This window comes from Excalfactoria chinensis, chromosome 3 (genome assembly GCF_039878825.1).
Source record: "Excalfactoria chinensis isolate bCotChi1 chromosome 3, bCotChi1.hap2, whole genome shotgun sequence".
In the NCBI taxonomy this organism is placed as follows: Eukaryota; Metazoa; Chordata; class Aves; order Galliformes; family Phasianidae; genus Excalfactoria; species Excalfactoria chinensis.
The window spans coordinates 45615623-45737518 of record NC_092827.1 but is presented as its reverse complement, the minus strand read 5'-3'; the positions used below and the strand labels follow the sequence as shown (position 1 = coordinate 45737518).

The following is a 121896-nucleotide window of genomic DNA, read 5'->3' as shown; positions in this document are numbered from 1 at the left end:
AGAGCCTAGCAAAGAGGCATTAAATTGTTAAACACAGCGGCTGTTCTCCTGAGGTGCACAGGATGGAAATGGAAGAAGAGAGCAGTCATCTCTACATGAAATCTTATAGTAAATGTGGCTGTGAGTTCCTTCTGGCAGGTATGTTTGTTCTGCACTCATCCCATCAGATCAGCGGTCTGTATCTGCAGTTTGCAGAGGCTGTGCCCATAGGAAAAGTGGTTGATCAACTCCAGAGCATGCTTTCCCCTCTCACCCTGCTGGGTCACTCCGCCATCTGTGGGAACATAATTGTGCAGCTATTCTACTTATTCAATTCATTTCGATTTTAAGATGTTACTCCTCCCAACCAACTACTCCAACTACTGGAGAGAGACACTCAAAGTCAGGCTGGACTAGGTGGACTTTAAAAGCCCCTTCCAACTCAAACAGTTCTATCATTCTGTTGTGAGAAAATGGCACTTCTTCCCTCACACACCGAGGCATACCCAGGGGGCAACAAGAGTGAACCCGGAGTCTCCTCCTATCGCAGCATGGTAGAGAGCCAAGAGCCGTCCCAGCGCGGAGCTCTTCCCTAGCCTCGCATGACCCCCAGTGCATTTTCAGGACTGTGAGAAGCTTCTAGAGGTCGGTATCCGCACCCCGACACCTGCCACGACGGGGTATATACACACCCAGACCCGTACACGCCTTCCACGCCTGAGAGAGCCCGTTTACAGCAGGGCCTCAGGGCGGAGCATCGCCCAACGGCAGAGCGCCGCGGGCAGCACAGCGACGGGCACGGGGGGCGGACGGCCCGTTCGCTGGGAGGCGCGCTCGGCGCCGGCCGCTCCGAGGCGGGCAGGCTGCGGGCGGGGCTGCCGAGTGACGCGGCCTGCGCGGCGTAAACAGCGCGGCAGCGACAGCTTGGGAACGGCCCGGCGGCCGGGAACGGCCAGCGGCCCCCTCGCTCGTCCCCAGGTCGGGCGGGCTGCCCCGGGGCCCGCCGGCCTCCCCGCCTGGTGCCGGGCGGGAGGGACGGAGGAGCCGCTGGGGAGAGGCCGGTGCTCCTTAGCGCAGCGGCCCCCCGCGGGGTTGATGCCGCAGCCCCCCGCCCGCTGAGGGGCTGCGAGCAGCGGCCGGGGAGGTCTCGGACGGGGGTTGGCGGCCTCGGCGCGGCTTCGCGGCAGCGGCTGTGCCGGCGGATGCCGAGCGGCGGCGGGGGCCGGCGGTGAAGATGGCGACCCCGGGGATGAGCTGGCAGCAGCAGCACGGCTACGGCGGCGGCTCCGCGCCCGGAGCGGGGAAATTCGGCTCCGGTTCTGCCCCGCCGGGACTGGGAGCCGAGCACAGCCCGGACCTACACTTCAAAATGAGCAAGAAGATCGCCCAGCTCACCAAGGTGAGAGAGTCCTCGCCTCCGGGCAGCGACGGGCTGCCGGGCTCCTCTGCCTCCTCGGGTGTTTTTCCCTTCTTATTTTTCTTTTCCCCTCCTCCTCGTTTGTTCGTTTCACACGTGAAAGGTTGAGACGCTGCTCCTCGCTTCGTCTTGCCACCTCGGCTCAGCCTGGCTGGAGAAAGGTCATCTCCTGAGCTTGGTTCTTCCAGCGGAGCGATGCCCGCTCCTTGGCGGCGTGATGCGGCTGAGCTCGCACACGAGAGGTCGGGCCTGGCAAAGCGCGGTTGCCCTGCCCTGCTCCGCCAGCTGCCCCTGGCCGGGCGTTGGGAGCTGGGGACGGGAGGCTGAAGGCAGCCCTGCGGCGTCGCCTTCCATCGGCTGTGTCTGGGCTCAGTTTGGCGCGGTCGGATTTTTATTGGTAGGCTGATGTTTGCTATTTATTTATGAAAAAAACAAAACCCGAGTCTGTTTTCTAGCTCTTTGATAACCTATTCTCTGAGTCTTGTTAAATTATTTCGGGTGGTGCTTGCTGCCCTTTTGCTGAAGAGCGGTGCTCCCATTTAAGGTGATTAGTGAAGTCATCCTTAGATGGCATGAAGTGTGACCATACCTTGAACCCTGTATTACCGACTTACCGGTTTCTCTAAGGCCATTTCCAGTATAAGAAATGTATTGTATCTTTGTTAAGGGCTGTAGTCAAACCATGTTTTAAAAGCATATTATTAAGACTGGTAGGCCCCACAATTCAGAGCTGACTGTAGCTAAGATTTTATTTAGAGTAACTTAAAAATAAAAGAAACAGTGGCGTTATCTCCCTCGTATGATGCTCAAGACATAAGTGAATACCATGATTTAAGAAGTGAAGGGCAGATTGCATTTCTTACTGAGAATACACAAGAAACAACTGTGAATAATTACATAGTTAAAACATCTAAAGGTACCTTTAAAAGCACTGTGGGGGAGTGCTAGCATTCTTCACATGTATGCTGAGATGGATGAAGGTGACATGGAACTACGAACAGAGAGAATGAAGAATGCTGGCAGTCACCCAGTGGAGGCATATTTCTGCACAGCTGAAGTGATCAGTGAAATAGTGTTTACTGTGGAGCACCGTGCACCTTACGTTACTGGAAAACTGATGACTGAGGCATGTTTTGGCTTGGCTTTAAATTCAGAACCCAGCATCTTAATATATTAACTTCAGTCAAATGAAAATGTCAGTGTTTTAAGAAGAAAACAAGAATTAAAATCAGTTTAAGTATCACTGTGCTTTCAGTTGTGAATCAGAATATTGAAGATATTACTACAGACTTGTGCTTCTTGAAAGGTGCAGCAAGCACCTGGAGAGCATAAATGTATTTTAGATTTACCTTAAGGCCAGTTACACATGCAAGTACTTTCAGGTTACTAGTTTTTACTTCTATGTGCTCTGTGTTATCTTTCCCTTTCTTTCTCTAGGAATTACCCAGCAGTTTTTAGCTGATTTCAGAAACAGTTTTGTTTCTGTGGTGAAACCATGTGTGTGTATACCCATGAGTTCCACATCACTAGACATGTGTGGTGTCTTTTGTTAGTGTGTGTCAGGTGGCTTGAGAAAAGTGTGAGCTAAATGGGGATAGAAAGGCATAGTGCTGGAATACTTTGAATTTTTGTATTGAAAGGCTTGAAGGGAGTTGAAGTAAGTACTGTGCCTCATTTGTAAGATCTATTGTGATCTGCAATAGAGTTCTTTTAACATTTCAAAGATTTTGTGCATGCCTGCCCTGCTGAAGGTTTCAGAATGCTGCAAATAGAAGCTACAAGTGGCTTTCTGGTTACGTGTTTAAATAACTGTAAATTAACTGTGTTTGTACAAGGATCTTAGAGGTGGGTTAGGCTTTTGCAGGACTGGAATCTCATATTTGTTTACTTGACTTGCAGAGTCCAGTTAGATTTTACTTTCTGTGCTTGTGCTCTGTTTGTAAAGTTTAGGGTGAAAACTTGTGACTTTTGCTGATTCTCATGAACTGAAGGTCTGGGCTAAAGAACCGTATTTTTAGACTTAAAATAGGGTGCATGATGGAAATACTCCTTTTGTACCTAACGCAACAGCAAAATAAATAATTTATAGATTACATTTAAAAGTATTCTTAAGCATTAACTTCACTGAAGTAGGGGTGCAGATTTTGACTGTTTTCCAGTTATAGAGTTCTAGCCTGGTGTTTCTGCTTGTCACTTGACCTTTCAGAGAGGGAAGCTTAGAAGAGAGAGAGAAAAAGAAAAAAGAAAGCTTTAGGATTATATTTTACCGTGATGAAGTTTCCTACCTTCTCTGGGATGTGAAGCCCATGAAGGGAATCCAGCTGCAGGGGAAAACAATAAATATGATACTTAATTTCTATAAACAGGAGTTAACTGTCAAAAGAGTTAACTTTACTTTGTAACAGATATGTGGAAATAAGCTATCCAAACTGGATCATGGAAAAAAAAAATAAGATGTAAGAGTATGTCTGTGAAGGTCTTTTGGCCAAATACTGCTGTTCTGGCTCTGTCAGATGCTTACTTTTTTGTATGTATAGAGTTACTTTTAAGTACTCTAGGAACTTCTTAATAAGTATGCCATCACACGTACATCAGATTGTGTAATGTCTTTATATAAAATCTTGTGCCTTCCAGCTGTTCCTTCCCTCTCATCCTCTCGCCTTGTTGGTTTGTTTTTTCTCTGGTCTTCATACTTTTCTCTGGAACTGTCTTGAAGATCTATCAAGTCTCAGTAGATTCAGAACTGGAATCAGGTATTTTATCTGATCAAAACAAAACCACCGATACAGTGTAGTGAAAGGGAAATATAAATACATAGGGGGCAAAGTTAACTGGGCAGCTTGTGTCTTCTGAGAAAAGAAATATGACTTAGTACTTTTTCTAATCCATGTATAGCTGTTACTATGAGCTGTCAGCGGAAGAGAATGCTTTCCTCGTGGGAAATTGAGGTCACTCATGAAGGGAATGTAAAATTTCAAAGTTAGAATTTCTATGTTATATTTTCACATTACTTAAAGGGAATCTTAATGTTTTGGTTGAAACTATATGGGAATGTAAAGAAAGAAGTGAATTTTGTTTTTAGTGTTTAGTTTTATTCAGTAATTCAGAGTGAGGCAAAATAAATTGCAATTCTGTTTCACTGAGCATGCTTCTGAAATCATAGAATCATAGAATTACTCAGGTTGGAAAAGACCTTGAAGATCATCAAGTCCAACCTCAGCCTAACCAGTAGCCTATCTCTTAAAGAACAACCACGAAACAACACCACAACAACAAACCTCTGCTAAATCATATCCCTGAGTACCACATCCAAACGGCTCTTAAACACATCCAGGGATGGCGATTCAATGCTTAACTGTGTTTTAACTCTTGAAAAAAATATAACTCGATGTAACTTTAATATGTTTAACTCACAGAAGAAGGTAAAACACGTCAGTAGTTAGAAATGCGGTTTAAAAAAAATAACACGATGCTCATGTCATGGTTAAAAACTGCGGAAATTGTAACTGAAGCAATTTTAGGACCTCTTCTTCAGGATAAGCTCCTTATTTTAGACGTTTTGAAAGATTTGTGTACCAGTACGGGGATAAAGTAGCATCTGACACCAAAGATTAAAGCCAAAAAGAAATAAGCCGTGATTATGAGATTGCATATATATGTGTTTGTACTACTATGTGCTGAAGTGCTAATGCAGTGTTGTATTATGCTTGCTGCAGATGAAAATATGCATATGTATTTTTTATTACTTTGCATAAGACAACTGGAATAGGAAACAAAAAATTAAGTTGCGGCTTTGGCACTGTCAGTATGGGAGGGTGGGGTTTGCTTTCACGATTACTTGAACAGTACAAGTTGAAGGGTCTTGCTGGCTTATTTTGGTGCTTTTCCCCCCTCTACACACACACAGTTCATATGCTGTAGCTTTTAGACTAAGCACTTGTAGTTGAGAAATTCACATCTTAAATTTGTACACAAAATCTGTTCTGCAAGCTTTGTGATGTCAACATAAATTATGGACATTAATGAAATAATTTAGATGATCCACTCTGGCATTATGTGGTGAGAATCTTGAATGTTGAGTTGGTTGTGGAAATTTCCTAGATCCTAGTTGCAGAAGTTTTATATGGATTGAAGGAAGAGTCTATAAGTGCCGTATAGGTGTGCTACAGTGATAGTTTCTATGAGGCTGGTCAATTTCATAACAAGAAAAATAAATCAGAAAAACTGATGTTTTCCTTTGCTGTATGCCTGGAGCAGGATAGATAAATTCTGGGATGATTCCAAAAAAAGAAAAAATAGTAAACAAACTAGATTCTGGGACTCTTGAAACTAGAGTTCTGTTCTGACTTCTGCCATCAGCTTCTTGTATAAATCTGGAAAGTAGTTTTCTTTTGTGTTTTCTTCTTCATTTTCCTGGTTTAAAGAGATATTAGCAAAGCATTTTTCTTGGCCATGTAGTAGAATGTAGGTTACTCCAAATGTCTGCTATTTGTTTCCCTGGAAGCTGTAACAGATGCAAAGAGCACAATAACACTATTTGACAGAGCAAATTCTCAGCTACAAAACACTGTTTTTCAACATAGTCACCACCATTAGCTGTGCATTTTCACCAGCAATGGAAAAAGTGTCTGCATGCTGTGCTTGTAGAATTCTTCCCCAGCAGTGATGACCCACTCTTTCACAGCTGCTATGATAGCGTAATTGCTGGGAAAATATTGCCTGTGCACTCCATCTTTCATTGGCTCAAACAGATGGAAGTCAGGAGGCACCAAATACAAACTAAGCACAGAGTGTAGGAAGACAGTGCAGTCAAGACTGGCAGTGTTTCACAGTCTTCAAACTGGCATGGGGCTTGGCACTATCATGTTCTAAGAGAAAGGTTGTCTTCTCTGGCCTTACTATGGAAGTTCAAGCCTTCAGCTTAGTCTGCGTCATGATGCTGTGATCAGAGTTGATCATTTGTCTGGGTTCCAGGAAGTCTGGAAGGATTGTTCCTATCTCAAAACACACTGTATCACTTTTCCCACTGAGGGCTGAGTCTTCAGTTTCTTCTTCAGTTAGGAATTCATATGTCATTCCATGAGCTGCCATTTTGAATTGGACTCATAGTGGTGTCACCAGTCTCATCACTGTTAATGATATGATTCAGGAAGCTGTCACCTTCAGTCACTTATCGTGTCAGTATGTCCTGAAAAACTTGCATATGGCATTCTTGCAGCTCCTGTGTGAGAATTTGTCACAACCTTTGTGATATTCCAATTTTACTACTATAGTTTTACTACTATAGTTTCCAATGCATTGAAGCAGTTATTTGGCTCCGTGTGCACTTCTCTGACTGTAATCCACTGATTTGTGCAGGTGAGCTGATTGAGTCACTCTTCAATTTGTTATATGACAGCTGTTCATGGTCATTTGGAACACAGCTTGTCTTTCACATCACTGTTGCCACTGCTGAAATGCACCACCCACCACCTCACTGTACTCACCTCCACTGTCGTGTCTCCATAAACGTACAACGAGCATTGACAAATGTCAGTGGGTGCATTTGTTTCAGTAGGTAGGACACACCCTTCCTTTATATTCACTTCTGTGTAAGACACTGTTCTGTTAGACTGCCCACCTGTTATACAGCAACAAATATAATGGAATCTTGGTTGGAAGGTTCAACCTCTACTGCTAGACCATCAGCATCCACCTCTGACATTGTGGGCCAACATAACAAAATGGGAGGCATTACTTTCAAAACAGCCCTCGTATATTTCAAAGAATAAACAACAAATCTGGTAATCTTTAATTCATGTTTGTACTTCTTATTTTGTGGACTTCTTGGCTGGAAAAGTTTGAGACCTCCCTCCCTCAGCTATCACAGAATGCAGTGCTATGGCAGTAGCTATAGTGTTTAGCTTATTAATGAGAATAGTTAAGATGTTGTATTTCTAGTGAAACTTTGTCAGTTTTTATTTGAAATTATTCAACCTCAGTAAACAAAATAGCTAAATCTCTCACATAAGCTTCATTATATATAGGGTTATATGGGAATGTAAAAGAAGAGCCCTTTAAAAATAGAGAAGTAATGAGAATCTAAAAGAGCCTCTAGAACTGTTTTGACTTCAGCTGTCATCATGTGGTAGCTGATGCCAGTAACAGTTTTCAAAAAACTCATTTTTCTTTTTTTTTCTTTTAAGCAACCTTATGTCATCTCTCCAATGTTTGTTAACACTGGCAGTAGGCCAGAATTTGCTTATAGCTCCAGCATTGCATGAAAAAGACTGAAATTTCAAAAAGGGTGTGATTTGACTACAGATTTGATTTTCAAAATCTGTACATTTCCAGCCAGTAACGTGGGAAGAGATGTTTTGCTGTTTTAACTGCAACAGAGGTGATATTTCTGAAGCAGATGTCTTAAGATTTTTCTTTCAAGTCCTGCTAATGCAGTTTCTCCACCTCCCCTTTCTAACTCTTCTGACTATGTCCTCGCAGTCTACAGTAGTTGTGGTCTTAGCAAAGGTTATTCACAAAGGAGAAGTTTCTCTGTAGCTGTCATGGTTTAAGAACAAAGGTGGAACTGTGTAAGAGTTCTTCAGACTTAAAGGCAGAAGTTATTATCTTTAACTTTCAAACTTTCTTGTTGAAGGACTTAAGGTTGCTTCAAAGCAATTCCATTGGTGCAGTGCTACCTTATATGTTTATTTATTTTTTAATATGGGGGGAAACTTGGTGATCTCCAAGTCTATTGTGAAGAACCTGCACAAAAAACTTCACTCTTTGGAGTTGACAACAAGGAGGTGAGGGGAGGTTCATTGTCTTAATTGCTAAATTTTTATTTTCTTTTATTTTATTTTGTAGACTAATTTATCAGTAAAATATCTTTGTAGGCTATGAAATAAGTTGTGTGTGTCTCTCGACTCATACAAGGCTGGCAGTGGTAAGCAAGACTTGTGTACTCTTCTGTGATATCATCAGTGTCATACCAATAACCAAAGGCACTACATTCCAGAACTAACTAGAAGAAACAAAGGTAGTCTGAAGCAGTTAACCATCTTACCCTATTTAATGCTTTATCTGTTTTTGTTTGTTTCTCTAACTCGGCTTTTTTAACTATCTATAGAAGCTTGTGCAGACCAGCCGTTTACTGAGTTTGTCACTTGGTTAGGTTCTAAATGGCAACTGACAAATAGCCATTGTTAAAAAGTTGGCAAAGTCCTTTCTGTTCAAGATGTTCTTGCTAAACGAAACATGATCTTTGAGCTAATATAAGAAGTATGATGTGATGGCAAAAAAATAAATACATGTATTTTTATTTTCCTTTTTTAAGATGAAAGAAATGATTCCAGCCAGTTTCCTTTAATTTAATTTCTAGAAATTTGAACTATAATGTTTTTAGAAAACAGGTGTGCTGTAATCCAGAGATTATTAATCGAATGATGGTTTTGCTCTTGATGTGAGTGAAAGCTGTAACTTTTAGCAAAGGGTATGTCTGGGACTGCCTTCTCAGATCTAATATTTTCCAGTATGAAAGCTAATATGTTTGGATAGCTTGTACTGAAATGTACTGCAGTAATTTCTTATGACTGTCTTTGTCATTTTAAAATTTGAGAAATGAAAATGGTGATAAATTATTCTAGTAATAAAGAATAGATAAAAAGAACTTGAAATAGATTTGTTGTTTTTATTTGTCTGTGCTTTGTATTAATAAATGTAGGCTTCCTTTCAAAAAAGCCTTTTTGTTTATATCCTATGGTAATAATCTGAGTTGCTCTTCTAAGCTACCCATGTGTTTTTCCCAATGTGAACCTGTATTGCCAGTGTTGCAATATATACTACTTACATCACTTATTTTAAAATTATATACATCATGTATATATGAATGGATACACGTTTATGTTGTGCCACTGAACGGCCAAACGTAATTTGAAAATTTTGAGATATTATTTTGGTTGAGTTGTTCACTACTTTGGCCAGACTGGATCAGACTTCTGTAGTATTTATTTGTAGTCAGTTAAATTCCTGTGGCATGAAAATCTTTTAGTCTTTTTTTTGTGTGTGTGTTGTTTTTTCCTTCCTACTTTTTGTTTTATGCTGAGATAGATGTTACATAGGTTTAACTGCAAAAATTGGGCCCTAATGGAGACTGGAATCCTTCACTAAGATCGTTGCTCTTTGAGCTGATCTGTAAACAACACTGTGTCCGTTGTGTCCGTTCTCTGTACTCCTTGGATTCTCATCTTGCATTTAGTTTCATGCTCTGCTTCATACTTTTTTGTGTGCATCTCTACAAAATAGCGTAGACCATTCATAGTTTGGTGTGTTGGGTATGTTGTGCCTAACCTCTGGATATCTGAAGTGTAACATTGTACTGTATTCATGTTTGGGCAGGCCTTGCCATTTTCTGTATTCTTGCATATTCTTCATAAGCACAAAGCCTAAAGCAAGCTTAATTTCTACTGGTTTGTATTTACCATTTCTTCTAGAATATCAGCTTACAGCTGCTACAGTCCAAACTTCATATTACTCTTTATAGATACCTGTTTAGTAAAATGAACCTTTTTCTTTAACGTGAATTATTTTATATGTAAGTACCCACATGTGCACACGCATGTGTGTTTGTGTGTGTGTGTATTTCTAATAGGCCTATGTTCACCGTTTCGCGGAGGCGTGGCTGACCAGCCTGTTACTGTCCGCGGTGCTGAACGCAAGGCTCGGCTTAGTGAGCCAGCCTGTTTCTGTCCGTGGTGCTGAGCTCAGGACTGCCTCCTTATTTTAATTTTACTTCCAGTGACGTCAAGGGTGAATAATTTTTATCTACTGTTATGCAAACCTGTAGATTACCCTGTTATCTCTGTAGAGTTTCAACTTATAAAGCTACAGTTGTCCAAAGCTTTTATGTAGTCTACGTCATTACATATATTACACTGAGCGCTGTGAAAATAAGTATGATGAATTATTTACCTTAGTGTAGGTAACTTGTAGTTTGACACTGGCCTCTCCAAAAGAATGATGGAAAGGTGAAAAAGTGAAACTGAGAGCTAGCACTGATTTTTTATTTTTATTTTTTCCATTAATTCTGTTGATAAGCAAATTAAGGTATGTTAGAGGATATTTAAGATAACAGCAGTGTTTTATTCATACTATCAAAATTCTAAAAGACAGGTTCAAGTTTGAGTTCCTAAAACTAAGGTAGGAAGTATTCCACACAAAATTTGATGATTTATTTCAGGATATAAACTTCACTTAAGTCTTCTGAAAGAATTGCCTTCCAATTATATGAGAACTTAAAAAGTCAGAAACAAAGATGTCCTGTCAAATTTAATAAAAGACAATGTGCTATTTCTGAAAGTTACATAGAGTCTGTTATATTCAAAATTCTTTGTAACTCTCAAAAGAAATTAGGAAATTACGTCCTGAGATATTATATAATGCTTTAAAAACAGTCATTTTTATAATTAATCAAAAAATTGATTACCTTTTTTGTTTTTTGGACTCTTTGAACTTAATATTTTGCTATGTGTTTTTGTTTGTTTTGCCAATGGCAAACTAATGTTATATACTGAATGTTAAGTCAGTTGCTCAGCTCTGAGAAGTTGTCCATGCCTTGTTTTGAAGTCTATATACCCACAAAGAAATTCAGTACAGACATGTTAGCTAAAGAAAAAAAATAAATGTATGAGAAGCAGCTCAGTGACTAAAGCATAACTTGGAGTAGTTCTTTGGCCTATCTTGTTTTTCTTGCAGTGAGGTCTAATCATATAGCAGATGTGTCAACCATATTCTAGTTAGATGATTAGAAGTTAAATGTGTTTCTTTCTCACCAGGAGGCAGATTGCAGAATTTGTACATCTGTCACTAAATCTTTTTTACTGTTGTTGGTGCTGCAGTATGCTTCTCAAGATTTAACTATCTTAGCAAGTTGCCTGGAGCTAACTGTGATTTGTGATGGTTGTGTCTGACATAACTTGATTGTTAGAGGTTAATATTCCAGAACCAAAAAGGGGCTTTAATTGGATGATGTTGGCAATTATTCTGTACCTTGCCCAGCCCAAGGACATTGGGCTGTAGTGACAAATATATGCTTAACTAGTCTGAAGAAATAGTTGATTCTTACCTGTATGTAGAAAAAAACATCTAAATTAATCTTGTTCATTAGAGGGCTGTGAAAGATCACATTTGCCAGTCTTTCCTTTTGTCACAGTGGAATTATCTGCCCTTTTTGATCAACTCCTATGTGTTCTTAGTTGTGAAAATAAGTGTGCTTGAAGTCATCTGATTAGTTTGACTCTCTAATTCACGTATCTAATTTTTTTGCATAACAAATTAGGGAGGCATGCATAGCTGGTCTTGTACTCCTGTGTTTGCCTACCTAATTGGTGTGTTACCTGCTGAGAGTCCCAGGAGGCTGTAGCTGATGTTGAAACAAATGCATTTCTTGGCAGATACACCTTCACATAATGTATATCTTCCTTACACTTCTTTTCTTAAAAAACCTACATTACTTTCAAACAGAAACTATGTAGTAGACTGCATAGCCTATGTTTAGTTTAATTGTCTCTATTCTTAAACAGCTGGAAAAGAGAAGGAGTTGTATTTTCTTATACATATTTCACTTGTCAATATGTCTTGTATAGAATGGGGGGGGACGGGGGGAGGGAGGGGGAGGTATTGATTAGAGGGCTTCAGCTCATTTTATGTCTATCTGGAGTACAATACAGTATTAACAGATGTGAATTTTCTTTCCAGTGAAGTTTAAGAGTTTTATAAGGTAGCTTGTATTGCTTTTTTTGGCAGATGTTGACAAAGGATTGAGAGAATATGTGAGTTTTTGCATGGCCAGGTTTCTTTAGCTTGTGTTGATCTTTGCGTTTTCTGATTTGTTTTGTTTGTTATTGGAGTAGAAAATAAGTTCAGTTCTTAGTAAGAGCAAGGGAATGTGTGATTACTTAATACTTCAGTAACCAGACCATTATTCCTTTCTGCTTCTTTTTGCAGTGCTTATCTGCAGTGTTTTCTTTTGCTATTGTACACTACTGTCACTAAAGTTTCATTTTAATGACACTGCATTTAATTTGTTGGAATCTCTTCATGGTGTCCTAGTGTATCCTTATACTGTGATAGAAGACTGCCTAAAATATAACAGGTATATTAGGAACTTGTTGAAAATTCTGTAGCAAATTAACAAGTGCAAATATTTAAATTTCTGTCAGAAAAAGGAAGCATTTATGAAATGCACTTAGCTCTGTTGGTATGTATATTGGGTTTATATGACGTGGTTTTGGTGGTGGCTGCAGGAGCGGCCTCTTAATAGAGTCCAGCAGGTACCCCATGTCAGATCAAAGCCAGCTCCAGAAGTGTCAGGCTGCTGACCCAGAATGAAACAATGAGCTGATTAAAGAAAGAGAAAAACTGTTGCACAATAGCAGATGGGAAAGAGGAATGAGAAAATAAGAGCAAATCAGCCCTGAAGACAGCAAGGGCAGTGCAGAAAGAGGGAAGGAAGTGTTCCAAGTGTGGAGCAGAAGTTCCCTGCAGCCCATAGAGAGGCCCGTAGCAGATCAGTTCCCTGCAGCCCATGGACAGTGTGTGGAGCAAATCTCCACATGTGCAGCCCACAGTGCAGCAGTGGATGTGGCTTGAAGGAGGCCACAGCCCAGGGAGAGTCCCCATGGGTGCAGGCCCTGGGCCAAAGTTGCAGCCCGTAGAGAGGAGCTTGTGGTGGGGCAGGAAGGCTCAGGCAACTGCCACCCATGGGGCCCGGTGCCGGAGCAGCGATATCCTTGAGGATGGACCTTGTGATATGAAGCTGTATTGGAACAGTGCTAGAAGAGCTGCAGCCCATGGGAACACCACATGGGATCTGTTTGGGAGGGACAGCATCCCATGGGAGTGACTCCATGCTAGAGCAGGGGTAGGGAATGACCATGGAGGAGTGGCACAGATGATGTGTTATAGACTGTTCAGAGCCCCTGTTGCCATACCCTGCTCAAGAGGAGGAAATAGAAGAAGATAGGTGAGAAGAAGATGCTTTTTATTCCTCACTGTTCTGCTCTGCTAACAATAGGTAATAAACAGCATTAGACTTTCCTGCACCTAGTCTTTTTCCAATGGCCTTAAAGTAATTGTTGAGTGACACCCTGTTCTTATCTCAACCCACAAAGTATTTCATCATAGTTTGTTTGTTTGTTTTTTCTACTGAGGAAAGGGGGAGTGAGAGAACATTTGTGCGGTGCTTTGCTGACCATTGGTATTAATCCACAACAGTATTCATTGAGCTTGCTTGTGTTTAATGTTCCTTATCATAAATAACACTTACACTTTAATGGAATAGATGTTCTTTTTGAAGATGTATTATACAGTCTTTCTAACTCCTTAAGCTATAGGTAGGAACAATCGCTTTAAATATAGGTTATATTTAGGGAAAGGACTTGCTAAAACTAAATGAGAAGGGAAGGCTAGGTATCAAAATCTTTCCTGCTTGTTAGAACGTTTCCTGACTGTTGTAGTGGAAAAAGAGTGCATTAATTGCTAGAAATACTTGTGCTTAACGTATGTGTGTGTGTGTGTGTGTATTTATGTATATATTTATATATGCATATAAAGAGTGCAATTAAATATACGTATATTGTTTACTTATTTGCTGGCTAAGCTTGAAACTTTGAAAAAGTAATTAGACCTGAGCAGGTTTGTTGTCTCAGTTAAGTGCTTTACTCTACAAAGCAATTTTTTGTTGTTTTTTTTTCTACATTGTCTCTTAAAGTTAAGATAACATTCATAGTTCTACAGAAGAAAAATGTTTTGGTATCTGCATTGTCCATAGAATAGTTTTTAAAAGTGCTTCAGAGTCATTTCTTGATATTCTATGAGTATAATTCTTTGTATATAGCTTACTGGGATCATTCTCAAACTTTCTGTGAGGTGATGGATAATTTTGCAATATGCCACTGTTTTAGGGTTTTTTTTGTTTGTTTCCTTTTTATTAACAAACAAACAAACAATAACAACAAAAACACAGATTTTTATAGTAGGACTCAGATCCAGGCAATTTCATTTGGGAAACTGAATGTGTATGTAAACTGACATGTGCATCATACAGACCTGTGTGTGCCTCAAGGAAAGAGGCCTTGAGCTAATTATTTAACATGAAGTTGCACGCAAATGTCTCCATTTAAAAATAATAATAAAAAAGGAAGAGTAACAAATTCTTGCAAGCATACTTAGATGTGTTCCCTGATTTAAGATCTCCAGTATTTTCTGAACTGCTACATTAAAAAAACAACAACAAAACAGAAAAAGCAAACAAATAAGCACCAACATATGCTGAAGAAATTAAGACTTATTGATTTTTCTTTTAATCATTATATATCATATCAGCTCTTAGTGATTTTGCTTTGCTTCTTAGGATATCTTAGGATAGTACTTGATGCCCAGAACTTGAGTCCTTGATGAAGATCCTCCTTTGACTGACCTTGGTGTGATACTCTGAACACATTTACTTACATACCTTTGTCTGATTAAACTCTGGAACAGTAGGAGTTAACATCTTACGATTAATGTAGAATGAAATACCGTAATAGCACAGATTTAGCAAACTGTTACAACTTAAATATTCTTTGATCATTGTGATTTTTCTATTTATTTCCCCAGTTGTTCTCCTGTCTCTTCCACCCCTGATTACCCTCCTCCACCTCAAAAGAAAAAATAAAAATGTATGTTATTCTGACTAGTTAAGATAATTCTTGCTTCAGATACTGACATTAGTGAGTATTTCCACAAAAATTATTCAAATGAAAGAGCAAGGCTTGATTCATTGCATGCTTAGGTATTGAAAAATGATGTGGTTCCAGTGAAACCATACATTGATAAATTTAAGAAAAGAAAAAAACAGGCAGCTTTTTATGATGAGTGTGTAGTGGAAACTAAATGGCTAAAATCATGACATTTGGAATGGTAAGACTTAATACAGGGTTAGGTTCAAAGGTGAAACAGTATAATAAAATGTTAGCCTTGATTTATAATAAAAGTAATGAAATAGTGAAAGCCTGAATGATAAAACAGGGAAATTTATTATTATTATTATTTAAGACTTTGGTTTGTTTTCAGTCTAAGAACTTAATTTATTTTCAGATAGAGTATATTTTGAGGGATGGGAAGGAATGTCATGTTCTTGTCCTGTTTGGATCTTAGAACAGTCAGACTGGTGTAGTTTAACTAGCTTTTTTGGAGAGATGCTGTTGGAGGAAGATGCTACAGCTGCAGACTCTGGATGTCACTTCCCTGTTTGTCATATTACACGCCTAATGTGCTGGCCCAGTATTTATGAAGTCTTTCAGTAGACCAGATAGCTAAAGAACAAGTGCTCTTTCTTCCATTATTTCAGTGGTGTCCAAGCAATCCTGGCCTGAAATTCTGGGCTTGAGGAGTCTTGTTATGTTGCCAGCAACAGGAAAGCCCGAACTGACAAAGTATCTGTATTTACAGTATTTTCCCCAGGAACAGAAGCTCTGTAATTGAAAGAATTTTATTTGTTTATTTAAGAAAAGTAAAAATAGAGGCAATATGGGCATGCATAGGTTTTGGTAGGGAGGGGCATACATTATGATATTTTTTAAAGGAGAGAGTAGTGTGAGTGTTAGATTTAGCAATAACTTGGTTTCCCCTTTGAAACATTTTAGCAGGGTTGTCTCTTGATTACAATTAAAGAAAAATATGTCATTAAAAATGTAACTTCAGTTGTTATATGGAAAAAGCTTCAGAGTTTATCTGGTGGAGTTCAATGTACGGCTAGTAATAATGCATGAGAAGGAATAAAATGTTATTATCAGCTGCCTGCTTCATATATCTGTTCATAATGCATTTATACAAATGTACTTGTTATTGTGGAGAACATTTCTAAATAACTTTTTTTTTTTTTTTTCTAATCCTACAGGAAAATACTTCAAAGCTTCTATATTTTGAATGTACTAAGGAGCAGATATTTATATAATTTACCATTATTTAGTCAGCAGAGAGGAAGAAAAGGAGGAAAATGGATGCTTTGCTCGTTGTAGTGGGGAAAGTGGTCATTCTGGACTGCAGTAGATGATATGAATTAGTTTTTTGTAGCAATACGATAATTCCTGGAAGACATGATTTTAATGTTTCTATTTTGTGAACTTCAACTTTTCAATTTGTATCCCACTTGTATCTGTAGGTAATGAGTTGTCCTTAGAAAAGTCTTGTTATTGTTTCCCAGCTTATCATACTTACTGCGTTGAACAGCTCAATTCTCACTTACCTAATGATAGAGTCGGTCAGGCTTGTGGGTTTGTGTGCTCCAAATCCTTAATAAGTTACACATGAACAATTTGTTGTTGGGATTGTAGTCTTGTTGCAGCTAATTAAAGAGAAGTGCATTCTTGGGGTGTTTCAAACTGGTGGCTAAGGCATCAACAGGCACTGGCAGCAGCACCAAAGTGTATACTGAAAACAAGGCATGTCAGTTGGATGAGGCTGAATGTAGTGCTCTGTCTCAGGGGTCCATTTGTTGAGTCTGAAATGAAGGTTTACTAGAGATATAATTTTCTTGTGTGTGTGCAAGACATGTTAGTTTGCTGTTTTTCTAAAAGGTACCAGTTCTGATTTCCATGTTAACTTCAGAAGAATAAACCACTCATTTGTTTTGATATTCTCTGTGCTGCAAAATTTGTCACCTAATGCTAGTATTAAGGTGTATTGTGTGGTTTTTAATTGAAAAAACATTCATGACTGAGTTGCTTGCTGAAGTAGATGACCGAAGTGAAGCTGTCTATGTAAGAATATAACATCTGTTTTGAAGCTGAAAATGTTTCTTAGCCATATAGTCAAATGTCTTTCAGACACAGTTTCTGACAGTGTTGTCTGTATTCTGTGTTGGTGCAATACACTAATGCTAATGAAGAAAAATATTTCCTTAGTTATACTCCATGTGGTAGAGCTAAATAGTTCACTGCTTGATTCTTGGCATGAAAAGGTCATTACTGGTTTTGTTACTAATGCTATTATAGTTCTTTGGACTGAATCACATAGTATTTTGTTAGACTCTTATTAGTTATGCTACTGTTTTGCATGAAAGGTATTAAGACCTTTAGCTGACAATCTCATAGTATTTTTTACTGCATAAATAGTTTTTTCACTGATGTATTTGTAAACATGCGCCCACATCTGTATGTTTGTGAGATACATCCCATGTGATATATCTGGTTACTCTACTCAGTACTGGGTGAAAGTTTTCGTTTTGCTGGCTTTACAATCAGCTTCAGCTGCCTAGCTCCCCAAGCTGCTGTCTCCCTTTTCTGGTCAACTAGCTGACTAGCTGGAAGGTTAGAAAGTTTATGTAGCTAGAAACCTCAGATTGTAGGAGGTTTGGATACATAGGTTGTATAATAGATAAACTGTCTAAAAACAACTTGTATCCAGGTAGCCTACAGGTCTGTAAACCAGGGCAACCAGTGTTGGCATTTTAGATATGTCTAAAACAGAATAGTGAAGAATAGCAGTTGAAAATGGGGGGATTTAAGATTTGGACTTTATTAGTGCAGGAAAAGAAATTGGAGCATATTTTGTTTTGGCAGGAAACTTCTGTTCAAATTTTATATTTTGTTTTTTTGTACGTACAATGTGCTTTTTTCACCACTGGAATTTACAGCAATAACATGTATATAAAGGCAAACTTTTAATCAGGAAAAGCATAGGTTGCAGACTGTAGAAGGCCTGTTCCACAAAATGTGTAAGATTGTAATGACAAATACAGAATTTATGCAGTCAAATTTGTAAGAACATTTGGTCTCGCTTGTATCAGGAAAACATGCCAGATTGTCAGAGTAGCAAAATGCCTAGGGTGATTTTAATTTTATTATTATATTTTTTTTATATAGCAGTTAGCCAGAATGCCTTTTCTCAGTATATTATTGTTTCGTATTTGTAGGTAATATATGCTTTGAACACTAAAAATGATGAACATGAAGCTGCTATCCAAGCCCTTAAGGATGCCCATGAAGAAGAAATTCAACAAATTCTTGCAGAGACAAGGGAGAAGATCTTGCAGTATAAAAGTAAAGTTGCAGAAGAAATGGATCTTAAGAGAAAGATCCAGGTTTTGGAGGAGTCACTGGAGGATCATAAAAAAATGAAACACCAGGCCCTGACAGAATTTGAAGCATATAAGGATAGAGTTGAAGACATGCAGCTTTGTGCAGAAGCCCAGCATGTCCAACGTGTAGTGACCATGTCAAGAGAAGTAGAAGAGATTAGAAAGAAATTTGAGGAAAGGCTACGAAGTTTCATACAGTTGCAAGTGCAGTATGAAAAGGACAAGCGTTCAGCTCTGGAAGACTTGAGAGCTGCACATAGGCTTGAGATTCAAGAACTTCTGAAGACTCAACAGAGTCAGAATGCAACCTTGAGTAAGGGACAAGAAAAGCTAGAGGAACTGCACAGACTGGAGCTTGAAGACTTGAATAATAAAGTTGAGGAACTGAGACTGGAAAGAAAAAAACTCATTGAGGACTATGAAGGTAAACTTAGCAAAGCACAATCCTTCTATGAACATGAACTTGATTCATTGAAAAGATCCCAGCTTTTTACAGCTGAAAGTCTGCATGCTTGCAAAGAAAAAGAGGTGGAGCTAAGGAAGGAGTTTCAGAACCAAGAAAGTATTTTACGGAAGAATCTGGGAAAACTTAAAACTGAATTGCAAATGGTCCAGGATGAAGCTGCCAGTCTACGGGAAAAATGCCAAAAACTTCAGGTGGCACTTAGTACAGCAGAAAATAATGTTCAGGTGAGGTCAATAATATGTTGTTCCACAAATGAGTTCATTTATCTCTTTCCTTTTCCAGTTTAGGCTGCCAGACTGTTACACTGAGATGATTGAAACATGTAAACAGAATTTTCTACTACTCAAAATTGTTTTTCATCTACTCTAGATATTTTATTTGTATTACTTAATTTTCCCAGACTGAATTAACATCTATTTGTTTATATTCCAGTAGACTCTAGAAATCCCAGTCATGGGAAAATTTTGTTCTCCCTGTACAAGCAAAGTGACTTGCTTTCCACTCCACACGAACAGAAGTTCCAGTCATATCACCCAAAATGCAGTATACTGGACAGAATATTCAAAACCATTTCCACTTAGGGAAGAGAAATAAAAAGTCTTGCACAAGTATGTTTTTCTTAGTTCTCCGTGTAAATTCATTCATACCTCCCAAAACTAAAGGTTCTGAGTGGGAAGGAGGATGCTGGTGACTGATAATGTCTGAGTTGTTGTGCTGATTAATGGAAACACTTTCTAGAAAAGCTGAGAAAAAGTTGGGAAACAGCCTAATATATTTTAAGAAATTTAATGGAATGGACTATAGATAAGATGAATATTCTGAATATTCAGTACAGTTGTGGTTGTGGAGATCATTGGTGACTATATGGCCTAAGCATCCACAGTGTTAAGAACAACAGGTTTTTGAGAAGAAAAAAACCAAAACCTTTCTGGATGTTTGCTTTGTTAGATTTATAATAAAAAAAGCCTTCTGTGATGTTTTTACAGACAGTGACTGAAATGCTGCATATGTTTTCAGTAGTTTTGATTTTGAAGTTGCTCTTCAGTGCTAATATTTCTTGTCCATAGGGAAGGACAAGACATCCCAGACATACAAAGGCAGGTCTTTTGGTCAGCAGAGATAGGACTCCATATGTTGTCCTTAAAGGAAAAGTTTTTGGGAAGTACTACTTGCTTTTTGTAACTGTGCCTAGGTATAAAGATCTCTGTGGAGGAGCTTAAATATTTCACTTTTGGCAGTTTTAGTAACTCTCATGTTTCCAAATATCTTAAATATGATGGTTATAGTAATTCTGGAAGCATCCAGAACTTTATTGGCTTGAGCTGAGATATTCCATCATCTTTTCCCATTTATAATCTAATTCCAGCCTGACTATTTTGCTGTTATCTTGTGTAATTGCTATAGGTAAAAGAACAGTCCCTTCTTCCTGTATCAGAAGATGAACACAGAACAGTCTTTTTTCCAGTCTCTAGAGGGTCTTCCAAAAGTCTATATCCAACTCTGTTTAATTAAGGAGACTGAAAACTGCTTCCTTGTCATGCCATGTATCTTCTATGATATTTTTTGGAAATGCACATCATGGATGTGATGGTAATATTACAAGATTTCAGCTTGTGTTAAAATAACATTCGTTTGCTGACAGGTCTTTTCTGTACATTTTCACCAAATACTCATTTGAACGTTATTCTATATATATAATGTTATACCGTGTTTCCTGTAGGTTCTTCAAAAACAGCTAGATGACGTGAAGGAGGAGGAGATGTCATTGCTAAGCAAACATAAAGAAGTGGAAAGTGAGCTAGCAGCTGCCAGAGAACGCTTACAACAGCAGGCCACTGATCTTGTTCTCAAAGCCAGTATGTATGTTAGTAATGTAATCTAAAAAATGATCTTCCTCTATTAATTCTAGCATTTCTTTTTTCTTTAAAGCTTGTGGTGGTTTACCATGCCTAAGGGCTGCTTAATGCTCTTCATAGAATGATAGAATTGTTCTGGTTGGAAAAGACCTTAAAGATCATGAAGTCCAACTGCAACCTAACTATACCCTAACTCTAACAACCCTTCACTAAATCACATTTCTGACAAGTGTTCTTTTATTAACTGTTTTGATACTGCATAGTTTGCACTTAGGATTTTTTTGGTGTAATTAATTGTACACAAGTACAATGTTTCACTTTGTGTGCTCTGTATATATCTTCTAGGCCTTGAATCATCTTGCATTAGCTATATGTCATGATTTCATGACACTATGCTTGTTTAATATGCTTCCGTCTTGCATCTGTGTGTTCTCTATATAATCACCAAACCATTATTCCTGTTTCTCCATCCTTTTCATTTGCTTTGTGATTTCACTGAGGCAGTGGTACTTTGCTTTACCCCCACTTGCAGAAGATATGCAGTTTACTGGTTAATGAATTTGTTAGGATTTTCCTTATAGCTGTTTTCTTGGCTTCTCTGTGCTTATTAATGTATGGAATTACATATAAAACTGTTTAAGACTTGACTGTACATGAGTGTATTTTACCTCTGCTGCTGTATCTGTAGCAAACTGTTTAGTGATTGGGCATGGACTTGAACTTGATTAACTGTACTGTAGTTAGACTAAAAATAAACCCCTGGCTTATCTTTGGCCTTATTGAACACAATCATAGAAATATCTGATTATTTTCCAGAACTTAACAAAAGCAGGGGACCCTTCCCAAGAGTTGGTTTGGATAAGATCACCTCCTTTTGAGGGCTGGGATGTTGCCAGACTGGACCAGTTGGTCATGGAGACAGAAAGTATTTCACACTATTTGCAAGTTAATGCTGTGAAGTTACTACTGCAGATGGCTACATGTGGCCTAGCCCCTGAGAAGTGTGTGTAAATGTGGCCTGTACCAAGAATTTATTTCTGTCCCTCAAATGGTGAGGCAGTTCTGCAGATGAGACTAGTTGTATTTGCCATCTGGAGAGCTTTATACCTAGGACATACACACCATGCTTGTAAGGGATTGGAATAAGCTAGGTTTTATATTTTGAAAATATAGAGACCATTCGGGTCCCAAAACTGCAAGGTCCTTCTGGATGGAAATAGCTAAAAGGAATGTTTCCTGCTAACATAATCTCAATCGTAGCTTTCAAATGGGTCTCTGATCCTCCAGAAAACAAAAAGGCATCAAAAGCAAGCCTCTGACCTGCAGAGATTTAGGTCATGCCTTTCTATAGCAAGAATGAGTTGTAATGAATCTTTTAGTCATAGCCTCACTGCAAAATGAACGAAGTAGAATTCTGTTATTTCTATGTAGATTGCATGCTGATTAAATTATGAGTTTAATAACACATCTTTGCCACTGGACTTCAGTGTTTTGTTTTCTTTTATGTAGCTTTTTGTGGGGAAAAAAATGCGGGGTTTTAGGTGAGGTTAGTTCTTTGGGACTGATTGTGTATGTTCTTAGTCCTGCCTACTTCTGTGTTCTCTTGGAATCAGCATGCAATTTTGAAGCAGAGAAATTGAAACTAAAGGAGCCCTAGCACAAAAGCCTCTGCAATTGTTGGATGTTTTAACAATAAAAATAAAAAGAAGTAAAATGGAGGGGAATGTAAGCATTGCATCATGGAGATCCATGTGAAGGTTTCCACTGAAGTTTTTCTAGAAATTATTAGGGTATGAATGTGTACTTCATTTATAAGACCAATGACATGAGGTTTTAAAGAGTTTTGTTTTTAGGTCACATTGGAATGCTTCAAGCTACCCAAATGACACAAGAAGTTACAATCAGAGATTTGGAATCAGAAAAGTCTAGATTAAAAGAGAAACTATCCCAACTGGAAGAGGAAAGAAACTTACTACAAAGCAAAACACAGAGTCTGGATGAACGACAAAGGCAGCAGATTCTGGCTTTGGAGAAGGTTAGACAACTTAATGGCTTCAGCTGAATAAAAGCAGAATTGCATTTATATTGAAAAAGTGAATATGTTTTAAGTTCGACCTGGTTTGGACCAGTATTAGTTTGTTCCAAGTGTACCTCGTGTTGCAACATAGAATAAATAATGTAGACTGTAAAGTGAGAACAAAGGGAAGTTAGGTTAGATGATGTTCATGTTTGTTCAGGCATCTTAAAAACAATACCATTTTACTTACTATGATGAGCACAGATACCTACTATCAAAAGTGTCTTGTTAGGGAGAAAGATGAAGTGGATAAATAACAACTTTAAAAAAAGATTATCTGAAGATCTGAATATGCTGGAAAACTGTGAAGTGAGATTTTCTGCAGACTTGATAACTGATCGTTCTTTCTTCAGATTAAATAGTACAAAACCCAAATTTTGATACAGATGTACTGTTTTGCCTGGATATACTTAAACTGCTTCTTAATTAATAAGAGTTGAGTGTTTGCTCAATTTTCTGTATGCAAGAGTTAATTTTTGTAGATTTATGTTATCAGTAAAGTTTTGTGTATTTCCTCTTAGTTTCCCCCTACAATCCTCTTTGAGTTGCGATAGGATTTTGTTACTCTTGAATACAAATGTTGGTTTTTTTTTACATCTTTTCTAGAAAGTAAATGAAGCAAGGGAGACACAGCGTGAATATTATGAGAAGGAGTTGGTAAAACTGCAAGCAAGATTAGAAGGAGAGGCCGCACAGTTGAAAGAGGCTCATTCAAAAACCTTAGAAGAATTGGCATGGAAACACCATACTGCAATCGAGGCTGCACACAGCAACGCTAATAAGGATAAGAAAAAACTGCAGATGGTAGGTTTGTTTTCTTTGAATAATCAAACAAATTCAAAAAATGCAGATGGTGTAATTTCAACCCTGTAGCGCGTCATTTTGTCAAATGGCAAATTTTATCTGCAGAATTACTGAACCACTCTGAAGAAATTGCTCAGCCTTTTTTAAAGTAATATATATCTTACAAAACAATAACAGAAAACTCATGTTCTTCTCTTATAGAGAAGAATTCTTAACACAAAACAATTTGCTTTGTAATGAAGACTGCTATTTTTTAACTTAATAGGTGTGTTTTTCCAGTTATTGTGGCACATGAATGGTTGATATATCATGTGAGATCAGTTACTCAGCATTTTGAAACTGGAAGGCTTGCTGCTGTCATAGAATTGGCCTTTTGGGATAAGAGCATAATGTTTTTGCTGTAGTCACTGATGCTTAGGGAAGGTTTTATACTGAGGCACACTGTGACATTCTTGTCTTTTGTAAGTAATTAAATTAGCTTCTGGAATGTAATAGTCTTTCCATAGGACTGGTTAAAATATTTGAACCTTTTGTTATTGTAGAACACGTTTGCATCAATGATGCTTTTATTAATTTACTTCTTTATGTCTCAGCTACCTTAGAAAACACTGTCTTGAAGAATTAGTTACTAAAATTAATGTAGAGAGTAAAACATCATAAAATAGTTGTTCTTGAGTCATTAAATTAGAGGTGTTCCTTATTCTAACTATAAATGTGAGAATTGTTAAGCTTGATTCTAGTCAGGGGAAATTAACTCATCTAGACCCTGACAGCCCTATATCTTAATAAATTTTAATCACTGTACTGTCTCGTCTATGAAATGTGATTCAAGACATACATCTGGGGAGTTTTGAGTAATTCAGAAGAGAAACAGATGGTCTCAGGTGGTGAGAGGTGTTGATCTTAATCTGTGGAAGAAGCATGATACAAGAAACTTTGGACAGAGGACATGGAGATTTCTTTGGCACTGAAAGACTAGGAAAGTCATCTGGTAGTCTTTGGAAAGAAATGACTTAAATTTCTTTGCATCATTTTTTCCATCTATAGAATGGACTGCTGCCATTTTTGTAGCTTATCAGAAGATAAAAAGATGAAAATAGAAATGCTAATAATTTTTTAGTGCTGCACAGCTGAACTGAGAAGTGTCATAAAGAATCTAATTACTCAGTTATCAGAATAGAGTTTGAATAGCACCACTGAAATTTTGCAGGCAGCAGATTTCATGATACAAACAGAACAAGTCTAACTTAACAAGCATTACTTGTCATGTGGTGAGTTATGTTGACCTGGTAAAGAAAGCATACATTTTGTTATGTTGTATAGCAGTATATTATTCGAAGTACAGCCCTCTATTTTGTCACTTTGTCCAGCTTCTACCACAAAGAGATTTCTTTCAAGCTGTGTATAAACAGCTTGAAATAAGTTTTTATTGCATATTGCAATAATAGACTGCTTGAGCTAATAAATTACTAGGCTTAATATGCTCACCACCAGCTCTAAAAATCAGATAAGGAAGGGTCAGCTTCCGTTTCTTCTTGGAACAAGCTGGATGACAATACGTTGCTGTCTTCTAGCTCCCTGTTTATGCCTTTTTATGACAATCTTTTTCCTCTTTAATTTTTCAGCTATGAAATCTCCCTTTCTCCAGAATCTTACTAATGCTTCAGTTGTGCTTTTTGTATCATGCAAGGCTCTGATCTCTGTATTTTCTCATAACAGTTCTGAGATATTACTGATTTCTTAGAAGTCTGAGCCAAGGTATTTAATATTTATTTCACCCTTATTTCTGAAGGAGTTAGAGCAGCAGTTTGAAAAGGAGAAACTGCATTTGGAGGATGACAAGAATCAGCTTCGACAGCAGCTGGAAAACCTGAGGGAAGAACTGACAACGAAACTGACTTCTGCCAATCAGGAGGCAAGAGTCCACTTTATTGTATCAGCTAACATTTCTGTGCTTGAGATTGCATTTAATCAATAATGATCTTGTACTCCATTCATGCTTAGAGTTCAGTGCAAAGCCAGGACTACACTGTTCAGTCTGTGTATTGCATTAGTTCTATTAAAAGTAAAATAGTCTTCAAGCGTGGTAAGTTACTTGACTGCTTCTGAGCAATGGCTTAACTGTCTTCTCCAAAAACATCAGAGGAAAAAAAAAAAAAAAAAAAAAAAATTAAAAAAAATTGACAAGAACAACCTTGCTTGTCTTAACTGTGCTTATCTTCTCATTAGATATTTAGATCTCTACACAAAGAATGTCAAAAGAAAGAGGCATGAGGGGTAATATATTTTTGTTTGAAGCCATATTGGTTCATAGTTAGCACACAGTAAATTCTAGTCAACTCACTAGCTTTCTCCAAAAGTACTGCCTCGTATTTATTCCAGTGGAAACTACAGCTGCTACAAAGAGCACAATAACTGTTTGATAGAATGAATTCTTAACTACAAAATGTATTTTTCAACATAGTCACCACCACTAGTTTTGCAAGTTACTTTAGAAGCAGCACCTCCTGTATTTCCAACAAAAGATTATATGCCATTCTCGTTTAGAAGGAGACAATATTTACAGCGTACTAATATACTGATACATACAGTTTAGGTTAAACGTATTCTCAAAACACTTTTAGTTTTGAGTGTACAATACATTAAAACCTGCTAATTTAAATCTTTCTTTAAGCTCTTATTTAATTGTTTTGTGTGTGTGTGTGCGTGTTTTGTTTGTTTGCTTTGGTTTGTTTTTTTTTATGATTAATGGATGAATATCCTTGAAATATATCTTGTTAATATCAAAACATCAGTCTGTTCTTTGGAACTCTTGCCTTGTTTTCACTTCATTGCTCAATAGGCCATACACGGTTTTCATGTGTGCCTTAAAACTGACTTGAATTTAAGCATGAATTTAATTACTTTTTTGCAGTAGTACATGTTCTGCACCATACTAGATCTGAATGTAGCACATGTTTTTTGGATTCTCTGGTTTGCAACTTGTACAAACATTAAACTCTCTTTAGAAGAAGACTTTTTAAAGTGAATGTATAATAAATTTTGGAAGCCATTATCTTTAGAGTTCAGCAGTAGTAGTGCTAAGTCAGCTATGAGACCTAGTTAAACTGTGGTCTCCTCGGTAGCTATGGTGTTCCCTTTGCCAATACTTCAGATGTTGGAAAATGTACTAATTGAAGCTGGAACTGCACTGACTCTCTCTGACAGTATGCTTGCCTACATTTAAACTGATAAAAATACAAGCATTTGTTATTGTGAGCTAAACAATCATACATTCATTTAAAAAGTTTCATCTTGGAAAATCGGTAAGCACACAGAGTTTAAAAAAAAAAACAACAAAACAACACATAAGCATACTTGAGGAATGGGCAACTCTAACATAAACCAAAACAGGATATTAGTTCCATCTGCTATGTAATAGTTGAGCATACACATTCTTATGCAAGCATAAACGTAACAGAATATTTTGAATGTTAGGAGAATGAGAGAAAGTGTGAAGAAATTACATTCAGGGTAGACTGTAAATCCACTCTGTAGTACAGAAGCAATGTGTTTTATTTTCTTACTCTCTTTGTCTGAAGCAAGTGAATCAAGTACTTCACAGTTTTAGTTCTGTGTTGACAGTTGAAAGTGGCTTCACAGACCTGAAAGAAACTTCTCTGTGAAATGTCTAGCATGCTGTTATCTCAGCTCTTATGTTTCTGCTGCTTCTTTCACTTTTGTTGTTGTTTTTAAAGTTACAGGTTACTTACGGAGTAAGCATTTATCGCTTTCTGGGGATGTTAACTTGGTTCTGGCATCACTACTGAAAAGGCTGGTTTTGAACCTTTGCCATCCCATGCTCTTTTTTTTTGGTGGACATTTTAAGCAGCTGCTTTCTTACTCAAAGTGTGAGGAAAGTTCAACCCTCATTAGGCCAATTCCTACAATTAAGCTACATAAGAAAAGTATTATCTCAAATGCTTGCCGGACTTTTCTTTGAGAGTTCTGATAAGTCAAGATACCAACTTTTTCATGTCCTAGACTGAGTTTACCTTTTTATTCTTTTTATCCTTTTTGTTGTTTTTCATTTATTTATTACTTCTAGTTTTATTTTCTCTTCCTTTCACCTTTGACCAGTCAAGACTTTTTTGGCAAGTCTGGTTTTAAGTACTGGCCATCTTTATGTAAAGGATTTCTGGTGATGTTACTATGGTTCATTTTAAACAGTCATCCGCACTGCATGTCCTTAATGGACTAGGTCTTAACCTCATGAATGGCATAATTACATAAGATTTTCTTATCCTTTAGATCTGCTGGACTGTTGTTAATTCCCATGTTAATGGCATTGCCTAAGTGAGAGAGAGTTCTAGGCATGCATGTGTGTGTTTAGAGTAGCTAATAGTACTTGCATGTAATTTTGATGACATAAAGAAACAGTAGTTAATATTGCCAGTTCATACCCTGTTCTGTGTCTCTGTGATATGACCACATTACAGAAATTAGGTTGAGCTTTAAATGGGCTAACTTATGGACAGTCTGAAGACAGAAGAACATTACTGCTGGCACAAGTTAAAGTTTATGTATTTCAAAATTGTGCTTCTTGTGATTTTAATTTGCATAAAATATGCTTTCTCACAGTAAAAATACTGCAAATTTCAGAACCTGTGTAACCTTGTTTAATGTGTCAAATCCTTTTATCCTTGTTTAATTTGTTTAACTTACAGTGTATTGCAGTAATTTAGCTTTAATACACAAAGATTATGTGATATTAAAAGGGAATAGAACAGGCTGTGCAGAGGAAAAATTATTTGAATTAGAAATTGATAGAAAATGAAACCAAGTTGTCTTGACTGTTATTAATAATAATTATGTAATTAGCTTTTTAAAAAAATTATATATTGTAGGTGTGTCGTCTGCAAGATCTTGTACGAAAAAGTGAACAAGGCCTTGGTACTGCAGAAGGACATATCTCCAGTCTTCAAGAAGCTCAGGAAATACTCCAGAAGGAACTAGAGTTAACTAGAGCACGACTGCGAGAGACCACAGATTCCCTGTATAATGTTGAGGTAACCATAATGTTGGAGAATAAATTGTTCAAAATACCATTACAGTGATCTCAGTCTTCTATTAAAATGGCAAGACACATTATAGTTTATATAATATTGAAGGAGATTGATACGGTTTCATTAAAGGACTGTTTTCTCTTTTAATTCTGAGCTGAGCTAAATATTCTGTGTTTTTGTGTGTTGTTTTTTTTTTTTAAAGAATAATTTTCATTTTTGATGTGTATTGCTGCAAACGCTTTTTTTTTTTTTAATAGTAAATTTAAATGTAGCACTTTTTTTGTTAATGTAAACTCTAGCTGCCAAAGTATGCCTGTACAAAATACATCCGGAGTCAAATATTTCAGAGATTTGAGTGAACATAAGAATTTCATGAGAATGCAAAAAAAGGAGTGTGTTAAACCACTGGTATTCCAGACGAGAGGTGCCAAACAAAACACAAAATGAGATTCCCATTATAGAATTAATTTAAAAGTGTGTTGTTGTTTTTTGTTTGGTTGGTTTGTTGGTTTTGTCTTTCCCTGGAGGTCTTGCATCATACCGTGTTTACCCCAAATAATGATCAGTCGTAATTTTCGGCTCAAATTTCAGAACTTAAGAACAGTTTACAGATATATGCTACGATGTCTTAGAAGATGACAGGCTTACATCCAGAAAATGTGACCTCTTTTACACTCATTTGTCTGAGCATAAATATCAATTTTGTCAACTGAGTAGCGTGTCTGGTCTCTGACCTTTGTTCCAGAGTTGAAAAGGTCTTATTAGTCCCACTGTCAGCTCACTGTAGTACCTTATACACCTGGGACATATAAATTCTTATCAATATTTCTTCTGCTGTGTAATAATTAGAAATTAGTACCCCTTTTGTTTCCAGTGAGAAAATGTGGAGGGAGGAGGACTTTTTTTGTTGTGTTTTTTGTTTGTTTTTTAAGCAGAAGTTAATCTCTAGGTATTTTTCCATGCCTAGGCAGTCTGAATGAGTTATATGGCTTCTACACATACAAGATGATCTCAGAAAATAGTAAAACAAACATGACTTAGCACATTTGAACAAATCTTTTAAAATGCATGAGACTCTAAAGAACTGAACTCCAGGTGCTATGGCTACCTTCACCTACACTATTCCTCATTAAAAGCACAATAAAATAAGATGTAAGGTTACACTGTGAGGATTATTATGATTACATTCTAAGGAAGAAAATCTGCGATACGCGATTGTAAAGTTCTGAAACTATGTTTATTTGTTAGTAACTCATCAACTTCAAAACTAAGTATAATTTTTTTCTCAATAAGCGATGAACATTTACAAGATCACTGTGAGCATCTGAAGTATTTAGCCATAGAGGTTGTGGACACCCCATCTGCGGAGGGTCAGGCTTAATGTGGCTCTGGGCATCCAGGTCTAATGGCTGGCAACCCTGCCCATGGAAGGGGGGGTTGAAACTGGATGATCTTTGAGGTCGTTTTTCAACCAAGTTCATTCTATGATTCATTAAGTAGAGCAGCAAATACTTAAGAAAAAGATTCCTGAATCTGATTTTTTTTTTTTCTGGTATTATTTTCTTCAAAGAAGGAGCTTGAAGCAGGATATTGTTCTGTTGTGGGGTCTTTTTGTTGTTTTTAATTGTGTGTCTGTTTTTTTGTGTGTGTTTCTTTTCAGCTGTGTACATTGGATGTACAACTTCTTAAAAGTTTATTACTTTCTTGGAATTTTTTAAAATTTCACTAAATTTTTCTCCACTTGTAACATAAATATTCATATATTTGAAGAGATCTTTAAAACTGCAAATGAAAAAATACTACAGAAAAATTATCATTTGAAACAAAGTGATTAATATGTAGATGGCCGTGTTTGCTTCTCGTGAATGAAGCAAGCATTGTTGAGAGATATCCTTATAAGTGTGAATTTTGGTAGTATGCAATACTATTTAAAATGATAAGATTTGAGCAGAAATTGGTAAAAAATTGTAAGTGTTGTCTTTGCGTTGGTTTCTTTGTGTAATTCAGACTGTGTTCCTGCTAGTCAAGAAATAAAAAGACATGTGAACTGTGTATCTAATCCAGATTGTTCGCAGTTTGAAATTCAGGTACTAGTTGCTGATTTAAAAAACAAAACAAAACAACAAAACAGCCAAAAAAACCTGACAGGAAGCCTGATTGACCTGCTCAAATTTTGTTGTTGGTTCTGTACTGATTAGAACTGGAAGACCTTTTGAAATTCTTTCTAACAAATTGTTCTGTGATTTATTAAAGCTGTATTGGAAAAATATTACTTCAAAAATGACTCATTAGAAAATTTCTTCTTGGAAATATGTTCCAAAAGTATGCAATGGAAGTATAGGCGTTAATCAGAAGGTACTTACTACAAAAGTAGTAGTTCAAGGTTTGTTAGGCAGTTGTAACTGAAGTTTGTGTTAGAATGTAGATGTAAGATTTGAAATACTTTTTTTTGCTGCTGATCAGTCTCTATTGTGAAGTTTGTGTTTGCAGGGAGAACTAGACCAGGAGAGACAACAGCATGAGGTAATGATTGCTGCCATGAGAGAAGAAGAAAAGTTCAAAGTTGACAGAATGGCTCGTGACTTGGAAATTAAATGGACAGAAAATCTTCGGCAAGTATTGATTTTTGTACTTATTTCTTATCTAAGGAATAAAAGTATGTATTATGTGTGATTGTAATAGCAAATGAAAAGCAAAACAAAGCTTTTTGTTATTATCTAAGCTTTTCCAATTGTTGCTGAACTCTTATTTCTTATTCACTTCTCGCATTTTAGTTATTTGACATTTACTTTTAGACAGGAATGTAACAAGCTTCGTGAAGAGCTGAGGCTTCAGCATGAAGAGGATAAGAAGGCAGCTATGACTCAATTATTGCAGCTTAAAGAACGTGAAAAAAATGCAGCCAGGGATGGATGGCAAAAAAAAGTTGAAGATCTTTTAGACCAGGTAATATGGTCTTTCTGAGATTTTGTAGTTCGTTACCATATAGTTACTTTATTACCAATTAGCTACTTGAAATTAGTTGTGACTTCTTTGACAAGTAGTTTCTTACCATAATGTTTTTTTAACCCTAATAATTGTTGAACACTATGAGTAATATATGAAGGTATCTTAAAACGATATTAATGTTCTTCTTCATGCTATATTTGAATAAAACTTCTGCAGATTTTTTTGGGGGGTAGGAAGAGTCTCACCTCTTCACTGTAAGATTTTTTTTATTTTTTTTTTTAAATTGTTTCTCTGGTCACCTTCATTACCAAGGCTAATATTTTAGACTTGATGTTATCCCATATCTTTACAATAAAGAAAATTTACAGGTCACTGAAAAGTCAAAACATCCCTCAGCTATTATGATATAATAAACATGCAGTTGTATCTTGAGTAATTTTCTCCATGAGGGTACAAACTGAAAGCAGTATGTTAAACTTGTAGTACTTTTAACAAACTTTTAAAATGCTTATATTTTCCTTTGTAAAATAGTATAATAGATCTCACCTGCATCTTTAGAATGGGAAATGTTACAAATAAACAAGTTTTTTCTGCATATGGAGGAAATTTTGCAATCAAAAATCTCAGGAAGCTAACTGTAACAAGAATTTCATTGGAGAGTTTGTGAGTGAAGAAATGAACTGCTTATGTAAAATATAGGTAAACATTTTTTTAAACTGTACCAAAAACTATTTATGAATATAATTATTATGACTATTATTACTATTTATGAATAGTCTTTGGAAGACTAACAAGAAACAAAAGCAAGAGAGACTTCACTTGTATTTTTAATCCAAGTTACCTTTCCATGTCAGTGTTTGAACTAGATAGTTATTTCACCAAGACTGAAAGATAATTGTTGATGGCAGTATGGAATTAAGAATTTACATGTTATCAGTTTCTACATTTTATCCATTACATTGGGAAGAGAGAGAATTTCAGACTACAGTGTCTAAGATGGATAACTTAACTCTTAGAGAAATGGATTTGTAGTAAAGTCCTCTTGAGTGCCATACACAAAGGGTAGTTGCATTGAGTTGAATTAAAGAATCATAGTCGTGATGAGGTTGGAACAGACCTCCGGGAGCCACACAGTCCTATCTCCTTTTCAAATCGGAGTCAATGTTGAATTTGTCAAGTTGGTTAGGGCTTTTTCTAGACAGTTCTTGATTGCTACCACACCTGAAGACCCTATAGACCTTCTGAATATTCCAGTCTAGTGCTTAATTATCCTCACCGTGATTTTTTTTTTTTTTTTTTTTTTTTTCCTTGGATTTAATCAGAACCTCCTCTGTTTCAGTTCATGACTGCTGTCTCTCATTTTTCTGTTGTACATTGCTGTAAGGAGGTTGGTTCCAACTTCTCGCTAACCTGGTACTGGAAGATCCTAAGCCTTTTCTTCTTTAGTCCGAACAAACCTAGTTCCTTCGCCCTGTTCTTGCAGTATGCATGCTCCAGTACCAGTCATCTTCATGGTGGCTCCCTTCTGAACGTCTTCAAGTTTACCAGCATTACCGTGACAAACAAAGCTGAATGAACTGGAAGAAAAGAGGGAGTACTCCCTCCAAGTGAAATGCATCAAACGCCGTGTTAAGGGAACTGATTACTTCTCTGAAACTACTGCTTATTGCTACAGCCCAGTATGCTGCTGGCATTCGTTGCTGCCAGAGTCAACTGCTGATTCATGTTTAGCCTACTGTTAACTGGATTATGTGCAGCAGAGCTGTAAAACTCTACGTACCAATGCAGAGGTTTATTCCATCCCAGGGGAAGGACTTTGCATTTGTCCTTGTTGAATTTCTTGAGGTTTCTATTGGCTCATAACTGATGTAGACCACTCTGGATAGCAGCCTTCCCTGTCAGTGTATTTTGTTCCGTCCCCACTCCTATCATCCCCCAGTTTTCTGTCATCCACAAATTCAGTTATGTCTCCTCCTTCAGAGCACTGAGGCACTTAAAAAAAATAAAAATAAAAAAATCTTACAAACTCTATTTGTAAAAATGTTTTAAGTAGAATACCATTGACTTTTGCCCTTGAACTTTGTATGCCAGTCAGTTCTCATCCATCTGGCAATCTACCCATGTGAACTGTGCTACAACTGGACTCAAGAATGTTAAAAATCTTGGTAAGGTCAAGGTTGCGGGCATCCTCTGCTTTCTCTTTATCCACAAATGTAATCACTTCAACATAGAAAAAAAAAATCAATTTCAGTGTGGAAAGGTGGTGTTTTTTTTAGTATGAATCTCAGAACATAGAGTTGACTATAGACTTTGGTTGCATTAGTCTAGAATGATATTGTTCTCCATTGGACCCACTTCAATGCTTCAAAAGCTTGTGCAATAAGCTCACCTTAGTGATCCCCAGTGAGTTTTAGTTTAAACAGATTGGAGGCAGTACTGACATGAGATTCTTCTTTTACATGTACATGTGTATAAAGTCAGTGGTATTAGGAAGAATTCCAATTTCCAGTTTGATTTTGTCAAATGAGTGTTTTTTCATTTCAATTTCCTTTCAAACATGCTAAGTAGAACACCCTGAGATAGTGTAAAATTGTTAGACACGGTCTTGGTGTATATCAGTTAGAAGATGCATTTACAAGTCATCTGAAAATCATGAGATCCATATCATTTCTGGGAAGAGAGCAAAGTTGTGACTCATCTTTCTCTAGTGTGAACTTCTAGACCTGAAGCATTGCTCTGGTCCATACCAGCAGTACTGTACAATCGTTTGTCAAAATAATACAAGAGCAAAGGCTCATGCTCTCTACAAAACCATTTGTAAACCTTAGCTTGGCAGAAAATATGGTCTGTGCTTTTTATATTGAGAAGGTGACTAGATCTTGACCTTTTGTTGTATGGATGCTGTCCAGAGAGGTTTAATTCATTAGTATATTGCAGTAGAAGGCATTTCAGAAGAATCTAATTATCACAAATTATTGAGGGGAAGGAGGGAATTGTAACAGATTACTTCTAGACAAAAATGAGATAATGTATATTTGGCAGATGTAACCCAAGCTGAAAGGACTTAAGTATTATTTTTCACAGATTGATTAAATATGATGTTCAGTGTGAAACAGTGATAATAGTGTGCTTTTTACTCTAGAAAATACTGTGTTGCTTCATATGGATACATCGTAGAAAAACTGCATAGAATATGCCTTTTTCAGGATACTCCTGATTGGTGCCAGAATAATAAATGAAAAGACACAGTTATCATTGGAAACAATATTGAAAATAATAAAATCCAAGAATTTATGACCATAAAATATGCTAGGTATTCTTTTATTGTGTTATACTGATAGTCGAATTTCTACTTTCTACTCATTGTTGCCTATTTAGTAGATGAAATCTGGCTTTTACATCAAGCAAGATGATATTTTTGCTTTTTTGCCATTACTGCCTAAGCAGTCTTTCCTAGAATGCATGTAGGTTTATTGGTTTTGTAACAGCGGAGTTTCATTACGGGTAAAATAATTCCCTTGAGAGCAAATGCTTTTCAGCTGATCAAATGCTTAAATGCATTTTTGCCAGCTGTATAACCTCACTTACCATCTACAGTTAGATTTGTGGTTGATCCAGTTGACACTGATCCAGTTAACCTATCTTGTGTGTAGCTCTCATCTCCGATATGAGAAATCGTTATAAAAAGCATAAAAATAAAGGGCTTTTTATTTTTTCCCCTGTAAATTTTGCTAAGCACTTCTATATCAATCCACATAGGAGTTCCTTCATGAAATATGTAAGAAATTCAGATGTGCTAGTTTTCCATTTTTCTTAGCTGTGGAATGCACTTTTAATGTTTTATTTCTTAAGAAATTTCACTGCTGAGAGGGCTTCACAGTGAACAAAACGGAAGGAATTTTCTTTTTAGAAGTGTGAGTGACTTCTCTGTTCTGCTGCTTCATGTTCTACAACCATCAATTCTGAGGAGAACTTAAACACACAGGTTAAGATATATATATTCTTATATATTTCCTGTTGTTATAAGTGTTTCTTTCTGTAAACTGAATTGAGTGTCGATTGTGGGTTATCTCTTCTGTATTTTAGCAAATATTGGCTTTTCTATCATCTTTTCAGTAAAACTCTTATTAAGTAAGATAAAAAAAACTTTTTGTCAGCTTTTATTTTTTTTTTTTTTGTTTCCCCAGTTCTTAGATATTTTTGTACTATTACCTGTCAAGTATTAATGTGAAATTCTTATTTCTAATTTTGTCAACCCTTTGCACACAAAGATACCATAATTTTTAAATGGATCTAACAGTACAATAATGGAAATAAGAGTGAGAATGGACAAAAGTATGCTACCGTGCACCTTGGCTTAGTAGCCCTTTATTTTTCCATTTTTCCTGCTGCAAAGTTGAAAAGGATTTTGAAAACCATGTTGAAAAGATAGTGGAAATTTTCCATTCAGAGTTTGTTTCTGTTATGGTGAGATTTCCTCTTTAAGCAATCTCACAGTAAGCACAAAATCGTTGATATCAAAGTACAAATATTTCTTTTTGATGGAGATCTTGTTCAAATTAGAATTTTCAGAAAATGTGAAGCTCATTCACAGAGTCTTAAAAACAAGCCACCGAAAATATTCTTGCTCCAGAAATAGAATGCTGTAGAAAAATTATAAAGCTCCTATGGACATCTATACATGACCAGTCTTCTACCTCAGTGCATTAGGTCTTTATTTGTCTGCGTTCAGAGACCACGTGCCCACATCAGCAAAATCAGGAAATGCTAATTTCTTTCCTCAGCACAAGGATTAATGGCTTGTTCTACAGTCTGTGTAATCCTTGGTTTAGAAGATTTGCTGTCAAATGGATGCTGGAAATTTCTACTAGAGAAAACCTGCATATACTTATATATCCATTTCCTGAAGGAAGGGAGATTAACTTTTAGCACTGGATCATTTTACCCTGTTTCCTTTTACTTGATCTTGTCATAAGCACACTGGGTAAAGGCTTGTCTGTCAGAATCGAATAGGATGTAAATTTCAAGCAACTCGTCCATCCTAACAGTCTTCATTCTTGGTTTTGGTAATACTGGTAAGGCTAATATGACATCTAGTGGATGATAAGTGTCTTCCCATAGGGTTTCTGGGCAAGATTTAAAATGAACATACAAATGTGAAATGTGAAAATCCGTAAGGAGGGGACTTGAAATGCAGGTCATACTTAGGTTCTATGTCTCTTCTCTATAGATATTTGTATCCAGAGGGGCAAAGCTTTCTGCAGCTCTTCGAAGTTTGTCACAAGTGATGACAGCTCTGAATACAGTGGTCTAAGAAGGACTGTGCTTCAGTTCCTTTGGGATTTATTGAGAATATGAATAACCTTGTAATTCAGAGCCACTGAAGTCTTCAGAGAACCAACTGTTGAGGGTATTTCCCTGTTTCATGACTGTCTGCACTTCTTAATAAGGCTCCCTTGTTCTGGGCTCCATATTCTGTGCAGAGTTGTGATCCTGAGATAGTTGTTGGTTTATTTTTTCCTGAAGATTGAACAATAAAACAAGTGCACAAGATGCAGCCAGCTGTACCATCTATTCTTCTGAGCTTTAGACTATGATGTTTATTTTATTCTTTGTTTAAAAGATTCTGAATTTAATGTAGGAAATTCATTAAAGACAATGTAAAATTAAGAGAGATGATACAGATGAAAAAAATCCCAGAACAAAACAAAGTTTTCAAAGTATTTTCACTGGGATGCAGTAGGAATACTAATAGATGTTAGCTTTTCTTTTTCCTTCTGTTTTAGAACAAATGTATAAGTGGAATTCATTTTCATCTCTCTTTTGGTCTCCATTTAATTTTGTCTCCCATGATGTTGTGTTCAGTTAAATTAAATACATCTAGTTTGATACTTGAAGCAGTGATGCCATCATATCCAAATAAATTTGTCTGTCTTATCATAAACTTTTAATTGGAATGTAACATTATCAGGTTTTGTTTGGCAGTTGAGTTAGTAAATCTGGGCGGGACTAAAAGACCTTTTAATTCTGCCTTCAGTGGATGAGAAGAACATTAAATTCTTAGTACAGCACATAATTAACAAAACCTAAACCAAATCCAACAGTGAAATCATTTCCCAGATACAATTTTTACTTCATAACCATATAGATCTTTCCCTCAGTGTAAGGCCAAGACTCTGGCAACAGTCTAATTTTAAAGCATTACTCTTAGCTTAACTTTTTGCACTAGAAGATAATTGTTCATGTATTTGCAGAATATTGGTAAACGTCCCCATGATGCCTTCAAGCCCAGTGACTGCTGAAATAGCTTTTGCATAGGCTCAAAAACAGTGAAAATAGCAGATGCTAGGCATAATGTTTATTACCGTTATCATTTACAGTCGGATAAAATAGTTTTATGCCAAAAGTCCATTTATGTTCTTCAGTATACATCTTAAACAGGTTTCTTTTACTGACACCAGGTGGATGCACATGGGTTTTCCTCTTCAGAAAGGTTAGCAGCATTCATCAGCAGTCATTCATAGAAACATAGAATCACCAAGGTTGGAAAAGACCTAAAAGGTCATCCAGTCCAACCGTTCACCTATTACTAATAGCTCCCACTAAACCATGTCCCTCAACACAACATCCAGTCGTTCCTTGAACAGGTGGATGCTGTTAAAACATGTTGTTAAATTTCGATGCTGTTAAAATTCTTAAAACAGTGTATAGATACGGTAATCTTGATCTACTTTGATAAAACAGATCAAGTTAGATCTTTTCCACTCGTTTTCAGGCATTAGTACAGCAACATCTGTTGCTGACAGTATTTTTGAAAACTCAATAAACCATGTCCCAAAGTCAGATCTTGGCGTGATTTGACACCAAAATATCTGTAGTAAGTACAGTGAGAAAGAGAGTTACCTAACTCGTCTTTGGATGATATGAAGACTGATGTTGAACATTAGCATTAAGCCTCTGTAGTGAGGCTAAAGTTAATTTTTAGTGAATAGAAGCAGTGAAATAAGAGAACTTCCACACATGCAGTAAACTAATGTCTTGCAATAAATAGTACAGCTGAACTAAAAGTGGAAATGTCAGTGGTGTGATAGAGTTCCCTTCTTGAACAAAGTACTACAGTGTGATCACCCTGGAAAGGTCATCATGGAAGACCAGCAACTGTTTGTTTCAGTAAGCAAGTATGTGACAGATTTAAGTACTGAACTTAACTGGAGAGTTTTACTCCAAAACTTTCACCAAAGATTCATTTTTCTTCCATCTGTTTCTAGAACTAAGACTTAGAAACTTGGTGAAGGCGCTTGTATTAGAATGATTAGCCTGAGATTTTCTGTCAGTTATAAGGCCGTTTTGTCAGCAAAGTAAGACTAGTTTCTTTCTTGGTGAAAGAAATCTGATATTTTGTGAGCAGCAGGGGCAATTCTCACTTTTTTCAGTGTTCTATTCACATGTTCTTATTCATAGAACTCAGAATAGACATTCAAAAAGATATATTTTCTTGCAATTTATTTTTAATGTAGTACACTGCAAGCCTTTCAACAGTAGTGCCTAGATGAGTCAGTCAAAATTAAGTCCTAAATGTTTTGGAAACGGAATATTTAATTAGTAAAGAATAATTCCTGCTCTTAAGAGCTTCCAACCTAAACAAAACAGAATAGAAAAATTATTAGATAATTTCAGATCGGCACTAATATCATTGTTGAAATCTGAGCTATTACATTCTCTTGTCTGCTGGATTATGATGCCTCCTAGTGGACAACAGACTAGACTCGATTAGAAAATTGTTGCCTGTAACTTGCTTACGATTTTAATAAAGTAATTGAGGATTTTCCACTATTATTTCTACATTATTCCCATTTGTAGATTCAAGAAAGGGAAAATATTTTCTTCTTCTTTTATATGGACAAAGTATTACCTAGATGTTCCCGAGCCAAGTCTTCCAAGCTGGTGTAAAAATACTGTAAGAATACCTGCTGTCTCCTTGAGATAGAAGTCTTCACGGCTGACCTGTGCCAAAAGGGAAATTGGTCACGCTGAATTTAAAGTTGCTCTCACGTCATTTCTGATGATTCTGTTCTGCATGTGTGCCTATCTGCATAATTCATGTTTATATGTAAACACACGTGTAGTTATATATGTTTACATATGGAGGATGTATATGATTCATATCGTCAGTAGTATTACGTATAGAACATCTAATTGGTGATCTATTTTTATTTGTGTTTTTCTTTAATAATCAGCATCAGTGTAAGCTGGTCATAAATGGTGGACAGTAAGTCATTTTCCTATAGGTTTAAAAATATATATTTTTTATTTACCCATCTCAACCTGAATTTTTAAAACATTAGTATGCCTTCATTACAGACTAAAATAGTTTTCTGCCTTTTAGCAGTGAAATCTGATCTTTAATATTACACTTAATATGCTTATGATTTCAGAGACACAGCTGACTGTTGGTTGAATTATGTAATATCTTTTCTAATAGTAATGCGAATTGATGTACTTAATGGTTTCTTCCCAGAATTATTTTCCATAAAGGAGAAAACAGTTGGACAGTTTCCAAAATGTTCAGCTGAACAATACAGGAGTGTAATGTATGGTTACGTTGAAGAGTTAATGCTGGCCTGTATGTTCATACAATAACAGAGGAAAATACTTCATTCTGTCAGGTGTTCAGTACTTCATATGTGAAGTCAAGGCAACTTATTCATTTAAATTTTTTCCAAATAGTTTTCAATTTATTTTTTCCCTGGTCATACTATAATTAATATTCTATGTTTTACTCTCCCTTCCTTATCCCTTTTTTCTTTTACTTAGTTCATTTCTGAATGTTTCCCTTTATTCCTGTGATCTTTTCTTCATAGCGGCACTGTCTCGGTGAAGCTTTGCATAAATCTATCAGCAATGTAAGTGATTTGCACTTACAACTTGTAAATAGGGCATGTTTGCACTAATACATTTGCATATCCTGTATTATTGCTTTAAAGCTTTTTAGCTTGTGAAATGGAATATTTATTAATTTTGGAAAGGAGAACATGTTTGCTGCTAGACATCAAAAGCTTGTGTTCTGCATCCACTCATCTATGCCATCTGTGTAAATGTATGTATCACTGGACATCAAACATTATGTAAGTGCCCATAACATAAGCAACATTTTTGTGTCATCATTAACGCAAGCAAGCTTGTGGGCAGTGCAAATGTGTATAGCAGAGCTTTCTGCGAAGCATGAGATCGATGTATTATAATTTGCAGTCTTGCAGTGCAAGTTATTAATGCAGCCAGAATATTCTTACATTCTTTCTATTTTTATTTCTTAAATTCTTAACAATATTTTTAATATGCTGAAAACATTAGATAAAAGTATGGAAAGTTTAGGGAATGGTGTTCAGTTTTTCCTGTGAATCTTCTATACAGGAGTATATGGACATGCGATGAGACATACTGATATTTAAAAGTATTGAGTGTATCAGTATATGTAAAATATGTCCAAAATAACATGTAAAGTTATGTACTCTTCTTAAAATAATTCTTCTTTAAAAAGTACTTGTTGTATTAGAATGGTAGGCTAATCTGACTTGGTTGTTATTCATTTAAACCTTGTCCCAAATTTATTATATAGTCTACTGGTGCAGATAGGCTTCTCCAGAGATTAACTTATTTCAGGCTGCGGTTTTGCAGTCACTTTAATCTGATGGAAGTCCAAACTGTTCTTAGGAAGGCTGTTCTTCTAAAATGGCTTCCCAGCCAGATGTCAGACATTTCATTTAAACTGTTTCATACATTTCCAAGAAAGAAATGACCTTCCTTGCTTAGAAGTTTTGTAAATGTTGGAGTAAGAATTATGGATCAGGGTCCTGTGTAAGAGAAAGATTTAACTTCAAACCAAAAACATGTTTATTTTTGTCATCTTCATAAAAACCTGTATGAATTTGACTAAGATATCAAACTGTAGTCCATTCCATTTGAATGTTGTCATGAAAGGATTTTTAGAGTGCCATTTTTGTATTACTTGAGGTTCTGCAGGACTAAGCAGGACTTCCCATAGAATTATGTAACATTTGGCCATAAACAGGAGCATAGGAAATACCACAACAATATGCAAAAGAACTTCTTCATGGTGACAGAGCACTGGAACAGGCTGCCCAGAGAGGTTGTGGAGTCTCCTTCTCTGGAGATATTCAAGACCTGTCTGGACACCTAACTGTTCAGCTTGCTGTGGGAAGCCTGCTGTGGCAGGGGAGTTGGACTCAGTAATCTCTAGAGGTCCCTTCCAACCCCTACAACTCTGTGTTTCTGTGATTGTGAAAGGGGCAGATAGGCGGTGAAAGCAATAAGAGTGGACAGAACGTCTGTCTGCTATCTCAGTGTTTCTGTCACAGGCACTCAGAGGAAGATAGAGTGAAAATGGTGGGATTTTCTTTGTATAAGGTTTTTGAGCAGTAATTTGTATCTAAAGTTCCCAACTAGTGCTAAAATGGAATGAATAATCTCTTAAGGCTGCCCTATCCTTACTGCTCATTCCTATGATTCTGATAATGGAGTTAGAAAGAAGAGAAAAGGAAGAAAAGCAGAGTAGAGATACTGGCATATTGAATGAATTGAAAATGAGAAGTAGATGAGCTAGGACCAAGTTGTGATAGTGATCTTATGAAAACAAACAAAAAAAAACATCCCGAGAGTCTACATTAAAGGCTGAATAGGAGCAGAGGTAATCTAAATAAGCACAGTAGTTATTCCATGGAGAAAGGGAAAAACAGACTTTTAGACAGGGCGCAAGTTCTGTTAGGTGTGTAGTGTTGTGCAGAAAGAGGAAATAAAGGCAAGGTTTACAGATGGAGCCAGAAAGGTATGAGGTTGCAGAAAGATGGGGAAAGCGACAAGGGCCCAACAATTACTGTTTTGTGCATAAGAATAGCTAGGGATATGAAGTAACCAAAGAAGAGTTTAGATAAGCTAGATACTATTTTATTTCCTCTAGAGAAGGAAAGCAATCAGTAGCCCACTGCAATAGTTTTTTTAGGATAAGAAGGAATTTGTCTAAAAAGCACTCCTTCAGGTTTAAGAAATAATGAGGAATGTTGTTAGACTTGAGAGTCAAGATCCCTACATTTATTCCTTGGCCTTTTGTTTTTTCCTGATCAACCAGGGCAGGATGTTTCTGGAAGGAGAGCAGTAGATTAGAAAAACTGACTTAGAATTTGTGCATGACATTTATATTTAATATATTCAGTAAAAGGCATTACAGAATGCAGTATCGACCTTCGCTGTATTCCTTCACTTGCGGTTAATTTCCCTCAAAGTTTTCTGAAGTAAAATGCTGATGATACAGTATACGCAGAAGCTAGTGTATAGATACAGATACAAAGACCTGAGGAATTTGAAGTGCAAGTAGCTGTGGTTGTTTCATTCAGATTAATTTGCGTGTTTTGCTTTAGTGCTAATTTTACTTTAAATGTAGCTTCTTGCTTCTAAATATGCTTAAGCTGTTGCCTTCTAAAAAAGAACATGTCCAACAATGCTCATGCTGCAAGTTGTCCCTGATATGCTATTAAGTTTATGTTAATTGGTGAATTTTAATGTTCTGTAAATCAATAAATCGATTTGCAATGTCTTTATTAATTGGTCAAAATTATTTGTAAGATGTGCTGATTCAAATGACACTATCAGACTTTTCATTTGTAATAAATTAGACGCTATTCCGAGACTTGAAAAGAAATCCTTACTAATTCAAATTCTTTGTCACGTGACAATTTTATTTTCCCTTCCTTTGAGTCACTGCAACCAAAATATCATCTTTAGTAAAATCTTGTTTTCAGGATTTGAGGTTGTATCTTTCTTGCTGCCTGTGATGATACTATTTTCAGTCTGAGAGGATGCTCTCTGATGTGAAGAACAGAGTGTAAAAATATTACAAAAGAGAAAATGGGACTTTTTCAAAGAGTGCTGTGTGCTGTGATGCATTAAGATTCTTGTTCAGCGAAACGCATCATTTGCAGTAATGATGTGTAATACTCATGTAAGAAGATGAGTATTTGTGACCCAAACTGCTTTGGTGTTAGCTAAAAACCAGCAGAAAAAATCACTCTTATTGTACTACCAAGCTAACAAAAATAGAAAAGAGATCCATCAAGTTGCAGTATTTTACTTGTCATGTAGAGTCCTAAGCCACCATTTTAAGGTAAAATCAAAAAGACACCTGTAAAATAAGACCGTATCAAATCAAAAGATTTAAGAAAATAAATAAATTATATCTATCAATCTATATGTCACAAACTATACTCCTCTTTGAACTGCAGGATCTTCCATACAGAATTGATGTGGCCTTAATATGAAGAGTAGTTTATTCTAACAATCAGACATTTGATTTTAGACCTTGATAGTGTCATTTTTATTGATCTTTATACAAAACTTAGAATTAAATTTCAATAATTTGGCCATGAATTACCTTATAGGTTGTACAGTAGTATCAATATATCAGTGTGATGACCCTTATGGAACTACTTCTGTGTAATGGTTATATCCCTGAGATATAACTTAAACAAGAAATGCAGTGGATGACTGCTTGTCCCTTGTAGTTAATATTCTGGTTAACTTTCAAGTGTTTTCTTATTTATTTATTTATTTTATTTAGTTTAGTTCAGTTTAGTTTTAATGACTAATTAACATTTGCTGTTCTGTGGATTAGATCTCCTTGCTCAAGCAGAATCTGGAGATGCAGCTTTCCCAGTCACAGAGCTCTTTACAACAGCTGCAAGCCCAGTTCAGTCAGGAGCGTCAGCGGCTGACTCAGGAGATCCAGGAATTAGAAGAGGAGCATCAGCAAAGGCATAAGTCACTTCAGGAAGCCCATATCCTTGCCTTTCAAAATATGGAAGAAACAAAGGAACAAGAACAAAAGGCACGTTAATATGGATATTCCTTGTTGTGTAGAAAATGTTGCCAATTTAGCAACTCAGATACACGTGGAAAATTAGTAAAGAAAAGTATTTTCATAAATACTAAATTTCCTTTTCAGATGAGTCTTACAGTAACATTATTGTCCAGTTAAATCTGACTAGGGCATATTGAAAGTCAGCTCTAATACTGGCATTATTTCATATCTTGCTTTATATTCTAGCAGCTTGTTGATAGTTATATAATGATGCATATTTATTTATGCACTCGCTTTATGTGTATATATAGTATATGTGTGTGTGAATATATAATTATTACCAACACACACATTTCTTAACAGTACTTTGAGACTGTCATCTATTATATTCTAGGTTTGATTTGAAATAGGCTTATTTTTATTTTCTATTATATGTATCAAATTCTGTTTGTGCTTTCTGGTATTTCCAGGTGATTGACTCATTTTGTAACATGTTCTATATTTTCATTGTGTTAGAAATTGTGCAAACAGTTTTGCAGTTTACAAGATAATTTTCATCTCCGTAATTTGTTAAAACCTTTACTTAAGCAAAGTATCTGAGGCGTGACATTGTTCTGGAAGTGAAATACAGAGCATAGTGGTTAACAGTGTGTATATCTTATTTATTTTTTTAGTTGAAATCTGGAATGTACCTGTGCAATGAATTTCCTAGTTGTCTGCACCCAATGCTGGATAACTAAGTGAGAGAAGAAACTATGAGCAACATCAGTGCCTTTTTTTAATAGTTATTAGAGTATGACAGTACTTGTTAATTTATTGTCTCGTATTTCATAATTTCCAAGACTACTCTAGAATTAATCTTGACCGCTTGGATTTTGTAGGAATTAGAAGAACGTTTACAACAAAAGCATTCAGAAGAACTTCAGGCACTGAAAGAAACACACAAACAAGCCATGGAAGGTTTCAAATTGGAGATGGAGCAGGAACTTCAGACTCTGCGATTTGAGCTGGAGGATGAAGGAAAAGCTATGTTAGGTACAGTTCTTTTTCAAACTTGCAGTTGGATCTGAAAATATTATTTCTACTCTTACAAATATTTACTCACGCACACACATGCACACACTTACCTGTAAATATGTATATGTGTACATAATGTTACTCTAGTGCCTTTCAGTTTTGATGTAATTGTTCCTCTTAAAATGAGTATAAGCTTTAACAGGTAAGTCAAACGTTCACATTTGAATATCTTGCTGTCAAGTTGTTTTTGGAAGGATTAAGCAACTGAATTTCCTGATGTATGTTTCAGAAAATAGAAGGAATAAAATGACAGGGCAGTTGATTGGATTTATGTGTGTTGTTAATTTTTAGGGCTATAAACCCTAAGACTTCATCTCTGAGGCAAAGAAATACTTGGGCAATGCACTGATTAGTGATTTCATTGATACACTGAATTTGGAAATTAGATTGCATTTCGTATGACAGGAAGAAACTGAACTGTGCTTGGAAGGATGTAATGTTCTAGCTGGTTTAAGGAATATGAAACAATAAATAAGACAAAACCATAGGAGAACAGTGCTTGATCTTTATTTATTTTCTCAGTAATGTAGATGAAATGCTATTTTTTTGTTCCAGAAATGAAACAGGGTTTTCACAAGCAAGTTATGTTTGAGCACATATTCTCAATCTTAACATATGTAAGATAGATATACACAGATGATAATGTAATAAGGTAATGAAAAGAAGAGATAACAGTACCATACTTCTTACTGTTCGGCACTTGAATACTTCTGCATAGTTTTGCATTTTTTTGCTAGATCTATAATTTAAGGTGTCACCCCTGCCACACATACACGCACACACGCTTTTTCTGCTAACAAAGCAGCAAAATCAGTTTTGTAAAGGAATTGGAATGAGGCAAGGAAGATGTGCTGATTGGACAGACTTTAGGAGTTTCACATGTATAGAAAAAAAGTAGAAAAGATGGCATGATACTGAGCATCAATATGAAAGACAAAAAGACTCCCATGCAAGGCAGGAAACACGGAAGAGAAGACAAAGCATTCTGGAACATAGAAATAACAAGGGTAGTATGAAAAAAATATTGCATCACTGCAAATAAGTGTGCAGAAATTATTTTCCTTTTCACACAGGAAGGAAAAGTAAAATTTTAGAAACACTGCAGAGAAAAAGTAACAGCATAAAATGCATGCATAGATTTTTTTTTTCTCAACAGCTGCCAAAAACAGGATGTATGAGCAATAAAATAATAACATACATGTAGAAAGACACATTTCTCAAAGGACTGTGACATTTCACTGGTGTTTTCTGTCTTACCCCAGTTTTCTCTGTCAGTGTTATGTGTCAATCAGTTATCGCTGGGGATGCTGTGGGTTTTTTGTTTTGGTTTGGTAGTTGTTTGTTGTTTTTTTTTTGTGGTTAGACATGAACAATTCTCCTCTGAGAAATGAATGTCTTACCTTGTACAGTGCACATCAGAATAAATTTCTTTCCTGCCAGGAGAGCTTGTCTCCATTGCCAGAAATCCATCTTCTTGTACTAGTTCAGCATATTTTCCGCTTCGTTTACCAAGCACTAATGAAGTACAGGATCAGGTTGCCCAGGGCTACATCTATCCTGGCCTTGAACCCCTCCAGGGACAGGGCATCTACATGTCTATGAATTGTGCTTCCCATTTGGCTGAGTTTGTATAGGCGGAATTGTATTGTTAAGAATAGAAGTGTAAACTAAATAAGTATATAATAATAGCTTTAGTCTAAATTCTGCCTGAATCGGACATCCGTGCTACGTTAGTAACTGTTTATTATTATATGGGGGCTTATTTCGGACCCCACTGAAACCGGTGGAATTTATTTCAGTGAGTTGATGATGATTTACAGACAGTAATTAAATCAGTTAAATTCTGTAGGTCCTAACTGAATTTGGTTCATATGTAACAGACGTGTTAATATTGTCATAGTAGCTGATCTGGAAAAAAACAAGTTGCTTGAGTTTGTTGGGTCATCTTTTAAGTAATCAAAGAGTCTCAGAATGTTTTAAAAGGCAATTGATGCATATCTTACCAGCAAAGTACAAATTTAATAAATATGGGGATTTCATAAATATAGGAATTTCAAAAATACGTGAATTGAATGAGATTTGAGTTGAGGATTATATCCAAATTCTGCATAGTGCAGAGGAAGCTGATGCAAAGAGATTTTTTCTAAAACCAAACAATTAATAGTTAGAAAGGCAAGCATTACTGCTGAAAAATAGCATTTCATCCTTGCTTCTGATTGACAGTAAAAGCTTAGTATGTATCTAGCCAAGGATGTCACTAGGGTAGAGAAAATAATTCTCTTAAAATCCTTAAAAAGAAATCCTAAATCTCTCTCTGATTTAATCCATGACAGTAAAAAATCCAGATAACAAAGTCTGGTAAACAAGAACACTGGAGATACAAAAAGGAAGTGGAGAGTAATTACTAAGGTATAAAAAAACATTCTGTCATCACAAAATATCTGAAAGAGATAAATTAATGGCAAGGAATATGTAACTTGAGAGTAAATGACATTTGGAAATTGTTAATGCAGAAATTGTTAATACTCTGATGTACAGAATGTCAGTCATGGCAAATAGAACTTTTCTCCAGTTAGATTTTTTCCTCTTAGTCCTGACAAAGATGTATTAAAATATCAGAACAAAGCAAATAGCAACGTTTACAAATAAGACTTCGTTATAGATCTTATTTGAAGACTTGCTCTTTAAAAAGATCTTACAGGCTTCCTTTTACAGAAGCTTTCAGTATCTATAGGTGTAGATGGTTGAGTAAGTACACGTAAAACCCGTATACAAAAATGAATGATTGTTGTATTACCTATTTGTAAGTATCAGCAAACAACACAAGTATTTGCACTTGGAAAAGTAGGTCCCGTTTTCAGTTCTGGCCATAAATATTTTACATCATAGGTTATGATTTTGGAGATAGACAACTCACCATCTTTTGAGACACAGCGAACTCATCATTCTAAGATATCTTCTAATAACTTGTATTTTAATACCAAATAAATCTGTCTTAAAACTTTGTGGTTGCAGAGCTTAAGTGAGTTCAATCTGTTCAACAGAAATTTCATGTGACTAATATAAGCAGTGTGTGTTAGGTTAGTAGCAGTACTTGAAGGAGCTTGACTGTTATTGTTAATTAACGAATAACACTTGCAAAATAAACATTTCTTTTTGTTCATGGTAACTAGCTTCCTTGCGCTCAGAGCTAAATCATCAACATGCGGCAGCAATTGACCAACTAAGGCACAACCATCAGCAGGAACTGGTAGCTGCCAAAATGGAACTTGAAAGAAGCATAGAACTTGGCAGACGACAGGTAGGAGGCACTTCTGGCAATTTACCATAAAACTATATCATCGGTATTTGTTATCTATTAGCTGGAGACAGAAACTTGTGAAATGTAGGGTGGAATTTAATCTTTCAAAGTCAGTCAGCACCAACCAGCAGGTAATGCATCCCTACTGAACTCTCTTGCTTGGCTTTGTCTTACTTCAGCAAACTTTGTTAGGAGCCTCGTAAAGACTGCCATATCAGGGCAGTTTCCTTTTAGAGTTGTGCAGCCATCTGAGAGCACACTGAATTTCCTTGGGAGGAAACTGCTGATTCTCACAAAACTGTACTCTTCCTCAGCGGCCAGCGGGACTTAAAAAGGAAAAGTTATTTCTCTCTTATGACTAGTGATATGCTTAAGAAGTGGTTTCTTAAAGATAAATGATTGTCTCAAACTTAAAATATCTTTTATTTTCAGGAGTCAACTTGGAAAAGACAAATTAACTTCTTAAGAAACCTCACTACTTCCAACTTGTTTCTCATATAAAAACTAAAACCCCAAATCCATTATGTCCATTATGGGCTACCAATGCTTTCAGCGGCAAACTGTTTCCTTCACTTTTATCTGTCCTATTTTTTTTTTTTTTTTTTTTTTTACTTTGCACAAGATCAGTTTTTCCATTAGTAATTGAAATTCAGAGTTTCATCTCTATTGAAAAGAAGGCAGATTCCTGAAAATAAGAAAACAAAAATGTAACTTCTTTATTTGAATATGGGATCGGCATTTCAGGATTTATTTCCCAATAGCCCAGTACGAGAGGGATGTCGTGCTTTTATAAGTATGTTGTTATAGAAAGCAGTTTTAGTTGCATACACAAAGGAGCTCAAGGATAAGCCTTTTATTTCTACTTCTTCCCCATGGGATTTAAAGCATGAGCACCACAGGCAAAAACGTAGTGCTGTCAGCCATGAAAGAAAACATGGAGGGTTTGTTAGGATGTAATTTCAGTGTACTGTGTTTAAGCCTTGAGACACCTAAACATGTAAGAAACGAAGTGAAGTTCAAGAGCATGTGTTTGATCCAACCAAATGCCTGGTACTTTCGACCTCGGCACAGCAAGCTGCTAAGCCATTGCTTTAGTTGTACTGAGGACAAAGCAACCAGTTGTGTTTTCATGTGTGGAGATGCCCATCAGTTTACAGGATCAGAGCTGAACTAGATACATAGAAGTCAAAACACGGTGGTTATATTTCTTAATTTTTCAAATACTTAAATATGTGGACATTTCCACTGCTTTTTCTTGTAACTTTCATGTAGTCTTTTTGTAGGGAGGAAAAGAGTTATTTTTAAAGCTTTATCATTACGGATATATAGTAAAATTAGTGCATTAGGATATATTTGTGTTTCCTGGATGTGTGAAGACAAAAAACACAATTATACATAAAACTACTTTGAAATCTCCTCAGCTTTTCTATCTTTACAAATGATTAATTATTGTGAAACTAAGAAGTGGAAGGGATAGAAATGGAAAAACCTAAATAAAGATTAATGTAATTACAGATTGTTTCTAAATTGAGGAGAATCATTATAAAAAACATTGGAATAGGATCTAAATGAGCTTCTCAGCTGTTAGCTGCGTAAGAATTTGTTGTGTAAAAGTAATGACTTTAATTGATTTATTGGACACATTGTAAGTATTACGTAATATAGAAATGATATTTTGCACTAAGAAAGTAAGATAACAAGCACATACCAATATACATGTTATGTCTAGGCAAGTATCTTACCTAGATGGGTAATTTGGAATGTATTGAGCTGTGAGATATTTATGACTCTTGTATCTATATGTACATTAGATATTAAATTTCATTGTCTTCATTGGTACAAGGCACACATCTTGCGCTGTTTTGTACCGCTGTATGGTGTTGTAAAGAGAAAATCAGTTATGACTTCAGCTTACCCATATCATAGTATCACAGTATCACAGTATCGTGCGAGTTGGAAGGGACCTTAGAGATCATCGAGTCCAACTCCCAGGATTCGAGCCTTCTGTGTAGCAGAGCGGCACTTCTACCACTTGTGCCACAGGGGGGATTCGAACCCCGGGCCTGCAGTGTTGCAAGCAGCAATTCTACCACTGCGCCACCGGGGCATATGTTGTAGAAGTAGAAATTGCTAAATGCAAGCCCTGTCATTTGTAGTTGTATTTCTTTTTGTTGTGTGCGTGGGCAAAAGGAAAATGTAATGAACTACACAAGCTTTAATGCCAATTACAGTTTAAATTCTCTCACAGATGCAGTTTTCTTGCTATCTAACTTTGATTTCTTCATTATTTGTACTTGTATGCAATAGAAAAGAATTAAGCGTTGTATGGAAAATTCTGGTCGGCTTCCACAAACAACTGTTGTGCTTCTGAGAGGCAACTGTTAATTTTTGCTGCTGCTACTTACAGGAGAAGGAATTTTTATGCCGAATATCAGATCTACAAGATGAACTGAGACATCGAGACCATCACATAGCTGAACTGGACAAAGAGATTCTGCATCTTCATGACAATATAAGTGCATTGACCAAGGAACTAGAGTTTAAAGGGAAAGAAGTCCTTAGAATACGCAGTGAATCTAACCAACAGATCAGGTATGATTTTTTCCACTTCAGACTGAAACGTGTATTGTCTAATGTAGTGTTTTCCATAGATACCTCACCATTTGCAGCTTTTAATTTATCATTTTAATCAAGTGATGATATTTATTGCCATTTTTCATTCAGAAAGGCTATGCCCAATACTGGTACAGTTAGCAGATACTGACATATAGTTAAGCTGCATTTCGATAACACATTTTGGTGTATTTTAGTAACAGTTTACTCAGGTGTTTTTGTTGTTGTTGTCCAGTTGTTGTTTTTTTAATTCATTATGTTTGTTTATTTTAAAAAGCATTAAAGGAGATGCATTTTCAATGAAATAAGCTAGGAGGTTGGAGGACAGTAAGTAGTTGGTTCTGATGAATCAGTAATTCCTTTCTGTGTTTTCTGGTATCGTGTAGAAGTCATTAAAAGAGTGGCAGAAAATCATGATGAACAAACCAGTCTGATTTTAGAATAACTCTTTTTTTAACAAAAAATAAATTAAACAGGATGCATGAGCAAGATTTAAGCAAGAAACATGAGAAAGAGCTGGATGTCTTGACAGCAGATCACATCAGAGAGAAACAAAGCATGCTGGCAGATTTTAATAAGACCCAAGAGCTGCTCAAGGAAATTAATTCAGCTTTACAAGTTTCGTAAGTTTTGTTGCATTAAGAAAGTTTGTATGTAGCTGTGTTTGAGTCAAAATTAGTTCATTCTGATGTCAATAAGTTACTGAAGATACTGCAGAGGTGAAGAGGTACAAAAAACTCACTCAAATATGGGGTCTAATGTTGCATTTGTTGGCACAATTCTTGTAGGCTTTAGGATAGTTTAGCAAGATAATTTTTAAAGATTTGAGCAAAAGAAAATTGAAGTAGGAAAAATATTAAGTCTGTGCAGTTCTTAGAATGTTGGTTAAAGTGTGATTTCAAGAGTTTTGAGTTTCTTTCACAAGCATTAATATATCTTTATATATCTTTTCTGAGATTACAAAAGTTTCTTCAGCAAGCTTACATTAGTTCAGTAGTGATGATTTAAGTTTGATTATACAAACTGAGTGATACAAACATTTTCAGGTTTGCTAACATAGGGAAGATTAATTACTAAAATTGATTATATGGGCTTAACAGCTACTAAAGAGTGCCTCTGAGACAAAATGCCACTTGCGGTTGGACCACGTCTGGGGAGAAGTGGTGTAGTTATATGTCGTCTAATCAGTCTTCTTGTCTTAGCCACATACTTCATTCTTTTTCCCTGTCTGTGATGTAACCCATTTGGTCTGTAACCCAGAGCTAGGAGATGTGGTTTAGTGGTTTTCTGTAGGTATGGTAAAAGGATGACGGCTGGACTTGATGATCTTGTAGGTCCTTTCCAACCTTGTGATTCTGTGATTCTATGAACCTCAGATGTCTGGCTAGGGCTCCAAAAGACATTGAGAACTTTCTGAAAAAAAGTGGTCAGTGAGAGATTTTGGATTTGCAGCACAACACGTAAGGCAGAGAAAGTAATTGGTTCTGAGTGTGTGATAGAAAACTTTTCTACATAAATATCAACTAATAATGGCCAGTAAAGCCCTAAATTAATCTAATTCTCTCTTAACACTGTGAGCACTCAGAAACTGTAGGAAGCTCTGCTTCTTATTCTTTTGCACACATATGCACACATATGCACACAGAGCATAATACAGTTACACTCCGGGCATCTGTATACAGCAGCTTACCATAGCATAAAATGTATGCCCAAAAATTAAGCCATCTGAGCATATTTTTGTTATGCTGAGTCAAATGCATTTTCTGCAAATAAAAAGGTTTTTGGGTGATTTTTTTTTTTAACATTCATAATGTATTATATAAATAGATTACATAATCCCATCAAGTTATGTACAGGTTATTTGAAGGTTATAAATATAATCTAATGTGCACTGTGCTTTCAGTAGCAACTGAAAGTCAGAATTGTATAGCTGTTTCTGAGGAGGAAGTAGTCACCTCAACTGAAAAATGGTCACTTCAGTTTATCTTGTGGAATTAAGTTTGAGCTGACTGGACACCTTAAATTCATAGGATTTTCTTAGGAATACTTTTTTTCATCTGAGTTTCTTTTTGAAACTTGGTACACTGAGTTGTGTGAAAGCAGAATATGTGAGACTAGTATTTTAGTAGTTTCCTTTAGAGCAATGTTTAGCATTATGAACATTGTTTCAGAAATGAATGCAGATATATGAAGTCATCAGGTGTCTTTAAAACTAGTTATTTAAGAAGAAACCAGGAGATGTATGCAGTTACTTGTGCAGTTCGTCTCTCAGTTGGCTTATTTCACTTCTCTCCTTTAATGCTTTCCCACTAAGCATTTCAGGTTTCCTATTTTTTTCTTTTCTTTTTTTTTCAAGAATCATGGCATTTCTTTTAATTCAGATATCCTAATATCCGGGTTTTATTGCTTTTCTCTTGCAGCTCATTCCTTTATTTCAGCTCTAATGGTACTAAGTTGCTTTTGCGGAGAGGAATTAGTTACCTGTTAGTCTTCACTGTTCTTGGATATCTTTGTCCCAGTATGTTCCACATGAACTGAGGAAGATGGTGCCAGATTTATCTATTTTTCCAGTATCACAAGCATGCAACTTTATTGAGAGTAGTCATCTATTAAAGGAAAATCATACTGCTTGGTTTTTCCTCACCAAATCACTTGCCAGCTTTTGAAATTTACATTAATGTTAAATACAGTGCAATGTAGTTCCTGTATCATGCATAATAACAGTCTCAGTTATGTGTTCTGTTATTGTATTGTACACATATTTTATTTGTGAGTGCCTTCTTTTCAGTCTGGCTTCCAAGAGGCCTTTTTTCTAGCGACTAGTACTGCATGCATGAAGAGGTTGTGAAGTTTATAGAATTTTGCCCAAAATGTTAGTTACTATAGCAAAGCTTTTGGGTTTTGTTATTTTCAACTAGCCAGAGCTTAAGTGGCAACACAGAAATTAATTTACTTCAGGGGAAAAAAAAAGTCATTTTCTGTTCTTATTACTTGAACTCTCTTTTGCACAAATCATAACTTCGATTCACGTATCATTTAGCACTCAATCAGGCTAAAAGGGGTATTTTTTTTTCCTATAAAGTTTAGAAGAAATGGAAGAAAAATATAAAAACAGAGAATCAAGACCAGAAGACTTGCAGCTTATCTCAGAACTGAAAGACCTAATTGCAGAACGGGACCAGCTCATAAAGAAATTGATTGTAAGACTTTTATGCTCTCTTGGTTCAATATCTTAATAAGTACAAATGTTAATCTAATTCACGGTGTTCAAAATGCGTCTAAAGAACCAGTCCTGATAGCTTGTATTTGTATTCTTTAACACACTGTCCGTGTGGTTCCACCGTCTCATAACAGTAAATCTACTAAATACAGAATTTTGCACAGTCAATCACAATACATTATTGCAAAAAAAATACTGCAGTATGACCTTGGTCAGATATATTCTATCTGCAGGCCTGGACTAAGAAGCTGGCCATGTAAGCCATATAAGAAATAGTCTCATGAGTTATCTGAGAGGGTTTGAAGAAATATATAATAAGAGTTCCAATTTCTTGATGCACTGAGTTTCCCAAACTCACACCTTGGCAGCCTGGTTCAGATGAATCTGACTAGATTCTAACTCAGGAGCAAGAAGGAATAAGGGAAGTTCAAATTAACTATACTGAATCTTTACCAATGCACAATTAGAACATATACAGCAGAACTGCATAAATAGAAATTATTTAATATTTACATATAATAATGTATTTAACATTAAATATGAAATGTAGTTTTTAGAAGTATCAGTTTCTTTAAAAAATACAAGCATAAATTTATTTGAGATCACTTTATAGGCAGATTTGGCCACTAAGTGGTTGAGAATGCATAAAAAGAAGTTTCTATTTGTTCTTCTTTTTAGGAGGACAAAAAGTTCTATCAGCTGGAGCTAGTTAACAGGGAGACTAACTACAACAAAGTGTTTAATGCAAGCCCTAATGTTGGTGTTATAAACCCATTGGTGAAGGTATGTTCCATGGACTTCATTGCTAAAGTAAAAAATAAGAAATCTAAAGTTAGCGTATACTAAAAAGAAGAAATGTGTGTGTATGTGTACATATATCAGTCTTTATTTAAAGACAAGTTCAAAACAAGGAACATCATTCTCCATTTGTCTTCCCTGATTTTTGTGCAGGTATTTCTTTCGTGTATGTATGTATGTATGTATGTATGACATAAAATGCAGCTCCTCCTCACAAAACTCTAAAATCAAAATAGAAAAGGGATAGAAAGGCTGCGTAGAGCAGAAATGTAGCATATGATAGTGGCATCCCAAATTAGCTTTAATTTTCACTGTTTCTCTTGGCTGCTTTGGAAAATGCAGGGTTTTTTTTTCAGATGGTGCAGAATGGAAGGTCACTAGAAAGACAAAGGGAGAGGGGGCATGAAAGAAAAGAAATAGGGGCAAAAACAGGAAGAAAAAGAGTATGGGAAGGACATGGAATGAGACTGAGTGGAAAAAGAGAATTGGAGAGGTAAACTAGGTAGGGACTGTAAGGGCAGCAGAAGATGGAAATCAGCTTTCAACCATAGCAGTTACTGTCACATCCTATATAAGTAAAAATACCTCAGTAACAGCCTGTTCCAATTCTCTCCATCCTGGTGAATAGCAGCCCAGGGAGGCTACTGTACAAACAGCCATAGTAGCATCACTGTCACTTAAAAAGCCAGAAGCATTCCTATATGAGGAACATAAGTAGTCTGCAGTTGAGTACCTTCATTCTGTTTCTTTTCACCTCTTAGAAAGTCAGAATGAGTTCTCTGACATTTCCTTCCTTCTTGCAATAATTCATAGATTATTTCACCTGCATGGAAAGAGATTTTTCCCAGCTGTAGAGGTAGAACTTGGGATGGCTCTGAAGCAGAGGGTAGCCCAAGGGGTACAACGTAAGTGGCCGAGGTGTGCAGTGATCAAGGTTAACAGTGGCTGCAAAGTCCACACTGGGGATAAACAGTTCATGTCTGTCAGAGAATGACTGGGCTCAAAACATCCTTTATGCATTTGGGAAGTAGATAGCATAAAAAGTCTGGTCAAGATTAAATTCAGTGTTGATGCCTCCTTTAATATATTTGCATATCAGTGACTATATGTGCACTATGTGCCTAAGTTCCTGTTACAGTTAAGGGATAATTAATTAATAACTGAGGAAGCATGGTGTGCTGTGGTCTTTAGCTTGGAGTAGATGCCCAGTTTAGGGTCAGCGGAATTTCTGTCTTGATTTCTCTAGGCAGCATTGTTCCCAGTTGTATCAGTTGTGAAGATTATATGTAGACACTCAGATTGCCACGAATACAGGCACATATGGGATGAGTTGAAAAAAATGAAGATATACCAAATAAAGCAATATAGTCTTGCACAATTCAGGGTTCTTTGACATTAGAATAAATTTCTCAAAGATCTAGATTTTGGTTATCAATTAAGGGGGTTAACTAGAACAAATAGGATGGTCTCTCCCTGTCATTTAAGAGATCAGGCTGTATTATTTAGCTAAGCTTTATGTTTTCACTTCAGATCAGAGTATTTTCACATCTGCACAGACTGCCATAAATTGTCAACGTTCTCCAACACTTCTCAGGAGTCCAGCACTTCTGGCAAGTTTATCTGCTGATACCTAACTTTTATGCATATCTGCATAAAAGCATTCAGTAGTCCCGATATTGTCTCTGCTAGGCTTGAACTAATTTGAATTCTTTGTTGTTGTGTGAAAAGTTGTTTCAACATCTTGGAAGTTTGTCTGAACCACTCCTTTATAAAGATGTGAAATTTAATCACTGAGCATGTAAGCTTGTGTTCTGTGTGAAATCTGACGTGCTTGGGAAAAGTACTTCAGCGTCAGATTTCCATAGTGATCATTCATATATTCTTATCATATGCCTCTATCACTTAAAATTGAGACTCTAAAAGTCTTATATGACAGAACATTTTAGTTTTTCATTTCATGAACTGTGGAATGTGTTACTTTATTAAAGCACTTATTACATTTATTAGAGAATGAATTATACAGAGAAACTGAAAACTTCATTCTCTTTGTAATAATAATAATAAACCCCAGAAGTTACTAATTAATACAGGCTTTTGCACGTTACTGCGAAATTACAGCCATTGCAGTATGTATTGGAGTTTCTCAAATGTATGCAATGGATCTGTTTAGTATGATGCTGTTGAATCTGATGTTTTGTAATACTTTGCATGAACTTCATGGAAACAATACTACAATACTCACAGTCTTTCTCCAGATTTGACTGCTTTGGAAGTGTAGAGTGCTTTATAGAAAATAAAATACAGTCCATAGTGTTTCACAAAGAACTTAATAGAGATAAATACATTTTGCAGAAATAAGCCACTTATGAAGCGCACAGATTTAAATACAGCTTGGTTTACACACAGTTTTAATTGCATTGTATAATACCTTACAGTTGTTTTCCATACATTTGGCTACTTTTAGTCTTACCCAACAGTTTTCCTATTATGCTGTTATTTCTTGCTTGTTCGGCCTGAAGAATTAGTTTAAGCTTTTGCAGCTAGTGGTCTTCCACTGCAGTGATTAAAAAAAGACCATTTTTCTAGTATAACTTTCTGTTCAATAAATATATATTTAATTTTATGTTACAAGGACATGCTCCACTGCACTATACTTGCAGTGCTTTCACCTCTCAGCTTTGGAGTGGGCAGGTGCTGAAATCAAAGCTAGCAGAGAACTAAACAGGGACTCTGCCTCCATTTCAACTCCGGACACTCGTGAATAGAGTAGCTTTTCTGCTGACAGTATTGATAATATACTGAGTTAATAGATAATTCATGAGAAGAAATGAATCTTTTTTGAAAATAGGGTTGGTTTTTTTTAATAATCCTTATCACTGACATGGAATATTCAATAGAATTCAGGAAACACATGAGGTATTTTGTCAGTTATTTTTGAAGACCTAGAGAACTATTTGAAGCATAGTTATACATTAAAATATCTATAAAAGCAGATAAATACTGATTCCTTCGTATTATGTGTTATGGAAAGTAAAACAGTTATATTAAAATAAAATCTGTCAGTATTTCAAGTCCCTTGAATATCATCTGTAGTATACAGACTATTAAGAAAAGGAAAATGTTCAGTTGTGCCATCTGGTGCCCAGAAGCATTAGCTGGAGTAGCATTAGAAGCCCAACCTTCTCTTTGAGCAACAGATGGAACTCACACAGCATTATTTTCATCTTCAACAGTATTGATATAATGCTTGCTAACTATGGGGGCATAATGACTTTAAAAGAAATGTAGCTGCTTCTCTGGGTTCCGTGCCTTACTGAGCAAAATGTGAGTCAGTATTGAGGTGAAACTTGTTGGAGAGATTTGGTTTTTTTTCATCATTGAAATTTGCTGTGATTATATATGTCAGTAAAGCTATTCCACTACTACCAAGAAAAGACAAATAAAGGTGAAAGGTAAATTTGAGGAAAGCTTACTATCTTTGGTGTCTTAAGATGGGGCAGAACGTTACATTGGGAGATCTTTAAAAATAATGTGCTCGTTGATTATTATAGTAGGTCTTAAGTAGCAATTTGAAAAACAAAAACAACAAAAAAAAATGTGTTGTTCAGTTCTGGTCAAAACAAACAGTAGAACTGCATCTAGGGAAAAAAAAAAAAAAGAAAAGAAAAAGGCCACTCTGTCCCAGCTGCTTTCCTTCTTGCCCAACTTCTCCCTCTCCCATCAAAAAGCCAGAAAAAAAAACCCAAAACTGAATTTGCAGATTTCCTCAACTGTCCTGGTACAAGAAGCCTTCCTTATATTTGTTATTTTTAATGCAGCAAAAGAAGAAGAACGATAAATCAACAAACAGGTTTGTGAGTGTCCCCAATCTAAGTGCTCTGGAATCTAGCGGAGTGGGCAATGGACATCCTAACCGCCTGGACCCCATTCCTAACTCACCCATCCACGATATTGAGTTCAACAGCAGCAAACCACTGCCACAGCCAATGCCACCCAAAGAGCCCAAGACGTTTTTGAGGTGAGCGTTGCCTCACCAATGTTTTTGTTCTTTCTCAACTCAGGAAAATTTTGCTTTTGTATTGAGCTGAATCCCACTTGCTTCATGAAACCTTTCAGAGGTACAAGTAATATTACGGAATTTTCAATTTTTACACTATATTTGTAACCTCTTTATAGTATTCCTTTTTATTGTAGACCTTATTGAAATATATTCTCACTTTTTCACAAGTCTTGAAGTTTGAAAACCTCTCTAGATACCTTTACAGAATTCATGTGCTTCCAATTGTTTACATATATGAACAATTGTTTTAAATGTTTGTGTTACTTGCTGATTGTCATTTAGAAATCGTTACTAGCACAGAATTTCTTTTATTCAGTATTGTGTGATAATGGTTTTTATGTTAGAAAACGATTTTCTGTGCTATGTGAATGTTTTGTGTTTTCCCCTTGCCTCACCTATAACAAATTATAGGCAAACTTTACTGCAGACACAGGAAGGGTATATGCTTAATGCTGAGCTTCTGGTAACTAAAGTCAGCATGGAAGTCTAAAATCATTCTCTAATGAATCGATACAATTAATTGAATTATTATTTCATTTCTTAGAGGTAGGATTTTGATCTTTTTGCTTTATTTGGCTACATATTAAAGGCACTGAAAAAGTGCAGTGTGCTATATTTAGTTGGTACTGATCTCTTACCTCCAAGCTGGTGACTTAAAGCAATGTGTAATTACCAGATCCATACTTGGCTGTTTACCCTTTCTTTTCTTTTAATGTGGAAAGCCACATACCCAGCAACCACTTACTATTAAAGGAAGCAAATAGTAAAATGCAAAATGGATAAGTAAAGAGAACAGTCTATGTCAACTAAACAGTTGTTTGTTTTTTTTAAATACCATCTTTCTTATTTTTCCTGTGCATGTGATGTGCATGACTGTGCTCAGGTACCGATAGCATGCATGTGCATGAACTCGTGGACTGTGATGCTGGAGTTTCCATTCCAAATTGTTTTGTGTTTTGTATCACCCAGTAATACAGCAGGGATTATTTTATCATGGATTCTTACTGATAAGGAAACTTGATTGTATTACGAAGTTATGTTTTCTTGCTCATTCAGTGAGATTTTAAATGGTTCAAAGGGGAATCAAATACTGTTCGCGATGCAGCAATTTATTTTTCCCTAGTATATTAGAATATTTAAAATACATGCATGAGCAACAATGCAAGTGAGATCTGTGATCAGTGTACAGTATGAGAATAGTGTGTTACCAACCAGTCTCTGTGAGCACATGTCTAACAAATATGATGCTTGCATCATATTTCCGGAAATTTAACTTTACCACAGGAAAAGGATGCTAAAAGAGGACCTTCTGCAGACACACTTTTCCTAGAAAGCCCTTTTTATTCTTCTGATGGTGCACAGCTGTTCATGAGATTTTTAATTATATTGCCCAAAATCTTATTTGCCCGCGCTGTAATGTGGCTTCTGAATTGACTTGTCTGTGCTGCTGATGCTCTCCAATGGAGTGGATGATCACAGGTTCTATAGGGAGACATTAAATGGTATCCAGAGGCACGCTGATAACGAATCCAAGGAAAAACAAGATTGTTCTACACTTGATATTCTCTGTGAGAATCTTTTTCCCCTAAGTTGTGTGCTCCATTTAGTTGTGGGTTAATATCTTTTTCTTTCTGTGAATTTAGCCCTCCTCAGACTGATGCTTCACCAGTGGCTTCACCAGACCCACAACGCCAGGAGTGGCTTGCCCGATACTTCACATTCTGAGAGACGATTTGTTTTTGTGGCACAGCGTGATGTGGACTGTTTATAAGAGCATGACCTTAAGTAAACCCTCATGTGAACGAGCTTTCCTGTAATTTGTCAAACACTGTGAATGAGAAAATACTTGTCTTTCTGATTTGAAAATGCACTGTATTTCATGTGATATTTGTTGGAATCACTTGACATGGTATTATATAATGTGTGTAATTATTATTTTTACTTAAGATGGAAGGATCTTTAAGCTTTGTAATTACTACATAATAAATTTTGGTAGAACAAACATAATGCTTTCCCCCTTTTTCCTATAAATGTGTTTTCTTTTATTTTAGGTAAGGCTTCCTCCCCCCCAGAAAATCGCATGGTTGTTATAAATACAATGTAATTTGTGAAAGGAAAAATTCTCTCCAATTTGGGCAGGGTAGGTCTAATCCATCCCAGTTCTATTCTGTTACTTCGTAGCATTTCAGAAACTGTCCCCTTCTAACATTTTTAAAAGGAAGAACATAAATTCTGTGGAAATCAGCGTAGAAGCTCAGAGTGGGAAGGCCATAAAAAAGAAGCCAGAATTGTTTCATTGGGGCAGGGTTTTGACACCTTAACCGATGCCCATGAGACTTTACCTTCTAGTTATTATCTAACAAACTGTGCATTTATGTTATGAATATTAACAAAGACATGCTTGGATCCTGTAGAATACCATACTACGTATCTCTGCATAAATCAGGAGTCCAAGTTTGGGGCATAAAGTCTCGCTTTAGATAAAATTCATGTCTGAAATGGTAAACAATCCAACTCAAAAAAAACTGTTTGCTATTTATACATACTAGAGATACAGATCTTTAAACATTAATTTCCTTCAGTTGTCTGTATTAAGAGTTTTATTGTCTGATATACGAACATGGGTTTTTTTTTCAGCTAGTGAGCATGATTCTCCAGTCTACACCTTTTATGATGCTGGTGTTGCTCCAGGAATTTGCTGCGGCATATAGAAAAAGCCTGTTGTCTCTTTTGTATTTTTTCATTCAATGATTACCACAAAGTAACTCACACTGGTAGTCTCAGGGAGAAAATTGTCTCTTTGTTTTATGAATGTATTTTTAAGCTAAATCTCTTTATCTTTTAAAAGCAGGAACAATTGTTTGAGTTGTTAATAAGGTTTTAGTTAGCATATACTAAAGTCTCTACCTTTAATATTTCACCTGAAGACCTAACTACATCCTTTTTTTTCCCCCCTGTATGCACAAAGGTAAATACCCAGATGAATATACTTGCTAATTACAACGAGTTTTATATGTAGTATATGTATAAATGAAAAATTTGTATGTTTTCATATAAACAATATAAAATATTCTAAATGAACATTTTAAAACTTCTATCTTATAATTCTGCTTGAAAAATCCACCGAAAGCTGTTCTCTGGTGATGCTGCTGTGAACTGAAGATGTATACAGGAGACTTTCTGTAGCTGGCGCACTCAAATGGAGGTGATATGCAACTTTTTAATTTTAGAAGAAAGCCATATTGGGCAAAATGTCAGATTTCTTGGCTGTTATCAAAATAAAATACACTAGCTCATTTTGTTATAACGTTCTGAAGTGAGTGTTGTGTATTTTTTCTTGCACACTTTGCAAAGCATATGAAGGGCCTTTTTCTCCCGTCCTCCACTTCATTGTATTTTTGTGTATGTAACCGTGAACAATATATGTAAGGTGACGATGTATGCATTCACTTTAGCTGCTCATATTTTTAGACTTCAGTAAAAGGTGCGCTCGGGGTTTCTTTTTGCTAGAAGGCATTTGTTTTTACAAGGAGAAGAAAATTAAGAAGGTACAAAGTCTGCCAAAGTCAGCAGCTGTTTCACTATCACAAATTACAAACTAGTCTCTTAAAAAAACAACCTGAAGAAAATAGGCAAAAAAATGAGTTTCTACCAAATGACATCGAGAACTCTGTAATGTGCTTTATAAGAGAAGTTAGCACTTTGGATTAATACAGGAGCTTGGCTTATCACAATATGATTGTAATATCCTGTGTCCAGTTCTGCAGTCCGTAGTCTTACATCTTGGGTGTTTTCTTGCCCTCCTATTTGTCCAACAGACACCTCTGAGTTAAAGAGGGGCAGAATTAGAGTGAAATTGTATGGTATTATTTAAAGCGGTGGGGAAACATCTTGACCCTCAAGAGCTCTCTTTGCTATCTGAGTCATTAAATCTGATTATCAGGACTTGGTATCCCTCTGACCTTCAACAGTTTTATCCAGAAAGAAATTAACAATGAGAAGTCAAAGAGCAAATACAAAATAATGTAGTTTAATCCTTACTGTGCTTTCTGATGGAAGAAGGAAGTAACAAACTATACATGACACCAGGGCAAAATGCAAAAGAATACTACATTTAATCAGAATGTCATAATAATCTGCCTTCAGGCAGAAGTTTGGCCCTTCAGTCTGGATTGCTTAATTTACTTCTGTGATGAGAGTGAAACCCGGTGAATCTTCAAGGTTAGCAGAAAAAATGCTCCATTTTACATACATACTCTCATACCACAATGAAGAATTATGTCACAAAATCTGCATGGCTTTGTTCTGCAGCAGGAATTGGACCTGGAATAATAGAATTGCTCAGGTTGGAAAAGACCTTAAAGATCAAGTCCAGTCATCAAATCCAACCACAACCTGACCATACTACCACAGAATCACAGAATGACCTGGGTTGGAAGGGACTTCAAGGATCCTAAAGTTCCACTTCATGTGGAAGCAAAATCACTTTTAGGTTTAAAGCTTCATTAATTTGCGGTGTATTTTAAAATCATTGTTTATAAATATCCATTTCTTTAGATACTCTGCAGTAATTGGAAGTGCCTGTAGGTAGCACTGGGATCACGTAACAAAATCTGGCAGCCTGGCAGTACCAGAACTTCTGCCTGACTGCTTAAGCCTGACTATTAACAACTTGTTGCCTGGCTTACCATTAGGCTCCTTAACTACCCTCCTTTACTGCGTTAATGCTTATCCTTTTAAAGCTCATATGCAATTAGACTTTATCTACTGTTCAAACTGCACCATTGGGCCTGGACATTCTAAAGGGTATCTGTCAATTGCAACTCAGTTATTTTCAGTTAGCTGTGTTATCACGGCCTGCTTGCATTAAAGAGCAGTCTGAACGCTGTGAGAAGCAGCTGATGCCAGAAGTGTTGATACTAATGTTGCTAGGAAACAAGAAGAGCTAAGCTTAACAATATAAAAGTATAGTTCCATAATAGCTACCAAAATCTGGCCTTATTATAACAAGATGTGTTCAGTGATCAAGCCTACCAAATTGAAGCCCGCAGTCTAACTGGAAAGTTCAGAGGGCAGCTAATACTTCAACTTGGACAGCAGTCCCTGAGTTTTCACTACAGTTGGAGACCACCAGTTGTAGTGCCTGGCTGCATAGAGAAACATACCATACTGCAACCTGTAAATAGGAGACGCAGACACAGTTGCACCCGACAATAGAAAAGAAGCTAAGGTAGCATTTAAGCTCAAGTGTTAAGATCAGATGAACAGCAAATCTCATTCATCCTGCTAAGTCTGAATCCTCACCTAACCTGTGGGATCCGTGAGCACGTCTCGGCATCCATGCAGTCCCACTGGTAACATCCCAGTCGCATGTTGGATGCGTACTGCTGCATTGGCTGACAGTTCTTGTACTCTTGAGACACTGCCAGTTCCATGACACACACTCTATCCTGTAAAACAACAACAAAACAAGCAGTTTTAAACCCATGAGCCACCTCATGGATTTCCAAATGAACACAAGGATACTTTTGGGAGGAGGATTTTTTATTGACCAAGCATTTCTTCATTAATGTGTGAAGCCCACAGGTGCTGCTAGTTGTCATTTGACAGGTATAAATATTTCAGGCAGGTTTGGTCGTTTGTTTGTTTTTTCTTTTTGCCTTTGGTTGTTGATTGTTCTGTTTGATTGGCTTTTGTTGTTGTTGTTGAGGGGTTTGTTTGTTTAGGAACCACTACCTAGTCGCAGCCTTTACACAGCAATGACAGTCACTTGCTCTGTAGCTGCAATGAACTGCTCCAGCTGCTGGCTGTCTCTGCCATACAAGAAACCAGCTAACTGATGACCACAGAATCAACATAGAATCAAAGAATCTTTACAGTTGGAAAAGACCTGTAAGACATCTAGTCCAGCTGTTGACCCATAACCTTCAGTTCCACACCCTCAACCTCTCTGGGCAGCCTGTTCCGGTGCTCCGTCACCTTTACTGTGAATTTCTTACGCACATTTGTGCAGAACTTTATGGGCTTCAGTTTGTGCTCGTTTCCCTTTGTCCTATCGCCAATGTCTAAGTACCTCACAAAGAAGTTACACCTGCACCGCTCACCCCGTTGCCGGAACACCGCCCCGTGCCGCTCGGGCGGTCTGCCTCCGGCGGGCGGATCTGCCGGGCCCGGCTTGAAGGGGCGGGGACGGGACCGCTCCTCCCGCCGCCGATAGTCGGAGCGGTGGGACTCGGTCAGAGGGGCGGCTGCGGTCCGCGCTGCAGGTAGCGCTGCACGGGGAGCGTGTTCGGGGCTCATACAACGTACTGCTGGGCCGCGCGGCGTTCAAATCTTGCCGCGCTGCTCGCTACGGGGCCGGGCGGGCGGGACCAGCGGCTGCCGCCGAGCGAGCGCGGGAGGTTTCACTTCTGCTCTGAGGGCGGGGAGAGACCCGGCAGGGCCCTGTCGTGCCGGCTGCGCCGAGGACGGGCGGGAGCGAGGAGAGCGGCGCAGCCCTTCGCAGAGGGGCGCCCGGAGGCTGCGGCACCGCCCGCGGCCGTTGTCTGTCGGGAGCCGCCATCCCGCCTCGCAGCCGTGAGGAGGTGGGAAGGAGCCGGTGCCCGTAGCAGCCCAGCCTGGGCCTGCTTGGGCCTCTCTCCGCCATGAGCTTTTCCCTAAGTTTTTAGCTTGCCTTATGACTTGATTCCGAAGCCTGTCGCTTTTTAACTGCTTTACTTTGCTTGTCCGGGCAGGTTCGCCATGGCGCTGCGCGCCGACCAGGTGAACCTCATTGGTCAGGTGTTCGAGTCCTACCTGCTGCAGCACCACCGGGACGACATACTCGGCATCTTGCGCCAGGGGGACGACGAGGCTCACTATCCCGTCCTTGTCGATGCCCTGACGCTGTTTGAGACCAACATGGAGATCGGGGAGTACTTCAACGCCTTCCCCAGCCAGGTGCTGCCCATCTTTGACAGTGCGCTGCGCCGGGCAGCCATGGCGGTGCTGCAGGCTGCCACGCCATCCCCAGAGCTCCGCATGAAGCCCAACCTCCACACCAGGATTTCAGGTGAGTGGCGGGCAGGGGGGCAGTAGGACAACTTCTCGTTGGTCTTTCTGACTCTCCCTGTGCTGTGACTCTTGTCAGTAGGTTATGTGAAGTTACATAGGCCATGGTCCCTTACGATGCGTATGCAGTGGTTAAAGGTTTGTTACAGGGTCAGGATTCAAACCACAGTCTTCTTGTGAGAAAAGAGACCAGTGCTTGGTCTCAGATCGTTTGTCCTGACAGCTGGAAGGTCTACCTGAAAGTTCTAGAGGAGGGTCTACAGTTTCTAGCTGCTTCTGTCGTATGACTTCCTCATAGTGTGAACTAGCTTGCAGCTCCAAACATATTCCAGAATAGGCAGAGTCCAAAGTTTGAGTTGTCTTGCAGTTTTATCTGAATTAGTTAAAATCCATGGTTAACTAGTAGTTATAAAATTAATTGTCAGTACTAATGGATTTCACTGTTTTTTCGCTACAAGTTCGCGTGCCATTAATCTTCACTGTTGGGAAGACTTTAGTGGCTTTAAGGTGAAGTGCGGGTTCTGAAGTTAAAACACCTGTTGTAGGGAACCTGGTTTGGTGTTGGCATGGTCCCATCCTGTCATTGCTGACAGTGACTGTTTGGAGCTGTCCTGTTAGCGCAGGCAGGAGGTGATGACCACTGTTACCCTCCCTTGCCCCATGTTTGAGTGCTTTGTAATCGTTTGTCTTTTGGCAGCTTGACCATAGAGATCATGCAGATGGCAGCCCCAGCTCTGTTTTGAGTAAAACCAAGATTTTGTGGAGTCATCTTTTTTTAATTAAAGAAGTGAAATCCCTGCTAGTGATGCTGAGGGAGTAAATTGTTCCTCAACAGTCTGGTGGTCTTCTGTGATAGAGTGACCAGCACCAGTGGATGAGAGAAGATCAGTCAGTGTCATTTACCTTGTCTTCCTTAAGGCCTTTGACATGATCCCCCACAGTGTAGCCCCCCTCTCTCACCTCTGCGTTGGAAATATATCATTTTGATTGAAGGGCTGTTAGAGAGATAAGGAATTCATAAGAAGCTTCAGTAAGGTGGACTTCTGCACTGTAAAGGCAGTTTGTAAGAAAGATGGAGAGAGACTTTTTAGAAGGCCTGCAGTGACAGGACAAAGGACAATGTTTTTCAACTGAAGGAGGGCAGATTTAGGTTTTCTGTAAGAAATAAATTGTTTATGTTGAGGCTGATGAGACACTGGAACAAGTCGCCTGGAGGAGTGGTAGATGCCTTGTCATCTGAAGTGGTCAAAATCAAGTTGGGTGGGGCTTTGTACAACCTGATCTATTTCCTGCCCATGGCAGAGGATTTGGCACTAGATGGTCTTCAAAGGTTCCTTCCAAACAAACCATTCTGTGATTGATTCTATGAATCATATTTGTGGGAATAAATGTGTTTTTATCCAGTATGTTTCACTAAAAATGCTGCCACTAAAATATAAACACCAGAAATAGAATTACCTCTCATAATGCATTTTGTCTGTGATTTTAGGGGGAAAAAAACCCCCACAACATTTTGCTACTTGCTTAGATGCCATGCAATTGGTGTTCAGCTGCTGACTACGTGATGTGCAAGGATGGCCCCTGCATTGTACAGAATATCGAAACACTCAGTACACTAATAAAAGAAGCACCTAATGAAGACTTTATTTGAAGTGTTCTAGGATGCATTTGAGCTGGGGTGAGGGAAAGCTGTTTGCTTTATGTTAGGGATAAAAGTGCAGTCTTGGTGCACATGTGTTGATGTGAACAGGTTACCTAAGGAGCTCAGAGCAGGACGTGGGCGATGTGAATAGGCACTGGTTGACAATGGGTGGTTACCCCTCCTTCCCTGAGGAGGGAAGAAGGTACAGTTATCTGAATTTTAGCATTGTATGAATTTAATTGTGCCACTTCTCTTCTTGCTGCAAATCCATTAAAGGGTTTTTCCTTACCATTAGCCCGAGCACTCATGTCAGCTGTTGATAGCCACGCTGCTGCTGGTAGTTCAGTTTTATACGTTATTACTAATGCACTAAGGCTTACTCAAAGAGGCACGCGCTCCAATAGTTTGTCAAGTAGTCTGATATAATCAGAGTGAAAACTCCCTTTTTCCATGTCCAGCCTCCGGTCTTTTGCAGTTCACTGGGATGTTCATAGTACATACCCTGCCAACAGGGCTGCAGCTCTCTCTGACGTAAGCTGAGAAACACTGGATTTTGATTTTTATTCCCTTTTGACTAAACTGAATGAAAACACAAACCTGTGGGAGAGCAAGAATTTGTGGCAGGTTTGGAGAAGGTGATACGTGGCTTTGTTACAGTCAACCAGAAAATTACTTTGTTTCCAGTTCTGATAATAGTTCATTTCTTTTCCAAATTACTTCCGTAATTCAGCTGTAATAAGCTGAATGTTTAATAATATTTTCTTTAGACAGAAGCAAAAAGTCAAACACTTTGCTTAAAAGCATCAAAGCAGAATGGTTCATGTCTGAAACAAAACATTTCATTTTGGAAATACCAAAGTAAGGACGTTCTGCCTTTTCCTTAACAGCCAAAGCTACTGAGCAGATTTGACCTAAATACACAAGTAGTGTTGGTCTCCTTAGAAAAATCATTTTCCAGCAGGTTTATTATTTACATCTCCATTTTGTGTCTTTGTTTTGGGAGAAAAACTATAAGAAATAATTTTAAGATAATTAGTTTAAATTGATGTTTACTAAATTCTACAGTTTCTTTTAGTCTGATGAAGAGGAGGCTGAGGGGAGACCTTATTGCCGTCTTCCAGTACCTGAAAGGTTCTTACAGTGAGAGTGGGGCAGGTCTCTTCTCACTAGTGACAAGTGACAGGACGAGGGGAAATGGCCTCAAGTTGCACCAGGGCAAGTTTAGGTTGGATATTAGAAAGAACTTCTTTACAGAAAGGGTGGTTAGGTACTGGAATGGGCTCCCCAAGGAGGTGGTTGAATCGCCATCCCTGGATGTGTTTAAGAGCCGTTTGGATGTGGTACTCAGGGATATGATTTAGCAGAGGTTTGTTGTTGTGGTGTTGTTTCGTGGTTGTTTTTTAAGAGATAGGCTACTGGTTAGGCTGCGGTTGGACTTGATGATCTTCAAGGTCTTTTCCAACCTGAGTAATTCTATGATTCTATGATTCTTGTAAATCAACTTCTGAAGAGGCAGTGCATTCTCGAGACCATTCCTTTTTATAAAGACTTTGCAGGCAGTTGAGTTAGACCGATCTGCCACAGGCTTTCAGCAGCTGTGCTGCTGTGGTGCCCATACCAACATACACAGCGGTGGGATCCGTGCACCACAGCTGGCTGTTGGGGTGGAGTTAAAGGAGAGGAGCACCACGTGTGACCAGGAAAGTGACTTTGCTCTAGTTGTGTTGGCAACCCTTTTCTGTTCTGACATTCTGTTTCTTGACACCTTCCATGTGCTTCAGGTTTACTGGTGTGCAAATGTGGATTTAAGGTCAAATGCTCATGTACTGTGACTTTAGAATTTGTTTAGATTTGAGAGTCCACACAAGGTGCAGAACTGTGCTTTTTTTTTAACCCCAGGAATAATTCTGAACTGCAGTTAAAGCATAGCTAGATGTTTGTAATTCAGATAAACCAGTTGTGAATCGAGGACTTTGGGGAGATCATTTGAACTGATAGATCTGAGAACATGAAGATCTTTTTTCATGAATGGAAACTGCTTGTGACTACTAAGCCATTGACAAAAGTAGGAGAGTAAAATGGCCATATTTTCTGATTGTAATCAGCATCTGATGCTTTTCACTGCTGAAGACCAACTAATCACATGTATGCTGCAACAGATGAATTGTTGAATTATATTTACAGAACAGCTATAGCTGTAGTTAGTGTTAATAGGTCAGATATGTTTCCTAGTCTCTCTGTTTAATTGTGCTGCAAGTACATGTTTCATGCACGTGGTCACATGCTGCACATATTTTGATTTAACAGGTTTGCCCATTTGCCCAGAGCTGACTCGAGAGCACATTCCCAAGACCAGGGATGTGGGTCACTTCTTGTCTGTCACTGGGACTGTCATCCGTACGAGTTTGGTGAAAGTGCTGGAATTTGAGCGGAGCTACATCTGCAATAAGTGCAAACACATTTTCGTGGCTAAGGCTGACTTTGAGCAGTACTATGCTTTCTGCCGTCCATCAGCCTGCCTGAATGAAGAGGGCTGCAACTCAACCAAGTTCACTTGCCTCTCCGGAACATCCTCCTCCCCCACCAGCTGCAGAGACTATCAAGAAATCAAAATTCAAGAGCAGGTGAAATAAAGATTGAGAAAGGGGAGGGGGAGAAGGAGGGTATCATCGTGTAGATGTCTCAAATATTAAAATAATGAACTTGCTAAGGAAGGTATTTGGGGGCTTAATTTCACTCTGGAGTAAGACATCTCCACTAATTTTAGTGAAACTGTGTTTCTGAATTAAGTTTATCCTGTTTTCATGTGAAACTTCTACATGCTAAGATAAGTAGAAAAGTTTTACAGGTTGTCATTTAAGAGAGAGCTGATCAGCTCACAAGAAGTCAGAGAACCAACCTCTCAGAGATTTTCAGTCAGAGAGTTAAAAAACATAGGCACATGTTAACTAGACTTCCATTATTAGGTACTAATTGTATTGAAGATCATAGGAAACGCTGAAGATCACATGGATCAAACATCAGAGCTGAATCCTTCTGTCACTACATGTGTTGTTCCTCTAAGAGCTAACTGAACGTGGTGTTGATGTTGTATGCTATTTCTAAGGAATGAAGCTAGCCCAGTGGTAGCTGAGGTCAGCTGTAGGGGTGCAGTATGGTCAGTGTGCCCCCGGTGGCACACGGTGTTAGAACCGCCGCTTGCAACACCAGAGAGCCCGGGTTCGAATTCCCCTTGTGGCACAAGGGGTAAAACTGCCGCTCTGCTACACTAGAGGGCTCGAATCCCGGGAGTTGGACTCGATGATCTCTAAGGTCCCTTCCAACTCGCACGATACTATGATACTATGATGATACATGGTGTCTGTAAATGTTGTCTTCCTTCAGTCAACAATCATATCAACAGTTACTGAAAATGTACTCCTCACAGAACTGAAGTTATTCTTGAGTGAATGGCCTCAAGGACAGTTCAGCTGGAGAAGTGACAGACAATCAGGGCTCTGTTTACAGTAATATGTGAGACAAAACGGGCACAGGAAAAGCTGCAACGTATGAAAATTGAGAATAAGCAGAGTAGATTGTAGCCGATGTTTCTGTTTGTTTATGTGTTCATAAGTCCTTTTTAGGTTCTCTTCAGTTATCTCAGACTTTTCAGTTTATAAATAGTGGTGCTAATCTATATAATGTATGTGTTACATTCATGAAAACAGATTTCTGAAATAGAAATTGTACACTTCAAAGTTCAGAATAGGAAAAGAAAAAAAAATAGAAGGAATCAAACTATTGAAAATAAACCCTACGTTGCATGATTATTTTTGACATAGTTTCTGCAACATTTTTGTTTGTTTTACTACCTGGCACAAAGATCTCTATGATGGGGAAGGAATGTGAGCTTATTAAACACAGTAGAGTTAAACCAAGAATGAGTTTCTCTCGTTTTCTAATTACTGCTGTGAGAGACTGCATGTCCCACCAGTGCTGACAGTGATGTGAACCGCCTGTGGCCATTTAGATACTACACAAGGGTGAATTACCCTTTCTAAGCATGAGACAGTGAATAAATCTGGAGTTCTAGTATGTAAAATCCTATGCTGCAAAATGGAGAAGTACTTCTGATTCTTATTCTTGTGCAGTGGATATTTTAACAACTATTGCAAGCTTTAATTGTAAATGGAAAGATTTCTCTTTGGAAATAGTGCATGACAAGTCTGCATACTGTGAGAAAAGGAAAGAGAAACATTTTTGGTGGTTAGTGGCGTATTTGTTGATATGCATGCATCTGGTCATGTGCAGATTTAATTCTCAACATCCCAGGATTGAGCACCTTCAGCTAATTTAATACCCAGGTCTGTCTCCTTTACTATCAACATCAAATTTCCATGTTTAAACTCTTGATAGTGGTAGCATATTTATAGTGTAAGTTCTATGAGAAAAAGCAAGGATTGACCTCAGTTCCAAGAAGGGATAAAACATCTTGAAGCCAAAGCATTAATAAATGACTTTTGAAAGGTAATATTCTTAATAAGTGCTATCCCTTCCTGTCTCCTAGGTTCAAAGACTGTCTGTTGGAAGCATCCCTCGTTGCATGGTGGTTGTTCTGGAAGATGACTTAGTGGACAGTTGTAAATCTGGTGAGGATATAGCGTACATTGCATATAATTGTACCATAAGTGTTTTTACTCTTCCATTTGAGATTTCTGCCGAGCAGTCTGTCAGCACTTTTTTAATGAGATATGTTTGTCTGTCATGTTGTTGTTTCACCTTAGAAATTAGCGTAGCAGTTGAAGACTGATCTAGAAAGCACTGTATATCCACGTGCTACCATCTCAGTTATTTGACAGATCAGTTTCAGTGCATCACAACATGACACTTATTGAAAGTATAGTAAGCTTGTTAGCATGAGAACCCCAAGCCATGGGGAAATGGATTGGGACATACCTTTAGTGTGATGTCTGTCTGTAGGTTTGGAACACTGTGCAAACTAATCTATCTAAGGAATGCTGCAGACGGATAAAGCTACTTGTCTTCCAAAATGGAATCTAAATGGTGAGAGGATGAATAAGAATGGACTAAAAATTCTTAGTTATATCCCTACAAGAAACTCAGTGCTCACTGGTTGTACTGTCTGAGAACACTGTGGCCAGAAGGTTCACACGTGATACTGGTATTCTTCACAAAAGTTATCCAAGGTTAAGTAAGTGTTTGTTCTTTTGGAAAAGAGGGAACACAGTTAGGTATAACTTCAAGAATTTAGAAGCAGGACATTGTAGCTTCCTACTACAGACAGAACGAATCTAGTTAATGTTTGTTTCAGACTTAAAAACTGCTGGATTGCTTTTTATTGCTGTTTTGTTTTTCTGTACTTTTTTCTTTTGTTGGTTTTCTTTTTAACTTTGTAACATGGGGTCTAAACTATACTGTTATCCATTACAACAGACACGTATTTGTCAGTCGTAATAGATTTTACCTTCTTTTTTTTTCAACCAATCTTTGTTGTTACCCGTAGGAGATGACATCACAGTGTATGGAGTGGTAATGCAGAGATGGAAACCTTTCCATCAGGATGCTCGCTGTGACTTGGAGCTTGTTTTGAAAGCCAACTACATTAAAGTAAATAACGAGCAGCTAGCAGGTGTTGTAATTGATGAAGAAGTCCGCAAGGAATTCGAAGACTTCTGGGAAAAGCATAGGGATAATCCCTTAGCAGGTTAGTGCTTGAAAGCTTTAAAGTAGATGAAATCAGGAGTGATGATACAATCACAAAGCATATATTTCCCTGTATATTCCCACCACCAGTTCCTCCAAAAATACATTTTTTCCAGTAGAGGAATACAAAGTACTTATAATGAAAGATGTTTTGTACTATTTAAAAATCTTTCTTCTTTTTAGATTTCTGGTCAAGTGTTTTCTGGAATGTTTATTAGCAAGAAATGAAAAATGGGAAAAAAAAAAAATAGTTGCTTTATAAACATGAAAGCAAAAGCAAACCCATTAGAAGTAATGTAGACCAGATATGCTTAGCGGTTGAGTAACAGTGAGTTAAATCTTGAGTTATGCTGTGGCTGACCAAAGTTAGAAGTTTTTCATTTTTGGACAAAAATGTGTTAATTCCCTCAAAAGACCTCCACAAGAGACACATATCAAGTCATTATGAGGTGCTTACTTATTTTGCTGGTACCATGTACTTATACCCAAATTTAAAACATTATGTTAGGAACTCAAAATTGACTGCTTTGTTTTACGTGCCCTAGCAGTGGAATTAATGTATGACATTGATCGTGCGATCCCTTGTGTGCTGTTGGTATGAGAATCTCAAAGGGCAAGCCAACAAAATTATCACTGCAGATGCAAGTGCTTTTTTGCTCTTTAAGAATATGGAAGGAGAGGAAGAACACACAGAAGAAGTAGAGTCAAGATGTTGAGAAAATGAGCTGTGTTATGCCTGCATGGAGGCATGTTTTCTCATTTTTCCTAAGTGCAAAACACACCAGTCTTCAAGGGGATATTTTGAAGTGTGGAAAAAATAAAGTTTGTTTCTCCATAGCCTCTACACTTTTGTCTGAAACAAAAGCAGTTGTGTGATGGCATTTTGTTAGTGCCCTTTCCCAGATCATCCATCCATTCATTCCTTAAACTGTGATAGAATTGGCATTACTGCCTGTGACAATGGAAGATTTAACTTCAAAATTAAGAACATTAGGATAAAATGATCATTTGGGTTTCATTTAAAAAATGAAAAAGAAAGAAGGAGAGAAAGTAAAGCAGGCCCAGTTGTTTTTTTTTTTGTCAGTGCAGAGATAATCCATATCCATGAGAAATGAAGTTTTACTCTTAGGGCAGTGCTGAGTGCCACTTTCTGCTCATGTTCTAGGGAGGAATGAAATTTTGGCCAGCTTATGCCCTCAAGTGTTTGGATTATACCTGGTGAAGCTGGCTGTAGCCATGGTACTTGCTGGTGGTGTGCAGAGGATTGATGCTACTGGAACTCGAATCAGAGGTTAGTATTATCTCTGATAGTATCTTGTGTACTAACAATCATTCCCATTGCTGTTTTCACCCATATTCCTCCTTCTTCCCAAATTAGTAAGGTTTCGGATGCCTAATAATCCCATTTCTGTGACTGAGCTATTTTTTTATTAATGCTAAATATTCTTCCAGAATTTCAGATAAATCATAGAATCACCAGGGCTGGAAAAGACCTCCAAGATCACCCAGTCCAACTGTCCACCTATCACCAATAGTTCTTATTAAACCATCTCCCTCAACGCAACATCTAAACATTCCTTGAACACCTCCAGGGTCAGTGACTCCACCACCTCCTTGGGCACAGCTTGACCACTCTTTCAAAGAAGCAGTATTTCCTAAAATCCAACCTGAATCTCCTTTGGTGCAACAAGGCAACTCCCTCTAGTCTTATCACCAGATACACAAGAGAAGAGGCCGAACCCCAGCTCACTACAACCTCTTTTCAAGTAGTTACAGAGAGCAATAAGGTCTCTCCTGAGCCTCCTCCAGACTGAACAATCCCAGCTCCTTCAGCTGCTCCTTATAAGGCCTGTGCCCCAGAGCCCTTGCCAGCTTAGTTGTCCTTCTCTGGATGCACTCCAGACACTGTCTTTCTTGCAGCAAGGAGCCCAAAGCTGGACACATTACTTGAGGTGTGACCTCACCAGTGCTGAGTACAGAGGTACAATTACTTCCCTGCTCCTGCTAGCAACACTATTTCTGCTAGAAGTCGGGATGCCATTGGCTTACTTGGCCACCTGGGCACACTGCTGGCTCATGTTCATCTGAGAATCAGTCAGTACCCCCAGGTCCTCTACACAGTCTTTCAGCCACTCTGCCCCAAGCCTGTAGCGCTGCCTGGGGTTGTTGTGGTCAAAATGCAAGACCTGCCACTTGGTCTTCTGGAAGTTCTTCCCACTGGCCTCAGCCCATCAATCTAGCCTGTCCAGATCCCTCTGTAGGATTTTGCTACCCCGAGGCAGATTGACACTTCCTTCCAACTTGGTGTCCTTTGCAAGCATACTAAGGGTGCACTCATCCAGGTCATCAGTAAAGATACTGAAGAGAACAGGCTCCAGCTCTGACCCCTGGGGAACAGCACTTGTGTCTGGTTGCCAGCTGGATTTAACTCAATTCATCGCCACTCTCTGGGCTCAGCCCTCCAGCCAGTTCTTTGCCCAGCAAAGAGTGTATCTGTCTAAGCCATGGGCTGCCAACTTCCTCAGGATGATAATGTGGGAGACAGTGTCAAAGGCTTTGCTGAAGTCAACCCCTATTCCAACCTACCTCAGTTCCCCAGGTGCCTTCACATAATAGGTTTGAGACCCTCAAACCTGAGGGAGAGGTGGGTGAAGATGCAGTGGGATGTCTACCTACAAGGATGACTAGTTTGAAGCAGTCAACTTCATGTTTCAAGACTGCCTCCACCAGGAAGGAATGAAGGGTGATTGTCATTGGCACCTTCCTTCTGAGAGGAATGTCAGCCTAACCCTACCCAGAGGGAGGTGTGCTGCCTCCCTGAGGCCCTGAGGCCCTGAGGCCTGGTTCAGGGATATTTCTGGAAAACTTCCCAGTCTGATCTGCCTCTCTGATTATTACCCTTTATTAATAGTTCAGGCTAGCAGTGATGAGGTTGCTAACAGAAGCCTGAGGGTTATCAAAAATGACTTCAGGGGACTAGGGAGCAGATATGCAGGTAGTTTTCCTCTACTCCTTCATTAGCAGGGAAGGACACAGAGGAGCAGAAAAACCCATCTTATAAACACATGGCTCAGAGGCGGGTACAAATGCAAGGATTTTGGTTCCTTCATCATGGGATGGTCTGCTCAGCAGAGATCTCCTTGTGGGTATCACCTGTCTGAAAGGGAGAAATCGGTCCTTGCCCAAGAGCTGGCAGGGCTTGTGGAGAAGGCTTTAAACTAGATATGAAGGGGGAAGAGAATAAAACCAGGCCTGCTAGAGATGAGCCCAGGGAAATGATGAGATCAGAGGTGAGGCAAGGGGCACAGCTGAAGTGCATCTACGTCAGTGTACACAATGTGGGCAACAAACAGGAGAAGCTTGAAGCCATTGTATGGCAGGCAAACTATGTCTTAGCTGCCGTTACAGAAACACGAAATAAAGAGGATGACTGGACTTCCTCTTTATTTTAATTTTTCACAAATAAAATCAGGTAAAAACCTACGCTCAGGATTCCATTAAGTGGAATATTAATGGTAATTTTTTTAGATCAAACACTAACTTCACTTTTTATTGTATAAGAGACGTTTTGAAATTATTTCTAGTAGAATATTCCCAGTGATATTTGGCATCAAAGGATGGAATATTATTTTCTTCATATGGATCGCTGTAGTACGCTGAAAGGAAAACTTAAAGGATTCATTTTACTTTCTAATGCCAGAGTTTTCCATCTGTGATTGTCAGCACTTCTCATTTAGGTCTGTTACTGCAGGTTGTCCACCTGCTGGTTCTCCCTCTGTTGTTATTTGATGGCAGATATGCCATGTGCCAGGCAGTACACAGGTCGTAATCTATGTAGGTCATAATAATTCTAAAGTGGTATGAGTGTGTATACAAATACAGGATCTTCTTAGTTGTTGCTCCAGCAGCAAAATAAAATCATAGTTTGAATTGAAGTTGTAATAATGTTTTGTGAGTGACAATCTTACTTCACTGAGATTGTAGTATCCAAATAATTTACTGAGGTAATTGTACTGTTTTGGAATCACTGAATTGCATGACTGTTGGTGATGTAACAATATTAGTTAAGAAAAACAACCTGATGATTTCATTTGATCGTTTTGCAGTAATTTAAGTAACTGAATAGTGAAAACATAACTAAGCCCTGGTATCCTTTTGTTTTATGTTAAAAAGTGAGCTGAGTCTTAAGAAAGGAGGATTCGAAAATGTAAGAACTTGCATTACAGAAGTTCTGTCAAATACCTGCTGTTATTTTTAAAATAATTATGAGTATTTGGTTTGGGTCCAACAGTATGATTGCATGCTTTTATTAATATATTGATATGATATATTGATCTCACCCTGTAAACAGTACAGTCTTATACAGAATTATATGTTGTCATGTTTATGTAGTGCTAAACGTAAGATGAAGAATTAGAAGTATTATTTAACTCATTTTGCATATATTTTTCTCTGTATATGTACAACCCCGGTGGCACAGTGGTAGAAGTGCCGCTTGCAACACCGGAGGCCTGGGTTCGAATCCCCCCTGTGGCACAAGTGGTAGAAGTGCCGCTCTGCTACACAGAAAGGCTCGAATCCCAGAGTTGGACTCGATGATCTCTAAGGTCCCTTCCAACTCACACGATACTATGATGATACCTACTTCTATGTCAATATTTTCCTTGCAGGCGAATCACATCTTCTGTTAGTTGGAGACCCAGGAACAGGGAAATCTCAGTTTCTCAAGTATGCAGTAAAGATTACACCACGGTCTGTGCTTACTGCAGGAATTGGCTCTACAAGTGCAGGTATGTGCTTCTTCAGTTGGAAGTAGAAGTCTTTGTAACGTACTCCAAAGCAAATAATGTAGAGAGGCCTTTTACCTCTGGATTTCAGGTTGTATGAGTACAGTTTAAGCAAAAAACTGCTGGTGGAGGCATGCCATGTCTCTGCAGAAGGGCAGTCCTGTTCGTTCTGTATCAGTGGAACAGCATGATGAGTTTCTAACAGGGAACCTTATGAGCCCCATAGGAGAAGGTGATGTAGATCTATAGTTTTAGCATTCTTCCCAGCTATGACAAAAGTGACATCTTTCCAGAGCTCACATTGTGTGGTATGCTAGGATCATGTGGTTTTCTCTGAACATATATATTCAGGGGAATATATGTTCTTCTGTTGTTTTACATATTATTGGCTGGGTGCTAGTTTGATTTCTGCTTCTGTTCTGGAAGTATACCCCTGAGCTGAGGAACTATTTCTGATACATAAAAATGCCTTCATAGAGCAATAGAGTCATTTTCTTAAAAAGAACCCTCCAACAACCTGTAAGTATGTCCTAGCTGCCTCTGAATGCTTAGGTATCTTTACAGACTCATCAGTGGACAATATGTTGGCTCAGATCACCTCTGCAAATGACTTTATTTGAGCAAATGACTATATTACTACTACATTCACAGCTGTGAAATAATTAAGGACAAAAATGAAAAGGTTTCAGCTGGTGTGTGTATCTTAAATGTTTCTCTGATACCGCTGTTTGCTTTACGTTTGGAAACAGCATTATTTATTATACATAGGAAAACCAGCTAATAAATCTTTGCCAGTTCTGAAGCTATGAATACGTGTGTGCTGTGTCTTCTGTAGCTTTGGAATTAGCACAACTGTTTCAGTGGTAGTGGAATGAGCATGTACGCTCTTCTTTGAAATACATGTGCCTCTGATTTTCCACTCAAACAATTGACAAATATGTCTGAAGAGAAACTAGAGAGGACGTTATAGCTCAGCATAATGCTGTATCTACATTTTGTTCTGTGTTAAGAACTAAGAACAGGCTGGATTGTTAACATTTTGCCCAGGCACTGACCTAGAGTAAAATTTTGTCATGAATTTCATTGAGATCTTGCCCGCTTTTATTGGGAGTAATCTCCCTGTGTCAGCTGCTCTTGGTTTCTGGTGTTGCTGTTGCCTTCTGCACATTTCCCACTTCACCCTCATTTTCTGTGTGGTTTATGCTATGACAGCTGTGTTCAAAGACATTTGCCTGAAAACCAATATGGTAGGTTACAAGCTTATAGTGATACACATGCAATAGAATCAACTGTAATTGTGTGTGGAGATAAATAGTTCCATCTCACAAAAGGATTGTTTTAGGAATTCAGTTCATCTGCATTTCACTTTTCTTTATATTTTAAAAAAGCACTTTATCTCCTTCACTTTCCTGAAATCTTACTGCAGGTGTGTCAAATTTCTGCCTTGAAATTCTTAAGAACCCTTATCACAAGTGAAACTCGAGTACCTCAACAGAAACACAAACCACAGTTCAATTGTAGAAACCATTTTCATCATTTGAACTGCTGGACTAAAGCATTAATTTCTGGCCCAAGAGTTTGGGTATGGCTTGAATTATTTTCTTTGGTCTCCTTATTCAAGGAATGTCTTATTAATGTTTTTGGAGGTGTACCTGACATTGATTTTGTCAACTTGCTGTTCATGCAGAAGCACCAAATGACGAGTTTTGAGTACTATAAGATTGTGTTAAATTTCTTGTCATAACTGCACTCTCCAAATTACCAATTTCTACTTTCTCATTGGAGGAGACTCCTAATGGGTGTTTTCTCCTCCACAGTAGGAAGACTAATCTGTAAGTTCCACTTCCTCCTATTTCCCTACATTATATAGGAGGAGTCTGGAATGCAGTTTAATTACTGACTCTGATTACAGCCTACGTATGCCAAAAGACACGTTCATGAATTGGTAAAACCCTGGATAAGCTAAAAGTTGCCTTATATTTGGGTTCCTTTTTCAGAGCAATCTGCCAATAACTCACCAAACTCTGCTGAGATCTTTTACATTAACATATCTTGTATCTGTTGCCCATCTGGCAACTGTTTGGGAACACTGGGATTCTTCTTCCAAAACTGACTGTTGAATTAGTTTTCCATTTTTCCATACAAGCATTTCTTGGTGTCTGGATGTGATACTGGATAATTAATGCACTTGTTGCACTAAAACTCCTTTTGTTTTCTGCTCTACCTTAGGAAATATTTCATTTTAGATCCATTATCATAGTATCATAGTATCATAGTATCGTGCGAGTTGGAAGGGACCTTAGAGATCATCGAGTCCAACTCCCGAGTTTCGAGCCCTCTGTGTAGCAGAGCAGCACTTCTACCCCCTGCGCCAAAGGGGGGATTCGAACACTGGGCCCTCCGGTGCTGCAAGCGGCACTTTATACCACTGCACCTGCTGCAAGCCTGTTGCCCTATCTAGACCTAACTAGAATTTATTTTGCAGAATTGCTGAAAAAGCATTCCATCTCTGTAGCTTCATTTACTGTCAAGACCCCTGCTCTTTCAAACAGGTTTCTGCTTCCCCCAAGGCCTTTTAAACAAAATCTGTGCTTCATCAGATGTGTTTTGCTGGTGCAGAATGCATGATCCAGGCTAAGACGCTGTTTTGTTTTATTATTATTATTATTTTCAATTGAATATGTATTGAAGATCTTCACCTTTCTTATCTCGGTGAGAGGCTCAAGTTGACGGCTTGCTGCAAATAACTTTTCCAAAGGACAAGTAATCCATTCTATTTGTGGGTAAAAGCAGAACCTTACTTTTAGTCTCTAGATAGCATGCTGAGTTTACTTGTTTTACTAGATTGCCTTTCTTGCTAGCATGTACTATAGGTTTTCTGATGATAATTATCTCCAAACTTATGACTTTTATGAGGACCCAAGCTTTATTCCTTTGTCATCTCTTCCATTATATGTGTCATCCACAAGGTCAACCCACATGCAGCAATTCAGTGGCAAAAATTCCCTTTGAGAGGAGAGGACTTTCTGATTTGTAAGTAAAAGATGGGAACCACCTATCTCTCATTATGTCTACAGAGTGTTCATATTTTCTGAAGGCCCGATTCGTTCTTTCTGCTTCCCAGTTGAGAGTGACAGGTAGTCATTCATATACCCTTAATTTTTCAATGTTGGTACATACATTTCCAGAAGGAGACTTACTGAAGATAACAAAATCTCTCTTGTTTCTACCTTACTACTGAGTTTAATTGCTTTTTCAGTTCTCATAGCTGTAGTGCTGCTTGTGCGTGTTTGGATGAGATAATCACTAGTAGGAAAATATTTTCCTTTCCCTTGGAGCCTGAGATTCGCAGCAATCACTTGAGTGTTTGACTCCATAGGGGTTGCAGCCCACACATGCCTGCTGCTGGTGTGTCTGGAGCTCGTGGGCATTCAGGCCACAGTCATGATGACATTTTCTGGTGCATACTTGGCTGTTGAAATTTCTGGAGAGTTTTGTTCAGTCCACAGATGGACTGCATAAAGAATGTTGTGAACTGTGTTCAGAACAGCTTGTCTAAAATGTGGGAGACTCTCAGCTGTTTCTCCTACTCTCCAGTTCTGTACAATATGCCCTCCTGAGCTGTTTAAAATACAGCCTTCTGGCCTCTCTTCTTACAGCCCCTACAGGGCCCCCTCAGAGTACTGCCTTTTGTTGACATTTTGCAAAGTCTATCATTGTCCATATTGATGCCAATAGCATTTTGTTACTATGCGTTCCTTCAGTGCTCCTCATTGAAGGCAACAAACTCAAGGGTAAACAACCATTTTTCTTCCTGTGGTAATCCTTTCCCTGCTACACAGTCTTCAGATGCTAACCATTGTCTCTCTTATCATCCAGTAGAAACCACTTCCAAGTGCTTGTTGTGAGTTACAGTTATGAATAGAGTACACGTCAGTATCCTGGGATACACAAGGTACTGAAACTGGAGACATTTTTCCCAATCTGTAGATCCTCAAATTGTTCCTGGGCACTCGCTACTTGATACAGACTGAGGCAGTGACAGGGGACACGCTAGCTAACAATTTACTGCTAAGGATTGTAACATGGCAGTGCTTGGATCCATACTATGGCCCTGATTAGGTTATTGAGATGTAGCCTTTAGGCTAGTCTTTTTGCGTCTTTACTCCTAACACATGATTCTTATTTTCCTGAACATCCAGAATTGCACATGAACTTGTAGTAATTTCTGTCAGCAAATTGCCTTAATTTCCTCTCCTTAGTGTTGTTCCACAGTGGCCTTATGCTGAGACGGTGCTTGTCATTGCTATCTGCATGTAACAGATTAGAGCAAATTCTGCAGCACAAACTCCTTCCTCTGGTTGTCTGCTGGAGGCTGGTCACATTGCCCATGCCATGAATAATGACTGCCCACCACGCTTCCAAGCTGGCATTACCAAAAGTCAGAAGTGTTGATGGGTGTCCTCCCTCCACCCCACCCTTTGCTTCCAGGGGGCCTTTATATTCTGGATACAAACCCTGTCTAACTTGAATGTAACCTCCATACTGACTGCAGCTAGTTCACCCCTTAGAAATTCTTTGCTAAGACTAAAACTCAAGCAGAAATAACTCCACCTGTATTCTGCAGCCTATGTCTAATCTTGCACATTCACTGAACAGCTCTTAAGAAGAACTTTAGCTGGGACCATAAATACAAATGAGAAGGTCTAGCATGAGCAGTCCCCCATACGCTGTCTGCCATTATAGGTAGCTGTCTGATGACCCTGAGCAGAACCCTCCAGCAAGCAACAAATGTAACACACCATCTCCAGCCCAAACTTCCTTTGTGGCTCTCAACAGAACATAAAAATGTGGCTCACTCAACTTTCATGCCACTGTCTTGCAGACCATTTGCTGTAGGTGACTAGCAGGGTAATTAAGGAAGTTCTCCTGCAGTTGTCCATACAGAAGTCACAAGATTTAGTTACTCTGCTTTTTTCTGACTCTTGTAAATGAGGATTAGTGTGGAATGTGCATGCATAAGGTTTATTCTTTTCTTTGTTCTTCCTTACCACCAATTTTGGATGGCAATGAGCAATCTTTATATCTATGCAACTGGGCTAGCCTTCAGTCAGCTGATTTCAGGAAAATCAGCAGTTGAGGCTCTCCAAAGAAAAATAATGGATTCTCACGTTGTCAGCTTTGTCTCTGAGTTGTTTCGGGAGTACAAACTGCAAGGCAGGCTGTAAGCTAAGTGACCATGGTTACTGTAGCTATGTTCTGAGCCCTGAAGACAGGAAGAAAGAGTAGTATTCTCAGTGGTGTTTTGCAGAGCCATTAGGGAGGTTACACTTCACCAGTCTCCCTGGTGGAGCTAGAGTAATTTGCCCCCTTCCAACTCGGAATGTCATAGTAATTCAGATTGGAATAATGCATGAATTTATCAGAATGACTGTAAGATGAAGGGACAATGCTTGTGGGTGTGATTTTTTCAAGCTAGACAGAAAAACAACCTCATCTTTCATCAGTAATAGGGCCTTGTGTGATCCATCTGTTTCTTTGTATATGAAAAATCTCCGATGAATATCATGACAATCTTCTAATGGAGTTGAGTCCATCTATCTAGCGGAGGTACAAGTACAGTGAGATGCATCACTATTCCTGTCAACAGAATCTGCAGCATTCCCTTGAATGTTGATGGTTTATGCGAATTGAAGTTTGTTGGTAAGTGAACTTGCCTTCAGCATTGAAACTGTAGTGTTCTGCTGTCAGTGCTACCTGTCTATGTTTGCTAAGCAGCCCTGCTGTCCTGAAAAGTTCAAAGAGACAAGTCTTTATAGAGGTGCAGTATATTCACTCTGTCTTTTAATGCCACTGATTTTGTGCTTTGATGTCACCTGGTCATCAATCCTAAAGCATCTGGAATACTCAAATTCCCTATTTCTGGAATATGGTTGTATCACTGAGGCAATAGCAGTTTGCTTCTTTCTCTCACTGTAGCATATGCTTCTGAAAAGCCTTTGTGCTACTGGTGGATGGATCCTGGTTACAGGTTGTACCTGATCATACTTTCAATCACTAGCAGGAACAGAGGTTTGAAATACTACTACAGTACTTGAGCTCAAGTCAGACATCATTAGCCTACCAGCTTTTCAGCAGATGACTATGTTAAATGTTTACATTTGAGACATCAACTTTTGCAGTATTACATTAGAATTTGGGTTCCAAATGTTAACGGCTCTCAGTACACACATACACTCTGCTGAGTTGTGATGCAAGAAAGAAACATGCGTGTGTAACATTCACACCAGGTCTTTCCTCTGCAATTTGAAAATATACATTTTAAATTAAAGACAATTGGACTAATCATATGAAAAAGACAGAAATGCTAACTAACTGACTGGGCCAGCTTCAACCCTATTAGAGAATGCAGAAAAAGGAGAGAAAGCATTCTATTTTTATTCAGAGCTATTCTGTCAAGTCATCATGAAATGTATGTATGTGTTTTAATGGCCTGGAACCTACAAGGGTTCATAGTTTGTGTGGTTACTAGTAACCAGCAGAACAATATTTCTGTAATCTGACATGACAGATTACAATTTTAAATGCATATATAGTCACAGTAAACATAAGGCTGACAAGGATTAGAAGGAATAACTAAATTGTTAAGTGCCATAACAATGTCTTAAGAAAGTCGTTACAATTCACTGGCTTATTCTTTTTTATCTTCAAGGGTGCCTCAGGTAGGGAATGTCTCACTGCAAGACCTTCAAGATAGGCAGTGTATTCTTGAGTAGGTAGTGCCTGCCACAAAAGGGGTTGAATCTTCATTTATACCAGTTGCCTGAAAGGGTAACAAAACACTGAAATATTTTAAATTCCAGATGGTTCAAAAAACTGAAAGAAAACATCTAAACTCCTTATTACAAATTAAAACCACAAGAGCATAGCATACTTGAAAAATCGGTGTATGAACCAGCAACAGTGTGTGACAGTCTCACAGAAGAGCCATTTTTTGGGGTGCTCGTGTTATATACACTTAAGTTTTCTAATAATTGCTTGAATCCTTCCAGCCACCTCCATATACCGTTCAGTGGCTGCCAAAGAGTTTTCTCATGAATGGATACCTAATGCCATACAAAGCACTGCCCTCAACAAACCACTGTTTAACTAGCAGCAGGAGATTAAGAAAAGTCCTAAAATTGAAGACAGCAGATGGTAAATCTCAAATTGTGTGCTTTAAGTAACCAGTATGTGCCTTGAAATGAAAAGAAGCTTGCACTTAAAATTATACTGTGCTGTCTACTTCCACAGTTGGGGGCTTTTTTTTTCCAAGCAGCAAACACTTGTCTTAGCGCTTCCTCTAATAACAGCTTTGCTCTTCAGGTGTTTAATTAAAGGGCACTTTATATTTGGCAATCTGGATATCAGAGAGAAGGACACAGCATAGCGTTATTGCTTCATTTTGCCTGAATATTTCAACTTTCAGGTGTTTTTTTTTTTTGCTTTTATCAGTGCTTACAAAGTAAAGGGGGAGGGGGAAGGAAGATGCATACTTTAATAAGGTTTGATTTAGACCAACAGAGTAACAAGTTAGAGAAAAAAAAAAAACAATTACTTAAAAATAGTTGTATTTATATTCCACAATTTGATCAAATACTGTTTTTTGGGTTTTTTTTGTTTTTGTTTTTTATAAACTTTCTACAGGATGTTTTAAAACAGGTTCTTCACATTGCTTGTCAACTATATACTTAGGGAAACTGAGGGAAATAGTTCTGGTTGTTTTTACAGTTTAATACATGTACAGTACCAAAACGATGGTGGTTAGTCACATGCAGTCCATATGAGATTCTAACATAACATTTAATGAGTTTTCTGATGTTGACCATCCCTTTGATGCTGAAGGTAATGCATCTGTCGAAAGCAGTGACTGTAGATTTGGATTACTGCTCTCTGCGTCTTCCAGTTTTTCAGTGTTGTCCTCCCAGTTAATGTGAAATCTTGTGACTCTGGGATTAGATGCCAAAATATTCCTTTGAAGCTGGGTGGGAAGAAAAGAAACAGATTATATAGTGTTTATGTCTCCAATCAGAACTCACACGCATTTGGGTTTTTTTTTCCCCCTTTACTCCCATATCCATATATGTGCAAAATAATTTGTTAGTGTCATTGCAAATTCAACAACACAATAGATAAAAAAGGAACAGATAAGTTTAAGAATCAAAAATTAACAGTAACTGTGAATTCTGAGTACACTCAAGGCTTCTGATCTGATCCTTGAAAAGAAAGTTAAGCATAGAAAACCACTAGCAACTTTTAAAAACCAGTTTACATACCACTTTAAGTTTAGTCACATTTGACAATCTGTTTCAGACTATGGGGATTATATCTGTACTAACAGATACATATCCAGTTGTATAATTCATGTACACTTGAGAAATAGCCATATTTTTATCATGACCACTGTGGACATGAACATACATACATCAGCTTTCATAAAGGGAAAACCCCAATTCTGCAACATCTTCCACTAAAGCAAGCCAGGATACAGCACAGAACCTTGTGTTTGTCCACACAGGAGAGCTGCTGTACTGTTCCACACGAGTTGGTCTGACAAGTTTTTGATGTTTAATTGGCTTTTCTCCTCCAAATAATTCTGTTTCACATCTCATTTTTATTCTACTCCTGGTTCAGTTTTTAGCATAAAAGTAACTGTTTTTAAAGTTTATATTTTAACTTCTTTACTGTGTTGTCTGTTTATTGAATAGCCATCCAGCCTGCTCTTACCAGGTTGCCCATCTTCTCTCTTTTCATAGAGAAGTTGTTCTTCAGTTTCTGCTTTACAGGAAATCAGAATAGTTGTGTAGGGACTGTGTTGAATTAACACTTCCATTTCAGATCCTAATTACCTGTCCTTTAAAAAACATTATTTTGTTTTTTTGAAGAATGGAGCCGCTGTCAACAGTGATTCAGGTAGAGGGATCACAGTCCATTTCATCAGTATAAACTCACACTGACATACAAACAAAGCTTCAAATTAGCAGAAACTGTTACTGATTTCTAAGTGTTCACCAAATTTAGGGCAACTACACAGTACTTCCACTTTGACCCCCAGTCTTTTTGTGTTATTCAGTGTAATTTATGGAATCATTTGGAGTTTGCTTCCTAAAAACATTTTATAAGCATGCAATAGACAGACTAGAACCAAACGTGTCTTACCTTAGAAAAGTCTGGTTTTACTGGTGGATTCTCTCTCAGTTCTGTTTCCGTATATTCGTTGTTTACGTAGTAGCCTACTCTAATAAATTCTTGACCTCGATAGGTGCATGTAATTAGCACAACTGTTACACCTACTGCATCTGCATCTGGAATAAGCCCTGGGTTAGGTGCATCAGCCTAGATGTGAAAGGGAAAGACTTATTAAAATAAAATCAACACCATATGTCTACCTAGCAGGGCAAGTAGTACATCCCAGCACCTGAGTAGAGACTGTGTGTAAATTCTAAGTGTTTCTTTCAAGTTAACCAGAAAGCAGACCTGCTTTTATAAAAACATCAACCCTGAATTTAGGGCAGTATCCTCTAGAGACGGAATTACTTACAACAGAGTAATATTGTGTGCTGACATTTCTCCAGGGTGATTAGACAGCTTTGATCCAAAACCACTTTTCAATACATAATTAGCTGAGCTGTTGTTTGAACAAGAGTGCCAATACCTCTCTAATTCTACAGTGCTGTTATTCTCTAGCCCACCTTAGTAATTTAGTAAAAGTATTTCTTTCCATACCTCTTAAGTTGACTTGATCTGGACACATTTTTATTTTAACATGACTAAACCCTTAAAAAAACCAGATTGTAGTTTATATTTCAGCAAGGGCAGGGACAGGCTGCAGTGAGGTCTGGACTGTCCCACAAATGTCTAGGAAAGGAACAAACAGCGTCTCTCACCTGCTTCCACATGCCTACATTTCTTAAAATGCACACAGTTAAAGTCACTGACCACTGCTGGACATCAGACATTTTTAACCAGTGTACAGTCCTAATAGGCAACTAGCATAATTTTCCTTAGCATCCTTATTTAATATAGTACTGTAATTATTAATAATCAATAAAGATTACTTCATAAAAATGCAGCTTACCTTGGTCTCTTAACATGCTTTCTAACTAAACATTTGTTGATAAAAATATGGTACCTCTAGAATTTAGAGTAACAGCAATTTAAGAAAAAAGATGAAAAAGACTCGTGTTTACAATTTTGCATGACAAGGCCAAAGCTAATAATGAACACTTTTGTTCTGAGTATAAATTAGTATTAATTACGTTAGAGCAGTTCAGGTGTATTGAATCCTGCCTTATGACAGACGATGAATGGAATTAATTTTTGCTATCCCTCTTATCCCTGTTTTTCTCTGGTTTTTATATGCTCTAGCACTGTGAAATTCAGGAGCTAGTAATCTTGCATCACTGACTTCTTCTCTTTGCTACTTCAATTCTGAGCCTTCAAACCAGCCTGACTTTTTTTATAAGAAGCTACAGGCACTTTACAGAAAAATTAAATGGAATGGACCTCTTGGGTATAAACACAACAGAGGGGAGTGAAATGCAGCTAGGGAATTGGGTAGACTCCTCCAGCCCTGAAGGGAGCACGCAGTGACCAAATGAGTTGATAGTTTGTCCAGGGGAATGGCCAAGGAAAAGAAGTGTAGAGGCTACAAGAAAACACAAGAACTGACGATATATAAATCTGCTACATTCAGTCATCCTTCTCAGTGCCCAGGGCCGTGCGATTACCTGAAATTCCACAGTGGGCAATTATAGAATAATACACTGCAAACGTACACTCTTCTATTTCATTCCCTATGAAAAACTCAACTCGCACCTAGCATGGTATTTCAGCTCTTCCTGACTCCCACTGGCATTTCACATGCCATAATATGCTATGATACAGCTGCAAACCTGCAGAAATACTGTTCTAATCCTACTTAGCTACTGAGTACTGTTTTGTTGAGTGGCAATGACATGGAACATGATTCAAAAAAATAAATACACCTGTTGTCTTTTCTCAAATGTCCGACTCCCTGCCTTGGATATAAAACCTCCCAGTTCCCTAAGGAACAGGCAACCATACACAGGGATACGCGACTGGTTGCAAACAGATGTTGTGGTAGGTAAAAAGAGGTAGCAAAAATAACTTCCGCATAAAAAAAAAAAAATCACAGTCTTTACGTGCCATTCTCATGCTAATAATTATTTAAGCATTTTATGACATCACTCAATGCATACATTGTCTTGAATTATCTTGGTTTCCCCACATAAGACAGATGTGCATTTAGCTATCACTAGAGAGTAAATAAATTAGCGTACAGCTATCTCCCCATAAGATTATAAATCATTTATATTCTCCGAAAGAATTTACTGCAAACCCCTAAATGCATAGAGAGAAGGCATCGGGGTTCAATACCTCTGTCTTGATATCTCAATCTAAACAGGCCAGGCAGTTTGCCTTTAACACTGAAATCCTTTGAAATGTTCTAAGAAGTTGATCGTCCAAGTCTGAGAAACACAACATCTTTTCCATCTTTCTGCACGTAAGACTAACGTACCAACGTGATACACAGCTCCTTTTTCACAAAGGTAGTTCTATCACCCTCAGTATTATAAGTGTGACACTTCATTTTATTTGCTATTTCAGCAATTTCTGTATTTAGCAAACTCTACAGCATGTTACCAGCTGAAAACTTTGTGCATTTCTGCAAAGGTCTTTTCTTGTGTTATCCCTGACAAGCACCACCTCTTTGGTTTATACTCTATGCCTCCTGCAGCTCTGCATTGTGCCCCATTCTGCCCTTCCCTTGTTCTCTCCATCTCTCAGGCAGTATTAGTTTGGTGAATAAAGTAGCTTTAGTCATCAGCAAAGGCCTACTACAGCAGTTTGGTTCTTGGTAGTCTCTTACATAAACATTAGCCAAGTCCTACCCTCACCTGAAATGCAGTGATTTTGAAGTCTGATGTACTCAGACCAACAGTAATTCAATTAGAAATAAAAGGGACACTTAATAATAACACACCAGCTCAGTCTCTTACCATACCTATTAGAATATAAGCAAGATGCCCACTCCTAGTTTAGCTTCAGTGTTGTTTATAAACATTCATATCCATGTAAAATGGAAAGGAGTCCATTCTACAGGAACTACAAGACCATTAAATTCCAATTGTCAAGGCCTTCCTACATGACAACCAAAATATGACTTTTTAGGCACCCACCTCCTGCTCCTCCTCCATTACTGTCAGTGATGACTCCTTGTAACGTGACTGAAAATAGTGCAGTATTTAAATCAGAAATACAAGTGCTAGCTGCTATCTCCAGATATAATGCTATAATCCATAAAAGTTCAGGCTAGTTTGCTTCAGTTTTTTCTCCTCTCACTGATCTAACCAGACCTTAAACCATCTCAGGGCTTCCTCTCTTTTCCTTCCCTCAATTATTTCCTCTTAGTTACTTCTTGCTTCAACAGCAGTGTCTTATAGGATCACCCCATATTTCAGTGTTAGGGAAACAGTCTCTACCTACCACTGGAATTCTGTCTTGTTTTACAAATTGCTATATTGTGTCATAACTTGCACGCTTGGCCATCATGTTCAGACATCATGGTTGACCATCTATCCTGCCAGACAAATCAACTCAACTGTTCTGGCTGAGTTTCACTGTGCAGTCTTTGGCCTTCTCCTGAAGATACCATATCTTAACCTAGTGCACCTAATTGTCTGAAGCTGCCACCAACTGCCATGTAGTTAAGCCTGACATTCCCAGTTAATGAATGGTCTAGAATACATTTATAAACTGGACTAGTCAAAATCCCTGGGCAGCCTGATCGAGTGAGCAGCAACCCTGCTCACAGCAGGTGGTTCAAACACAGTAGGCTTAAATCCCTTGCAGCTCAAGACATTGTTATTTTATATAATAAAATCATCATCAGGAACTGTGCCTTTACCAGCGTGTCTTATATTGATACTACAAATAAAAATAGTACTATGGAAATATGGAGGGCAAAATATCAGCTAATGAATAAACCTTAAAGAAAGGTCTATCATAACTGAAGAGCTGACTCAAAATGTTTTGGGTGCCTCTTAGTGTGGTAGTCATCTTCAGTGATCAAAATTATTCTCTTAGAAACAGTTAATTCCCACTTACCTGAAATACAAACATGTGTCTGCCTGCAGGAACGGGTCCTACTAAAACAGAGTCTAGCACTTGGTCATATTCTTCACTTTCAGCTGAACCCACATAAATTATCTTCCATTCCAAGTCTGCAGAACAAAAGTTAGATAACAAACATTATTTATTGTTATAGTTAAGGGTCTTCCACTCTTGACTGTCTATGATTTTGCTTAGCTTAAAATTGCTAGTTTGGCAACTGGCATAAAGGATAGGGAACTTGTCTTTATCAGGGAAGATGATGCTTTCTCTAGTCCTCATGACCTAGACCATCCCACCACCTTTCTCCAGTCACTACTGCAGGAGTCCCTCTACTTTCATAGCCTGGTTAAGTTGCGATTCTCCTACAGCAGGTAGGGCCCATTTACTTGCTGGGAGCTGTAATGAGAATTTCCTCAGTCTGCAGGAATGTCTCCAGCATTTAGAATTGCAACCGTTTTTTTCCTCATTAATGAAATTGTAACCCCTCATACAGCACAACCAACCAGGTTCTGCATCAGAGGTTCTGTTTACCCCGTAAACACCTGATGTTGGCTACTGGGGCACTGCAGGCACTCATTGGGTCAGCTGGTGACCTTCTGTTGGAGTCTATGCAATTTGCTGTGTTCAAGGAGTGAGAAAGTAAGAGGCTAGATCACTTAAGGTTATCGTACCATCACTTGCAGTTATTCCAGGAAAACAAACTCATTCTAAACCAGTAATACTTGGTACTGAAAAACAAACCTTTGAAGATAACTTATGCCTTTAAAAGGTTGATCTGATACTGCTGATGAATGATGACATGGAACAATTTAAAGATAGGGGGAAGTGAACTCAATGAATTGACTTTTAAGACCAGTGGTGCACAGGACTGGCTCTAAACAGCAGTGTAAACATTAGCACACAAATGCTAAGGAAATGACAGCAATTCATTCTCTTTAAAAAGCTGTTTAACCTAATTTTTATACGTGAAAGATAGCAATGCTTACCCTAAATGCATCCTGTAGTCTAACCTTTATCAGATGGGGGAAGGGAACTGAGAATTTTGAACTGGGCCACCTCCAGTTCTCATCCTGACAGTCCAGATTAACTGCGCTGTTCAACACACACAGCGAGTGGTCACACAACCAAAGGAAAGGCACGGTGATACTTTGTGCCTGTGCTGCCGCAGGCACTGCTGTGCGCCGCACAGGGGTGAGGATTCAGGTGCTGCTGTCCTGAGTTAGCCCTGACTGCCTGAGTCAGGGAGGAGCAGCCATCAGCATCGGGACGGGCACGGAGCTTGCTGGTGCGGGCTGCTCAAACTGAGATGCTGATCATAGGATGGGTGGCAGAGGCGCGGAGGGAACCCCAAACTTAGACAGGACTTTGTCAAAGTTCCTGACAGCACCGCCAGCCCTCCATACAGAGGCAGAAACCCGTGCCGAGTGTTGAGGGTGGCAAAACTGAGCCACAGCACCAGAAACGTCCCCATTCTCTACTGCCATGAGCTTCCCTCCCTGCCTCCCGCTGTCTGCCCGGGTTCCCCGGCGAGCAGGCGGCACTGGGCCCCATCGGGGCCGGGCCGGCAGCGGCACCTGTTCGGAGCGGCCTCCGCCTCCCGCTCGGGTCCGCCGCGCAGCCCGCTGCTTCCTTCGCCGTGCGCCGCCGCGTTCGAATCTCCCGCCCGGGGGTTCCCGCGCGGACTCTCGGGGCGCCTCCCGCGGAGAGGCGCGGCGCGGCCTGCCGGCGGCGCGGAAACATCGCTGCGGAGCGAGCCGAGCCAGAGCGGGCCGGGGGCTGCTCGCGGCACGCCGGGCAGATGGGAAGGCGGGAGCCCGGCCGAGGAGGGTCTCTTAGCCGCGTCTCCCGTTCCGGGGTCCCCGCGGGGCGGCGTGCAGGGCGGCGCCGAGCCGCCTCTCCCGGCGGCAGCCGGTAACTTTCGAGTGACTTCCAAAAATAGTGGCTGCCGCCACCCCCTCCTCCCAGCACGGCTCCGCGCCTCCGAACCGCCACCCACCGGGCCCCGAGCACTGCGCCCACGGAGAGCCGCCCGCTCGCCCGCCCTGCCTCCCCCTCTGTGCTTTCCTTTTTTTTTTCCCCCTTCCCTCCTTTTAAGTACTAAAGCGGCCCGCCAGGCCCTGCACCGCTCTCTCCGAAACGCTGCCCGCGCTGCGGGTATCGCCCGGCCGCAGCGGTACGACCAAGCAACAGTTCCGCTCCCGCGTCGCGGAGCCGCGCGGCGCCCTGCCCGTCCGCCCGCTCCCGCTCTGCCCCCCCACGCACACACAAAGCTGGCAACATGGCTACCACCACTCTAACAAGTTCCTCGCAACTTGAAGGCGGCCTCGACGATGGCGCGGCGGGGAGCGAAGCGGAGCGGCGGCCCCGGAGCGAGGGCTCCGCCGCTAACTTTCCCTGCCGGGCTCGGGCCGGGCGGCCCCGCGGTAGCTCCGCATCCCCGCGTGGCGGCACGGCTGTGCGGGGAGGAGAGCCGCGCGGCGGCGGGAGCAGGCCCGGGCCGAGGGGAGCCCGCTCGGCCCCGCATCCGACAGCCCCGGGGCCGCGGAACCCGCGCCCGGAGAGCGGTACTCACCTTCCGACAGGTCCTCTATGCACTCAAATGTGATTTCGAACTGGAAAGGGTTGTAGAAAGGAGAAGGGTTGTCCAACACCACTACATTGTTCACCTGAACCTTTGCCATATTTTGAAAAAAAAAAACACAATAGGAGGAGCGGGTGAACGCCGCACGGCGAAGTCCCGAGCGGTGATCTCCGCCTCGCACGAAGCCCCGTGCCCCTCCTCGGAGCGAGGCTACAGAGCCGCGACTTGGGGAAACTTTTCTTCCCCCCCCCTCTTATTTACACCGGGAGCACTCCACACTGTTCGCAGCTTTCCTATTTCACTCAACTACGGCCCATTCTGCCCTGCTCGCCGCCAGCGCCCGTCCGGATTGGCCGCGCGCTGGGCTAGGGCCCTCCTCCCCGAGCCGAGCGGAGCCGAGCCGACCGCCGAGCGGCGGCAAGACAGGCACCGCCGCCCGCCCGGCCCCGCCGCGCCGCTCGGCGCCCCCGCCCGGCCAGCGCCCGCCACCGCCGCCAAACCGCCCGCCGGCCGCCGGCCAACGGCCGCGCAGCGCGGGGAGGGGCCGGCCCGAGCGGGCGGGGCCGAGCGCGGAGCCGAGGGGCGGCCCCGGGAGCCGTAGGCCGCGCCCCTGCTCGCGCGTGGGTTTCCGCCATGTGCTGCGGGATTGCCGGTTGTTACTGCCCGAGGAATTTCTGTTTTCATTCTTTTTAATTCTTTCTGCGAACCCGGAGGTGTCAGGCGTTACCTGCTGACTGGGGGCTGCCCGCCCGAGCCCGCGCCTGGTCCGCAGGGCAGCAACACGGGGACCGCTGTGCGAGCGGCCTCCAAAAAGCTGTCATCCCATGGCTGTGCTGTAATGAAGGCCGCCGGCAGCGCCGCGCGCCCCGAACACAGGCGGCCCGGGGAGGAGGCCATTTTAGGCTGCCGTGTGCGGGGATGGCAGCGGTGATATGTCACCGCCCGCCGCTGAGATGGGGAGAGCCGTGCCCCGGGCTGGGGGTGTGAGGTGTGCCTCGTCAACGTGAGAGGCGATTCCCGGAGGAAATAAATTATGTGGTCGTGCAGTAATCGTGCCTGCGGGGAATCCTTAATGTGCAGCAGGAAGGTGTGGAGCAGACATCTTGCCTGAGCCACGCAGGCAAGGAGCAGAGTGCTGCCATGTCTGCAGTGAGAGCAGCACTGAGGGCCTCGGCCCTGAGCAGTCCTCCAAGCCACTGCCAGGTTTGGAAAGGCCATTACGCTTCTGTGTTTACAAAGAAGTGTCTGATAGTTGCCTCATCTGTTGCTCAGTGTACATTTTTAGCATTCTTCGTGTCAGACGAAAGGCCAGATTGGGCACAGTAGAAGATATTCCTCACAACAAGCTACAATTACTATCAAGAAACATAAATTGCCAATAATTTCTGACTGATCTGCACAGAGACGAGCAGGCAGCAGCCTCTTCCCTGGGCCATGGGAAGATCCTTGGGCAAGTTTTGTTGTAGCATTCCAGGAGGTTTCAGGCTGGCAGCAGCTTGTCATCTACCAGGATATTTTGAGCAGAGCACTTTGGAGTGAAAAAGAAGGGCTAAAGATAGAGAAAAGGCTGGAAAGTAAGGACTAGGGAAATGGAAAAGAGCTTCACATACTTGATAGTGAGCAGCCATTATCACAGCTTAGAAACATTTCTGACCTTCCGTGCTTCCAGTGTTGCGTCACGTGTAGATTCACTAATGCCTGCTGGGAACTTATTTGGTTCATTTCATTTCGGATTATTATTATTTTTTTCTTCTAAGCTTTATTTTTCAGCTCTGGAATATTTGTCTGTTTTAGTAGTTGGTGGGGAAGGCAACTTGAATGCATCCATTCTATAAATTTGCGGGCTTTGCAGTCACACCAGTTTTCATTTTACTTTAGCAGATTTGATTTTCTCACCCTTGTTAATAAGTAATTACTAAATTTGGAAAGCTTAGCAGAATCTGCTCTGCAGATCATGGCTAACCTGTGTAACGCTAGTGGGATTTTTTACCAGCAAGTGTAAATGAGATGCATGGTAGAGGTATGTGGTGGAGTTAACCTGCTGTTTCTCCTTCTGTCTGTGGCGCAAGCCAGCATGCCAAGTCCCATTCTTTCACTCAAGTGCACTCTTACAATCTGAGATAAAGACTGACTGCAATAATTGATTCTTTAGGTTTGACAGTGACTGCTGTGAAGGACTTTGGGGAGTGGAACTTGGAAGCTGGAGCACTGGTGCTTGCAGATGGAGGCCTTTGTTGCATTGATGAGTTCAATAGCATCAAAGAACATGACAGAACCAGTATCCATGAAGCAATGGAGCAACAAACCATCAGTGTAGCAAAAGCAGGGTAAGTGGCATGTTAAGGTATGTGACAAAACATTGTTTCTCTTATACTCACCAGTTGAAGAGACGTGTGTCATGCTAGTACATTGCAGCTGTTTTCTTTGTTGTACTACATAGTTTTGTTCTCAGCGTATTGGTCAACAAGGTGAAACAACGTTTCATAGACATACCTTGTTCACTTATAGAATCGTATCATAGAAGCTTCAATGTCCTTGCCATAGGCAGGGCCTCCAATCTCCATAGCTAATACTAGACCAGGCTGCCCAGGGCTCCAAACTTCTGGGTTTTCACTCTACTACTGCCCTTAGATGAGGACTCTTTCCTAAAAAGACTGTTCTTGTCATTTTGTGGGAGCTGTCATAATAATTGTATGTGAAATGAGGAACCTAGTTAATTTAGTATTAAAACTCAGAAAACAGGACTTCATTATTCCAAAATCTAGTAATACTGGATTTCTAGGCTGTTCCAGCTTCTATGTTGGGCAAGGCATGAATATAAATTCCTACTTACCTTCATGTCCTCACTTTCTTTTTAAAACAGTATCTATTCAAATCTGCTGCTGCTGACTCAGCCATAAGCAGCTCATGTCCCGGCCCAGATCATCCCCTGGCTGATATTACTGAAATCTCTGCTACTCAGAAGGCACCATCCTTTCCACATCCACCCATGTTCCCATCCACTCTGCTCTTGCTCCCATCACATCTTCTTGTCTCCTCCAGTTGATCATATCCTTTCTTTTTCTGGGTGCCTGCACTGAATCCTTCTCCAGCCTCTTGTGCTCTTGCCATTTTTTCCACTTTACAACTCACCTCCTCTTCCCCTCCTGTCTGCTGCATTCTCTTTTGGGATTTTGCTAAACATTTGCTGTTGCCTGTATGACATCTCACGTATCATCTTTTCCTTATGTTATATACTGTGTTATACTGTGCTGTATATTGAAAGTATGCATGAATTTGCCCGGTTTATGCATTCTTAAAAATTAATTCAGTCATGCTTTTTCACCCAAATCAACTCTGATGCAGCCCCTGCAAAAATACTAGGCAGAAAACAGATAGATCATGTTCTTCTCATCTGGGAAAGTGGGAGCCTTTTTGCCAGCAGTGCAGATAGGGACAAACAGTTGGAAACAGTGCACTATTTCTGCGTGATGTGATAGTGGTGTATTTTAGTTGGGTTCCTTGTTGCAGTTCTTTGAGTTTTGAAGACCTCAAACCACAACTTTACCTTTTACCTTTAAAATTCTAACTTGGTGACTAATCAAAGACAGAATAACGGCTTCCTTAACTGAAACAGTTATGTTGCCCCACATTTAATAACATAGACTAGGATAGGATTGTTAAGAGGGAAAAATCTCAGTTACCCTGGAAATACAGTTGATATGGCTGCCGTCACTGTTTGACTGGGTTAATATCCAAAATGTGATTACAGACAGGAGTTAAATGTGTGCTACATTTTATTTTGCTTTGTTAAAATGTGAATTAAGACAAAATTTACCTTTAATCGTGAAAAAAATATATACTGTAGGAATCTACAAAGTAACGTTTACTTTTGAAAAGCTATGTTAGCTTTAATCAGCTAAGGATCTAGCTGTATATGAAGGTGACTTGTGGGAATATCGCCTAGTTACTTTTGGTATGCTGAGTACAGTCTTTGGTTGCTATTCTGTGACTGAGAAAAGGTTTGTATGCAGTATTCATTAATACAATAATTATGTGTATTATTTAGCTCTTAACTCTTTGAAGGTAAGATGTGCTCTCTATAACATGAAAAGGTGGTAATTGTTCTTAACACTTTGGAATCATTTACCCTTCCCAGCTTAATTCAGTTCATCATACCTCTCTCTAGATTGGTATGTAAGCTTAATACAAGGACAACCATACTGGCAGCAACAAACCCCAAAGGCCATTATGACCCTGCTGAGTCTGTCTCTGTCAACATAGCTCTTGGCAGTCCCCTGCTGAGCAGATTTGACCTGGTCTTAGTGTTATTAGATACAAAGAATGAGGAGTGGGACCGCATCATTTCATCTTTCATCTTACAAAATAAAGGTAAGAGCGGTCTTTTTTAAATTGTTTTGTTTTGTTTTTAATTATTTATTATTATTATTATTATTATTATTATTATTATTATTATTATTATTATTATTATTACTTCCTCCGCAATCGGTGTTCACGTGTTTGCTGTGATAGTTGCCTGTGACGGTGTTTTATTCCAGTAGGAATAAAACAGAGAACACTAATTAGTAGAGGTGATCTGTGAACACTATACTGTTACCTTTACTCTGCAATCAGACTATCAGCCCAGCTCAGTGAGTGGGTGGTTTCCATCTCGGCCTTTATATTTCTTGATGTGCAGATCCTACACAATACCATTTTACATGCTATAAATGGGAAACTTAATTCAGACTGAACAGATCTGAGCTGTGCGTGCCACAAAGCTCATGGAGTGCTTAAACAGTGCGCCAAAGCTGCGTGCTGCGGAATTAGGAAAACCATTGTGATTTGATTTGAATCAGCCCTTTCTTCATCTGCTTTAGGAGCATGACTATGATCCCCATTAGAGATCAGGTGGTTAGAGGAACTTCTTCATCTAGCTTCTCTGGTTTTCTTCCCCTCCCAAAATGTCTCCCTGCAGAAAATGTTCAGAATATAGCAGGTAGTCTTTGGCTTCTGTGAAGCAGGTAAAACAGCCAGAGGAAGTACAGCAGCACTTCACATTTTACATGGTTCTGGAGCGCTTAGTAACAAGCAGACCATCTGGAGGGCAGTGAGCCTGACAGAACTTATGCTGAAATTACTGCAGGTTTTCCTGTGGGTTGTGTTAGGGGAGGAACTGGGTGGTATGGAACATTCCACACTGGAATGCAACAAAGTCCTCGAGGCAGGCACTCCAGTATGCACTGGAGATACAGTAAGATGTCTTTTATATTCACCCACTTAATTAACAATAATTCTTAGGAAAGGGCTTCATGGCTGTTGTATATTTACTGACGAGGCAGTTGTTTCACAGGTTGCCCTAGCAAATCGGAAAAGCTCTGGAGCATGGAAAAGATGAAAACCTACTTCTGCCTTATAAAAAGGATACAGCCAAAATTGTCTGATGAGAGCAACCTCATCCTTGTACGTTATTATCAAATGCAGCGTCAGAGTGACTGCAGGAATGCTGCCCGGACTACCATCCGCTTGTTGGAGAGTTTGATACGCCTTGCAGAAGGTAAGGCTGGGACAACTTTATTTTTAGGCTACCAATTAACCTTTATATGGTGAATAGATTGGAAGTTTAATTATAGCCAGTGAGCTGAGTAGCAGCTTTTCTATAAGATACAGATAGACGAACCTTGTATTACTTCACAATCTAAAGAGACTCGGTGTCGGAGATTTTGAATATAGGAAAAAATGTTGTATTTGGATGATCAAAATCAGTTTTAATTTCACTGTTCTCACAGCCATAATAAAAACTAAAGCCACTGGAAGAAATTCTATTTGAGAGATAAGTCTCCAAAGGTACGTGTCTTCATGAAAAGCGTATCTCAGGATTCATTTTACTTAGTTTAAGTCCTGGGTTGCTTTTCTGCTCAGCTTGTGGAAAGGTGTCAAGTATCAGATACTGTCCTAAAATTAATAGAACATCAACATGTTTTTGTTTCCTTCAATATCAGTAATCAAGTCTGTATTTTGCAGTAGGGACTACAACATTTCTAACTGTAAATTCAAGTTATATTTCATTTACAAGAACAAAACCAAAGGAAGCATAGAACTCTATCTTAATACTGTTTCATTTTCTAAAATGGCCTATCGAGTATTTTCAAGGTGAATTTAAAAGAATGTATTTTTGTACAAAGAATCCTAACTGGCCGTCATGCTTTTGTATGTCAGTGAGCAGCATAGTACTTTCTGCATCAGATGTTTATACTTTGGTCTCCATTTTCAGGGGAAATTATGTAGTTGAAATAAATTCTTAACCTTTAAGATTCACGTTATTTATGTGTCTAAGGTTTCTTCCATTCTTGTGTGTCTCATACTTGGGACGTCTAGTGGCGCTTTGTTCTTTCAAAGTATTGTACAGATGGTATTAATTAAACTTTCTCCTGCTGAATAAGAACCATGTTTCCACAGCCAATTAGAATAGCTTCATGTAGAAAATCATTGCATTTGCATTATACCTGCTTGCAAAAGTCAGTTTTGTTTTGCTGTCTTATGAAAGGAAAGCAAGAAAAAATAAAGCTCTGTAGAGAAAAGCACGTTTCAGAACAGTTAGAAGAAATTAATGTTTTCTGACCTATGATGAGTTATATCACATTCTTTGCTGCTGTATCTAGAATTTTATGTCAACTATAGCATTTTGAGCCATGTTATTCAAACTGTCCTGTCACAGTAACCCGGAAGCACGTTACATTCTTTATTTGTAAGACTAAGTTCTCTAATTCCTATTGGAGTTGACACCAAAATCAAAAGGACCATATTAATGTTTAAGTTTGATCCATGCACAAGTGTTAGAAGAGCTAAAGAAGTCTGAAGAAATATAATTTCCCTTGTAGTGCAAAAAAAATGCTTTTTGACTTTTAGCATACATTCAGTCACACTCACTTTCAGTGCCCATTTATTTTTGCTAGCTCATGCCCGCTTGATGTTTAGGGATACTGTGACTTTGGAAGATGCTGTAACTGTGGTATCAGTGATGGAATCTTCTATGCAGGTAAGATTTCTTGCAGACATTGTAATTGCTGTAATACCACATTAATGGATTTATCGTGTAGATAAATGCCAACTCCTTTAATCTCTTTGGAGAAGATTTTGTGTTATCATGGAAAGTAGATCATAAGAGATACTGACAATTAATTTTTAGTCCATCTTGATGATGAAAGTCCTTAAAGGCAGGTTATAATGGAAACTCTGGATTGGTCATAAAAGAACAGCATTTCTTAATAGACTTTGCAGTCTAAGTGGAGTTTGTTATGCTATAATAATCTACATCTTAAAGACCTTTTGAGGCAGAAGTTATTATATCGCTATCTTTAGTAGTACCTGATGAATTTTTCTTGTCTGTCATTACCTTGTCTCTCACAAGCTAGGTATGAGAGAACCAGTCAATTACTTTGAGGAAGTTTTGAATAGTTGCCAAGATCAACACCTTGCATTGCCATTAGAGCATTTTAAAACATGCTGTTGATGTTACTGAAACTCACAGAACTTTTAGGAGAATAATTTTACTCTGAGAAACCTTAAAAGTTCAGTATGTTGGCTGCCATACACTGAAAGTAGTTTTCTAGTTAGCGTGTGTATTTGTGTAATATTTCTAAGTGAAAAAAAAATGAAAGGTAAAAACACACACAGAAAGAATGCAGAAGGCTACATTAGGATTTACTGGAGCACCATTGGGGTATTGAATGTAAAGAAAAGAGGCAGATTTAAAGCACAGAAAAGGGATATGAATCTGTTAGAGGCTTTTGTAAAATTGAAATCTGGAAAATATTTTTACTTCTAAAATATATTTAAAATAGATAGTATTTCTTCAGATAGAAAATTCTAAGGAGAAATACAGCTTAATGCTTTGGAATAGAAAAACAAGTTACCGTAAGTAGATTATCCTGTATTTTTTTGCATGGGGTTGTTTTGCACTTCTGAATTATTTGGTTTGGGTTCTGTCAGAGATAGAGTACTCTACCGCACAGATCACCGCTCTTGTCCGAACTGGCATCCTATATTTCTGTATAGATTGATATGAACAGGTCAAAATTAAAACAATTTTATATAGCATCCATTAGCTCAAATATGTTAAAGACTTTTGCAGACGTGGACCTTTTTTGAAATAAAGTGCATCCAGGTAGATGTACAAAGTCACATATAGCTGGTAGGCACTTGTGATCTCCCTTTCTCTTTCAATGAAGTTTGAGAGATTAATTGCAGTTTGTGCCACAGATAATCTACCATGCATTGTTGCACGTGGAATTTGTCTTTAAAAAACGCTGCAAGGTCTGACCTTACTGAGTAGCGAAAGGTTATTTCTCTGCCTGCTGCAGTTCATCTTGCACTCTTTTGAAGAGCTCAGCTTTTCAATGACAGTACTGCACCTGAGTCAAAATAATCTGTAACACTATATGCAATTGAAAGAGCAGAAGATACCGTGTAAATGTTCATTAACTGTAATTAAAACTTACTAATGTTGGGATTTGCTGGGACACTGATTTCACATCAGTATGATTTTGAGATACAAGAAACCTGAAATACTCAGGTTTGTTTTTCATGACTGATCAAAAAGTGGAGACTAATGCATGTAATTGTCATCTGTATTTCATGAACGCTAGTAAATGTAGGAAAGAAAGGGTACTATTTTAATAGTGGGTCACTTTGTCATATTTCTCTGTCCTTTGGGGGCTGCATTTGCATAACAAGCATATTGTCTAATCAGTGCTGGTGAGAAATTTGCCTGAATTTTGACTGTGTAAGACTACCTGGGGGCAGTTTGTGTGCTCATCATATTTGCTCTATTCATTGACTTTTAGGAGGAAGTAGGCACATGTGTTTGTTTTTCTAATAATCGCCAAACTTGAGATCTGCTATTTGAGGCCAAATTTTACTTTCCACTTGGAAATTATAAATAAATCACTGAAATTCTTTTTGAAGGAAGCGATTTCTCTGATTTCTTAAAATCTGAATCAAAGCAACATGCATTGGTTTCTTTTTAGAAAGCAGTTCTTTATCTAGAAAATAAAATTGCTTTGATGTGTCGGTACATTCTATGTTTCTGGCCTAACTGTAGAATAAGGTTAGAAATAAAGAAGCACCGTTGTCGTTCTCGAAGGACTGTCTGCCACCTTTCAGTTCAGCTTTCAGCTTAGCAAATTTTATCTTAAACATCATCTTTCCAACTTCTACAAAACAACCTATTCTTACCAGTATAAACTCAAAGTTCACAGTTCTCAGGGAAGTATATGGATATTTCATGTGAGCCTGCATGGGGAGGAGTGCTAACCTATTTTTGTCACTAGCCCAGTTCATTGAGGCTGTTTGTTTGTTTGCTTTATCCTCTGTTCACCTTTGTTTTTCTCAGGGAGAGCAGGATGTAGTTGTACCTATTGGGCGTATGCTTTGAAATACAAAACCATATGTTCCTTTTTTTTTCCCCACTGGATTCTTATATCACAGGTTGACAGTACTCAGGCTAAAAGCAACTGCTCCTTGTCAATATTTTGCTCAGAATTTTATTATTTACTGTTCAAAGGCTGTTCTACAAATAGAATTCTATTTTATTTTTTTTCCATGTGCTTTACTGTGGAATTCATTTCCAGTGTATTTCAGAAATAGTAATTTATATTCACGCAGCCATTGTAAAGTGATAGGATGCTACTACTCCTGTTCTGTAATCCGGAGCTGATGTATGCAACATCCAGAAGGAATTATTCACCAGAACATGTCCCATGAAAAATGGTTCGGGCTTTGTTTCAGAGCAGTAGAACTCTAGAGTGTTTGAGCACACTCTCTACTGACAGCAGTTTCCTTCTGTGCACACACCACATCAAGCTCCCAGTTAGGAGCTTGTTGCTTTTCAAAACCTTTGTTTAGTTGTCTCACTTAGACTTGTAAGAACTGGAACTTAGCAGAGAGATAGAGTCTCATTTTTGTCAGTAGCTTTTAGCTGTCCTAACCAACAGATGAAGCTTTCCTTTCTACAGCTCCTGCCTCATTGTACAGTTTCCAACTCTTGAAACAAAAAAGAAAAACTCACAATCAAATAGATTCATGAAACAAATAAGCGTTGTACTAAAATCTTTTTCACAAATGCTTTTATGTGAAACAGATTTGTCATCTACCTGAACCATCTGTGAAAAAAACAAGTAGTAACTTAAGTGGGATGCATTAATGTTTGCACAGCCAGCCTTACTTTTAATATTGCTTAATATTGTATGAATGTATGGCTTGAATTAGCCATGTGAGTGGTGTTACTTCAGTGTGAGGTTTGTTTTTTTTTTAATGAACTTTTAAAATTACAAAATGGAAAAAAACCAAAACAACAAATTGCCACAAACAGCACCACAGGAACCACATTTTCAATAGGGACAGCCTATAGACTCAGAGTCTTTATGTCCAGAGGCTGACTTTATTGAAAGCTTGAGGGCCATGAGATACTGTGGGTGGCAGTTTCTGCTTTCACAGACTGCCCACTTTTGCTGCTGCTTTCCTGGTACTTGATAAGCACGTTGTTGATTAGTTGAATTGAGCTTTACAGATTAGGCAGGAATGGTAAATTCTGGCTAATCTGTGTCAAAACAGGTGTGCAGTTTTTGTGGTTTTGCTTTGTTTCTCCAAAGAGCTGTAGTAGAATATGTTGTGTGGAACAAGTCACTTTGTGCAGATGCTCTGTTCCAAATCAAAACTGCTTCATTTCTCACAAGATTAGAAGTGTGGACTTACTTGTAAATAGTTACGTCTATTCAAAAACATTTTTGCACTTTAATTTCTCTCATATTAACAAGCCTTAATACCAGGTCTTTCCATTTAAAGAAATAGGAAAGGTTAGTGAAAAAAAATAGCAGTCAGAACATCTTCCATTATGAATGTTGCTCACACAATCAGAATTTTTACAAGGTACTTGGAAGCCTACTTTTAATTACTAATGTCTGTTTTTAGTAATGGTGTTTGCAAGCCTTAGGTGGATGCTATTCTTCTATAAAGCAAATGAAATCAGCACTCAGGAATAGTAAATAGCAATCTTGAACATAAAATTGTTCGACATGAGCCTGTGTGAGCAGACCTAAAAGGATTGTGTCACTAGAGTTGCTCAGTAAATATTTGCCATGTTAAGCTTTAAAATATCTGAGGGAGAATTTTGTATTAAAATGATCTCTGCTGCTTAAATCTGATACTAAATAATAAGAGTAACTTACCTTTTAAAAATCTCATGCTATAGGGAGGTGCACTTCTTGGAGCCATCAATGCCTTACACACCTCATTCCCAGAGGATCCAATGGCGCAGTACCGAATGCAATGTGAGCTCATATTGGAGCGACTGGAGCTGCAAGGTCTTCTGCAGAAGGAGCTACAACGACTTGACAGGTATTTGCAGAGTGACAAAAATATTTGACAGAGTAAAATAATTGTTTGACAGTAATTTCTAGGGAGAGTCTAAAAGTAGAATGTGACCTTGGGAAAGGTCTTGTTCTTTGGAGGACGTGAATAAGCACTGTATTAAGGTAGCACTCTCAGAGCATCACAAAGATCATTTCTCTCTCTGGGTTATGGAACGCAACAATAATTTTATCTTCTCAATTGGTTCCCAACATATATCTCAATTCTACACTCAGGTAAATTCCAGCTGAATTTCCTAGGGTACGAGATTCTGTATCTGAGCACGTGATTGTATAAAACATTTCATTACTTCCTTGGTGAAAAACAGCAGGTCTGCTTTATAATTTTTACGCCTTCTTTTGTATTGAGCTCATGGGTCATGCCATTCTTTTAATGAAAAAATAGAATTCTGAATCAAAGTTCTGTTCTTTTGGGGGGATTTTTCTATTTTTACACACAAGTTTTCCTTTTTTTCACTAGTTTTCCATTCACTGCAGTAACCTCTGGAAAGTCTATATTCTGTTACTAACAGAGAGTCTTTAACTCACTGAGACTGAGAGGAGAACACTGGGATTGGTGGGAAATAAATACAAAAAATAATAGTTGTTTCCTGAAATGAGATCAGGCTTTGGAGAAACTTGTACTTTCTTGCTGATAAAGGAATACAAATGGTTGATATTATTGAAGCTAAGGGAGTAAGAACAGGTGGGAAAACACATTTTTTCCTTCAGATGTTTTTCAGACTTTGTTTTGTAATTTTTAGTAAGGATATCTTAAGAACAGTGGCAATAAAAGGAGATAAAAGTGAGGTATCTCCAATAGGCAGAAAAAAAAAGCTTGTTTTAAGAAGCAAGGGTTCATAAAGGATTATTGAAATACACTGTGGGATGGAAGAACAGACACAAAGGTAGGATCGGGTCTGCTGTTGACCTTTCTGGCAGGGACTTCTGTTATCTGCTTGTTAGACTCCGTAACGAAGGAGATTTCCCATTGCTTTTGGATTGTCTGTTCCATTATTGCTTCATCTTAATACTCATAAACGTTTTCTCCATATCTCTGAATCCCTTGTACTGCAAATTAAGATGATTTCTTCTTCCACCCTCTTAAGCAGCTTAGAGAGTACTTAATGACTGTCCTCTTTAGAACAGTCCATTCTGTATTAGAAGACTTGTCCAATGTATTTCCCCTAAACCACATTTTGACAATACAAGCGTGTATCTTTCAGAACATCTTGGTGAATCGGGTCATTTCTGTAAATTTTCATCAAAATCTTTAAGTGCGTTCTATCAAAATAGGTCTATTAGTACATAATTGAACAAATGATTTCTAAATGATTTTTAAAATATATGTCAGTATAGCATTTTCTCTCAAATACAGCGTTTTCACTGTTGTAATAGAAGAAATTCTGCCACTTAATGCAGAAAGTGCTGAGAGATCAAAATGAGCACAGACTGTAACATCAGCTTTGGGAAAGCTATGCATGAAACTGAATTATTCGGATACTTGAACATTATTTGTAGCTTTTCACTGCTCATACATACTAAGCATTACTAGGACAATTAAGGAGGAAAACTTCATTTATCTTTTCTTCATTCTACAGATTACAAAAAGAAAACTCTTGCCAGTTACAGCCTGAAAAGACAAGTTTCCGTACTACAACAGGATGCTTGGACAAAAATACATTTGAGTCAAAGCAAAAGTCTCAGTCAGAACCTGCAGTTCAACAAAAGATAAACTCCTGTCCACAGCCTTCTTTGCCTAAAAGCAATTTTGAAGGGGATAAACACCCAGAAACCTTACGCAAACCAACACCTGATAATAACGTAGGTACAAAAATCTTGATTAAACTTAACAAGAGAGGTGATGATAGCAGCCTGGGATGGTTTGACAGTCTGGAAGACAGAAGCATTGATGCCGAAGAAACTTTTTGGAAGACATCTCCATTGCCCAAGGCACCTCCAGATAAAGTGGCTTTAAGAACCACGTCTAAGGGCTCCTGCTCAGAGGAAAGAAATTCTTCAATCCCAAGGAAGGAAAATGGAATGAAAGGGTCGCTGACAGCTGTTACTCTGTGTGCTCCTTTGGAGCAAGACAAAGTTTCTGAGATAAGCAGCAAGAGGACTGAGGAGCACAAACATTTTTCTTCAGAAGCAAACATTCAAGACCCAGCATCAACAAGTGACAATGTACAGGATTCAGTTATTACACAGCGGGTCTCTAAAAGGCTGCAGAGGCTGCACACAGAGAAATCACGTGGATTCTTTACAAGTACACAGAACTCTGAAGCAAAGGCCCTTCCCTCAGCATTTCCTGTATCTGGCCTGCTGGATCTTTCAAGTGATACAGACTCAGTAGTAGGAGATGAAAATAATAGTGCATCTGCAGCAGCAAAACATTCAGTAATTTCCGTGAGAAAACGAAGTAAAGGTCGAGCAGAGGAGGAAGCAAAGGCAGTAAGTTCTCACAAGCCAGAAATTACTGACAGTGAAAGTCCTCCAGGAGCTAAACTAGCTAAATTTTCTTTCAGACCGAGGGCAAAACTTGATCATTCTTCTGAGAAGAAAAGTGCAGAATTTTCCCTTTTTCCAAGTGAAAACACTGTTAAGCTGGGAGAGCAGCTCCAGGGAGAGCAGGCGCAAAAAGACTGCTGCCCACCTGAGAAACACAAAATGACATTGACTCACTTAGGAAAAAAGAGTTTGGAAAAGCAATCCATTGGTAATAAAGGGAATGAAGAGCAGCTGAGTCAGGCCTTAGGGAAGGAGACTGGGGGAAATGCAGTGATAGATTCTGATGTCACACCTGATGTTGTGTCACTTCCACCCACCAAGAAAAGAAGGGAGGAAGAGGAGAAACTTGGTGGTCCAAGCACAGTGAGGGTGTGCTCCAGTACATTAGAAAACCTCTCCAGGTTCTGTTTTATGTCACGTCCTGATTCAAAATCAGAAGCTCCACCAACTATCAAGACTGACACTAACAACAAGGAAAGCCTCAACCCATTGCTGAAGGTACATGTGAGCAATCCTAGCAAAAGGAAGAGTTTTGCATTGGGAAATGCAAGTAAAGACAGTGTGGTCACCCGAAAATCTCTCTTCTCAATAGCAGAGCTGGATGATGCTGCATTAGATTTTGACTGGGATTAAGAAATTGGGAAAAATCCAAGTTTGTAACATGTATATCCTCCAAATTACTTAACACGTAGCTTTTCTGAATCTACGTCCTTCTGCTAATTATATCAACAGTATCCATAGGTTACTGAAGCATTTAAAAATAGTCATCTTGGATGCTTGTTGATACTAATGAACATGCTTTAAGGGCTGTATACTTCACATCAGATGAAGATTGTGTGTACTACAGGCTTTATGTGGCTTTTCATTTTCTAAGCTCTTCCCAAGAATGCTAATGTCGATTGACTGTTCTGAATGATCTGATTTAACCCAAAGACTCATGTGTTTCATATACCCAAAGTACATTAGCAGAAGAGCAGGTTTAATTGACTGCTGTCCTTTTTTTCACGAAACAGTTGGAACTACGTGTGATACAGATTGTGCTTTTGAGTGACTGTGCTACTTTGCAAAAATGATGATGCTAAAGCTATGTTGTTATGTTTTGTTTCCCTGTATGTGTTTGTTTTCAGCATAGCTAGCTGCATTGTGATTTAACATCATGCTGTGCTGAATATTCCCTTAGTATCAGTATCATGACAACTTTGCTACATGTCTGGCTACTGTGCTCCTTATCACACTGCTGATGTTGAAGACATGTATCTAGGGCTTTTTATTTGTGATTCTGGATTTATTTTTTTTTAATTATAATTTTATTTCAGTTGTAAATACACTGGTTCAGGTGTTTGTATTTGTATCCTGGGTCATTTTATCAAAACCTAACTCTGTAATAAACAAACAGCTCTTCATGGCAGAGAGAGCAAATTTCAGGTAACAGGAACTCCTCGGTAATCAGAGTAAATTCAATGCAGGTGTTAAGCCCTGGCATTTAAACTACGCCTCAGACCTAACTTCATGGTGAACAGTTACCCTAGCACAACTTGACTGTGCCTCAGAAAACATTTAATTGACTATTTGAATTATGATTAGTGTTTTACTACATTTGTCTTCTGTGGCATGCTGCATCCCATGTCATTCATTTGTCTGATGGGAAATCAATCTACTAGTGTATTACATATTTACAGAGAGAGGTGAGCCTTGAATTTCCTTCAGTGACTTGTCAGGTATGTTTCTTCTGTGTCTGAATTCTCCACAGAATATTCTTGTTATTATCTACAAGGTAAACGGAGAATGAAATAGTTGCTTATGGCACAGTACATCCTTTGAGAGGCTTGCTAGCACAAAGAAGGCCTTATTTTTCTTGATTTGTTTAAAATTAGCAGTAGCTCCTTTGAAACTGGGTGAATTGAAATAGTGTAAAATGTCAGGAAATGAGGGGGAGCGATAAGCCCAAGTATTTCTGTGTGATGCAGTGAAGTCATGAAAACAGTAATTACAGTGGGTGACTTACTGCTAGGAGCTTGAGAAAATGACAGAGACGTTATTGTCTGTGCTGACTGTATAGTAGTGCTCTGCTGGAATCGAAAGAAGTGGACTTCATCCACCTCTCTCCCAGAGCACAGAGCCACCCAGTCCAGCTCCTTCCCACAGAGATGGGGTGTGGGTGCTCTGCACTTTGTCTACACTGAAACTTGATCAAGAATCCAGGATCAGGAATCTTGAATCAGAAATCAGAATTCTCATTCTAATGCTATTAATGTTAATTACACCTTTCTCATCTAGGATAATTTGATGCATAAAATTATGTTAAGAGTTGCTCCGAAGAATTGCATGCATACTTCTGTGGGAGGCTGGTTGTCTTTCTTCTCTATGCACTGGAAATGAGAGATCCCTGTTGAAATCAGTACAATCAGAATGGCACAGAATTGCTCTTACGGTCAAGGTTAGATTTTTCTTCATGTTCTCCATGCTAACATTGTGCTTGAGAAGGTTCTTATCTTTATAGCCTGCTAATGCCAAGTTTGTTACACTGTAAAATCTCCCTGAGGGCCAGGATAACTACGTAGTGAATTGAGGTAGCTGTATTTCTTGAAAAACTTGAGATGCTTTGTAATGCAGACAGCTACCTTCCTTACTAACGAAGCACCTTGTATTCCAGAGGGTGAGAACGAAGGTAATACTTGTTCACTCCTGTTCTTGCTGGGGATGTGCGTGGACCTAAGACCATTTTTGCATTTTAGTACCTCTCTTCAATAGATTAGAAGTCGACACCTTTGAGCACGTCGGAACAAATCTGATGATGCCTGAGAGGATCCTAGATCAGTTAAGACATCTTAATTGTTGACAAAGTTAGGCAGCTTGGAAAGAGCAAGACTGGGCCACTATCTACTGTTTAGGTGTGTTTTAGGTATCTAAATCCAAAAGTCCTGTGGAATTTAGGTATACTGAATCCTATTATTATTTACATATTTTAGCGGTTAATCATTTCTGAGGGACAATATTAAATCAGTAAAGAGAGAATTATCCCTTGAAGTAATTAGCGTATTACTTTATAAAATGGAACTGTTTATTTATTGAGCAAGAGTTGAGCCAAAATGAATCAAGAAAGGGTAGTGCAAACTCCAATGGCTCTGAGGTCACTGTTTTTTAATACCACTTGACATTTGTGTTTTCCAGTTAGAGTCCCAGCATGCTATACATACAGCATAGAGAGTTTGCCACCTGACTATTGTAGACATCACTGAAAAGGCGTTGCCTAAGGCTAACAGTGCAGCCTATGGATGTTTATGTGAAGGCAGTACGAGAGAAAGTACCCGTTTTTCAATCCAGCTATCTTACAATGATTTTGACTTCTCTAACTTAAACTTTTACACTATTAAATTACTTCTAATGATCAGTTTTGATCCTTCAGTATTACCTGAAATTCATCCTGCAGGCAGCAGGGTAGGTGGGTATTTAACATACAGGATCTTATAGATAGAAGTAGAAGTAGCTAGAATAGAAAGCTGTGGCTCATCACCAGCCTGGTTTTGCTGGAGGTGATTGGTAATGCTGCACCAGACACAAAGGGTGACTGCTGCTGCTTCCATTCCCCCTCCCATGGACAGTTGCCACTCGTAGCTTCCTCCTCATCTCACCCCCTTCCTTCCAGGCCCTCACTGCTGCCTTTTTCTGCAGCTCAGGACTGCTGTCACTCACTGCCTGGTCCAGCAACACCGTCTGTAATAGGAATCACTTGCCATGTAAATATCTTCAAAAGCAGCCTTGAATTCCTTCCCGGCATCGTGAAAATATTAGATATGACCCACAACAAAATATGGCAGAAGACAAACAAAAAGGTGGTATGTAGCGTGGGTATCAGCTGCTCTGCTAACACATTCTGTCAGCTGGTTTCATTCCTGTTTATGTGCTGCTTTTAGTTCCAGATAACTAGAAAGCAGAAGAAGGAATGCTCTGTGTGGCTGAGTTTGCTCGTTGCTTGTATTAATCTCAGGGCAGCTATTTGAGTGTCACGGTTGACATTAAATGCGTATGTGTTACATATCATGGTGTGATGTGCACCAGAATTATACAGTGAACTAAAGGCAAAGCAAAGTCAGCCTAAGCAGAGCTGAAAGTTCTAATTAATGGATTCAACCTGAACAGATCTCCCAAGTGAAGACATATAACATCACAGAGGGAATGCATTCATTGATGGGAAGATGAGGTAAACGGGGTATTAAGTGCTCAGTATTTCACACGGATGAGGCAATAGCTTCATTAATAATGAATGTTAATTATGTCATCTCCCCCTGACATCTGATATTCCCTGGCTTATCAATGCTTTCCTTCCTGCTAGGCGGAAGAATGTTAACAGTTCCAAGGACTAACGTTGTCCTTTACCTGTGACAATATATCTAGCAGGTTTGATTCTTCTGACGATGTGTGTATACTTACAACTCCAATTATTCAGAGTAGTTACAATAATGTGTGCATAACATGTATGCATTGCATAATCATGTAAATATTGTACCAATGAAATATTTCCACGGTACAGCTTAGGAAAAGATAACTTTTGAGGTAGCCAAATTTCAACCAGCAACATTTCTTAATTCTAACTCAGTAGTTTGAGTAGAGAGAGCTACAACAGGACTGTTTCCCCACCAGGAAAGCTCCTACAGCAAACCTAAGCGACTGTGACTGCTCAGGAGTTAGTCACGTTCTGACTACCAGCATCCAGGTCCCAGATCAGCCTGTTGCTACTGTCAGCATGATAACTCCACGCTCTACAGCAGCTGAAAGCAGGTTGTCAGGAGTGGCGGAAGGTGTAGATTCCCAGATAGGCTTGTCTTCCACATTCAGTGGCATTCATGTGTTGCTCATTTTCACTGCCAGGTAAGTGTACCACTAATTTCCAGAAGCTCCATTTGCCTTTTCCCATCTCCATTCGCTGCCCTTTGATCTCAAAGCATCACTTTCCACAAACCGTTGCTCGTCTGTCAAAACAAAACCACCCAGGATAGAAGCAACGTCTTCAGCATGAGAGAGATGAGTCAGCTCTCGAAGCAGCTTCACCTGTGGTTCTGATTCTAGCCTGGCTTGGTGCCCTGCAGGTAAGGATCTAGACCATGGCAGCAAGCAGCTTCACACCCACTGTATGCTAAAAGGATGGCAGCTTTACTTTGTTCCTCTCTGGTGGAGCTGCAAGAATGCCTGGCTTTGAGGTGTGAATGGTGTCCGTGCACTAGAGTGGTATTTTAAGAGACACTTTCAGAGCACAGATTGACCTCAGCTATTAGGAGAGCCAGGCCCCACTGAGAGCTCCAAAATTCAATGGGGAGAGCGATCGGTGATGGGAAGAATTAGGGTAGTAGGCATTTATGCATTGGTGTAAGCACTGGGTGATGTGCTCCAGCAGAGCTGGTGGATCTGGATCAGCATTGCACTGCTCAGAACAGATACGCATGAGTCCTCTGCACTGTGGGTCGCAGTGGTACAGTGCTATTGCCACTCCTTTCTCAAATCCCAGGTGCTGTAGTGATGTAAGCAGTCTCTGTTTTCATTCTGAGCAATACCTACAGATAGTGTTGGCAACCGAGAAATGTGAAACAAGAAGGATAGAAGGTAAATACAATGTTTTTTAAGAGCTTTGCACCAGAGGAAATGCTGAGAGGCATCCAGTCTTACTTTTTTAGCCAGGGTTGGGAGAAACCACACTTAAGCTTTGGCAAGTTAACCTTTTTAAGAGTAAAAAGTAAGTTGTATGATGTCTGGTTTACAATTTCTGACTATTTACGGTTGATTGTTCCACTGTTCATGTTGATTGGATTTTTTTGCAGCTTAAATTGAGACAGGTGTGATAACTACACAGAATGAGGTAGAAAAGTCCCAGCATCTATTTTGGAATGCCCCTAATCTATTCAGAAGATATTTGAGCAGTATGAAGTTTCACAGTTTAAAGCCAAAGCTATTTGTAAATGAATTACAAAGCAGCTGGAGCAGAAAACTTTAACTTTTGCAGGGGAGAATGAGCTCTCTTTGAAGGTTGTGTAGATGAAACACATACCTTGGGCATGCACCATTTGCTATGCGTGACTGTATTCTCTCTCATATGGTTGCATTTTAGCTTTCACACCTGAAATCCCAGTTGCCTGCATGGTGTGGTGTGTTGAACCTGACAGCAAACTCACTTCTGTAATGCCATTTACATACAGGGAAATAGAAGGGAAATACTTCAACTAAAAATGAGGGAAGTTCTAGGCCACGTAACATGCAGAATGTATGAAGAATGAGTATGAAGACCTATTCCTAGTTTCTTAGCGTTACGTGCTCGAGCTACTTTGCACAGCATTTTCACTGTGTCTTCTTCGTGTGTATTTTGCTTATACCAGGCACAGCAGACCTACACATGTTAGAGCAGCGATATTAGTGGAGATCAGCGATCGATGGAAGCATGGGGCGAGAAGGGGATGTGTTTCTGATGAACATTCCTCTGCATGCACTATATGAGTCCAGTCAACTAGACTTAGCAGAATCCTTTTCTCCTCTGCTTAAGAGAATGTCAGGTGATTTTTTTTCCCCAGTGTAATATCAACTACCCCAGCGAGATGCTCTCATAAGCAATGCACTGGTACTTCTCCTTTTTAATACGATGCGTGAAATAATTGTTTAAGCGATGACCAGCAGGTGGGGAGAAGGGAATGCACTTTGGAGTGAAAGCTGATGCGGAACCAGCAGAGGGAGCTCACAAGTCCGAATTCCTTGCTTTGAGGAGCGAGGTGTCTTTGGTAAGCGGCTGTTGTTCGGTACTCGGTCGCTGAACACCGATCGATGGCTGCCTGCCTTGATTCTCGCCTGGCCCCAGGAATCACAACAGCAAAACGATGCCACGTTTCTTTGGGTAGAAGTCATTTTCTCACATGCTCCTCATATAATATAAAAGGTTTCTGTAACACTACTGGTTACCAAAGAACTAATCCTGGTATGATAGTAAGATCTTCTACTTAGGAAATAGTATGCTAAGGTTTTCATATTACATTGTACATCTGCACTGTGGCCCTTATCACCTACATCCATTGCACTTAACAAAGAAGAGACAATGAAGAGCAAAAACGTGACATGAAATGGCCTTTTTCAAACTAAGACGTGATATCTCAATAAGGTGCCCTGGCTTGTGCCAACACATGCTCTATTAATTTTAGAATTACTTCTAATGTGAATAGACTGCACCTTGATTACTGTATCCGGCTTTGGAACCCTTCACTACTGGGGGAATGTTGAGTTGCTCAAGCATGTGCAGAGAAGATCAACGAAGCTGGTAAAGGGACTCAAAAATAAGTGTTATAAGGAACAACTGAGGGAATGAGGGTTGTTTAGTCCAGAGGAGAAGCTGAGGGTTGATTTTATCGGGCTCTGAAACTGCCTGAGAGGGGGATGCAGCAGGAAGGACATCAATCTCTTTTCCCAGGTGGCAAATGTTAGGCCACAAGGAAACAGCCTCAAGACATGGATATGGTACTAAGGGACATGGCTTAGTGATCGGATGCTGTATGTCAGGTTGATGTTTGGACAAGGTCATCTTAAAGTTCTTTTCCAACCTAGATGATGCTGTGAGTCTATGATTCTACAAACACGAAGAGACACAAAACTTGGAGGTGGTTACGAAGTGCTTTCCCCATGAGCAGGTCAGCACTGAACAAATCTGATACGTCTCAGAGTCCCCCCTGGAATGGACTCAGACTCAGACCCTTCTGGCACTGCAGTGACCTCAGCTCAGGTGAAGAAATTGTCTTGGCAAGGAGAAATGTTACTGGAAATCATTATCATAATCCACAGCATGGTCATGGAATGAGCCTGTTGGTGTCCTTCCAGATCACTTCGCTAAAAGTAATCATAGACTGTTTCTGCCTTTAATTCTTTCCTTTAGCAAAAGGAGCTGCAGGGATATTAGTGCAGCGTTCAATCGGAGCAGCTGCACAAATGCAAGATTGTTGTCAGCAGTGTGCAAGTCAGGATGGCTTTGGGACCTCTCAACCTTTCCTCAATAGCATGCTTATGCTTTAGTGTAAGTATTAAACCAGTTGATGTTACCTTGATTGGTTGAAAAGCAGGTTTGAGCTGAGTGCTCCAGAAAACTTGTGCTTCTTCAGTGCTGTTGAGTGAGACTCTGTTGTATCTGAGCTAACTAAGGCAGGCAAACAGTACAAAAACTATCTATCAAACTATCTATCTGGTTCTTATTACTGCCCCAGAACAGCCCCCCTCCCTAGGCTGAGTGTTTGTGATGCCAAAATGCTAATCAGGTCAGTGTGTCAGCTTCAATTGTGCAGGAGAGGAGCATTAAATGTTTACTAAGTTTAGCTGTCTGTTTTTGGAACTGGAGTGTCTGTTTTCTAGGATGGAGCAGGAGCAGAGACGTTGGGCTTTAAATTAATCAAAACCAGGATAGTGAAATACGTGCAGGAAATGAAGTGGCAGTCAGACTTACAGTAATTATTGCATTATCTGAATTATAAGGCCAAGCCAAAGCTGCAGACAGAGATAGCTTTCAGAAAGGGCATTTTGCAAGCACTGAGATCGCTTATTCTGGCTGCGGTTTGGTGTGACTGCCTAGATAAATCATCCAGCATTTTGAAAAGCACACAGTACAAATTTGCAGATCCGAGTGAGGTACCTGCTGAACTGTGGGATGTGGGAGCACTTCTTAGGTCCTGGGCCTGGGTGCTTGCCCCAAGGCATTTCATCTTTGTCCTGATTAGGCTTTTACATGCGCTATCCTTCTCATTAGGCCGTGGGCTCACTTCCATGGAAGGAATCTGGATGCCCACCCCAGAAGGTGGCACTGCAAGATTCTGGCAGGAACTCATCTGTGAGATTAGGAGAGCAGGTTTGCTGCAGAGCATACCAGGTCCAGAGCCTGGATACATTGGGAATTTTAGGTTTTTAGGTTATCAGTATGCGCACAGGGCACCAGCTCATCTTTCTTCCCAAAGACAGACAGAAGAAGAGTAAGATGTTCCTTTTACAACATAGGGATTAAAGCACTCCCTCACAAAGAGAGACCTTGGTTAATGATATTTGTCCCGAACTTCCTCTTATACAATCGCTGACACGACCCTGCAATTTATTGCTTTTCGGAGATGGAAGTTTGACCCTCAACCATGTCACGCATTCCCAACCTGGTAAGACTGAAGTGTGGTAAGCCCATCGAGATGAAAGTGACTCCAGTTGGAACCTTTTTGTTCATAAAACTGTCATTAATTGGTTCGTGAACATCCTGGGATCTGAGAAAGTGCCTTCACTGCTGGGTCAGGTTGTAGAACATTCTGGTGACAAAGCTGGTGTTTTGGGGAGAGGTCTGATGAGAACAGAGAGGAGGTTGTGATAAATGCACTAGAAAGAAAAAGTGCCTCCACGCAGCTAAGTTTAGTTTTAAAGCCTGAACAGAATGATATGCTTTTTCTGCATGAAGTGAGTCAATTTATTTTCTAGTATTAAAAACAGCGTATGTGCTTATTTTTAGATGGCATTGTGTAGCTTACACACCCTGAAACAATAAGCACTGGGGACTTGATGTAAAAATACATCTGGAGTAAAAATAGATGTTTTGCTCTATATGTTCGCAGCTTCTTGGAACTGTATTTTTCTTAAAGCACCAGTGTGAGAGTAAATACTGTCAAAATGAAGAGGACAAGGACTGCCCCTGTTTCACATAAGTTAATAAGCTGCCCAAGGTAAGCTCTGCTTTATGTTCTTCTGTGTAGTTGCTCAAGACTTGCAATCAACCAGAAGCTGCTGAAATATCAACAACCACCATCAGCTTCCTAAATGAACTGTTGTCAAACACTCCGTCACACTCTCTCTGTCTAATGCTTATTTCTGATAGTCAGTAACTGCTATCCAAGCAGGCACTCCTTTCTTCTGGGTGTTTGCAAAGCAGAAAGGGACCTGGTGATAAGAAGGAAATCAACTTTAATTGTTTCTATCTAATCTGGCTAACAGGAACGTACCTCTGAGACATGGCAACAACAGCATCTGCCACTGAACTGTGCAATCCCTACTTGCCTCAATTTATCTATTAGGAATTTACACGTAACAGCATCAGTAGAACTTGGCAATGAAGCATCCTTCCCATAACGTGGCAGTACTGGTGAGAAAGCAGCTGTCAAGAATCTCCCTTTTCCCTCAACGTTATTATAAAAGAAAAAAAAATAAAATAATAAAAAAAAAAAAATCCCCAAAGCAGAAGAAGATAAAGCCAAAAGTAGGATAACACAGGCCCACGGACCATCTCAGCAGCCTGGAAACAATACCCTGAAGACATGAAGCAGTTGTTGGTCAGTAAGCCATCAGACTCCAGGGAGAATAGGTACTGAATAAAAGGAAGAGCACTCTTCTCTCTTCTGACCCACTTTATCTGTTCTTCTCTCCCTATCAGATCTTGCCCTTCTGTAACATGCTGTATTTAATACTTGTGTATTTTGCTTGCCTTTTATATGTAAAGATGGAGAGACAGTGAGAGGATGGAAATCTTAGGATTGATGGATGTTGACCCCTGACCTCAAATGGTGATATTACCATCCTGTTTATCTTCTGTCAAATAACAGCACCCAGGAAAGAAATACTAGTTTCTTAACAGCCGTCCTGGAGGCTACATCCCTATTACTATTCTTTTTGAGCAGAGTAAACTAAATAAAGTTAGATGGATTTATCAGACATGATCTCATATTGAAAGAACCGATGTCACTAAAATAACATTCTAAATCCAACAGTCTAATGTAATAATTAAAGTGGAATGTGGTCTGTTTAGTACTGTACTGACTTAAGCTACACTCTTTGTTTGCAGCTGCTGCTGGCATAGGGTGAGCCCTGCTGATATGGGCAATACTGAGAAGACAGCAGTGAATAATTTTAATGACCGAGATTTATTATGTGGAGCTTAAGATTTTTCAGCAAAGCGTTTAAACCTAACAAAAAGAAACCTTGCACTTACGGGACTGAAAGATGAAGAGTAAGCTGAACAAGAAGCTGAAAAGCATCAGACACCTCTTTTGCCTGTCTAGAAAATTGTTTAAAAGGTGATTTCTGATGCTTCTTTCTGCGTAGGCTGATGCTGTGTGGTTTCACTCATCCTTTGTCCCTGCGGAGGTGCCCTTCTTCTCCACAGCCTGTGATGTTGGGCTGCCTCACATCCTTTTCTCTTCTGCCCCTTATTCCTCCTCAGTGGCCCCATTCCTCCTCATTTTTCACCTTCAGTGCTGACCTCACAACCTCAATCTCTTATTTTTATAGAGCTCTTTTCACTGGGGTAGCACAGCTTCCTGAAGGCATGAAAGCACACCCCCACACACGCCAAAGAATGCTCTTTCACTTTTTGTCTCTTCTACTATGAGCTTAGAGCCATTATAGATGAATAGAATGCTTACAAGTACATGTATATAAATGACTCTACATGCAACTTGTGAACGCTGGTTCTGGAACACATCTCTTTTAAACGTCTCAGAGAAAGCGTGTGAGAAGGCTTGCCAGTAAGCTGTGCCAAATACGTTCCTCGCTCGCCTGGCTGGGCAGTCACAGTAGTGTGCTGTGCTATGAGCAGAACAGCAGATACACTGGAGAAGCCACTGGTGGCAGCGCTGCCTGTTTGAAAAAGAAAGAGGAAAAATACTCTTTTCTTTTTTCTTAATCTCTTACTATAGTATGTGAAACGTGCGCTTTATTACTGAAAAGATTGTGTGGGTTTAGTTTCTTCGGTAGATGGAGGTAAGGAAAGTAAATGCGTCCAGCAGAGGGAGCTCCAAAATCTCATTTGCTCGTGGCAGCGACGTAGTGCGCGGCTCAGAGATAGCCCTGGTAGAAATGCTGGTTGAGAACAGATAAATCCTTCGGTGGTTTTCAATCCCTTCTGTCAGGAATTCCCGTCTTTCATGTCTCACAGTCCTCAACATTGAAATGAGAGCAGAATTTTTCTATGCGCGGAGGTATTTTTAAGTCTGTCGTCACATTCTAGAACAATTTTTATACATTTAAATTAATTTCAAGTTCCATTTTAAAGCAGTGGGTAGATAGCGTAGCATCTTTTCATAGCATTTATTTTAAACGCTTCTATTCATCTTTGCTATCAAAAAGTCATAGCATAGGAAGTACTGAAAACAATCTTTGCTCAGCAAATGAGCAGAGATATTTCCTTTGTGCTAAACATACGTATGTGAATTCAGTATGCATTCTCGTGGTCAAATCAGCCAATCTGAGATGGGGCGGATGGATGGCAAACACTGTGAGTTAGGCTTAAGCCTTTACCTTTCTCTGCCAGCAGCTCTTCCCTCACTTCTCATATCCATCAAGGAATGGCCACATTCTACTTCATCTACTTCATTCTACTTCATCCTACTTTGTCTGATTAGAAGCATAGAGGGTAACCTCTATATGCCATCAATTAATATAGCATTTAGTCAATAAACATTATATAGACATAGACAAATAAATAACATCTGGTCAGTATGCTACATTTTAGCTAACTTGGAAAGAAATATTTGAAATCATTGCCTGTCTCTTGTTCACGGTACTTCAACTTTTGTCTCTGCGCAGAAGCAGATTGCAGCTTTCACAGGCCCAGTGGCAGAAATACTGAGCAAGTGAAGTATATAAAGCAAAACCATGCCATCTCTCCCTTTTGGCCTCATTTCCCATGTTCAAAATTTCCTGGAGCTCAAAAACCTGGAGAACCTGTAACAAGCCATGCTCACCGCCCTCATTCTTATAGCAAAGACAGAAAACACACAGCATTTAACTTCTGGTCATGTCACGCCACTAAAATTTCTGGTCATCTGGGGGCTATTTGTCTTTCTCTGGCTTAATGGATGAAGAGATGCAATGGGAGCAAGCTTCAGAGGAGTAGCTGCACAGTCCTGTAGCAGCTGCTGTTATGTGTGGGATGAAGGCCCATCTGAAACACTGTGTGGCATTGCCCTTGATGCAACTCCTTGTTCTGCCAAAGAATTAATGTCACGATGTACTCTTTCCCAACCCAGCAGCCTCCAGATGCAGGAGAGAACGCTGCTCATTTTGCAAACAAGAAAGCGGCAAATGTTTTCTTGCTGACGGCTGCTTGCCTTGTGTATGTTGCTCTGCGGACAGAACAGAGCTGGGAGCTGTTCTGTGCCATTCAGAGCCTCCTGTCACCAGTTTCTGGTTGTGTTGTGACTCTGTTGGGCTCAAATAATCAGAAATCAGAGCCTGCTTCCACAATCTGTTTTGCTCCTCTCTTCCTTTCCTCTTTTTGATCTGCTTCCAAGAGCATCCTTTGCACTCAGTGATGTTGGCTGGGCACTTTGGATAGCTGAAAAGCCAGCCGCTAGTTTAGTTGCAAAAACAGTGCTTTAGGCTCATTATTTTTTTTGAGAAATTTACTGTATACAAATATTAAAATGCTGAAACACTGTTATACTTTAAAAAAAA

At 38.9% G+C, this 121896-nt stretch overlaps 3 protein-coding genes across 17 annotated transcripts; 2 read left to right on the top strand and 1 right to left on the bottom strand.

The window, feature by feature from the left end:
* Nucleotides 1–811: 811 nt before the first annotated feature.
* FAM184A (family with sequence similarity 184 member A) lies at nt 812–62942 on the top strand. Of its 13 annotated transcripts, none has more exons than XM_072332992.1 (19): nt 812–1378; nt 18330–19184; nt 20681–20816; nt 22670–22851; nt 23500–23697; nt 25490–25612; nt 28584–28745; nt 31233–31354; nt 31538–31688; nt 40553–40594; nt 44374–44586; nt 45441–45594; nt 48810–48937; nt 51345–51529; nt 52027–52173; nt 54633–54750; nt 55449–55553; nt 59387–59586; nt 61272–62936. In XM_072332992.1, the coding sequence occupies exons 1-19, from the start codon at nt 1214–1216 to the stop codon at nt 61351–61353; spliced, it is 3468 nt and encodes a 1155-aa protein (XP_072189093.1). In that variant the 5' UTR covers nt 812–1213; the 3' UTR covers nt 61354–62936. The 13 variants fall into 13 exon arrangements, 12 of the variants coding, with proteins under 12 accessions (XP_072189093.1, XP_072189094.1, XP_072189096.1 ...); XM_072332993.1 differs by having other exon boundaries at nt 31233–31358; nt 31542–31688; XM_072332995.1 differs by lacking the exon at nt 40553–40594.
* Nucleotides 62943–65798: 2856 nt separating this feature from the next.
* MCM9 (minichromosome maintenance 9 homologous recombination repair factor) lies at nt 65799–109891 on the top strand. Of its 3 annotated transcripts, none has more exons than XM_072331862.1 (13): nt 65799–65894; nt 66363–66679; nt 70628–70944; nt 72867–72948; nt 73824–74024; nt 75189–75314; nt 78694–78813; nt 96720–96894; nt 98736–98938; nt 99900–100103; nt 101503–101585; nt 105798–105943; nt 107556–109891. In XM_072331862.1, exons 2-13 carry the CDS (start codon nt 66370–66372, stop codon nt 109096–109098), a joined length of 3510 nt encoding a protein of 1169 aa, XP_072187963.1. In that variant the 5' UTR covers nt 65799–65894; nt 66363–66369; the 3' UTR covers nt 109099–109891. The 3 variants fall into 3 exon arrangements, with proteins under 3 accessions (XP_072187963.1, XP_072187965.1, XP_072187964.1); XM_072331863.1 differs by lacking the exon at nt 65799–65894 and adding an exon at nt 66057–66212 and having other exon boundaries at nt 107556–109164; XM_072331864.1 differs by lacking the exons at nt 96720–96894; nt 98736–98938; nt 99900–100103; ... (1 more) ...; nt 105798–105943; nt 107556–109891 and having other exon boundaries at nt 78694–79618.
* Nucleotides 85434–95001, bottom strand: ASF1A (anti-silencing function 1A histone chaperone). Its single transcript, XM_072332315.1, has 4 exons — nt 94559–95001; nt 91981–92096; nt 88009–88185; nt 85434–86830 (listed from the first exon to the last, which is right to left on the bottom strand). The coding sequence occupies exons 1-4, from the start codon at nt 94665–94667 to the stop codon at nt 86618–86620; spliced, it is 615 nt and encodes a 204-aa protein (XP_072188416.1). The 5' UTR covers nt 94668–95001; the 3' UTR covers nt 85434–86617.
* Nucleotides 109892–121896: the final 12005 nt, after the last annotated feature.

Excerpts from the sequence above, each read along its gene's own strand:
- MCM9 (XM_072331862.1), top strand. The coding sequence starts at position 66,370 with ATGGCGCTGCGCGCCGACCAGGTGAACCTCATTGGTCAGGTGTTCGAG. Across the intron at positions 75,315-78,693 it reads TACTGGAACTCGAATCAGAG|GCGAATCACATCTTCTGTTA; the intron begins GTTAGTATTATC and ends TTTTCCTTGCAG. Across the intron at positions 78,814-96,719 it reads AATTGGCTCTACAAGTGCAG|GTTTGACAGTGACTGCTGTG; the intron begins GTATGTGCTTCT and ends TTGATTCTTTAG.
- ASF1A (XM_072332315.1), bottom strand. The coding sequence starts at position 94,667 with ATGGCAAAGGTTCAGGTGAACAATGTAGTGGTGTTGGACAACCCTTCT. Across the intron at positions 92,097-94,558 it reads CATAGAGGACCTGTCGGAAG|ACTTGGAATGGAAGATAATT; the intron begins GTGAGTACCGCT and ends TTTGTTCTGCAG. Across the intron at positions 88,186-91,980 it reads GACACATGTTTGTATTTCAG|GCTGATGCACCTAACCCAGG; the intron begins GTAAGTGGGAAT and ends TTTCACATCTAG.
- FAM184A (XM_072332992.1), top strand. The coding sequence starts at position 1,214 with ATGGCGACCCCGGGGATGAGCTGGCAGCAGCAGCACGGCTACGGCGGC. Across the intron at positions 51,530-52,026 it reads GAATCTAACCAACAGATCAG|GATGCATGAGCAAGATTTAA; the intron begins GTATGATTTTTT and ends TAAATTAAACAG. Across the intron at positions 55,554-59,386 it reads TTATAAACCCATTGGTGAAG|CAAAAGAAGAAGAACGATAA; the intron begins GTATGTTCCATG and ends TTTTTAATGCAG.